At 37.4% G+C, this 120366-nt stretch overlaps 1 protein-coding gene across 18 annotated transcripts; it reads right to left on the bottom strand.

Annotated features, from left to right (window-relative positions):
- Nucleotides 1–16797: 16797 nt before the first annotated feature.
- On the bottom strand, nt 16798–110989 carry PICALM (phosphatidylinositol binding clathrin assembly protein). Of its 18 annotated transcripts, none has more exons than XM_043452319.1 (23): nt 110780–110989; nt 79985–80127; nt 76779–76854; nt 73086–73188; nt 66517–66610; nt 63341–63452; nt 62007–62113; nt 59909–59950; nt 56161–56246; nt 54271–54394; nt 53867–54003; nt 51318–51421; nt 46125–46274; nt 43232–43312; nt 40440–40547; nt 38686–38817; nt 38560–38590; nt 38281–38380; nt 35072–35095; nt 33661–33720; nt 32049–32153; nt 19539–19641; nt 16798–18294 (listed from the first exon to the last, which is right to left on the bottom strand). In XM_043452319.1, the coding sequence occupies exons 1-22, from the start codon at nt 110907–110909 to the stop codon at nt 19549–19551; spliced, it is 2142 nt and encodes a 713-aa protein (XP_043308254.1). In that variant the 5' UTR covers nt 110910–110989; the 3' UTR covers nt 16798–18294; nt 19539–19548. The 18 variants fall into 18 exon arrangements, with proteins under 18 accessions (XP_043308254.1, XP_043308255.1, XP_043308258.1 ...); XM_043452320.1 differs by having other exon boundaries at nt 38686–38802; XM_043452323.1 differs by lacking the exon at nt 19539–19641.
- Nucleotides 110990–120366: the final 9377 nt, after the last annotated feature.

Genomic DNA, 120366 nt, shown 5'->3' with positions numbered 1-120366 from the left:
GTAGATCAATCTTATAGACCTAACATCGAAGTGAAAGAAGGCAGACAGAAAAGAGCACATTCAGTATGACTTCATCTCCACAACATTCAAAAGCAGGAGAAGCATGCTAACCTTGATGACAGAAGAGGGGTCACTTTTGTGGTGAGGAATGATGATCTGCTCATTTTAATGGATGGCAGTTAACATGGATGTGTTCACTTTGCAAACATTCAGCACGAGATACTGAAGACTTGTATGCTAGACTGATATGCCGTATAATTCAAAAAGATTTAAAAAAAAAAGGTATCCCCTAAATAACCATATTCCAATCTATTTCATGAAGTGATAGGGTGAATGGCAGCAAGAGTTTCCTGACAGGAAGACAGAATACTTTGTCAGGACAATCTTTCAAAGGTCACGAGAAACAGAAATGTCCTTGAAAAAGTTAATAACAATATGGAATAAACTTGCCAATTTTCTTTTTGCGAAAGAAAGGTAAACGTTTTATAGATAAGATTTATCTTTACATTTCTCCAGGAGGAAAAAAAAAAAAAAAAAACTGACTGACTTTCCCCTGGGACAAACCAGAGCTTCCAGTAACTAACAAATATAGCCTGTGTGACTGCTCACTGGTTTCAGTAGGTCAGCAGAAACTGACATTGTTTTTCTCTCACACTTGGAAAGTTCAGACCATGAGATTATTAAAACAAGCCAGGCATAACATGGTAGGATTCCAGCATTAATTTGTTAGTTATGGCAGTTTCTCCTTCACAATGTGAATTTGAATCAGAAGAAAATATCAAATGACTAAAAGTTCTGTTTGCTGCCAAGATGTCAGAGTGGAAAAGGCATTCTTTGGAAAAAGAAAGGGAAGAACGTCCTTTTATTCTGTTAATATCATTTTTGTGTGTGTGTTTAGACTTTGCAGATAGTGATATCTCTAAAACACATCTGGATTTTCCTAACAACCCAGATTCTTAACAGCTTAGTGTGGTAGCTTTCTTCAGTTCAGTTCAGTTCAGTCGCTCAGTCGTGTTCGACTCTTTGCAACCCCATGAATCACAGCACGCCAGGCCTCCCTGTCCATCACCAACTCCCAGAGTTTACTCAAACTCATGCCCATCGAGTCGGTGATGCCATCCAGCCATCTCATCCTCTGTGGTCCCCTTCTCCTCCTGCCCCCAATCCCTCCCAGCATCAGGGTCTTTTCCAATGAGTCAACTCTTCGCATGAGGTGGCCAAAGTACTGGAGTTTCAGCTTCAGCATCAGTCCTTCCAATGAACACCCAGGACTGATCTCCTTTAGGATGGACTGATTGGATCTCCTTGCAGTCCAAGGGACTCTCAAGAGTCTTCTCCAACACCACAGTTCAAAAGCATCAATCTTTTGGCAGTCAGCTTTCTTCACAGTCCAACTCTCACATCCATACATGACCACTGGAAAAACCATAGCCTTGACCAGACGGACCTTTGTTGGCAAAGTAATGTCTCTGCTTTTTAATATGCTAGCTAGGTTGGTCATAACTTTCCTTCCAAGGTAGGTTTCTTAGATGACTACATTACAAAGCAAATCTCAATAAAGTTGTACCCCCTATGAATTCCTATCACTCTTAAATATTCAACAAGACATTTATCAAATGAGCCCTTGCATCCAGGCACTGTGTGTATAGGACATTAGTGAAAGAAAGTGAAATGTCAGTCACTCAGTCATGTCTGACTCTTTGAGACCCCATGGACTATAGCCTGCCAGGCTCCTCTGTCCTTGGAATTCTCAAGGCAAGAATACTGGAGTGGGTTGCATTCCCTTCTCCAGGGGATCTTCCCCACCCAGGGATCAAACCCGTTGTCTCCCTCATTGCAGGCTGATACTTTGCCACTGAGCCACCAAGGAAACTCCTGCATAGGACATCAGGGAAGCAAAATAAAATTGCCGCTTTCCTCAAGCTACGCATCATCCAGTAAAAGTGCCTGATGGGCAAAGGAGCCTCTCTGGCTTGATATAACCCGTTTTCACTCTTGAACTCTAACAGCAGAGAAGGAAGAAAGGAGAGTGGAAGATGGCAGAACAGGATATTGTAGGTGGTTGGGTGCTTGTGTTTAACTCAAAATATTCCATTTTTAACACCTGTAGCAGTAGATTTGGAAAATAAACAAGATGAGTTTTGGAGAATTTTTTGTAGGTCTCAGAGTAAACAAGCCTGTGAGTTTTCTATGTTGCCTTTCAAGATTGGGGAAGCAGGGACCTGGTGGTGGCAGCTTTAGCAACAGGCTGAGAAGCTACTTCTTGTGGCCCAGGAATGAGCTAAGTTTGAAGAAATTAAGAAGTTGTGAAGACAGTGAAGCATGGGGAAACACTCTGGATTCAGGCTGGCTGCCTTGAACCTTGGGTAGTCACCGTCACCTCTTTCGAGCCTGGTTTCCTCATCTGTGTTACATGGAACCTAACTCCTGTATTGCAGGATTGTTTCAAGGACTACGGAGAATGCCTGAAACGTGCACACAGTAAAAATGCAATGCATGGCAGTTGAAATGATAACTGACATTTAATAGCAGTCTCTGGGAGGAAGGCCCAAGATGCCTGCCAGTTGCAGTATACCCACTCCAAGGTGCATACAGAGTGCCTGCGTCTGATCCATCACATGCTGTAACGCACCGACGAAGCTCTGATGGCAGCTGGGCTCTGAAGGCTTGTAGCAAGGGGCTCACTCTGTCCTGAGGCTGTTACTAAACCAAATCTGGGTCTGCTCACCGGGTGCAGTAAAGCCAGTCTACTAACACTAGGCCGTGACAAAGTGAAGTACAGCATTCGTTGCCGGGACAAACAAGGAAGATGGGCAGCTAACGCGCAAGACTCAAAATCCCTGATAGCTTTCAGGAAAGGTTTTTAAAGAGAGGGTGAGGGACAGGGTTGCAGGGTTTGTGACCAGCTTGTGGACATTCTTCTGATGGGTTGGTGGGGAGGTGATTGGGAATCAACATTATCAACCTCTGGTTCCAACCTGTCTGGGTTCTACATGCTTGTGGTCAACATGCAGTTAACTTCTTCCATCTGGGAGGACTTTCAGTATCTGCAAAACAGCTCAAAGATGTGGCTCAGAATATTTTCTATAGCCCTTGAAGAGGAGCTAAAGTTCCTTGACTTTGTTTAATGCCTGAACAGTTATTATTTTGTCTTGCTTGACTGTTTCCCTTTGTTTTCTCACTTTGTTCTTTCCCTTTGCATTTTCTCACTTCCCCTATTAAATTTGCTCTTTGGGATTCTGGGAGGGCCTAGGAGGCTAGTTTTCCTACAAACAAGATGTAGGTGGAGGACATAGGAAGGGTCTGTCCTGGGAAGGCCTCATAGGATCCTGCTCAGTTACAATCTCCCCTTTCCTTTGAAACTCCTCTGTCTTGAGGGAGAACAAGTGCAGAATGAGAAAGGGAATATACAATAGTTTTGGACAGAGCGGGTAACTGGAAATTCAGCAGAGGAACTCAGTTTTAGCAGGGAACTGGTTTCAGGGTGTCTGGAGAGAGGGACTTAGAGACTCCCTGATGTGAGGGTTCCAAGAAGTCATACCCTGGATCTGCTGATCTAATCAGGCTTGTAGGGACAAATAGTACACCCAGTTCCAAAATTCTTCTGAGTACGGGGGAGGGAGGGCATTCCGCATTGTGGGTCAGTGGTAACATTTTTGTTTCTGAGTCCTAGAGTTGGATGCTGGAGCAATTCAGGGTCAGGGAGACCAGGGGATTTTTGTGGCAATAAAGGGCTGTTTGTTAAAGGCCTGCTTGATCCATGCTTGCTTTACTAGATCTCAACACAACAGCTCTCTGTATTTTTCTTGGAATAAAACTGGCTTTTGCACTAGACGCAAGGAACTGTGCCCTGGAGCAGTGGAGGCTTTCTAAACATTAGTGACTTTAACTCGATTAAGTATTTCCATTTCCTACTCCTGTGACTTTGCAAGGCTCAAGTTCCCAGAAAAGCGGCTTTTTGGACTGTGACTCTTTAGGTCAGTTATGTCTTAGTTCATTCCGTTCTTACAATCTGCATTAGGACAAAAACTTGTCAAGATACTCTTCAAAAATTCTTCTTATGGAAATGTTCTCAGATTTCCAGCCAGCAAACGAGTTTGAAAGGACTGCAGATTCAGATATCCTCAAAGATTCGTAGTAAAAGCTTTTGTCAGCATTTCCTTCCTCAAATACTGTGCTCAGCTCACTGACCTCTCGCCTTCTTGGGTTAGGGCCATATTTTTGTATAGTCTCAGCTATAAAAATATGCTAGGCCTTGCAACATTCCCTTCCTAAGAGGAATGGAAATGAACTCTGTTGGATTCCCCTCGGCATGACTAAGAGGCCAGCGAGGCATTTTTACCTTCAAGCCCTCAGATACCAAATCAGAGGGATGGCGGGCTCTGGCCTCACTTGAGCTTTGGTTTCGAGTGTGCAATTAACTTCAGATCTCTGATATTCTGTGACTGCTCCATGTCATTTTGCATGGGTCATTTTCTCCTAGCCACTTAAAAAGTGTCCTCTGCGGCTTCTGTACTATTTATGTAACAATGTCAACGTGGGCTACAGCTGGGCCTAAAATCTGGTGAGAAGGTACACATTTCAACATGCCTTGTAACACTGGCTGAGCATAAGCAGTTTGGATTTGCTTATTTTTCCTTTTATAAGCTTTTAACTCTTTTTTTTGGCACTTAACTCCTTTGAAATATTTAAATTCTAAAGCTAGAAGCTATAATTCTCTTGAAGATATCTCAGATCTCAAGTTACAACATGTGACATGGTAAGGTTTTAAAGTCATTCAAGAAATTGGCAGTTCTTTTAACAGCTAATGTGTGATAATGGCAGCTGCTGCTGGTTTTCCTTCAAATCTACTATCCCCATGCTTCTATAATAATACATTTAGCTGTTTGAGTTGAGAATATGGTCACTCCAATTAAAGTCTTGTTTGAATCACTGTCAGTGTGAACTTTTTATTACATACAGCCAAACCTAATCCTAAAACAGAGACTGAATATTCACCTCACTGAAGTCAATGTTTTCAATAGTAAAGTGTAGCCTCCATACACTAAACAAGGCTTCAAGGTATCTATTCTTATAAATTTTATAAATTTATTATTATAAACTATATAAATGTCACCAATTTTAAAAAGGGCTCAAACTACTTTAAGGCTTCCCTGGTGACTCAGTAGTAAAAAAAAATCCACTTGCCAGTGCAGGAGATGCAGGTCTGATCCCTGGGTTAGGAAGATCCCCTGGATGTCAGGAAGAGACAGGTCAGGAAGATTCCTGGCACGGCAGCCCACTCCAGTATTCTTGCTTGGAGAATCCCAAGGACAGAGGAGCCTGGCAGGCCACAGTCCATGGGGCTGCAAAGAGTCAGACATGATTGAGGCAATTGAACACACATGTACACAAATTACTTTAGAAAGTATTCTGCTTTATCTGAGGGCATCTGAAACTGCCAACCTAAGTAAACTTAGATTTGTGGGGCTTGCGGTTTTCAAAACAGTGTTGTCACCCCAAACTACAGTATTTCTGAAGCTGCCTTGGAAAACATTCAGAAAACTAAGATCATGGCATCTGGTCCCATCACTTCACAGCAAATAGATGGGGAAACAATGGAAACAGTGTCACTTTATTTTGGGAGGCTCTAAAACCACTGCAGATGGTGACTGCAGCCATGAAATTAAAAGACACTTGATTCTTGGATGGAAAGTTATGACCAACCTAGACAGCATATTAAAAATCAGAGATATTACTTTGCCATCAAAAGTCCATCTAGTCACAGCTATGGTTGTTCCAGTAGTCATGTATGTATGTGAGAGTTGAACTATGGAGAAATCTGAGTGCTGAAGAATTAATGCTCCAACTGTGGTGTTGGAGAAGACTCTTGAGAGTCCCTTGGACTGCAAGGAGATCCAACCTGTCCATCCTAAAGGAAATCAGCCCTGAATATCCATTGGAAGGACTGATGCTGAAGCTGAAACTCCAATACCTTGGCCACCTGATGTGAAGAACTGACTCCTTGGAAAGACCATGATGAAGGCAGGAGGAGAAGGGGATGACAGAGGATGAGATGGCTGGATGGCATCACCAACTCAATGGACATGAATTTGAGTAAACTCTGGGAGTTGGAGATGGACAGGGAGGCCTGGTGTGCAGCAGTCCATGGGGTTGCAAAGAGTCGGACACGACTGAGCAACTGAACTGAACTGAAGCTGCCTCAGCACCAAAGACTCCTTGCTTGAGGTCATGAGGAGTCAGGGGCTTGGGGTTCCACTCCAGAAGCAGCTCATGAGACCTCCACCAGCACTGGGCTGATATCAACTACACAAATAAAGCAGGGTGGATAGATACAAATACTGATAATTTCAAAGTTCTTTGGTAACACTAATAATAGCAAACTCTTAAATGCATTTATTAAATCCACTTTGCTTGTATTAACCTAGTTGATCCTTCACATAATCCTATGAGGAAGGATCTTTAATCATTCTCACTTTACACATAAACAAAGAGGCAGAGAGAAGTTTAGTAACTTTCCCAGATTTCCCCAGCAATCAGAGGCAGGATTTGACACAGGGATTTTGTCTCCAGAATCCAGCCTCTTAATCAGTCACAAGCTATTCTGTATCCCAGTAAGAATAGTGCTTACATACTAAACCTTTATCATGTGCCAAACTATTTTTAAATACTTCCATTTATTAATTCATTAAATACAACAGTCCTATGAGGTAGGCACCATTATACCACCTGGGGGCTCAGTGGTAAAGAATCCATCTGCCAGTGCAGGATTTGATTGGGTTCGACCCCTGGGTTGGGAAGATCCCCTGGAGGAGGGCATGGCAACCCACTCTAGTATTCTTGCCTGGGAAATCCCATGGACAGAGGAGCCTGGCTAGCTACAGTCCATAATGTCACAAGAGTCGGACGTGACTTAGGAACTAAACACCACCACCACAGATGAAGGAACTGAGGCACAGGGAGAGTATATAACTTGTCCAAAGTTGAAAAAAGTTGAAAGTGCTAGTCACTCACTCATGTCCGACTCTGTGACCCCACGGACTGTAGCCCACCAGGCTCCTCCATCGATGGAGTTCTCTACTTGTGTAAACTAGGGGTTAAACCCGCAGCGAGGCGGCAGAGTCCACAGCTACTTCTATGCTTCCCTTTCTCATCAAGCAGCCGGTGCTTCCCTCAATGATGGAGATGCTTTCAGAAGGGAAAGATGCTTTTCAAAAAAGACATTTTCTGTAAAGTACCCTCTCTATGTGCCTGTATTCCAGCTCTGCATTTGCCTTTCTTCCACGTCTGAGCACATCCCACCTCCACTCCTGACCACTCAGTTTTTCCCTTCCTCTTGCTGATTTTGCAGCTTATCTCCTTTTTTAAACCTCCTTAACTCCTACTCTAAGTAATTAATGCTATTAGCACATTCTTTTTTTTTTTTCAACTTTATTGACATATAATTGACAAGTAAAATTATATGGTAATTACAGTGTATAGTATGATGATTTGACATATTACACATTGTGAAATTATTCCTACCATAAAGTTAATTAACATATCCATCACCTCACATTCTTACCTTTTGGGAGGGGTAGGGTGAAGAACATTTAAGTTCTACTCTCTTAGTAAATTTCAATTATACAATACAGTGTCATCAACTCTAGTTACCAGGTTATTCATTAGCTCCTCAGACCTTATTCTTCTTAGAACTAAAACTTTGTACCCTTTTATTAACCTCTCCCGATTTCCTCCACCCTTCAGCCCCTACAAATCAATTTTCTACTTCTCTGTTCCTATTATTTTTTTTCCCACATATAAGGGGTAGTATACAGTAATTTTCTTTTCTTTAGCTTATTTCACTTAGCAGAATGACATAACAGTTTCATCTATGTTGTCACAAATGACAGGATTTCCTTCTTTTTAAAGACAGAATATTTTATTGTGTGCATATATTTATCACAATTCTTTCCTTGGTCAGTTCATCTGGTGACAGACACTGAGGTGGTTCCCATACCTTGGCTGTCGAGAAGAATGCTGCAGTCATCACGAGAAGTTAGCTGTGTCTTGAAGATAATGGTTCTGTCTCCTTTGGATGCACACCCAGTAGAATTGCTAGATCATATTCTATTTTCAGTCTCCTGAGGAACTTCCACACTGTTTCCCAGAGTGGCTGTGCTAGTTCACATTCCAGCCAACAGTGCACAAGGGTTTTCTTCTCTACACATTCTCACCGGTATTTGTCATCTCCTGTCTTGTTGATGATAGCCATCCTGAGGTGTGAGGTGATGTCATTGTGATTTTGAGTTTTTTCCCCCTGATGATTAGTGATGCTGAGCACATTTTCATGTACCTGTCAGCCATTTGTACTTCTTCTTTGGAAAAACAACTATTCAGGTCTTCTGCCCATTTTTAAATTTTTTTTTTTTTTGATGTTTAGTGCATGGATTCTTTATATATTTTGGATATTAACTGTTATCTAGTTTTGTATCAGGATGATGATAGCCTCTAGAAAAAAGGAGCTTGGAAGTATTTTCTCCTCTTTTATTTTTTGGAAGTTTGAGAAGTGTTGGTATTCATTCTTTAAATGTTTGGCAGAATTCACCAGTGAAGCCACCTCTTGCACGGGAATCTTAAAAGTTGAGGTGCTAAGTGTGGAATGCAAACCCTTCACTCCTCAGAGATAATTTCGGTTGTGTGGTACTGTGCTGGCCAGCGTGGAGTTTATGGCGAAATTGTGTCTCAGCCTTACCTCTCTGTTTTGATGTGGGTATTTCCTCATTTACCTGATGTGTAAAGCTGGGGCTTCTATGGTACCTCAGTGGGAAAGAATCCGCCCGCTAATGCGGGGAATGCAGGAGATGCAGGTTCGACCCCTGGGTCAGGGAGATCCCCTGAAGGCGGAAATGGTAACCCACTCTAGTCTTCTTGCCTGGAAAACTCCATGGACAGAGGAGCCTGGCGGGCTCCATGGGATCAGAGAGAGTCAGACACGACTCAGCACACAAGGGTTGCTCAGCTGTGTCTGGATTTCCTATGGGGGAACTTGCCCCGTGTGTTCACTGTGCCTGCAGGAGCGGGGTGTTCAGAAGTCTCCCGTCACCGTGGCCAACTTCTGGGACACTCTCCTCCTGCTGTCCGCGCCCTGTCTCTGGCCAGCTCATCCAGCTGTACCACACAGCACCTAAGTTTTGCTCATGCTTCAGACAATGAGGATTGTCTCCTGACTGATTTGCCATTTCCTTCTTTTGTCTGTCAATACACGACCACAGGGATCTTTTTGCCAACAAAGGGTCTTAAAGAATCCTCTGCTCAACGTTCGCAGCAGCAGCAGCCCAGCTCAGCGTGAAGTCTAAACCTCGGGGTGACCTAGAAAGCCTTGGCCCGCTGCCATCCATCTGACCTCAGCTCCCACCACGTTCCCTCTCACCCAGTCTGCTCAAGCCTTCCTGGGATTCTTCATGCTGCTCAGAGAAGCCAAGCCCCGTCCCCGCTAGGATCTTCGGTCTTTTCCTTTGCCTGTGTACGTGGAGAAGGCAGCCAGTCTCCACATCTCACCGTCTTGCTTCCTCATGTCATGTATCTTGGTTCAAAGGTCATCTCATCCAAGGTCTTCCTTGCTACCTTATAGAAAAGTATTACCATACTCTGTGCTACTTGTGGTGTTGGAAAAGACTCCTGAGAGTCCCTTGGACAGCAAGGAGATCAAACCAGTCAATCCTAATGAAAATCAACCCTGAATAATCATTGGAAGGACTGATACAAAAACTGAAGCTCCAATCCTTTGGCCACCTGATGCGAAGAGCCGACTCACTGGAAAAGACCCTGATGCTGGGAAAGATTGCGGGCAGGAGGAGAAGGGGACGACAGAGGATGAGATGGTTGGATGGCATCACCGACTCAATGGACATGAGTTTGAGCAAGTTTCAGGAGATAGTGAAGGTCGGAGGAGCCTGGCATGCTGCAGTCCATGGAGTTGCAAAGAGTTGGACACAACTTAGTGACTGAACGCCAACCATACTATGATCACATCACTCATCGCATCACCTTTTTTCCTATAGTACTCATCACGTCATAAAACTTGTCCACTGACTATTCTCCCAAGAAAATACATTCCATAAAAGCAAAACTCTTTTCTCCCCCCGCTGCAGACACACCATTTATTTGAATGACAGGTAGGAAGTGGTGGCAAGTGGGGGCTGGGCAGGTCAGCACTGCTCCCGCCACGATCCTGCTTTGATAGCCACCCAAGCTGTTGGCATCCGGGTCAGAAATCCTTTCCCTCCTCTCCCAAATTAAAGAAAGAGCATTCTTCTCCCCACGAGACCCGGGTAGACTTGTGTACTGAGCTGGGTGCCCCATCACAGCCCACAAACCCCACTTTTATAGCTTCTCACACTTCAATCTACATGCTCAAAGAAGGCACTCAAAGTGTGAAGTGCATGAACAAAGTAAATTTACTTTCATTTTAAAAGAAAACTCTTCCTTGGCCTGTATGCCCTCTGTTTATTGTCCTTGACCTCTTTTAGTTTGTAACCAAGCTTCTTGATGCCTCTACACTTTCCCCATCTCCTCCGTTCCACGTATTCTGGCTTCTGTCTCTGCCAATGCCTGGGTGTAGCTAGGGTAAGGTTTATATTCCTACCTGCTCAGTCCAGTGGTTAGGGTTGAGCTTGTTTCACCTGAGTAGACCATTCTTGACTTCTTCATCTATATCCTTGACATCTCTTCCCTGGTTACTCTCTAGTTGACCGGTTTTTCCTGGTCTCCATGAACTCTTTACGAACCTCTAATGGAAATATTCTTCAGCACTGGCCACTGACTTTGTTCTTACTTCACACAGTTGTTCCTTTGGTAATCTCGATCACTGTCATGTACTCATTTGCATAAAGTGTTTCCCACACGTTGGGTTTATTTCTTTAGACTTTCAGAAGAGGGATAACAGGGCAAAGGATACAAATACTTCCACGGCTTTCTGAAAGGGCTGCCTAATTTATAGTGCCCCTAAAAATGATCAGAGTTGCTCGTTTTCCCTCCCAGGAGTGACAGAATTTGAACAGTCAAAATAGGTTAACCATAAAGATGCAAAGGGGCAGAAAACTCAAGTTCTATGCAGTGGAAACTCCTGAGCAGAAACATCAAGAATGGAAGCGTGAGAAAGGTGGAAACTGACGCAGACTTTGAAAGCTTGGTGAGCAGTGAGCCACACACAGGCAGACTGGAGGATTCCAGCGGTTAACAAGCAGCATTGAAAGGGAGGGGCTGGAACCAAGCAGACAGATGAATCCAGCATGTACTGGGTCAGCTCCACCCATCTCTGGAAGCTACACATTGAGGAGAAAATTGTCAAGCGTGGAAACTTTATGAAACATATACACTAAGGCTTGCAATCGAGAGACTGTGCCTGAGAAGCTACTTGTTAAAGTGTAAAACTAAAAATGCCTTGTGGGCCCATCTAGTTTCCCCTAACAAAGGACAAATTTCCTGGGGGTTCCACTTACCTTCTAAATTTCTCATGAAAGTAGAACCCGTGCTGATGATCTGAAGCCTCTCTTCTCTACTGGGTGATGGGTAAGGAATCTTGTTCTCCTAAGCTCATCAGACCAGTATTCCTCCTGTCTTCAGTGGAGATGCCTTCCCTTGTCATCAGCAGTCTAACCCTCCCCTGAGGGTTGAAACCACCTCTTTTACCTTTGGTTGGCAGGCCTGGGAATTGGCAGAGCTTGGTGGTGCACACTGGCTTCTAATCTGGAACAATAACAGTAAAGGTCTGAGTCTCTTAACTGTCCACTGTCTGCTGATGCGAACCATGAGACTCAGATTGCTTTGTGTTGCAGGGACCGTCTGGGGTGGTGGGGCGGCTTCAGGGAGGAATGCAACTCATTAATCTGACCTCTTAGTCTGTGATATGGACAATTCCTATTTTTAAACTTATGTGCTACACAACAATCGAGCACTTCCCAGGTGGTGCTAGTGGTAAAGAACCCACCTGCCAATGCAGACTTAAGAGACACGGGTTCAATCCCTGGATCGGGAAGATCCCTTGGAGAAGGGAATGGCGACCCACTCCAGTATTCGTGCCTGGAGAATACCATGGACAGAGTCTGGCGGGCTAGAGTCCATGGGGTCGCAAACAGTTGGACACGAATGAAGTGACTTAGCACACACCCACAGTTGAAAGTCACCCAGCTAAAACCCCACCCCCAAATGATTTACCCAGATATATTTTCTGAAAGTCTAATTACTGGGTGGAGGGTAAGAACTCAAGCATTCTGACAACTTATCACCAATTAAGACAAAAAGGCTGTACTGGTTTATATATACTCACTTCAGCTTTAGATGAGCCATCAAAATCTACTCTTGCCCATGGTGTGACACATGGCATTCTGATCGGCAGGACGGCCTCCGCTATGAGAGCGTGCGGCACAGTGGTCACGGCAGCCCTGGAGCCAGACCCTCCAGGCCAAGCAGTGCCCTCCGTGTTAAGGATCACGCGGAGACTTACGCCCCCAGGCCTGTACACTCACTCTATAATGTAACAAAGATTGCCCCCTTCATTGACTTGATTAGATGAACAATATATACAAACGCATTCAGAACAGCCTTATAGTTGGCAAACGCTGCTGTTTTCACTTGAATTTTTGTTATTACTAAACAGTTTTCATCTGTTATTAGCATTTTATCTTTGGTGAACTGTTTATCATTTCCTTCCCTTTTTCTATCTGACTGAGCTAAGTCTCCTTACCTCCTTACATTTCTACTTTTTAACTTATTTGGAATTTATGTTTGTACTAGGTTGGAGGCAATTCTACCCTCCTTACCCAAATAGACACATACTAGTAAAAATGACTCATATACTCTTTTGAAATGCTATCACATAAACACCTTGGTTATTAGGCATATTATTTGTAAAAGAAAAACTTCTGTGTATCTCCTTTACTCTCACACAATATGACACCAGATGTTCGGGTTTTCCACACGAGTTACAAGGCATTGGCCGGGGCTCCTACGATTCTCACACTAACTACAGTTAGCACGGTCACCATGGGTTACAGGCTGAGTCCCCAAGACTGACTGCCTCTCCCTACCCTAGCTCAGGGGCCAATTAAGCCCAGGTAGTCACCTGTACTTCTGACTGATGAGCTATACAACAGGGCTTCTGTGTCCCTCTCTGTGGTCCTGACAATTAGAACGGCTCACAAAATGCAAGGAAACACTTAAATTTTACCAATTTATTATATTAAAAGGATACGATAAAGGGTACAGAAAAGATAGATGAAGACACACATAGGGTAAAGTCTTCTGGAAGAGTCCCACGTGCAGGAGCTTGTGTCTCCATGCTGTTGGGGAACACCAGCCTCCTGGCACATGATGTATGTGTTCACAACCTGGAAGCTCTGAACTCCTTCATATTGGCATTTCTATGGAAGCTTCATGACATGGACAAGATTGATCCTTCATTCAGTCTCTAGCCCCCTCCCCTTTCCTCGAGGATGAGGTTGGGGCTGAAACTTCCAAACTTCTCGTCATGGCTTGCTCTTTCTGATGACTGGCTCCATCCTGAAGCTATCTGGGAATCTAACAAGAGTTGCCCCATTAGAATAGAAGGCACTCCCATCACCCAAGAAATGCCAAGGGACTGATAAACTTTGAGTCAAGAACGAGGCCAAAGACCAACTAAAGATGCTCTTAGTGCTCTCCTACCGCTTGGGAAGTAACAGAGGTTTTAGCAGCTCTGTGCCAGGAACCAGGGACAGAGACTATATTGCTGCATGTACTGTCATTTCACATTATCTTGTCTGGCTTACTTTTAAGTCAGTATGACACTGATCTGTTACCACTTTCAGATAGGCTGTCATTCCTTGCTTTGACTTTGGAACCACAGTGCAGTAAATCCTGTCCATCATGAATCCCAAGTTCTATATATCAGTACAGCTCAAAGGACGGGCTCCCAAGAGCTGTTATGAGCACCAGTGATGCGACCATTCGTCACCCGCCTCTGGCAACCCAGCGGCTGGGCTCCTGGGGAATCTCTCACTGAGTCTTATCCCTCCTACTGTGGTGCTTCTGCCTCCCCTGGGTACTTCTAGTCTGCCATGGATGAGTAATTACATGGGAATAAAAAGCTTTTCGGCTCCTACCCTACTTCAAGACAAGACACATGTACACCCATGGCTGATTCATGTCAATGTATGGCAAAAACTACTATAATACTGTAATTAACCTCCAATTAAAATAATTTTTTTTTTAAATGATGAGAAATGCAGATTTCACTGTGTCTTTTAAGATGGCCACTAGGCTAGATGACAGTGCCAGTGCAGTGAGCATGATGCTTCCATTTAAAGTGTTCTTGAAATGTCAAGAACACCAACTGCAAGTTCTGCACATCAGTGCAGACCCCGGAGTCCACGTGTGTGAAGGAGAGAGGGGGGGCTGCTTACTTCTCTTTGGATGTTTCTTTGCCTGCACTCCAAGCCATGGCACGCTAGCCTGGTGCTTATTCACAGACAGTACGAGACAGCTGCCAAGTGCCCGTGATCAAGTCAGACAGACAGGCGCCCGACTGGAGGAGGCTTACACAGGGTGACCTTCAGCTCCCCACGTGATTCTCAGGCAGAGACTTTTATTTCAAAACCAACTTTGAAATCAGCTTTTATAGTAAAGGAAAAGTTCTTTTGAATGAGAACTTATTAGGAAGCGAAGTTTCCATAAAACATTCTCTTTGCTTTTTGCTCCTTCTAGTTGAATCCTACAACCAGCCTACCCTACTCTGCCACAAATCATCACACCTGCCCCCCAAGTAATCACAGAAAGACCTTAACTTTTGACAATGTGGGGAGTTCCATAGAGCATAAAAACTACACCTGCCTGCTACATCAGTAACAGATGGGATGTTTTCTAAGTGCTTTTAGCAAAACTAGACCAAAATACTAGCTAGAGACTTAGAAAACATCTCTGATTGGTGATGCACTGAACAGAATGCCGCTGCTTTACAAGCAAGGAATAAGCTTGAGGTTTTCTCAGCGAGACTGCATGGAAGGAACACAGCAGCCTTCCCACCCAAAGAATCTGCTCAGACTGCAGAATTCCAGGTTTAGTCAGACCCATGCAAGGTAGCAAATGCGACAGAACCAAAGACTGAAGACAGGCACAAAGGCCTCATGGAAGTTGTGAAGCCATCTTTTCTTAAGGAAAAGATGATTCACCTGGAGGACTGCGGGGGCCTCTTCAGACTGTGAGCCAGCCACTGCTACACACACAGGAGCCCCCTCCCCTGGAAAAGATTCTGGTTTCCTCCATGCAGTGCTGGAGAACAGGCATGACATCAGTCATCTGAATTCTTAAGAATTTGGAAACATGCTTATTAGTGATGGTAAGCAAGAGAAAGTGGAAAAAAAAGTGAAAGTCGCTTAGTCCTGTCTGACTCTTTGCAACCCCATGAACTATAGTCCGCCAGGCTCCTCTGTCCATGGAATTCTCCAGGCCAGAATACTGCAGTGGGTTGCCATTCCCTTCTCCAGGGGATCTTCCCAACCCAGGTCTCCCGCACTGCAGGTGGATTCTTTACCATCTAAACAATAGAAGAGCCCTGCAATTATTTTAGTCCAAGGAGAAACTTATCCCATAAAGTCCTATATTCTAGGAGTGATGTTTTGTCGGCTTGTGGAGAAGTGAACAATTCCTGCTCCAACATAATGCCTCTTTCTAAATATGGACTCTCATAGTCACTGATTAATAAAAGTATGTTTTAAGAAAATAAAATAGTCGTAACGAGATGTTAAAAGCATAAAAGTTTGAAAATGACTTGGGATGGGCTAGCTTCCCTCTGCTAACAATCTCTTCTAACTTGCTACCTAGACAGTAAGACGGTGTGGGCATATACAGGTTTATAACCTGATTCAGTTTTGTGTTTTTTTTAATGTATTCAACAGCTGATTCACCTCACTTGTTACATTCTGATTATAAAGCAAACATGGTTGTGTGGTTTGCGTTTTTTCTTGTCAATCACATCTAGACATCAGAGCAGGACGTGGGAAATGTGCTCCACCTGAGAATAAACAGCGGTCATCAGGCTAGACCACAGAAGGAAACGATTCCCTTCTCAGTTCATGCACAGACAGAACCAGGAAACAAAGGCCTGACTCTAAGGTCTGTTAGCTAATCGATCTGAACAAGACCCTCATTCCAATCTGTGAGCCGGGTAAAATGGAGATAATACCAACCCAACAAGCCCCAAAGTCTGACCCATAAGACGGAAATGTTTATGAAGCATTTCGCAAGCTTGCATATACTAGGGGTAAAAAAAAACACAGTATAAAAGGAACAAGCCATAGACCTCAACTATAACATCCACTCGAACACCAGGAGAGACAAATCAAAATCCGTCATAATGGTAAGGAAGTTAACTTACAAAAGTACATTTTCCAGTTTGTATGAAAACGGTTTAATAACAGTGAAACTTAAAAAAGTGGTAATATTCACAAAGTGTATTGGTTAAAGACTATTTTTTCCAACCACGGCAAACAGCATGCAGACATTTATCAATGAAAGCTTTTACTCCCTCTACCATGTACTCTGAATCCTACTTACTATTCACTATGAAACACGATACAGTCAGAGGTGTTTTTTGGCAGACCTATCACATGCATCAATACGTCAAATTCACAGCATTTTCTTCCTTAAACTTACCTGACTGAAGGCATCTGATTAAAATGCAAAAATGAACAATTTTAATAAATAGTTCAGCGTATCAATGTCTAGAAGGTAACAAAAGTACAAAGATAAAGCTTTTTGGAAATTAAGTTAAAACAGAAATAAATTTTACATTTTATTAAATCATCAAATATAATCACTGGGGTATACTTTTATTAGCAAAAAATAATAATATCAATGATAAAGAAAAACGGAAAAAAGAAAATGCGCCTCAGACCAGAATACCATAACAAAAGTTTTGTGGAAGCTGCATTTTATTTGAAAATCCACCCATTTTTGCTAACATACATTTTAATATTGTAAACAAAAATAGAATCTGCAGAGACAATGCAACAAGTATGCTTAAACTCATGTACAGAATTGCTTTCCTACAACAAACTGTCCTTCTTAAGGCCCCTCTCAACCCAAATGTTAAGATGTATTTACACAAAGCACCGATCAACAGTGCAGTTTAATTCTTCGTTAACTAAACTCTTGGCTAGACATTAATTTTAAAGATACTATTTCCCCTTATTTAAAAGGTACATGATCATAACATGGCATGAGCCAAATAAAAGGTTCAAGGATTTTGTTCCCTCCCCTCCCCCATAACACCTCCTTGAGTTTTACTGAAAAGAAGGAAAGTTTTGAAGTGAAAGCAATTCCTCACATTCATTTTGGAAAGGCCCTAATGTCAAATGGAAAATAATGACATGCCAAGCACAAAGCAGTAAAGTTCCTTCCCAATGCACTAATGCTGAATTTAAAATGTAGTGCTTTTCCTAGTTCAGTGAACTGTTCCCTTGCAAAATCCTAGGCACAGAATTGACTATAAGGATTAATGCATTTATAATGCTTCCCTAAATCCCATAGAGACTGAGAATTCTTAAGCGATTCAGACCTATGGACTTGCCGTAAAATATTTAGTGCTCTGTATGTCAGCTGAGAAGCATTCTGAATCAGATTCATTCTTATGGATAACAATCACACATACCGTGTACATCCATACTCATTTTCATAAGGAGGTTTGATACAATATTAATGTTACGTAAATTGATAATCATAAATAAATACAAATACTTAAGGAATGTCTACTGCAAACTGAATATATAATTTTTTTTTTAAAAAAGAAAAGTTAATTTTAGTTACTGCTTCTGTATCTGTGAGGACTGGAGAAAAGAAAGATACTGCATAATGAAGAATTATGATTTTATCCCCCCAAAAGAGTCCTGGTGCATTAGCGTAAAGGACACAGCTCTTCTCTCCAGGCAGCTTTTCCAAATACAAATTTCACACTTTCCAAATAAGGGCTTTTCTTGGTAGGTTACTGATTATGGGTATTAATAGGAGTTGAAAGAACTGAAGGGTTAGTCACCAAAAAGACAGCTCTTAGTCTGAAATCATGGCAATTCTTGGCTTTATAAACTGTATTGATACGTTCTCCTATAGACTAGTCCCAGTCTCCTCCTTCATGGGCCTTTACTGGGTTACTGTAGCATTCTAATGGAAGAAGAGAGTTTAAGAGACAGCAGTTTGGATTTTGCTGGAAGTATTTGCCGCTTGAGCACTTGTCTTTTTGGAATAATTCCATTCTCTTCCATCTAGTTACATAAACTGTATCTGGAAAAAAAACAAAAAAAAGAGTGAGAGTTAATTCACTGCATTTAAGAGATACCTTCTCATAAGTAAAAATGCTTTGGGCCTTTTACCATTCAACTTGCTTGGAAGTGTTCAGAGCATGCTTATCACAAACCCTGATTACAAAACAAAGTCAGTATTATCACCTTATCATGAGCTAGAACTCAGTATTTGAAACAAAATTACAGGGCTTTCCAAGTTTCTTTCTAACTACTAAAAACCAAGGGGTATGGAAAGAAAGAAGATGAATGAACAGTTTTTCCATGACAAGTTCAGAAAATTTCTCCATGAACACAAATATTCCACATAAAAATCTCATTTAGGCAATAAGCAAAATTTCAAATTTTACTTCTAAATATTATACCAAAATTAAAGATAATTAAGGGAACAGTATGATGTTTGCTAAAAATTTCTTTACTAATATAAATCAAAATCTGAAAGATCTACTTTCTAGTCACTCAGATTCTTCACTCATAATATCCTTTACACTGCTCATCCAAAGAAATTACTGGAACAGATATGCTAGTGAACTACTGTCAAATCAGAAGAGTACAAACTCTCAAAGATCCACAAGGTATATCTACATTGGGGGCTCCAGCATCAAGAAGAACAAATGACACAGCTTTCCAGGAAAAGAGGTGGTGTGGATTAAAAGCAGAATCTTTCTATCAAAAAGGGCATTACGTATTCACTTGCCCTTACCTTAGAAAAATAATAATAAGTTGGTTTGGGGGGGGCGGGAATATTACCATTTTAAAGTGAAAAGGCATACATAAAAAATATAACCCTTTAAAGAAATTGTTAAAAATCAATTCTTCACAATGAATCCTGGCCATTACATTAAAACTAAAGATGCTCCTTATTAAGCTTGACTCCAATGTATAAAACTGCTGTTGTTCTCTATAAATCTTTTAAGACTGAATACAAACACCCAGTTTTTAATGGGTGGTGTTTGATCTCATCCATCTGCTGTGAGCAGTGGATGCTTATATGTACACATGTGAGATGGTCCTTTGGTTTCACACCTTCTAACAACATTAAAGACATTTTCCAAAAATATTTGTCCTCATGCCCTATTTGGATCTATTATTATTCACCGCAAGAACAGAGGAGAAGGAAGAGGGGGAGCCTAGAGTCCTTTAGAAACAGAAGAGCTGTTTGTGCTTAATGTTTGGTAATTTTTAAAAATTATTTCAGTCCCCGTCTCCCCCAACAAGCAGCAATACCTAAAGTGATTTATAAGAAATCCTCCAAAGAGAGCTCTGCAAAAGGGTCCTTTCCTGAAGCTCTGTGAGGACTGTGACTGGAGGGGCTGGAGGCTGCCGACAGCTGGGGGAAAGAGACAGAGAGAGGGAAAGAAAAAAGATCTCAGAACGACAGAACATGAAGGCAGAAAATGTAATGAAAGAGGAGGTGGTTTTTGTTTGTCATCTTTAATAAATATAATGGCAGCCTTTGCAGAAAGCAGAATCATTAAAACAAAAGTTTCAGTCACATGTCAAGTTAAAGGGTATCCAATGGCATGTGCTTTTCAGAAACAAATTCTTGTTTCTGAATTCCAAAGGAATAAAGTCTTTTATCCAAAAAGGTCGAGATGAGCTGACCCATGGTTAAGACTTTTATATGTGTGAGTGGGAGTGGGGAAGAAGGGAGCCACAGCACCAATCGTGAACTGCAGAGGGAGGCTTCCGGGGTGGAGGCTGTCTGTCAAATGGTGTGCAAAATCTGACCTCCGTCCAGACCCAACACATCTAAATGCAATACTCTTTCCTTCCTCCCTCATCAGAGGTGGAAAGTCCTGTCCTTGGTGTTCACACTCTGGACAAGGAGTTGTCTCCTGCATGTTTATATGGAGAAGCTGCAGCTGATGTTTTCATACTCCAGAGGGAGACAGGAGCTCAGAGGTTATCTACCATAGCTGAACTACCCACACACTGCCCTGAATATAGGGAATACTTAAGATCCTTGATTCAGCTTCCTGTTAGAATATATTTACTTGATTCTTGGAATTTGCTCCTATTGTTTAAATATACAGTAAGGCAAATAAACTGCTGAAATCAGTAAAATATTTTTAGTATTTCCTCAAGTAAAGACAACTCCTGAAGTACCAAGATATTCCTTTTCATATCTGTATCTCTTTCACCAAGTCTACTTGAAGAGTACTTTAAACCAAATATGAAGCCATTTTTTTCTCTTTTTAGTCACTAAGTCATGTCCAACTCTTGTGAACCCATGGACTGCAGTCTGCCAGGCTCCTCTGTCAATGAGATTCTCCAGGCAAGAATATTTTGGAACAAACTTAATTTTTTTCCTCTGCCTGCATTAGACTGCAGAGGCACATAAGCACAGAAATGTTCAACTGAGCATTAAATCAAAGCTAAGTAGAAATAGTTTCAATTCCTACCTCAACATTCGAATTCATGTAAAGGATTTCAAGGCTCAAAATCTGTCTTTGCTGGCTCAAAGTGATCCCATTTCTGCCCTTCCCCCCACTTTTTTTAGCACTACAGAGCATGAATAGCCAGTGAGTTTTCAACAAATATTAATACTACACCTCAAGCATATGCAATTTGTTGTTTTGGGTGCCAAGATTAATTTACAGGTTGAGAAATCATTCTCAGTTATATTAGTTGTTGAGTCATTTTCTTAATCCAGATCTTGTTCTCAGAAATAAATGTTCAAAGACAATGAGAAGAGACAATGGAAAAGTTGATGGAATTTACACAAGCAGCTATGGACAGGAGGACAGGACAGTAGGTCTGGGTTTGGAGATTCAAGTATTATCCAGGCAGAGACAGAATAAGATGCAGCTTAACTGGAAAGACGCTTCTCCTCCACCTTCCATACCAACCAGGATGACCATTCAGAAGCAAAATGATTTTAAGTAAAGTAATCACTGAGCTGGAGGGAGTTAAAGATTAACTGGGTTTTTCTCCAAAACACGATTTCTTTTTCATTTGACATTAAAACAAAAGTCCCTGCTTACTGCAGAACGCCAACCATCCAATATCTACAGTCCCGTATGAGAGCCTCTCACTAACACATATTCTTGTACATTTTCATAAGGGCAGCAGTCTGAGAGGAAAATGCCCTCTGAAGAATATGGGAAAAAGGAACACCAGAATTCTTTTCTTTTTCATATGTGAGCACACTAGAGGCTTAATAATAATGTTGAAGACTATCAATTTTCCTTGGGGGAAAAACTGCTAGTTTCTAATACTTCTACTGTTTGTTAAATTGGCAAAATAAACACATACACAAGTCTTCAACACCTATTTAAAAAATATGTAGCTACATTAAAACATGGGAAAATAAGACTCAATAGCCCCGCAGTTAAGTTCTGTATCAGCAACACCTGTCTCAAGCAGACGGAGCCTCGGCCCAGACTGGACAGGCTGACTTACAGCGTGCCGAGGGCTGAGCCGCGCAGCAGTCTTCACCGCCTGTCCCACCCTGCCAGCACCCATGCCAAGGACACGCACACCATGCACTGCTGAGAAAGGGGCCAGTTCAGAGAGCAAGTGGGGAAACTGAAGGAAAGGAAATGCACTGCAAGAGCCCAGTCACTGCTCAAGGCAAGAGGGAAGAACAGAGTGCGCCAAAGGGCAACAGGACCCTGGTGGCTGAGAACCAGCAGGATTTAAGGAGCCTGAGAAAGTCACCCGGAACGACAAGGGTTAGCTCTCCTTTACTTATCATTCTTGAGAGTATGTTAAAGAATATGTAGGGCTGCTAAGTACTGGAGGGTAAGCAATTAAAAGAAAAATCCAATGATCTTTGTTAACTGCAAAATCACTGTGTTTTACAAGGTAGCAATAAGACAAATTGTAACTGACTACTGTGGTCATATTCTACTACAAATATGCCAACACACACACACACATCCAAACAAAAGAAAGACTTTCACTTATTTATTTCAGTAACATTCTCTATACCACAATTTCCACAGAGTTAAAAATAATTAGTACAGCCATCAGTTTGTTCAAATTAAATTACCTATCCTACAACTAAATACGTCATTTAAACGAATGGTCAGTCTCACTAGTCTAAAACAGACATACTTAAGTTTTTTCTCATTTTATACGAAAATGAAATACTGAGCAATGAAAGAAAAGCTGAATATAAATAAAAATACTGAAATGTACAGGTAATTGATGATGGCAACACTCAGTTGACACTCCTCCACCCTCTTTCTCCATCTGAATCAACCTTTATAAAAATGTTGCAATAAAGCAGATTTTTTTTTTTTCCTTTTTGGCTGTAGTGTGTGTTTAGCATAGTAAAGACAACAGTACAGAAATCGTAAGTTAACTTCAAAAAAAAGCAAATATTCCAATAAAGGAATTTTTTAAAAATAGAGTTCCATCAATGTACTAAAGACCATAAAATAAAAATGGTTATTATTCCTTCATTCTACAACATTCAACAGCAAAGAAAGAAAATTTCATGTTATAACAAGAAAATAGCATCAGTCTCAGAAAGCGAGCCTAGTGCAACTGAAAGCTTACAGGAGAATCAAGGACTGGGCATTTTAGGACAAATTTCTTCACATACATACTGGCTGTGTTTAAAATTCTTAGAGAAGGAGCAACTCTGCCACATCTTTACATTTGGATTTGAATCCAAAAGCCTGGACAGCAAATAGCAACACTGTAAAGACTGATTTTGTCTTTGCTCAAGAGGCAAAGTCAACATCTTAGGAGAAAAATGGGTGTACTTCTTTTGCCAAGGATGAGAGCACAGTTTTATGTAAAGATGGAGATGAATCTAATTCTGGCTCTTTCATAAAATGGGGTTAAGAAAGACCCAATACCCAAACTCCCTTAACGGCTGCCTTGAGGACTGAAATATACAAAAAGCACCCAGCTCGTTGAGTGGCATATATTAGTCACTCAAATATTAGTTCAACTTTCCTTATCCCCTTACAATCAAATGCTCATCTAATTTTATATAATAGGATCAGCTTGAATCTCACTGAATCTGCATTGAGTTTCTATTTTACCATCAACCAGCCACTTGTGCTTCCATATTACACTCACCTTCAGGCTCCTCAAATGTATAGAAACATTAAGAATAAGAAATATATTTTGTCTCTTGTTCAGCAATTAGCAGTGACTTACGCACAGTAAACACATTCTATAACGTGCTAAGTTAAAACTGTAAAACTTACATGTTAAAGTAATAACTAAGTAAAATTTACACATTCTATAACATGCTAAGTTAAAATGATTTTTGGTGATAAAACAAGCTCTGTATAAAAATGATCACTGAAGTGGGGTATTAGAAGAAAATATTAGAACTTCCCTATTTTTACCCTCTTAAAAGGTCTATTTCTCCATGTTTTTAATGTACATAACATTGCTGGAAGAATACAGAAATATAAATACACTGATGGTACATGCTTAAAGACTACTTTCCTGATACTGCTGTGTAATCAAAACATTTTAGAAACCTCAACCCTACTTAATATGATTTCACCAAGACATTACCTACAAAACTAAGCCACAGAAAGATATGCTGATTTTGAATGTTACTGAATCCAGATGAATAAGACATAAACATACAGTACTGCACTGCAATATTTTATACTGAAGACAATGCTATTCTCAGTTGCCTTTGAGAAGTATGGTTACAAAGAGAAGACTTCTCTATTGCATAAGGTAAAGGGCCAGTCCTGGAGGTTGAGTCAAATGCCTTTGAAAACTGTTTCCTAGGTTTATGTTCAACACAACCCCATTATGGGCTTCTGCCCATCAGTAACACCAAAAAGTAAGGCCAGCATTACTCCTGTCACGTTCAAAGCACTACTCATCTTGTTTTAGGGGCACAAAACAGTCACCTAAGAGGGTCTCTCTTTAAATGTATGTTGTTTCTAAACTCCTTACATAGGAGTAATGTTATTCCAAAAGGGCATCTGAGACATCTCCTTAGGATCATGGCAACGTAAACTGACAAAGAATTAAAGAAAACCAAACTGAAGAGAGGGAACTGGATCACAAGACTTCTTAAACTCACGGAAGGAAATATTAACTGCTAAAGCTAAAAATAAACATTTCCATATATATGAAGTGTTTCCAGGGTAAGAGAAATCTGTTTAAAGTTCAATTGGACGGATGGAAATCCTGAAAACTGGCTCAGCTTATGTGAATAAAATGTTCACGGCTCATTCATATAAGACTTTAACTTCTTATCCCTTGAAAACCAAAGAAAATGAAAAGCTTAGGTTTATGTTAACTCGTACATAAGGAGAACAACAGCAATTGTACCTAAAATGCACCATTTATTTGCTATTTATTGAAAATATGGCACTTTTCTTCAGTCAAAAAAACTTTCAAACTATGTTCCAAATATGAGCTTGAGGCTATTACCTGATTTATCTACTACATGATTTATTCTTTTACCTGATTTATCTACTACATGATTTATTCTTTTACCTGATTTATCTACTAGGCTTCAACTTAAAATATCTAAGGAGAGAGCTCCTTAGACTTGGACATTTTCACAAAAGGTTTGTTAACCCCACCAAAAAGGTGGGGGGGTGGTGGTGGTGCTTATAAATTATACTAAATTGGACAAAATAAAAATTTTAATACAAAATCAAGTTTGGTACTTTATGGTAACACTACCTCCACAAATGCTAAAATACATAAGGTAAAATCATCATTTTATAGATTAAGAAACTGAGGCTCATCAAATTTCCAAGGGCAACTTTCTCTGAAACACCTGGTTAGTGGGGAGTTGAGTTGACGAATCTGTAGAACTATCCTCCCCAAAGCTATCAATATGTTGAAGTTCTGACCCCTATGAATGTATATATGAAAGTGACCTATTTGGAAATAGGGTCTCTGCAGATGTAATCAAGTAACGATGGGGTCATCAGGGTAGGCCCTAATCCAGTGACTGATTCTTTCTAAGAGGGAAATGCCACATGAAGACAGAGACGCGCAGAGAGCGCCACGTGCAAGCGGCAGAGGATGACCTGGGCTGCCAAAAGCTGGAAAAGGCAAGGAAGGGTCCTCCTCTAGAGAATTCGGGAGAAGCATGGCCTGCTGACACCCTATTACTGGACTGTAAGCCTCCAGGGCTGCGAGAGATGAAATTCCTGCTGTTTGAAGCCATCGACTTTGCAGTTCCCTCTGTTATGGCAGCCCTAAGACACCAACAACAGACTCGAAGCAGCCCCAGTTCCCAAAGCAGTCTGACTGCTTCCTCTCTAAAATCTGCCACCTCTATTAATCTCACTCAGCTAGAATTTATGGCTATATTTAATATACAGAAAAAAGTTTAAGATTAGAAAGATTTTTTTAAAAAAGGATTTCTCTAGTCAGTCAGTCAATACACACTTGTGCCTTCTATATTCACAGTGCTATACACAGTCACGGATGTTCATCCTGAAGACTTTGTAGAACCTCAGTCACCCAAGATTTTATGAATAAATATGTTCCAGTTTTGTTGAAAACAAGAATTAGATTTCCACCTTTTAGGAAAAAAAAAAATGTCCTCAGCAAAAATCCAGCGAAAAGGCCTGGTTCTACATGTTGTCTTATTAACGATAATGGTCAGCAGATGGGACTCCTCCAATTTTTGTTTTGACTGACTCAGGTAGGCCCAGGGGACTGCAGAACATTCTCACCAATGGTACTAAATCCCAATTCCCAAAGTAAACCCCCCTTCCATGGGATCTTCTACTAAGCAAGGATGAATGACCACAGCACACTGCTGACAAGGCAAAAGGCTCTACAGAAATGCAGCTGGGCAGATCAGCTGACGGAGAGGCACTGCCAACACCCACAAGCAACACACCAAGAAAGTTAAAACAAACAAACAAACAAAAAACGTAAAGCCTAAAGGCAGAGAGAGCTATTAGTTCTCACACACAAGAAAGTCATTAAAAAGGCCATTTATTTTTTGGGTAAGACTTAAATTATTCCAATAGCTGAAGCTAACAGTACCCCCATTTAGGTTGGTAAAAAGCACTCACAACTAGCCATTGTGTCCTTTCAGACACTCAACTGATGTCATACTTTCTTAAATCTGGCAGATACAAACAAACAAAAACACAGCGGCCATTTTACATCTTATCCATATCCTCTACTAAAAAACCCTCAAAGCCTCCCAATACCAATCAGGAAAACAATAAAACTTTTAATATGCTTATTTTAAAAATTAGATCCCCAAATATAACACTCTATGGTTTCCATATTGCTTTTTGGAAAACAGATTGGTAAGGGGATCAGTATGAGATTCTCATATAAAAAAGTTGTAAGAACATAAACACAATGCCCCCCCCCCCACCAAATCTTCAACATCTCAACTGTCTGATGAACATTCATTAAGAGACTGTAACTTCACATCACAGTAACTTAAAAAAAAAAAAAAGTGAAACCAGGTTAACTGTCTTCATGCTTAGTAACATAATTGCTGCATTACTGCAATGTAGAACGAGTTATAAACTATTAACCGGCAATGTACATTTCAATTTATATACCAATATGTACCAGTGTTTATATAAAGCACAAGCAAGAGAGGGCAGTAAGAGTCCCCCTTCTCCCCAAGTTAATAAACACACTAGTAACTGGTAACAGGAAATCAAATAGCGTGAGGAAGCACGGAAGAGAAGGAAAAAAAGCATTAGCCATACGGTTCTAGTATTCTCCATGTAGTCAAACATATACAAAGATACACTCGTGTACAGCATTAAAAAAAAAGCGACATTAGTCATGAAACAGAACATCTTTAAGCTGTGTGAAAATATTTTAAAACATATAGAATTAGCACAAAATGTGAACAGAACAGAGTAAGTGTGTAGGTCTATAGGAACATTAGAGTATGGTCTATCAAATAAATTAAGGCTATACTGAAGAACAGAACAGTCTGAGCTAACAGCCATGTGGAAGGTATTACCTACTTTCTTGCTAGCGGGCACTAACATAGCACTAAGAGTTACCTAAATATAATTTACAACGCACAACACATTGTTTGGAATACTTCACTAATGGTAATATGATAAATAATGTGGGAGGGTTGAGGTACCCTCAAGAATATTAACTTGGGGAAAAAAAAAGAATATTAACTTGGTTTCATAGTAAGTAGGTAAGAGACCAGCAGCTATAAGTTACATCTTTAGTAAGTAATGGCTCCCAAAAGAAATACTTCAAGAAATAGGAAGACTTCTGACAATAGTAGAACTGGGATTTGATGAAAAGATTCTATTTTGATGGGATTTCACTTATATTTATAAACTATCATTTATTTTATACTGTATAAAGAGACATCTTTACCTCAAAGAATTTTTATTGAAACAAAGAAAGCACAGCAATGAGAGAACAACTAAAAGGTTTAAATTAAACATTAAGAAAAATTGTTTTGTTTACTGCTCCCACTGAACAGCTAAAGTTAATAAAAGAAACTAGCTTTGTTGTTGTTCAGTCACTCAGTCACGTCCAACTCTTTGAGACCCCATGGACTGCAGCACGCCAGGCTTCCCTGTCCTTCACTATCTCCTGGAGCTTGCTCAAACTCACGTCCACCGAGTCAGTGATGCCATCCAACCATCTCGTCCTCTGTCGTCCCATTTTCCTCCTGTCTTCTCTCTCTCCCAGCATCAAGGTCTTCTCCAATGAGTCAGTCCTTGACATGAGGTAGTCAAAGTATTGGAGTTTCAGCTTCAGCATCAGTCCTTCCAATGAATATTCAGGACTGATTTCCTTTAGGATAGACTGGTTGTATCTCTGTGCAGTTCAGGGGATTCTCAAGAGTCTTCTCCAACACCACAGTTCAAAAGTGTCAATTCTTCAGCGTTCAGCCTTCTTTATGGTTCAGCTCTCACATCCATAACATGACTACTGGAAAAACCATAGCTTTGACTAGATGAACCTTTGTTGGCAAAGCAATGTCTCTGCTTTTTAATATGCTGTCTAGGTTGGTCATAGCTCTTCTTCCAAGGAGCAAGCATCTTTTAATGTCATGGCTGCAGTCACCATCCACAGTGATTTTAGAGCCCAAGAAAATAAAATCTGTCACTGTTTCCATTGTCTCCCCCTCTATTTGCCCTGAAGTGATGCGCCCAGAAGAAACTAGCTAAGAATTATTGAAAACTAAAGCATGAGAAAATCTTTCCTATTCCAAAGATAAATAGTTTAATTCTTAAATGACTAAAAATATTCAATCATAAAATTAAAGGCATCTTCATTCCTCAGGTTAGTCATCTAACATTTTAGCTTACAGTCTACCAGCAAAGAAATTAAACCAATTCTGCACACTGCTTTAAATTACTACAATGGTTATAAGTAAGTAAAAAAATAACTCAATGAGAAACAGAGTAAGTGACACAATGGAAAAGCTAAGTTTTCAACCAAATTCCCTTGTTTGACAAATAATGTTCAAAACCTGTTATAAGTCAGGTACCATTTTAGGAACCATGAACATAAAAGTTACACAAGCTTACCTCTGTGAGGGTTACAGTCTAGTATAGGCAACTCTCACTAGATCAAATGGATGGAGGGAGGGATGGATGGACAAATGGACAAACGGACAGATGCTAAGTAGTGACAAGTTCTATAAAGAAAAATAATGCAGAATAGGGAAAATAACTTCAACTCTCAGGAGAACTGAAAAGGGATGAGAGATAACTTAGAATGAGTAAAGAGTAAACCCACTTTATGACAGACAAAGTTCTTCTCGAAAAGACAAAACAGCAGTAGAACACCGGATAATTGCTGAGAATTGTGAAGGCATGGAGCTGGAAGAACATGAATGTTCTGTTTATTCATTATTATTTCAAAGAGGGAAATTCTGCAAGGTAGTTTTTAAGACAAAAGAAAAGCTGCGGGTATATCTTACATGTTCAGTTATATTAGATTCATCTCCTTAGATTTTTGAGTCTGGATATAAGATGCTACAAATACTGCCTACAGAAGTTTACTCCAGTATCTACACATGGATTAAATTAGAAAGGCAAGAAAGGTTCCAATCTGGGTCAAGGATTACAGACTGCAAAAAGGGAGTGGCTAAGAAAAGCAGAGGAACGACTAGCGGGACACTGTCACAAGATATATGGAAAACAAAGACGGGAAAGGAATTAAAAGCAACATTATAAAATTTAAGATTCTGACTTTCAACTGGTTCAAAAAACTCTGTAAAGGAGAAGTCCAAAGCCTCTCTGAACCAGTTCACTGCCACCCAATCTTCTTTTCCTCGTCATCAATTTGCCTTCTTCATTTGCTTGTCTCAACCAGTAATATTTAAAATTAACTACTGACTTCAAATTTGATTTCTCAACTAGAAGTTTGTTCCCTAATGTTCTCATTTTCTTCGGGCAGAAAGTAACTAGAAAAAGGCAGTTCTATCACTATTTCATTTATATACTTGGAAATTCTTGCACTGTTTTGGTGTTTTAGTGACAGTTAACATGGATTTCAAAAGGAAACAAGATACAAAATCTGTGTTAAGAACTGATGCCAGGGGGCTAGCAATTTTTTTTTTTTTTAAGGTAGATTCTTTTTTAAACTATATTAAAAACAAACACACCAAAAACCCTCATGTAAAATGTTTCAAGGTTAAAAGTATTATCCAAAACTGTATAGGATGCTCTTGAAAACTACAGCAGTTATATCTTAAATATATAAATACAGTTTATAACCCAAGAGGAAGCCCAGAGTGGTTCACTACGGACACAGGAAGACCGTGCTACTGTAGTGGCCACAGGGGCTGAGGAGCAGCAGTAGAGAGGGAATGTGGCGCAAAGGAGCTCCGGACCAGGAAGGGGCTACGCTGCATTTCATCACTTGTTTAGTTTAGTTGAAGAACCTTTCCATATCTCAACTTTTTTTAAATAAAGAATGGTGACAGTAGGGCCATCTACCTCAAAAGAATAGTGATAGTAGGCCCATCTACCTTAAACATTATTTTGAGAATGAGGTAATGTATGTGAAAGTGTTTGCAAACTGACAGGTAGCACCCAAGCTTAATGTAACAATATATTCTGTTTCTGAGATAGGAGCTTGCAAGAGAAGACCCACGTTAGGTGCAGGGTTTAGCTATGCATCAGGGAAAATGAGGTAGTTAGTGGTTACCAATAAATTTACAGCCCCCAAATATAGTGTTTTCTTTTTCCTCTAAATAATTTAAGCTCTTTATTACTTGGTCTTGCAACAGTAAAAACCCAAGGTATTTTTAAAAATAAATTATATGTACCTGAAGTTAAAAATGTGGGGAACAAAGAAAAAACTAAAAAACAACAGGAAGACATATAAACTAAAGAAAGGATCTGCATCAAAAGTTAAGGAAATCATCAACAGCTTAATGCTATCAAAATCTATATATTTCTTTAACAGTATTCAGCCAATATTCAGAACTGCTGCTGGTAGAAGTCGGAAAAGAAAGAAAACTATAAATACCCATAATCTAGTTTATAAAAACAAACGCATAAAAAAGATAACCGCACCAATTACCTCACTGCCAACTAACTTCATTATAAATACTTAACTGTTTGAAGAGCAGGAAGAAAAGGTCACTTTAACATGGACAAATGGGAATAAGAGAGGCATCTGGGGAAATACATGAAATTCAAAGAACAAAGATTTTACCTCTCAATCAGATGTAAATTCACTATCCACTCCCAGTCACTGGCACTGCCCAAGGCATCAATTTATTAAATGAGCTCAATGCTCAAAAAGGCTGAAAAATGAAAAGGTCTCTTCTACTTCACTAGTCTATGAGATACATATAGACTAACTTAACTGGATCAATACAAACTAATTTTTGCAATGTAACACTGTATACACTACCAAGTGTAAAACTACCTGCATTCAAGTGAAAAAGGCATAACAAGTCCATCAACAAACATGCTCAGAAATGCTTTCAAATAGCATTAAACACATAAAATGACCAATCAGTCGGCACTGGAAGCCACAAAAGGAGGTGACTTTACAATCACATGTCAGTATTTCCAACTGTTAAACGGTATGAGCAGGGTCACAGAGAGGGATAAGCCAACCTGTCTCTTTACAAAGGTCTCATCCCACAGGATGTCATCAGAGGTAAACAACAGAGAAACTTCTTATCTCCTCTTAACCATGATGGGAGAAGCATTTATCAAAAAAAAAAAAAAATCCAGATTTCCCTGATGCTAACAATAGTGAGATGAAAAAGAAACAGAGTGAATATTTAGGTGAATTTTCATGAACTGAAGAAGGCCTTAGAAGCATTTGAAGAGAAAAGTCCTTCCTGTGAAGAAACTAGGTCAGCATGGCATTTCAAGCTTCTTTGCTCTTTTGCGGGAAGAGGGGTTATCTGTTTTTAAATATGATCTTTAGCAGGAGAAAGTTACCTAACGAAAAAATAGCATTCACAACTTCTGAAGACTTGCCAAGTTTCACAGACATCTCAAAAGCAACACCTTCATTGTGGCATTCAAGCCAAGGCTTGAGTTCTGAGTTCAAGGTTTCTTAAGGCCAACACAGGAGAGTGCATATCAGAATTGTTATCAGAAAGAAGGATTCTTAACTTCTGTCCGCACCAACTATAAGTTAGCAAGACTCTTCCATCTTTAGCTATTTGTAATCTACTTATCCTTTCTTTCCAAATAATCAAGATACACGAAGGAAGTATCATCCTCTATGAAGGGAAAAGAAGCTAACAACCTGTTTTTCTGAGCTGCATGAAAGGATTTTTTGGTGTTGTGTTTCTCCCACATCAAGCAGAGCACTAGTTACGTGGAGCATGTCAATTGGTACCTGTGCTCCTGATACAGGGCCAAAGGGGTTTGGTGGTCTCATGACAGGCTGGCTGTATATTAAGCTTGGCTGTGTCATTACAGGTACACTTCCCATTTGAGGAGGCTAAAAAACAGTAAACAAAAATTCTCAAGTTAAAGGATGTGGACTCACATTTTCCTTATTATAAGTAAGCAAACAAGAAGGATGATAATGATGGACAGTACTAGTACATTTGAATTAACTCAAAGGGAAAATGTCTATAAATGCAAACAAGACTGACAGCTGAAAATTTTAAGATAATTTTTTCTAATATGGAAAATCTTTCATGTGCTCATTTTTTAAAGTTTACCAAAAAACTCAACTTTTTCTATATGAATTGCAAAATTTAAACTATAATAAACAGACAAAATAATTTAGACCAAAAAAAAAAATTCCAAATTTGCCATCTTTAGACATAGGGAAACTTAAAACTATAAAATGGCTAAGACATGTCAAAGTAAATTGCCTTTGTTTATCAAATCCAGTTCTTATGCCATAATGCAAGTACCCACAAGGGAAAACAGTTGATTCTTTGAAGAAGTTTACCTTCAATAGTTCTTTCATTTTATTTTACACATTTTTAGAGAAAACAAAAAAGAGGCTTAAATTACACACACAGAGGTTAGTTCATTCTTGAATTGAAAATAAATCTCAACCAACCATCTCTTTAAAAATTACCACTCCACGATATAAAATTAACATAAGTGACAGAACAGAGTACACACAGACCATCACGTTATTTTGGTTAAAATGCAGTATTCTAAAATCTTATCTTTCTGCAAGCTCTATTTAGCTTTTTAAGATGACTCCTATTTTCAGTGATTCACTTTATGAGTTTCCTGTGTAGACACCCTTTTTAAGTAATGAGTACTGACCCAAAAGCTTTTATGAAACTTTTTCATATGCAGGGAAAGAGCTACTTTCACTGAGACGTAAATAAAGAAGTAGCAGACGTAGCCACGGCAGCAATACCAATGGATGAACACTGCCTCCCACCAGCAACAGTTTCCCAGAATGTGTAGTGGGCTGAAGCTACTACACCTTCATTTCTTATCTGAGTCTGTACATTAAGAGAGCTGGCAGAGTAGCGGCAGTTTATAATGTGGGTTGTGGGCAGCTTAAAAGTTTAAACACTGTTTCTGTCCTATACCAATCATGTCATAGGAAAATTTCTCTGGCCTTCACTAAACTAAATTTACCCCCTACACAATTCAAGAAATATCAACTCCCCACATCCACTATAGTAGTATTAAGGTTATAAGACCTCACTGGTATTAGTATAAGGTCAAATCAACAGAGACTTGGAGTTAACATTAATGTTTAAATGAGTTCACAATGAAGTATAGATGTCTAACAAAACTCATGAGAGGAAAAATAAGCCAAGTAATACAGTGAACATTAATAAATAATAATTGTTGTATAATAACTGTTCCAGAAATACTTATAAAACCTATGCTATGATGCAAGGTTCTGTGCTAGTTACTAAGGGTGTATGTGGCACTAACTCTTTTTTCAGTTAAGTTTGGAAATAAACACATGTTAAATGTAGGTCAATTAATTTTCAAAAAGCTGTGTTGGGGAAAATACTTACGATTCCATATCCTATCATGCCTGTTGGTGTAGTAGCAGGATAGGCCATTACAGGGGGGGCCTGACATGATGAGAGAAAAAACAAACAAGCAAGTGTAACTCATATATGTCAATCGAGTCCAGGTAATTAATAGCTAAAAAGAATTGCTAAGACAGCTGTGATTAAAGGTGATATTTGTGTTCGTTAATAACTGTGTCAAGCTCAATGACAAAAGGTGTCTTGAAATTAGCAGAAAAGCAGAATTATTAGAAAGAAAAAATACCATTTAAACTTAGATGCAACAGTGATCTAAGATTTCAATGTGCTTTTACAGCATTAAAAATATTCAGATTTTTAGAAATACTCAAATCCTGTAACGTAACGTCTGTCTCTCCCATAAAGATGTCTGCCCAGAAAAAGAAGCACAGTGAATGTTCCTAGGTGCTTCACTTCTGCAGCAAAGACAAAACTTAAAGATCTCAAATCAATGAACAATCTGATCTTCCAAAAGACTAGTTTCTAAGGACCTCATTCACTTCTTTCAAATAAGCCCGAAGATTTCAAACCACTACGCAGTATGACTCAAGTTTGTATGTAGAGTATACATATTAATATTCCAATTTATTCTGTAAATTATTTAAAATATCTTCTGCAAAGCACCAATTCAGAGGAGTAATACATTTTCAAGTCTGTTTACGCTTAAATGTCTAAAAGAATGATCTAGAACTAAGATGTTTAAGGTCCTTCCTCTTCCAACTTCAATTCATGCTGTGAAATATAGGACCTCAGCAAGAATCACTTTAGATCTATTTGCTGTCTTAACAACATTCCCTATGTGTTATCTTTTAATAAAAACTTAAGATGAGTACAGGTGAAAGACCAATAACACTGCTAAAACATAAAAAAATAACATTATATGGCAATTTGAACATACACATGGAGAAGTTAAATAAAGCATAACTAAAGTGAATAGTTAAAAGTTTAGTATTTGAGTGAGCATGTAGAACTTATTGGTCTCTCCCTACTTAAAACCAAGAGCTGCGAGAGAAGTAGACAAACTGCCAAGTACAGCAGAAGCCTGTAAGATTTCATGCAATTGTTATTTTCAACATTACCACAATCACCATTTCCCTTCATTCAGAAGTCATCAAGTGCATAGTGGAAGCACAGATACAAACACAGATGCCCAGCCATCTGGCAGCAAATGGCAGAATATTAAGCAAGAAAAAAAATTTATATTTCCCATGCTACCATCATCAGAATCAATTCTACAACAAATCGATGAAATCAGTAGATGCTAGGAAGAATTTTTGGCACATTGAAAATTTGAATGTGAAAACAAGTAATAGCTGGAAGGTTATGAGATTCTGCTACAGCAGTGGTTAATAGCATGCCAATTTATTGCAAAAAAGGCTAGTTTTTGGTCACTTACGTATTGTGGAAAATGCATGCCATTCTGTTTTTCCCAGGGAGAACAATTACATAATGCAATAACACTGGATTAGAACAAGTACTTACACAACATAAAATACATAGAGAGCATTTTAGTTCACATGTACATTCATTAACTACCTAGAATTCCTTGTATTTCCAGTATCTAATGGAAGAACATCTATACTAAAACACTATCAAGGTTGACAAGGGAGATTTAGTCTTTGGCATCATCACCTTACTTACGTAAAGAGTTTACTGATTACAAGTGTCATTAAAATATAAACCCTATCAGTAGTGCAAAGTTCTGTGCATACCATAAACAGGGGTGCACTGTATAATGAACACCACAGGAAAAAAGCAAGCAGTTAAGAGTTGGTAGTGTAACATCATTATATATTTTAATATCAATACATTTGTTTTAAGTTTTAAAAAGTTTAAAAACCTTGACAGTGTTTAAGGATTAATAAAAAGGTTAGAAATGTAAAGAAATGTCATAAGCAGCAGTTTATCTAAGTAGTGAATCACATCACCAGCCCTAAATGTTAGTCATTAAAAAGAACCTCTATAAAATACATACATACAAATATTTTAACAAAGTCCTCAAGAGATGATACACCTTACCATATACAACACAGCACCATAGATACGGTTTCTTATCAACCCATTCTAGATGGTTAGATGCCTGTTACATTTTAACAGTCAATCTAAGGTCAAGTGCTATTTGCAAACTTTACTATTTCATATAGATTAATACTAATTTAATACAAAATAAGAAAATAGTCATTGTATTTTCATATCAGCATTTGGATTTATATCATGGTTCATATATGATATCAATGTATGATTCACACCTAGAGGTGTGTTACAGTGGGAAAAACACTGGATTCAGAGTCAGAAGGGATGGATTTCAATTTAAATCTGCTTCTGAGCTGCTTTCCACTTGAGGGGAACAAAAATTACTTTACCCTTACAGTTGGGACAATAGTTGCTCCTAAGAGTGCACTAATTTACAGTCAGGATTGTGTGTGTGTGTGTCTGAGTGTGTAAAATGTAAACTATTTAAAATGTAAGGTTTTATTATTAGTGATGGTAGTGACCACTACCAGGAAAAAAGTTGTTGTTTAGTCGTTAAGTCATGTCGAACTCTTTAGAGCCTATCAGGTTCCTCTGTCCATGGGATTTCCCAAGCAAGAATACTAGAGTGGGTTGCCATTTCCTTCTCCAGGGGAATCTTCCAGGGATCAAACCCGTTACCTTCTGCATTGGCAGGTAGATTCTTACTGCTGAGCCATCAGGGAAGCCCAGAGAAAAAGTACTGATTTTAAAAGGTGGCTAAATTTTAATATTATTTTCCACTAATGAAGACTGAGATTAACAAAACTCTCTAGATAATGTCATGGAAAACTTTAATAGCACACTATTTTTAGCTCAGCCCTATATTTAGTTTTTACAATTAACCCAAGGAAAACAGCAGAAGAGCACAATGCTCTGGAAGAGATTTAATAACAAAAGTGGCTCTGACAAAGATGTGAGGGTCTCTAACAACAGAAAGGACACAATGTGTAGCTTGCATCATCAAAATGCTGTTTATTAGCCCAAGTTTGCAAGAAAGCATGTTTCAAAATTTTTCTCAAGAAAAAATTGGTTTTCTCTGACCCAGGAAGACATATTGGATTGGTAAAACAGTAGCTGACCAGGGACAGTGGTACAGCCACAAAACTACTCAGGGACGACCATACCTTATGGTAACTAAAACCATTAGAACTTCTTTAGTATTAGATGCTAACTCATTGGTCCTCCCTGGAGGCTCAGACAGTGAAGAATCTGCCGACAATGCAGGGTTAGAACTTTGGGTTCGAACTCTGGGTTGGGAAGATCCCTTGGAGAAGGAAATGGCAACCCTCTCTAGTATTCTTGCCTGGAGAATACCATGGATGTTAATTATCATACAATTAATTTTCATTATTCATACATTCTATATTTGCACATTTGCTGCAACATAAAATTTATTTGTAATCCCCAAATCAGTACTTGTGAAGCTTTTGAAGTCTCTCATATACATGTGCAAAGTGGTGAAAAATCTGTCACGGGATACACCTGGCTCTGACAGGCAGATAAGCAGAGGATGGGGAACTGGGGAGCAGTGCGGTACACTTGCAGCAGCTCTGCCTCGGGCCAGCTGGGCAGGTCTAGTGTCAACTCAGGTACCAGTCAGCGCGGTGGTCAACTCAACACCTCTGAATCTCCTTTTCTCTTTTGTAAAATAAAAGAATATATCATCTACTAGAATAAATTTATCTAGGATTTAAGATTATAATCTATGTGAGATGTGTGAGTGTGTATACATAAACAGCTGAAACTACACTTGCTTGGTTTTTGTTAATACTGTCGCCTCATTTTTATAGCTGATTCTCCTTATTTGCTGCACTTAAGGTTCAAAAGACCCTGATGCTGGGAAAGACTGAAGGCGGGAGAAGAAGGGGAAGACAGAGGATGAGATGGTTGGATGGTATCACCGACTCAATGGACATGAGTTTGAGTAAACTCCGGGAGTTGGTGATGGACAGGGAGGCCTGATGTACTACGGTCCGTGGGGTCACAAAGAGTCAGACATGACTGAGCGACTGAACTGAAGGTTCTTAAAGTCACCAGAACACTGAATTAGTGAACACTGAGCCAGTGTTAGGGGAAACACAAGTATGTGTGTGAAATCAGCAACTGATTCAGTGTTATTTATTTTACATAAATAACAATAGATTTGAATAGCAGTAGAGAATAATGATTAAAAGCACAGCCTCTAAAGTAACGCTGCCTGAGTTCTAAAAACCTACCCCATCTTTTTTATTTGGGCTTATTACTTAATAATCCTATGTTTCCATTTCCTCATCTGTAAAATGGGGTAATAATAGTTACTACCATGTAAGGTTAATCTGAGGATTATATAAAACAAAACCACATATTATTTGTTAGAATGATGCCTGGCACAAAATAACCCTTAAGTAAACGTTAGCTACAAAAATGTACCTGGCAAATAGTGTCAACCCAGCTTCCTTTAGAAGCTGAATAAAAGAAATAAAAATTACTTTTGTTTCTTAAATTTTGTAACCACCTTTGCACTTATGCTTTATCACGGCTTTAAACACATTTTCACAGTACATATTAACCTAAATTATTCATGTTAGTATATCATGAGATTTTCCAACTCACCATTGTTGCAGCATTCCACGCAGTTGTTGGTGCAACCTTTGGTTGCCAGTTAGATCCTCCAGTTAGCTTCTTTTCACCTGGCTGACTCCAATTTACATCACTTTAAATAAATACAAATGAGATATAAATGTCTGTAATTATGAAGTTTCTTTACTACAAATTTAGATTGAACAGAGCATTTAAGATGCAGATGACGCTTATACACATACTTTCTTGAGATAAAAGCCAAACCAACCTCTAGACGGCACATGGGGAAAAATATACAAATTTAACACTCACTTCTTAGTGGTTCCATTTCCAATGCCAAGATCTAGGACAGGAGAGAAAGAAAGCATTTAAAAACTAGACTCATTTTTATAAAACAACCTATTGTAAAGAAGATTGAAGAATTAAAAAAATACTTACTGCCCACAAGGTTGGCTAAGGATGAATCCAAGTCATCAGATACTAACTTGTTAGGTGGGAGTTTGGCAACGGGAAGACTCTGGTTCTGAGAGGCCACTGTTGGTTTGAGAAGTCCACCTAGTTCATCAAAGCCTTAAAGTTACAAACAGATGAAATAGGATTTTGTAAGGAACTTTATAGAGCTACAGCTTTCTAAAGGAGGTCTCTGTCTTTTCTCCTTGTTTGTTTAATGGAAGAATCTTCGAAGAAAATAAACGCTTTTAAGTGGAAAAAAGAGAAATCCACCATTTCAAAGTAAATCGATTGAGGAGGCTGTATGTACTTTGGCAGAGCTCATTTGTCTTATGTCATAACAAAATTATATTAAAGTTAAAGGGAATGAAGAAAGAAGCATTCAAGTAAACTACTCCTATTCCAAAACTGGGATGAGAAGGGGATGGAATTAATCCTCTCCCTTAGCTGATAAAGTCTTCTGAAGACTCAGTCGCACTTGAAGAATATAGGTAAAAAAATACATCTCTGAAAAAATGTTTCTTTTAAGAAACCATACTTTATAGACCTTTTTATACTCTTCAAAGTGAAGAATGTAAAGTATATGTAAAACAGTACATTAGAATCAAGTGAAAATGAACCACTAGCTTATCTCTTTTCTTCTGTCTAAAAACAGCCTAAATTATACCTAAGAAATAGCTAAACTACACTCTAATTGCACAGAATCATGTAGTAAACTAGGACATTGCTTAAAAATAAAACAAAATCCCTTAAGGTTCTCTCCTGAAGGGTAAAAGGTAAAACAAATCCAATCAACCAAGCCACCAACCAACTCAATAGCATAACCTAGGAATACTAGAGAATTTGAAAAAGAAAGTCACCAAAAATGGGGGCTTATAAAATATGAACTGGTTTCTATATCCTTTATCCTTCCTCCCAGTAAGACAAACTCAAGAGGAAAAAGTTAAATACATCAAAAATCATTGTAAACCTACCAGTGCACAGAAAAAAACGAATTCCTAGTCCGTACATATTCTTTATAAGCTCGCTTCTTACCTTTGTATAAATACTTATGATAACTATTAGTAACTGTATATTATGAAATTAAGAGTATCTCAATATGTTTAAATGGTTTGAATTTAATTACTACACTTACCACCCTATGATTAAGAACATAATTTAGTGTCAACTTTACAGGAATCCAATCTTTACAAACTTCGAATTAACAAGATACTAAATGGACACCTAGCTCTATAGGTCTATATAGCTGTCTTAAGACAAATGAACAAGCATACTACAAAATGATTAAAAGAAAAAAAAAGCCCCCGCACCCATAGCTCTGATATTTAATTATTCCAGCTGTTCACTACACAGACTATTTCAATACGTCAAGGTACCATAGGTAATACTTCCCTAGTTTTCAAAAAAGCCAATTTCATTTCAGTAAAACTTGTAGTGAGTAAAAGACAGAGCATTCTACACATGGTCACTAGTAATTAAGAACTCTAAGGAAAATCTCTTTTTTCTCTCTCTTAACAGCTCTGGGAGAAACAGAATCTTCCCAGATTCAAAACTGCCACTAAGAAAAGAATAAAGGCTAATAGTCGCTTGAAATTTTCTTCCAGTCATTGGGGGAGGAGGAACGACTTCTTTGGCTATCCTAATTCCATCTATTTACACATGTTAAAAGTACCATTATCTGTCCCTACATAAGACTCTAAACTAGAACCTAGGGTAAAGGTAATAAAGTAATTTTTTCTTACCCCCAGAATCTACAGTAACGTTGGTAGATTTATTTCCAAACACAGATTCAAAGTCAACATTAAGGCCAGCTGAAGGATGTGGCTGTGCAACTGGAGAAGGAGTGAACCCTAAAAGAAACCAAAATGGAAGAAGCTCAATCTTTAATAACTCTACATTTATAGATATCTAATGATGACAACAGAATGGAAAAAGCCCTAAATTCCCACAGCAAAAAACAAAGCCAACCCTTCAAGCAAAATGTTTCCTAGACTACCACATCTCTTTGTGGTGATTACATTTTCCAAAACAAAATCACCCCACTGACTAAGAAAATAAAAGAGTAAGTAAAGTTGAATTGCTAGTTTGTTTCATTACAAAATAACATTTTTGCTTATTTTTTACCTTAAATTTTTATGCTAATGATCTTTAAAAAACCAAACGCATCAAAAATTCTAGGATCTTGTATGAAACCAAAATTTAAAGGATCATCTGGGAATAAAATAAGAGTTCTGTGGTGTTTAAAAAAAAAATTTAGTATCCCAAAAAGTCTTTCTCCCTCTGCCTACTCACCTTCCATATTTCTCGCCTTCCTTCCTTCAATGGTTAATCAAAAGCTATGTGGTTTAAGTTCATTTGCGAAGTAACAGGATTCTTAAAAGTTATAACCCACTAATTCTTATGAACCCCCTGTGTTCAGATGTTTTTTGAATATTTAAAAAAAAAAAAAGACTATTTTCATCTACCTTCTAAGTTCAACTTAACTACTTCCAAAAGTGGGGCTGCCACATATGTAATCAAATATACTGATTTAACTAACTACGCTGAAACACAAGAACATAAAGGGAAAATTTATTCTCTCCGGTCAATGTTACACTGATGCTAGTGGCATTCAGCCAAGACATCAAGTTTATACTGAAACCAGGTAATGCTGAGGTACATGGAAGACTTTCAATTGTGTGAAGTTTTATTTTTGTTAAGTGAGGTTCTGAATTTCTACAGGCTAACTAGAAGAATTAAAATCATCTAGACTTATTATGGCTGTCATATGACTTGAGGAGCTGTCAATCACTGAGTATATATTCAAGTAGAGAACAGCCTAGCAAAGATCACAAAGAAGGAATTCTTTTACTTGTGGAGGAAGGCTGGAATAAATGGCTATAATAAATTCCTTCCTTGTGGAAGGAATTCTCTTCCATCTCTAAATTTTATACTCATAATGTTAAAAAGTTTTAAATGTCTGGTATTAGAAAATTAATAACTATAGTAGAGGGAAATTAAACTTTTGAACCCTAAACATAGACCCTTTCTTCCTGTCCCATCTTTCTGCTAAAGGCAATTTCAGTCTGTAAGAATCTCACATTTGAACTCTTAATGTACATGACCAGGATATAAGGAAGTATAATAATGTTATACTAAAAAGACTGATCTTAAAGAAAAAAGTAAAAATTAGGACAAGATTTGGTAAGAAGTTCAAGAAGGTCCTCAAAGTCAGAGAAACCAGAAAGGACTAATTTTTTTATTAACAGTGACTCACACAAGCTGGTATACATCAAGGATACTACTGTAAAAGTAACATTTTACATCAGAGTATGAATATTCTGTAGAGGCAAAGATTTTTAAATGTACAAGTTTAATCTTATCCCATAATCATTTAGCCCTTAAAATACTCTTAACTCAAAGACACTAACCATACAATGAGAATACAACACTATCAAAATATAATTACACATACTGATTTAACAGCTCTCTGAAGTATACAAACTGTTTAAGAAATACACCACAGGCTTGCCAGTTCTTCTCAAAGCTCCTTACAAAAGGAACAGATGCATCTACTCAAGAAAGACAAAAATCTATCATGCTTTATAATTACATCCCCGTGCTACACCATTAGTGTAAGAAGCTTACAGTGTTCTTTAAATCCTGGAAACAATATCTGAGCTATAGTATCATTAAGAAAACAAAGGGAACAATAATTTGTAACTAGGACAGTGTATCAAATTTCTATTTTCCTCTGATATCCTGTCCCCAATTCTTTCTAGAATTTTGCTGATATCAGAGATGAGCCTATCCTCCATAATAACACAAAAACAACTTCATTACTTTCTGTAAAGAGAGGAGCCATCTCCTGAGGTCCCTAGGGGCACCAATCTGTGAAACTATGATGTTACTGCCTAAAAGTATAAAAGAGTAGAAAAGATACGAAGTAATTCAGAGCTAGTACCTCAAATTTTAACAGCTTCGACTAGCAGAGGAAAAAAGTAAAAAGGAAATTCTTAATAAATTATAATAGCTGATTAGATTGTCAACCTTTAATTTTTAAAAGTGACTTAAAGCAATGTTATAAAATATCACCATTTCAAAAGAGAAGATTTAGGGATCCCCTGCAAAAGATGAACAGGCTCGCCAAGTTAAGGTTAACTTGATGAAAACTGAATTGCCTGACTCTTTCACTTCACAAAACCCAGTGAAAAGTCTGTCACTGGCCACTTTACATATTAACACTTTTTAATACTGCACTGTACGAACAACCTCAAGAGGAAAATAATAAGCTGACTGAAAGGTACAAAATGAACAAGTGTTAGGGACAGAAAGGCATTCCAAACACCTCTGAGAAAAATTGGCTGGGTTGTTAATAGATTTTGGTGGTAGTTCAGTAATAAATAGGCCTCATACTTTTTTGAGAAAATAACTCTACTATTCATTAAACCATGTTTTTTTTCTGTAACTTACCAACTCATTTTAAGGAAAGCAACAAAACAAAATCCCTCTTGCATAAACAAACTAATAAATTTTAGAGATTATTGTTACCTACCTCCAAATAAACCAGCTACAGTAGAAGGCTCATGGCACATAAGGGTAGTATTACGATAAGCTTGAGTGCCACAAAAAGTATCTGACAAGGCATATAAGGGAGGAAAAGAAAGGACAGGAAAAAGAGAGAAAAGTGAGAAAGTGAGGAGGGACAGCTAAGAGTGGAATGGAGTAATTAAAAGCAAAAACAGGAACAAACAAAAACAAAAGAGAAAACAGAGGAGTCCAAGCCCTTGGTGTTCTTTAATTTACAACTTACTTTAAAAAAAAGCACTTAAGGCTCCATTATGAATACTATATTTAAAACATATATATAAATAATATTCACAACAAATTTTAAAAAATAACCAACACTGCATATCTTTAGATGAAAAAACATGAACCAGCTGGCTTGTTAGCCAATAGTAACAAGTCGTCTAATGTCTTCTGCAGATGAGGAAGGAGGCCTCAACAAAGTCACAAACACGGCATGGCGGGGACCATGACCCACTCACCTGACTTACACAACCCAGTATCCTTAGGGCTTTAATGAGGGCAAGCTACAAACTACACTGAGAACCATATCAAATCGAGGTCCCCTCTGAAAGATCTGGAAGGTATCTACGTATCTAACTATCTGATTTTCCCTGGTCATGCTTAACTCTGCAGAGCAGGAGTTGGCAAACTACAGCCTGTGGCCTATTTTTATATGGCATGAGAGCTAAAAATGGTTTTTACATGTTGAAAGGGTTTAAAAAAAGAAAAGAAAAGATGATGACTCAGAGATTTTATGCAACATATAAAAGCCTACAGTACTTATTACCTGGCTCTTTACACTAGGTTTCCTGATCACTATTCTAGAGCAGCACGATCCGACAGAGCTTTCTAGTAACAGAACTGCTTTCTAAACCCGCACAACATGCAGGGATGTGCGTGAGGTGTGTTATGGCAGCCGCCGCGCCACTGAAGAGTGGGACTGGGGACAGTACAAGTGAGGAAGAAAAATTTTAATTGTATTTAACATTTAATTTTAATAAACCAAGCTTTAAAGGATGACCTGTGGCTAGTGGCTAACTAGACGATGCAGCCCAAGGAATGACACACCTTGGGTGGTCCTTTCATGCTCTTACTACTGAGTAAGAAACTACTGGAATTTTTATTACACAACTGTACTTCTTACAACTGGCACTGAAAGACTTACTAAAAGGCCTCTTCTACGAAGGCATCAACAAACTATAGCTGCTTGTCTCTGTAAATAAAGTTTTGTTGGAACATAGCCAAGCTCATGTGTTTGTGTCTTGTCTATGACTGTTTTCACACTATGTCAAGGTTCAGTAGCTGTGAAAAAGACTGTGTGGTTCACAAGCCAAAAATATTTACAATCTAACAACCTTTTAAGAGACAGTTTGCTGACCCCTACTCTAGATTAATGCTTAATTGGTTGATATCAGTGGTTTTTAATTTCTCCTTCTGCACTCACTTTCATTAAAAAAAAAAAAAGTAACAGTAAGTTTTAGAAAGAAAGAGTATTTAACAATATTCTGTAACAATACAAAGATAAAGTATTTAACAGTAAGTTAAGTCCCCTGTGTCTTCAGGGGACACAGATGTGACATCTTGAAGCCCATGCACTGCTCTGACTTAAAAAATGGAAATATATAGCCCAAATCAAAGTCATATCTCCTTCATATTCTCAAACTAAGGGATCAAACTTAAAAAGATAGTCATATTTACTAAATACATACCATGCATATTCAGTAAATATGAAGAAAAGATACAACCTGTAAAAGACTAACAGAACCACTCCAAAGATAACTCTTGTTACCCCTTATTACCAAGCAAAAAGGTACACCATCTGACATATTTCTAAGAGTAACAAAATGTATAATTTAGTTTCAGTTGCTTTTAATCTAATTTTTAAATGTATTATAATATAATAAAGGAATTACATCCACCAAATAGTACACTTTAGAACTATTAGACTAATTATATAATTAGAGCACCTGCCTTGAAACTTTCTCAAATCTCCAACTACTGCTTTCAAGTCACATTCCCTTCTTTTCTCTCAGATATAGCTAACACAATATTCAGAATGTGGCCTCATGCTCTATCTAGGGTACATAGATGAGTTTACGCATGCTGCTTCAATCAAAGATTTAAATTTGTGTCACCTTATGCTGTATCTGTGAATTGAATAAAAGCACTTTCATTGTCTTTTAAGGGGATTTAGCATCATTTTAGCAGGATTCAAAAACATTTATTTCAGTTTAGTATATATTTAAAAACTTACTCTTCCTGGTATAACTTTGGTATGAAATTTTGCTTTTTTTTTTATAGATTTTATATCACAGTTAAAGCTATTCAGTCAAGTTGCTTTTCATTTCCTATTCTTCATTTACCTCCAGGCTAACAATAAAGTGAGACCCTTAAGATTAGACAGAGGGTATGTATAGGTTTTAGACAATATAAAATTATTCTACCATTATTTGAAATTAAAAAGGGGAAAAAAGATTAAGAAAGCTACTAAGGGTGATAACCACTCTCTCTCTCAAACAGAAAGGGAAAAATATAAGCACATATAAACATGTAAGTAAGTTCAAGAGATGTCACTCTTCAACCAACTCTAATAACCAAGTCTCTGAACTAATAAACAGGATGTAGCATGTGATGCTACAATATGACAGAGAACAAAACAAAATTCCATTTCAAAGGAAATTTTATTCCCTAAAAACTTGCATCAAATAAAATCAGGGATACTAGTGTTAAAAAAACCTCACTACACTATTGCGTTTATTTTAAAGTTTGTTATTAAAATCCAAAGTAATTATTGCAGTGCTTTAAAAATAATGGATACGTTAAAAAATACTTAGGCAGTATAAACATTAATTGGAAAGAAAGGTTAAATGGTACTTTACCAACAAACATTTCATGAGTAGGTGTCCTAGTAGTAAAAGTGGATACATCTGAAGAAATAGGAAGGTGAACATCACCACTACTTTTTGTGAGGAAAGGATTTAAGCTTGGAATGGCATCATCAACAGCATCTACAGTAGCAGAGAAAGGATCTGTGCAGTCCAAGTGCATTACAGCAAAATGAAGAAAGGAAGTAAATTAATTAGTATTGTAATTAGTCAAAAGAGGCAAAGTGAAAAGTAGTAGCTATTATCATTATTAATCCAAATGCAAATGATCAAATCTAATCACCAAGATGGAAGAAATGCATTTAACATATTTCAAAATGAACCCTCAGAAAAAAATACTTTTGTGTCCATAACAACAGCAGCATGCTAAGGATGGATCTGCTCTACAACATCAGAAAGACAACAGTCGGGTAATTTAAAAAGAGAATAACAACAAAATGTTTCTATAAATGAGCCATCTAACCTGAACAGTGTTCCCCACCCAAGATGGGAGTGTATTGGCTCTGGTGGCACAGCGATGCATACTGAAATGACTGATATAAATGACTGATATGAGTGTGGAATAAGTAGAACTTCAAAAAGCCAAAAGGGATTAGGAGTTTCTAACATGTTCATATAACTCTTGTACAGGTTCAGATGTAGGAAACAAAATAATAAAGATGAAGCAAATGTCTAATGATGGAAAAAGAAATTTTGGAAAAATTAAGAACAGAGACAAAAGACTGGCCATGTTGTAGACTGGGATTAGCTTTGAAGGCCTGGCTGTTAAGTTTTAAAGCCTAAATGATTTGGCAGGAATAAAAAAATGTACTGTTCCCTACTAGAATGTATCAAATACATACTATCATCAAGTCCTACAATTGAAGTTATTTTAGAACCACATATTTACTGTATCTATTCCTCATTCAAGGTAACCAACATTGTAATGACTGAAAGCCATTTATCATTCCTTAAGTATGGGGAGAAGCAAAAAAATAAAGAGCAGCAAAAATAAACTGTCATAATTTTATCTAGCACAACTAAAAATGAAAGGTACTCCTGTACTCCAACCAGTAGCCTATTTTTGTGTATTCTAGTTTGTGGTCCTAACTTAAGAATACAGTATTCAGCACTATTAATCTACTCTAAGACTGTAAGACAGAACAATAAGGAGGCAATGGCCAAAGGAACAGCTTCTGTATTACAAGACAGGCACACTTTATCCTTAAAGTCAATAAACTGAAAGCTAGTGTTCTGCAAATCCTGCAACTGTAACTTCAAAAAGAAAAATATCAAAATAAAATTGAGGTCACTGTATGAAGTCTTACAAACATACCAAAACTCACTGATATACTATTCTAACTCAAATGATTATAAAATATCTTTCCCATCCCTCCAACTCCTCAATAAATGGAAAAATGGGGGGAAAGAATCAGAAAAAATAATCCAGAAACCAAAAGTAGAAAAGAGTCAGAAGTAAGATGCACTTTTTGTACTAAAATACAAATGCAATGATGACCACTCTAACTCCTTCTTGTATAAGAAAGGAGCTGCATTAAGTTTAGAGTTGATCAGTTCGGTTGAAAGTATTACTACTACTCTGAAATATCTGATAGTGGCATGGAGTTTTTAAAGTACATCGTACTTTGTTGGACAAGTAAGTAACACAAAACCTCTCTCTAGTTGTCCATGCAGAAGCAGCCATGAGAGAAGTCATTCAAAATGAGTATACAGATTTTTACAACAGATTCGTTAGGTTTTTGAGAAAAGACATGTTCGGAAAAAGTTACTAGTTAACTGCTACTCTGTTGACTGATACTTTTTACCTAAGCACTTAATATCAATAATTTCCTATTATATGAAACATCCTAAAGAAGAGTATGCAGAAAAATGGTAAGTGCATCTGTATATTTAGATCAACCAGACAATAAGAAAAACCAGCTTTTAATCTACCTTGACAAAACACTTCTACTATGGTATAGTATATGAACTATATATACTATATAGTATATCATTTAGATTTAATTATACCATAAAAATTAATTCAAATTCATTAAAGATAAAAAAAATAGTAATAATGTTCCAGCTATTCCAACTTCATCAGCCTGGCAACTCTAAAATTCTGTATATTTTTATTAATACTTTTTCCTATAATTTTTATCATTATTCACTTGAAAGTTTAGTTTTATGTAGAAAAATAATCCAAAAAGTTAAAATAAAGATGAAAATAGCACCAGTCATTTTTTTAGTGTTGAGATAAATATCTGCTATCTACCTTTGAACACAGAAAATTGAGTGTTCTCATAATGTGTTTTTAATGAGTGTTTTCATGTGTGTTTTATGCCAGCTGAGAAAGAAACGAATTAAACTTAAGAATGGGTCATTCTTTTTTGCCTGAAATAAATTTTGAAATCTTGCTTAAAATATACAACAGTGTAATTAATAAGCTGAAAATAATGTGTATCTCTAGATTTGCTGTAACTCAAAGTTTTTAAGGTGGTAAAAACTGAAATCTCAGCTATTAGTATTCAATAGCGATTCCGTGTTTCGACTCCAGACCATTTCTTGAAAAATCAAAGGCTCATTAATAATGCAATGAAAGAAACAAGCCGGCTTGTGTTCTCTTCAATGTTCATTTTTAGGTACAATCTTACTTACATACCTCTCATATAAACAGGCAAATCTTACTTCCTCTTAACTCTGTGTATCACTAACCTAGCTGTGATTGGAAATACACATTTCTGTGTTGCTTATGATAAGAACTAAATTAAATACCAAATCTGTTGCTGACATTCATTTTCAGCAAATGAGAGCAACAAAAGCATTAAATAACATTTTAGAATTATCAAAAAAATCGAATCTTTGTTTTGTCACATGCAATAAAAGCATGATACAAAATGCTACATATTTCAAATGTTCAGGTAAATGGTTAACTTCAAAAAGTACCTTCTGGAATTTACTGTTATGATCAAAGCTTTATATAAAAGACATTATTTATCTTAGTAACTTTAATTTTAAAAATAAAGGAAAATATCTTAATCTTAATGTCATGGATATGAACACCACAATGATTAAGTATAAAGAGTTCTTAGCTTAAAATACTCTTCAGCTATCTCTTTATGCATAAGTCAAAACCTCGAAGTTATTACCAACTCAGAAGCCAAATACAAGACAAAGTTTTATTTTTCTTAAATTGAGGGGCTTACAGTAAGATCACCATGCTTTCCTCATATATAACTGTGAGCTTTTGGAAAAACAGTAGTCAACTGCTACTGCCTCTGCTCCCAACTATACCTTATACCTGATAATACTTCTTTTAAAACAATTCTTACAGTGCCACATTTAGATAGCAAGCCTAATGTTAAAATACGGGGGAAATTTTGACAAAAACAGTACATAAACCTAAATAACCTAAAATAGAAAAATAAAACAATTAAATGTACTTCAACATTCTATCACAAACTGCTATTGGATAATTCTTCTAACAGCCTATAAAACAATTTTTACATACTGATACTTAAAATTATTCTCTCACAGTAATAGGCTATCTGCTTTCATATGTGAGCTCAATGATTCCAAACAGAAACTTTGATTTGTCATTGCTACAACTGTATCCAGATAAAGCTATCACCCAATTCAGTTTCACTAAAATGTTATATTAGTTCTCACTAAGTCTTCTGTAAAATTTTTCATCTCTCCAATAACCCAACTTTTCAGCCTTAATTTTAGAAAAACTATAGCTTGTTTTTAAAGGTAAGCAAACTAAAACTGCTTGAATGGTCATGTTAATCCTATTAATAACATTTTTCTAAAGCAATTCACAATAAGCAGGAAATAAGCATGTAAATTTTGCCAGATTAAAAATCCTAAAATTCTAATTATCATTAGGCTATTAAGAAATCCCTTTCTCTTAACCCTAATATGAGGTCTACAGATCATTTAAATAATTCTAAAAAATTCACTGACTTTGAACTAGCTTACTACTTTTAGAAATTACTCCCAGACCTTAAGATTTAGCTCAGTTAGTTTTTAAAATAAAGTGATAACTCACAAAATTAAGTCTAAAAACCTAGCATTTTAGGGTTTTACTATTCCTTTTCCCTGTTCTGTCTTGAACCAGAAATAATCTGCCCCTTAAAAAGGAAAATGTCTACTGACTCAACAAACATTTACAAAGTACCTGCTATATACCAAGAAATGTCCGAGACATCGGGGATAATCACTCAACAAAATATCTTAGAGCTCCTCCCTTTACACAGTTTACGTTCCATTATATATAACTGAGTCTTAAGAAATAACTATAAAAAAATCCAAAAAAGTTATTAACTCAAATTATTAAAGAAAAAAAGTCTAATATATCATAAAACCCCATTAGAACAATGAATCCCTGCTCTGAGAGGTAAGCCACTCAAGTTAGATTTTACATGTAAGCCAGCACAAAGTTTAAGGTAGCTTACCATTCTACCGTTTTCTAGACAATGTCCTTTCTCAGAATATCTTCCTCTGTCATAAAATTTTTTGAGTGTTTGTAAATAATATTTACATAAATACAAACAGAAGTACCAAAACCAAACATAGGAAATGATTTGAAAAACATACTAAATGTCTAACTTAAAAACTGACATGGCTCACTCTTCAAAGATGCTGGGTCATGAACATTAATGTGTTCACCTTAAGGTTGAAGAACTACTCAAGGGCAGCAAACTTTCCTGTTGGTACTAAGGGAAAATTCCTTGAATACCAAAATCTGAATTAAATGAACATTTTAAATATAAGTAGCAGAAGTTTGTCATGACATTCCTCCACAGAAGATAGTGCACTGCCTGATAATACTACCTGAATTTAACTGGAACTTCATTAGATGAGTTTTCCCCTCTGCAAGTCAATTTTTTTTCTATACCAAAAGTAAAATACCCATTACATATTTCTGGGTAACAAAACAGAAATTCAACGTTGAAATAATTATTTCACACTTAAACATATTTGGTCCTTCTTCATCTGCATTAAATCTCATTTCATAATTTAACTGAACATATATTCTAAAGTTGTATTTATTAATAAATGAAAATGTCTTCAAGGGGCAAAATAACTTCACTGTCATATTAATATTTTTCAAGTTCTCATGGGTCAAGTGAAAGCAAGTAAATCCCACCACATGGGGAAGGGAGACACCTATACAGCATACAAAGTAGGTTCATTAATCCTTACCTCCCCACGTACTTGCTACCTGAGAAGGAGCTGACATTGGAAGTACAGACGGGTGAAAGCTTGGCTGCTGCAAATCAAGCAGATCGTTTGGTAGCTTTGATGTGCTAGAAAGATATTTTGAAAATATGATTTATTTATTAGACTTTGTCGCATTAGTCAGTCCTCTCACCCATTTCAGTAAATAAAAACATTTTTTAAAGTGAGAAAAAAGCCCCAATAATATAAATCTCAAAAGGAAGAAGTTTCAGCAAGATAAGAGTTGCACGTCCCTCATATAACAGCGTATTTCAAAGGAGACCTGGAAAATGATTCAAGTACCCTATCTTAAGTTTAGAGAAGATTCAAGTAATAATAGCCATTTTAGAAAGAATCAAGGTCTTGCCCAGGAAAAAACTAGTCTCTTTATTGAAAAGAACCTAGAACCTAAACAACATAATTCTAAATTATGAAATACATGACAATTAATTTTTCTAAAGAAATGTGTTTTTTAATATTTAAAAGACTCCAATTACATTTTCAGTACCAAAACTCCCACAAAATACCTATTAACCTTACCTCTATTGCTTCAAATATCAAGCATATCAGTAATACAGAGAAAAAATTATACATGCATATATGATATAAATAACAGAGCCACCCCATTACACAATACAACTTACATATATCTTACCATGAGACTTTTACATGATTAAGAAACAACTCAAATAAGATTCCAGTTTCAAAGAATTGAGGCATTATTTGTACCTCAGCATAGTTTATTTTTAACTTACACTTATTCAAAAATAAAAAGTTTTGAAGATGTATCTTTTAGATACAAAACATAGTGTTATAAGTAGATAAAAATACAAATGTATTTAGTGCTTTGGGGAAAAATACAGACTATGCAGTAAGTGTTACATAACAGGCTGTAAGATTTGTCCTTAATTATTATTAAAAAAAGGTGAAAATGTTGAATGTATTAAGTGAAATAAAAATATTAGATCTTTATCAAATGATTTGTTTTATCCTCAAATATTTAACATTCTTTTCCTTTTATCCACATCCTCCTACCCTGCTTAGACAGTCTTCTTTTTAAGATCCCTAAGATAAAAACTTAACACTTAATGGGTTTGATGTAATTGAAGATTAAGGAGAGTATTACACAAAAATCAAAACAAACAAAAAGACAAAACTGAAAGAAAGAAAAACACGTAACTAAATACAACATCTACTAAGACTTTTGGGAGCAGGCAGCAGTTGAGTTAGTGAAAGTTACGATTAACTGTAACAGGAATAGGTAAATGGAAGGGAAGACCATTTAAGGATAAGCTAATAAACAGCAACAACAAAATTAAAGAAAAACAAGCAAGCATCTCTCTCCATGTGGCATTTACCATGCACTAAGCACCGCATCCACGGTATTAAACCAGTCAAGCCTAACTAAAGAAAACCAACCCTTAATATTCACTGAAAGGACTGATGCTGAAACTCCCAATACTTTGTCCACCTGAGGTGAAGAGCCCAATCAATGGAAAAGACCCTGATGTTGGGAAAAGACTGAGGGCAGGAAGAGAAGAGGACAACAGAGGATATGATGGTTGGGTGACATCACTGACTCAATGGACATGAGTCTGAACAAATTCCAGGTGACAGCAAAGGACAGGGAAGCCTGGTATACTGTAGTTCATGTGGTTGCAAAGAGTCGGACACGACTTAGCAAATGAACAACAAGCACCAAGCTAAACTCTATATTAGTGATCCTACGACCCTGACAGATATGAAAATTCTTGATTCTTACCCTACAGCTACTGAACCAGAAACTCTAGAGGTGGGGCTCAGAAATCTGTGATTCTGATGTTAGCTAAGACTGAGAACCATAATCTGCACATTCTCTTGTCTGGAAACTGAGATTTAAAAAAAAAAGAGAGAGAGATAAGAAATAAACCAGGATTCTTATACTCTAAATCACTTTAAGGTAAAACACAGGAGGGATTTTTAAAAAGTCAGTTATTCTAAATTGCCTGGAAATATAATATTTCTATTGTTAAGTAGCTTAAACTAGGCAACAGGATTACTGAAGTTGGGTTGGTAGGGTTCAATACCACAGAAATCTGGCAACTAACTCTTACTGTGTTTCAAGTTACCTATGGGACTAGAAATGAAAAACTTTAAATATCTAATGAAAGAATATTCTGAAATTACACATCATACATACATATCCAAGAGTTATACACAAGGTCTTGAACTATTAGAAACTTCCCAAATGTGTATAACCAATAGTTGCTTAATTTTTATTTTTTTACAAGGAAACATTTGCCCAGAAAAAAACCACCACCCTCTAACTGGTATAAATTTATCATTTAGCCATCTTCCATTTTTTAAATATTCAATAAAAACTCTTATCACTTTGTATTTAGATATTATTCACTACCACCGTTTACTACTACCTTCTTTGTGTGAATTCATGATTATGAAAATCTGGTATCAAATTAAACCTGAAAAGCTCTGCCCAATTGATATAAATCTTTAAACCTAGACATTCAAAGGTAAGCACTAACCACTGCACCTACCTGTTAGAAGAACTAGGGGTAGAAAATATGTCAATGGCTGGTGCAGTCATGACACTCCCTGCTGAGGTGGACACAGGAGAGGCTGCAGTTGTTAAAGAGGTATGAGGCTTCTTTGCAAGTTCTTTTAGACGCTGCTCCTGTTGAGAAAGGGCACGACCATAAGGAGTCTAGAAACCAGAATGATCTGTAAAGCCTTTGAAAGAAAGTGTTTTCTAATTTTGTTTTGATAGCAGAAAGCTGTATCGTCAATCATTCAATGTCAGGATGAAAAATTAAGACTACTAAATTTCATCTCGTTTGTACAAATATTTATTAAATACTGTTAGTCTGTATGGAAGTCCCAATTACTTTATGAGCACCTATACTTGCTTTTCCAAATAATTTAAGACAATGCATACACCTACCTTTAAAGCTTTTAAACGAGCCTGTTCTTCCTCTAATGCTGCCTGCTTTTCCCTTTCATCCACTTTGGTAAGAGACAGGCCAGTGCTTGCCAGGGAAGAGACTGCGTTGGAAAGTGTTGTTGCCCTAGGATAATCAGGCAAAAGTAATTCAGTTTTTGGCCAAAGATTTCACATTACATCCTGGTTACAAAATGATCTAGCGGGCTAGCCATGGATAGATACTATAATTATGAACTAAACCTATGGAGTCAACATCAGTACTTCAGAAGAAATATTCTACCCACTCATCTGTTAACATCAGAGGACTGTTAAAAAATTAGCTGATTTACACATACATTCATTATTAATATTTTTAACTAAAAAAAAATTTTAAATTAAATGTTAGACTTTGGAAAGGATTTGGAAAGGATTCACAATAAAGGTGAAGGACACTGCCTCTTCCAAGCCCAAGGGAGGGTTCCAATGCAACTGGAAAAGAGTTCACACACTTCAGGGAAAACCCTGACGGGTAAAACATACTGAATTTCTCATTAAGAAGTGACCTTCTTCTGCTAATTTACAACCTGGATTTTGGCAGTACTACTACAGGACACGAAAATACAAGAACCAGCAATAAATAATGCATATGTAGATCTGCTTCCCTGATAACACCCCTTAAAGATGTCATTCCCAGAGGACCCACAGGTTCTCCCAAAAGAAGACTAATGCCATCCCAGTCACCAATCCTTTCTACCCCAGGCACCTCCTTTCTATCTGCTACCCTTTCACCAAGCTAGAATTTCCTTTTCAAACATACTATATTTGCACATGCATATGTAATTCTTCATTCCTCACTGGTGGATTCACAGCAAGCCATCGCCTTTCCTTTATATCAAAAACTTACCCAGATCATAAACCCCAACATTTAATTTCCAAATGTTAATTCTAGGCAAAATAAACATGCATGGTAAAGAATTCTAACCTGAAACTACTCCTCAGTGACTGCTACTGATTTTCCTTTTATCACACACCAAACACCATTAATTTCTACTCTAAGTAAACAAGTAGAAAAACTAAGTTTTATATAAAAATCAATTTTATAAATGACCAATATAAAGATAAAACTCTGAAGACAAAGGAAGAGTAATACTGTTCTAAAGAAATTTAAAATATTAGAGATTAAAAAAGCATATAAGGTTAATCGGTATACCTGAAGCTTCTTGGCTAAGTTTTTCATTATTTTCTCAAATAACTGGGCCTTATATTTCTAAAAATCTATCAGAAAATCACATCAAAAAGAAGGAAAGTTCTAATCATAAATTATACAAAAAGTTTTCTTCTACTAACCAACACAATAACAACATTACAAGGTCAATAAGAGATGATCTATATTATTGTCGATTTGCTAGATTCATTGGTCTTAGTCTTGGAAATCAGCTAAAAGTCTATCAGAAAGATGAAAATATGTCACCAATCACCACCAAGAACTGGCATTAGAGAAAGATGATGAAATCTTATGTTGAACATCCTAGTTCTGAGTCCCTGAATTACTACTACATACTTCACAGGGCTATTTGTGAGGGTGAATCAAATTTGTAAAAAGGGAGTCTTAGAATATACCATATGAACTCATGCATTTTAAGAGAAATACTAACATTATGAACACCATTCTAAACCACACAGTTACTATCATCATCTTAACAGATGCTGACATTTACTGAAAATTACAAAAACTTACATGTATTAATCTTTAAGGGCAACTCTCTGAGGTTGATACTATTATTAAACTTGACTTATAAATGGTGAAATCAAGAAAAAGAGAAATTAAATAACTTGCAACTTCAGCTAGACTCATCTACTACTTTCTCAGAAACATCACCACCTCTCTTTGTCCCACAAAGAATAACGTACCTGCTTGCAGCTGTAGAATCTTTGATTTTCTTTCCTTCCAAGGAAGCTAAATGTTGTTCCAAAGCATCAAGAAGACTACTGGGGGCCTAAAATTGTACAAATATTAAGACTTTCATGATAATCACACCATTACTCAAAATAAATCAAGAATCATCTAATACAAGAAAGAAAAATAAATAGGTATATTCCCCATGAATGAATTAACAGTGGCATTTAACTATCTAAGAATGACACTATTATTTTTATTACATAAGCATCTGGTAAGACTATTAACAAACAATCAAAGGTATAAAAAGTAAGACTATGTGAACACAAAATATTAAGAGGATCCTGCAATTTTTAAATATTTAACTTATTTAAATTTTAAATAAAAACAATCCTAAAAGCTAGATATATTGCTGAGTGAGCTCCTGGTACGGAATAAATACTGAGTAACTGAAAGCGTCCAAACACTGTTTTGAATAGTTACTGACAAATGAAACTGAAAATTAACATCAAGGAAACAAAAAATCATAATGAGATACAACTTCTTACTCACTAGATGGTTACACAGACTAGCAACATCAAATGTTGAAGATACAGAGCAATATAACTGTCATACAATGCTGGTGGGAATATGTCCACCTTGAAAAAAGATATAATTTTTTTTTAAAAGAAAGCTAAATATATACCTACCTTAATTACCCAATTTCATTTCTAACTGTTTATTTAAGAGAAAGATAAGCATATCTCCACAAGAAAAAACTTGTAAGCAGCTTTATTTGGTGGTTTAGTAGTTAAGTCATGTCTGACTTTTGCGACCCCATGGACTATAGCCTGCCGGGCTCCTCTGTCCATGAGATTTCCCAGGCAAGAATACTGGAGTGGGTTGCCATTTTCCTTCCCAGGGGATCTTCCCAACCCAGGAAACAAACCCAAGTCTCTTGAATCTCCTGCACTGCAAGTGGATTCTTTACTGCTGAGACACCAGGGAAGCCCCAGCTTTATTTACAACAGTTAAAAAATTGTGAATAATCCAAAAATTTCCAAATTTTCCAATTTAGAAAAGAGACAAAACTGTGGTAAGTTCACATGATGGAATACTATTCAGCAATTAAAAAGAATTAATTAATGGTATATCTAACATATAGACAGCTCTCAAAACATTATGATAAGCAAAAGAAGCCAGGCATGAAAATAGTCACATGATTCCATTTATATTAAATTCAAAAACTGATAAAAATTACTCTATTAGAATTCAAAATAGTGATTTGTGTGGAGTGGACTAGGGGTGACTGGAGGGGGACAGAGGCTGATGGAAACGATTTACATCTTAAATGGTGTATTGATTATACGAGTGCTTACAGTTATCAATCCTCATTCAAACAGGTATTTACCTCAATTTTTTTTTAAAGACTAGCTTGAAACCCTCAGTCTATGTGTCAAATTTCAACTGAATATGAACAGTTAATTACTTATTTTCAAAAGGAAATCTTTTCAGTGAGCTGAAAAGGAACTGTTCACTACTTTTAAGTGAAGCAAATACATCAGTGGCATTCACTTACACCAAATATTCTTTTGGATTTATATATAGTTTCTGAATTACAGGTATCCAAAAGCAGTTGGAAGAGACAGAACTAGCTAATTTCTCTATTAACTACGACCTGAACAACTTCCTTCATCCAGTATTTTCTTTCTCTGTATCAAGACCTTAGCAAAGACAGACATGGTAGAAAACATGGACTTCTATGTTGATCTGAGGACAGATCTGCAATCCCTCAACCCCAGCAAATCAGCAGGCCTACTACTGTCTGAGCTACGTCAGAGATGATGAGGAGAGCGTTACTAACAGTGATTAACATTTTAAAAGCTCCTGTAACACACTGGGCACTGTGCGAGCTACCCTGTATGCCATCACTGAATCCATGAGAAAGACACGACTGCCATATCCATTTTACAAGGACACAACCTGAGACACGGAAAATGAACTTGCCCCAGATCACGTATCTGATACACAGCAGGAGCCAGCGTGTGAGGTACGTCCCATCTCAAAGCCTAGATACTAACTACTATGCTGCAGAATCTTAAATTAAAGCTGAGGTCATTTAAACCAAGTATTTTTTTCTGAAACATTTAAGTTGTGCTTACAAATACTTAAAATACCTAGGTATGATAATTAATAACTATTTCTTAAATCCCTTTTAAATATATCTATTTTTTCAAAGTCAAATCCAGATTACAAAAAGTGAAGGAAATGTGATGCTTCACATCCTAAAAAGAACAACTTACAACAAACATAAAAGGAGTAAATAATCCATTTCCACTTTTTAAAAATTTCCACTCGTGTATATCTACCATCTTTCCTAAAGTACAATCCCGTGAATATTAAAGTACAGGCACATAATGACAGTATGGCCTGAGGCTGATCTTTTTACTTTTAAATTTATTTATTTTAAACTTTTTATTTATATTGGCATATAGCCCATGAACAATGTTGTGACAGTTTCAGGTGGATGGCAGAGGGACTCAGCCATATTATATGTATGTATCCATCCTCCCCCAAACTCCCCTCCCATCTGAAACTGTCAAATCAGTTTCTACTGTTCAAACAATGACTCTTACCACACTTCAGTTCAGTTCAGTTGCTCAGTCGTGTCTGACTCTTCGCGACCCCATGAATTGCAGCACGCCAGGCCTCCCTGTCCATCACCAACTCCTGGAGCTTACTCAAACTCATCTTACCACACTTAAGTCTATAGCAATAACGTGCTCAATCTTAATGAGGTCAATTATTTCATGTGGGCATATACAAAAGTTTTTATTTGCATATAATTCATAACTAGATCTAGTGTATATCCTTAGCCTGGAGATCAAAGAGATGAACCAGAACGAGTGAGTACAGAGAAAAACAGGAAGAACCATTAACAAGCAAAGTATTTAAAAGAATCCCAGAATGACTGAAAATAAGGTAAAAGAGAACAACTAGTGAGGAGAGAGCTGACACATAAGAATAGTTTATGCCAGGTCCTTTCATTCTTAATACTCAGTAAACAAACACCAGAAAAGGCCAGAAAAACTGCAGTTCTAAAGTTTCCTTCCTAAAATTTTTTTAAGATGATGATAATAAAAAATAATATTATAATAGCTAACACTGAATGCTTAATGCTCTAAATGTTTTTTAGGTATTAACTCTTAATCCTCCCAACTGAGATGGGTATTGTAATACCTACATTTTAGAAATAATGAAACTGAAGCACAGAGAGTAACTTCCCCAGATCACAGCGTCAGCTGGTGGCACAGCCAGGACTCAAGAGCAATGTTTTGAGGTTTATACTTATTTAATGTATCTACCTGAGTCAAAGAGCCAAAGTGGAAGGTTTAAAACAGGAAAAACAAATCCTGTGTAAGATAATTCTCTACCAATATTATAGTGAAGATCTTGTTTTTAAAACACCATTCTCTAAGTTCAGTTCTTTCTTTTTGCGGGGGGTGGGGGGGTTGTGGGGTGGTAATGATAATGATGAGAAACAGAGACTGAAAGGGAAAAAACTAAAAGAACAGCAGAGCACTCGCTGGCTCTACCAAGAAGAAATGAGTAGATTTTTATACGGTTATAATGTTGGAACAATCATCAGCAATATATCAGAACATTAAAAATCAAGAAAAACTACACTGATCTTGACAGCAAGAGCTGCATATTATTCATCTTTGTACCCTTCAGACCTAGTAGAACACAGCAGACAATACTTACAATTACAACAATACTTACCTGTGAAAGATCTGGTATATCACCTCTGTCAATTCCAACTTGCTGTAAGAGAAGCAGCATCGTATTTAATAGATAAAATTATAATAAGGGGTTTTATAAGTAAAATTTAGAAAATAACATTTATGACTAGTACTATGAGCAATATTTTAGGAAGAGTTCTTTAAAATTAGAAGAATATTTAATCTCCGCAGATATCATTCAATACTTCCAAAGACTTAGATATTATCTGATGGCTCTAAAAGTTCTAACAGGAGGGGAAGGAGAGTTGGAAATTCAACCAAGCTACTAAGTTACCATCTCTACATCTTCGAAACACCTAAAGAAGTTACCTTGTCACAATCTGAAAAATCTATCACTTCTATGACAAAAACACTACACCAAGAATTAGAAAGGCTGACCATGAACAAGTCTGTTGGAGCATAAGAAGTTAAGGAACAAACCTAACAACAATGACTCACTCTTTCACCATAAAGTACACTTTCCCTGGCAGTCACCATAGATTTCAAACCTACGTTCACTCAAGCAGGCCAGGTTTTATACAAATACCAAGTGATATTTAACCAGGATATAACTGTCCCCACAAAGCAATCCCAACACACTTTCACGATGCTCAGGTACTAGGCAATTTCTAGCAAAGAAGATAAAAACCATTCTTATTTACTTCAACACCCTAATTTAAAAATTCTTTTCCCTCCTGTGACATTATTATTCATACTATATGACTATTTCCTTTTCTAATCATTCTCCCTTCCTTTTCTCAACCTTTTAAGGGCCAGTTCCAGAATGGTATCAGTAGAAAATTTGATAAAATAATTCATACCAAGATCTTCAAAGCTAATCACTGAATGATATATTTGTCAGCTTCAAACACATTTGAATAGGTTACTTGAGTCTTCACTTCAAAAACTAGGTCTCATAATGAAATTGCGAGCCCAGAGACCACTTGATCAAAGAATATTCTTGAGGTAGGGGAGTATTCCTATGGAGTGGATGGTCCATTCCATCACAGGGTGAGACCAGCAGATCTGGAGGTGAGTAAGGGCTTAAAACTTAAGTCAGTAGATACAACTTATCAAATGCAAAGAACAAAAGAAGCCAAAGGGAAAGGTCAACAAACTAAATGTATTTAAAGAATTTACTAGAATCATCATAAATACTACTTCTGGTTTTAGCATGTGACTGACCCTAAAGAAATGGGAAAAAAAACTGATTTCTCCTTGAGAGATACTTTAAATCCAAATAAATGCCAGTACACTTCATAAAATAGTTTAACACCACAAAGCTATTTTCTTCAAAGGTCTCATCATCTTTTTGTATCTTTCTCCACCTACTACAGAATAAAACATCACTACGGTAACAGCGGCAGAATCACCAACTTGCTAGCTTCAGATGAACTACTTGGATATTACTGATCAATAATATATAATATATTCATCTTTTAGAATTACCCTAACAAGACACCTCTGGTAATAATAGGTAGAAGGAAGAGAAAGGGAAAACAAAAACTCTTTAAGTGCTGCCTTTGTGGAAGCAAGATAATGTCTATAAGCATTACCACAACTACCTTCTGTGACTCCCTCAGAAACTCATTTTTCAAAAAGATTTACAAAATTAATTATCTTATAACCTACATTCATAGCTTTCATAAACAATGACAAACAATAAACACATTAAGTTCATTTCTGAAGGGAAGAAAACATTCTGAACCACATGGCTCTGGTTGCAAGCCTTACTGAAGGAAGGTGATCTGCACTAACATAGAGTATTCTTTACCATATTTAGTAGAATAAGTCTACAATATACAGCCAATTCCAAACATAAAAATCACCACCATATACCTGATTTTATAGAGAAAGAATTTAAAAATTAGATTACTTTTTAGTATTCAATACTAGATTAAGTACACAGGATAATATTCAATGTTATATCATATTCATACTACAGCACAGAATGCAATATAGTATAGTGTTATAACTGAATAGATACCTTACTATATTTAAGACACTTCTTTCATTGGGTAAAGACTGATTTCTTTGAAATGTACACTTAACGACAAAGAAACCAAATTAAGAGATATAGTCATTTAAACACCGTTTACCTCTGCAACTTTGAGAAACTCTGAGATTCTAGTCATCCTAGTCAGGAACTTCTTATAGATGTCAAGACCTTCTTTGCACTGGTTCTTTTTCATATCAAAATATTTTTCTGCCAAAAACAGATATAAACATACTTTTATTCACATCAAAATATAATACTAAAAAGAGAAAAAGATTTAAAACAGCCCGAGTTACACTGATGTCTCAGAAAACACATTCACCCTACAGAAAAAAGTGTTAAATTAGCTTAGGTATTCAAAGCAAGTTAAAATAGAGATGCTGCTATATTAAAAATGAATAAATTATGATTTTACTCCTATTACCAGTAATTCCTACAGTATTTCTTCTGTAACAATTCCCTAAGTATAATTTGCATGTTAATATAGATCACATTTGACTCCATTTAAAACAGTGCTAAATGTCTATTTCCAAATATTCTAAGTAATGTTAAGAAAGATGGCAACTTTTCTAAGTCCAGATGTCACTTGGAAAACTAATTTAACTTACATAAATAGCAGTAAAGAGCTTAATTTATACCAGTCACAAGGTGTGAGACTATACTTTCCAAAACTTTGTAAAAAAAAACTTTCCATTTTTCACTTGTGGAAAAAAAAAAAAATCCAGTTTCCCTATCTCTGTGGATTAAACCATCCCTAAATGAGTTTGTATTACCCCTGCCTATGAAAATCAAATTTAAAAAATTACTGAAAAGGGAGAACAAATATATTGGAGTAAACACATCTGACATCTTGACACTTGATACTTTGACACTCTTTGTAGACTATTACTTTTCTACTCCATTCAAACTCCACTGAAAAAAATTAGCATCTCTAGGCAAAACTAACTGAATACCACATATACCTAATACACAACAAAGCACCACACACTCCTAAAATGCCTCAAATGTAAAACACATCCTTTAAAAAAGTATTTAATTATTTTAAAATAATTATCAATCTAAAAATCAAGTTTAGAAAAAGTATCAATTTTACAATTAAAAGTTCATTTTGGAATAAACTGTGAGGAAATTATTTTCCTGAGACACAAAATTTCAACTTAATTTTTAAGAAATTTTTCAATTTCTAAAAATAAAACTGATAGAAAAAATAGATATATTTAAAAAGTGCAGAGTTCATCTGGCTGAACATTCTAATTGTATAATTATTTAATCACTTAGCATGTGTAGTCAGGTATAAAATTCTTTTCTCCAAATTGTTCAATGAATAACTGTATCTCAATGAATTTTAAGGCAGCTTTAAGTAATAACTAAGACAATATTATTGATCAATGATACAAGATAAGAAATAAAATGTTATTAAACAATAGAAATATTTACCCAACAGGTTAATAATTCCTTCATTGTATGCTGCAAACAGTCTAATGGCATCTTTGAACAGGAGCATGAAGGCAGCATTTATTACCCCATTTGTAAGTTCGTTGCTATTAACCTGGGGGGAAAAAAAAAAAGATTAGCTAACGTTCTGTTCTAAAATGACAATGACTTCCTTCAAAGTAAGATACAATGAATTCAAACACTTAGGTGTAGGACAGAAAAAGACATTTATCTCTAGTAATCAGTCACAGCCATACAGTGCAAAAATATTGATTGAAGAGTCCAGATTTATTTAAAAGCCACAAACACAAACCCGACAACACTGAATTTAGTTCAGAAATAAGTCAGTGAAAACAAAAGTACTTTGAAATTCTTAGGCTACATCTCAAAAGTATTTTAAGTTCCTTTCAACATTAATTACTTCCAATTACAAAATAAAGCCCCTTTCTAAGTAAAGTTCATTTGCAGTCATGAAGAATTTATTGAATGTTTCTAAATAAAAAAATATTTATTAAATGGCTACTATAATAACCAAAGAACTGAGTTAAGCTAGGTAGAAAATATTTTTTTAAAAAAGAAATAATTTTCCCAATATTACAAACAAATTCACCTTCAAAATGGGTATAATATTTCTACCTTATATAGTTACAGGAAAATTAACTGACATACTGGTGTAAAGAGTCTCCTGTAGTATTTTACACATAAATGATCAATATTTATTTTTTCTTAAACTTCTTATTTTGTATTGGGGTATAGTTGATTAACAATGTTGTGCTTGTTTCATGTGAAAAGAGAAGGGACTCACCCATATATAAACATGTATCCAATGATCAATATTATTATTATTAGTGACTCGTTTTAATAAAAAAAAAAAAAAAAGCAATTGTCTACCAAGATATATGAGAAATTACCTTTAGCTTTATCTCAAGAAAATAACAAAAGGATAAAACAAGTTAATCTTATGTTCCTTTTTAGAGAACCGTGGTGGTGGTGGTTCAGTTGCTAAGTTGTGTTAGACTCTTATGACCCCACCGACTCTAGCCTGCCAGGCTCCTCAGTCCATAGGATTTCCCAGGCAAGAATACTAGACTGGGTTGCCATCTAGATATCTAAGTACATGATAATTACTTACGTGTTTAGGTACACGTAAGTACGTGTTAGGTACAGAAAAATATAAGCTGAATGGTAAGCAACAATTTGGTAAATATTTTCAGAATATCTGACAAGATCGATCTGCATTATAGAAAGAATTCTATAAGACAACTCACAAAATAAAAAATACATATAGGTAATAATGTGAAAAGAAGTTCAACTTCACTGATACGCAAATTAAAAGAACCAATTGAATTACTGAACTATCCTCTCTTGAGTACCAGACTAGTAGGTATCAAAATAGTCAAAACCAAGGTATTATTCTACACCAATAAGAACGAAGAAAAACAGGTGCCTATTGACTAGTGACTGGCTCAACCCTTTTGGAATATAATTTGGCAATATTTATTAAAAACTTAAATGTTTATGACCTTTGACCATCTAATTCTTTGTCTAGGGCATTAATTCTATAAAATAGGCCTATAAATGTATAGATATACCATTATCTAACACACACATGGAGTATCTAGTATTCCTCCCTTCTGTTTTTTTTGTCCCCATTTATTTTCTGAATTAAAAAACCAAATGCCCTCAACATTTATCAACAAGTAAAGTGTTAGTTGCTCAGTCGTGTCTGACTCTTTGCAACCCCATGGACTGTAGCCCACCACACTCCTCTGTCCATGGGATTTTCCAGGCAAGAATACTGGAGTGGATTGCCATTTCCTTCTCCAGTGGATTTTCCCAGTCCAGGGATTGAAGCCAGGTCTCCTGCATTGCAGGCAGGTTCTTTACTGTCTGAGCCATCTGGGAAGCAATAAATTATTACATACAACAAAGTATAAGAGACACTGAAAAGAACATGCAACTTTATCAAGATGCCCACAATAAATTAAGTGGAAAAGAAATTCATGGTTGGACATTTTCTCTATAAAAATCAAAATAAAGTTCAGCAGTTACACTAATCCCCTGTCTTCTAGACTAGGAGCCAGCAAACTAGGGGTGTGACTCAGTATTTCAAACTGTGCAGGCCATATGATCTGTCACAACTACTTGGCCCCATTATTACACCAAAAAAGCAGCCACAGACTACATGTAACCAATGAGCCTGTTCTAAAAACACTATTGTGGACATTGAAATACAAATTTCATATACTTAAAAAATTCTTTTATTACTAGCAACCATTCAAAAATGTAAAAATATTCCCTTTTATTATTTGCAACCATTTAAAAATGGTTGAGCTTGAGTACCTGTTCTAGTCTATAAAGTACTTACGGGATGCATTTACTCAATGTTTATTGAACACTATCTATGTGCCACACAGTACTGACAACAGGGACACAGCAGGGAAAAGCAGAGCTAGCTGGTCCCTGGCCTCCAGAAGTTAAAGGTTACCAAGTAACAGCACAGCAACAAAGGAAAATCAATTTCAGCATTAAACTGTCACAGTTTCAATCACTAACTTACACTTACAAGGTCTAAAATAAAATATCTTAAGCTAGATGCACCAAAAAAGACGACTTGAAAATGCTAACACCCAACATACTATAAACAAGTAACAAAGCTGGAAACTCGGTTCAAGTAGCAGTCATTAAAACAAAAATCCCAGGGAACACAGAGTCCTTGGGCAATAGCTATACAACACACTGTTACAAGTATATTTGAACTTCCCTTTATTTCTTAATAACTGTCATGCTTTGAGTTCTGCAAAGCAGACAAAAAGTGAAATCTTAAAACAGCTAGTCATAAGGAAAATATTTGTACATTTTTAACATCTAAAAACCATTATCAAAAAAAGCAGATTTTCACATCAATCTCGTCACCTCTCCATCACTTTCTTCAGCTTTTATACCCTATGATATAGTGGGGATCATGGAAGCACCACCAAAGAAATCAGAGTAAATCTTAAGCAATTATTAAAATAGAAAGTAATCTGATTTGGGACCACATTTATAGAAAATCCTTAGCCAAATAGGATAATAGTGTGAAAAAATTAGTCTATGACAACTTGAGATAAAAAAATCTAATTAAAATAATGCAATTTTTAAAATATCAAATTACAAAAGCATTTATGTAATCAACTTACATTAAAATCAAGAAGGGCATCCATTTGATTCTGAATAATTGGTACAGTTTTTAGGAGTTTTTCTGTGTTCATGGTTCTCATAACTCCATCAGCCCTGTTTAAAGAAAAAAACAATTGAGTCTGTTATTAAATCTATGTTTCAAACTCCCATCTGGTTCTTTATTTAAACAGAGGACAAGTTGTTACAAAACATCACATGTTTTTATGTCATTATTGAACCTGAAACCTCAAGGAGAAATCGTATAGAAAAACAAAAACAGGAAATACCATATGTCCAATATCAAGGTGCTCATTTCAAACTAAAAAGATGTAAAACATGAGCATAAAAATAAAAGCTTACAATATATAACCAGGTTTATACTATACTTTTCACATGAGAAAATCATCTGACGCTCACACTGCTCATGCGTCTAAAGGGCATTTCCCTCAAATTACTAAACAGGGCACAGTGGAGTCTGAAGTCTGGGTGAGTACCACTTTATTTAAAGTAGCTTATTTGTGATGCAAATCAAAATTATTTTAGGGATTCCTTGGTGGTCCAATAGCTAAGAATCCTCCTTGTAATGCAGGGAACACTGACTGGTTCCCTGGTCTGGAAGATCCCACATGCCGCTGGGCACTAAGCCCCTCTGCCAAAACTGCTGAGCCTGGACTCTGGAGCCTGCAGGCTGCAGCTACTGAGCCCACGTGCAACAACTACTAAAGCCTCGGGCCCTGGAGCCAGGGCTCCTCACAGGAGAGGTCACCGCAACGAGAAGCCTGTGCCCCACAAGAGCAGCCTCTGCTTCCACAGCTAGAGAAACCTGGGCACAGCAACAAAGGCCCAGCACAGCCATAAATAAATAAAACATGAATTATATACTCAAATACATACAATTAAAAAATATTATTTTTTTACAATATAAAGGACAGTTTTACCAAGTCATTCTAATCGGGACATTAAAATAAGTGATACTTAAGAGAAACGGTTTTTAATAAAATATTCTGTTAAATATTTCCAAAAAGATTTCTTTATGTATTTCTTTAGATACTTCTAAAGAAAGATAAATACCAGCAGTACCAAATAAATTAGAATTTTACAAAACTGACACCAAAAACACTAGATAAGAGGTAACAGAGTTAACACACACAACTAACACCAATATGTTTATTATAGACCAAGCCTCTGTATTAAGGGCTTGGTGTATGTATGTTTTTCAAGTTCTCAGAAAAATCCTGCAGGTGGTCTTGTCCCATTTTATAGACAATGAAATTTCAGGTTCATTGAGGTTATGAGAGTATCTAAGGTCAGAAAGCGAATTGATTTTAGGGTCAGTGTGTAAACCCAAGTGTATAAGACACTAAAGCAGAGCTTTTCATAAACTTCTGGTAGAGGAACAAGGCCCTTTCAAAAACATGTATAGATGTTCCCTAACTTACAAATGATCCATACTTAGAAATAGCTGTTCTACCCTAAGCTATCCCTTAAAACACAACTCCAGATACCAGAAAAACCATTAAGCTATGAAAAGCAAAAACAGTGCTTTGCAGGACAAGAGTTTAAAGAACAAACACTGGCCTGCCTTATGTAGGCAGCTTAATCAGTTTTAGTCCAATAACCCTCCCAAATAAGATGTGTTAACTCACACATACCCATATCCTCCCTGACTGGTACCAGTTTCAGGAGTTCGGGATGAGGACATCACCCCCTCTTTGCAGCCCTTTCTTTATCCCCACACACATCACACTCCTGTTTCATCAGTCACTGTTGGTCCCTTTAGTTCTCCCTCCCTCTCCCTTGCCAAGTAATTTTTTTACTTTCTGGTCACTTCCCCTGTATCACAAAAGTCTTCAACAATGGTTCAGTTTTTCTCAGTTAATTTCAACATCTTACATGCAGAATCAATCCAACATCTTGATCTCAAAGACCCTTAACCACATCCCCTATTCTCACAGTCATATCCTAACCTTACCACCTGCCAAGAAACCACATTATCCCTAGCCCCCACTACCACTCCCTCACCCTCAATGTAAGAAAAAGCCAAGATTCAGACATCTCATCCTGACAGTAACCTTTTAACTTTCTAGCTACCTTGGTCAAGTGTCCCACGACAAAAACTATTTGACTTCATCATAAACTTCAATGTATTAACCCTACCACTACCCACATTGATCCCTTCTAGTTTTTCCTTCTTTCATCTAGCTCATAATTCCAAAGATAAGTATTATAATCATGCCCTTGCAAATACCCTTAACTCTCTTGCACCTCTCATTCCCTTGCAGTCACCTGGCAAATTTACAATTTTGATTCATTATTCAACTCACTCCAGTGTAAACTCCACTTTTACCTTTATGTTGCCTCTCCAGTGAATACCAGTCCAACATTACTTGACTAGACTTCTCAGCAGCATTCAAACTTTTTCCTTCTTCTTGTAATTCTCTACTCTCTCAGCATCCCGGATAGCCATCACTCCTTGTTTTCTTCCTACCGCACCATTACTTTTTCAGTCTCTTTCCTCATCTCCTCACCCTCTACTCATTCTCTAAAATAAATGCTGAGTATCTCAAAATGTTTCTGGGCCCTCCCCTCTCATTCTACACTTATTCCCCAGGATACTGTCATTCCCCTGGCAGAAATCACCAAACTGCCCCTTATACACCCAGACCAGAACTCTCAAAGGTCCTAGTTAGTACTGTCAAACTGCCTAGTTGATATCTTAACTTATAAAAAATAACAGACATCTAAAAACTAGTATTTCCAAAATTAAATTCTTAATTTTTAACCACCACCCTATGTTGCTTCCAAAAACCTTCCCAGTAAAAGGTGCCATCTCCCCAAAGGTTTGGGCCAAAAACAATGGGAACATTTTTTATTCTTCTCTCTCTCACTAGCCTCCACATCATTTCTTCCCAGAGAACTGTAAACTTCTCAATTAAGAAAAATCTGAACAGTTATCACATGCTTACGTCAGCAACTGACTTCGGAAAAACTCAGTTCACAAACCCAAATGCCTTAAATATGATTCAAACCAAATGCATGACAATTCATACTCCATGCAGAACCCAAGTATTTATTATTACTTCTATAATTAAGTGTAATTAAATTCAGATACTTGCTTCCCAAATATAAGAGCAATGAATTAAAGGCTGATCATCCATACTCTTACTCACAGACAATACCTGGATTATTCTTTCTTTTGCTAGTTACATAACAATGTCTTACCACTTCAAATTGTACCAATTTAGAATTCAGGGTAATTCTACATGGCAAGTTAACACTATCAAAAAAATGGAATGCTAAACAAAAAGAAAATGAAGCGACCAATGTTTAACACAACCAACTAAAAAAGATGTATCAACAGGCAATTTATTGGATCCATTTTTCATGGAACCATTTAATCTACTGTTTAGAAACTCATCTAATCATCTTTTCAAAAACTATTAAGCATCTACTATGTTTAGACACCATGGAAAGTCCTGAAAATAAGAATCTGAGTCTATACTGTCTTCATGGATAAGACAATGTCATTAAAAATCTAACAGGAAAAAAGGCTTCCTCAAAAAAATGTTTGAGTGAATTCTTGAAGAATGACTAAGAATTTGCCAGAATAACAAAAAAGGAGCTAGATAAATAAGTGTACTTAAGTGAAAAGTCATTTAACCAAGTGCGTGCATGCTAAGTCGCTTCAGGAGTATCCCTCTCTGTGTGACCCTATGGGTTATGGCACACCGGGCTCCTCTGTTCACGGGGTACACCAGTCAAGAATACTGGGGTGGGCTGCCGTGTCCTTCTCCAGGGGGTGTTCCTGAGCCAGGGATTGAAGCCACATCTCTTATGTCCCTTGCATTGGCAGGTGGGTTCTTTATCACTAGCACCACTTGGGAAACCCATTTAACCATACAGGGTAATGATTCATTTTGATTTTTGAATATTCCATATTTCTATTAAAAAATTATAGTTAATCTCCATCTCACTTTTTAAATATCAAGATATATTCTAAACGAACCTAAGATTTAAATAAAAATACTGAATTCATAAAAATATCCATGAAAACATAGTTAATTGATCACTTTGAGGTAGAAAACCCCACTCCAAGTTTGCTTAAAAGATAGTAGCCATAAAAATAAAGATAACAATTTTTATCACATAGTTTTAAGTTTTAATAAATGCTAAAAAACGGGGGGGGCAGTATTTATAACCTGTGACAATTTATTTTCCCAATAAATCCAAAAGCTTGTTAGTCTGCCATGTGCTAATAAGCATTATATACAATTAATCACTTAATTCTCACAAAAATCCTAATAGATAAATGCTATTAACATCACCATTCTACAGGTGAAAAGATATTTACAGAACTTCGCAGTGGTGCAGGGGACACGGGTTCAATCCCTGATCTGAGAAGATCCCACATGCTACGGAGCAATGAAGCCCGGGTACCACAACTACCAAGCCTGCGTGCTACAGCTAATGCAGCCCACGCACCCCGGGCCCAAGAGCCACAGCCCCTGAGGACACGTGCTGCAACCACTGAAGCCCGCACACCCAGAGCTTGTGCTCCGCAAGAGACGCCACTGCAATGAGAAGCCGCACTGCAACAAAGAGCAGCCCCACTCACCGCAAGCAGAGAATGCTATGCACAGCAACGAAGACCCAGTGCAACCAAAAATAAAAACAAATTTTATAAAAATTCACAGACGAAATAACTTGAAGCTTAAGTCAACGCTCTCCAGCTGTGCCACACCACACTACTATGGTACAAATGGGCCGTACGTGTGCCAACACGTTAACCCCAAACCATTCAGCCTCACGGAGTCCTTTCCATGTAACACACTGTCCTGTAAAACCAGCATCAGTTTGTGCAGCACGATGTGCAAAAAGTGAGCCAATTGATGGATATGTAACAAAAGATATTTTTTCTTAGGAAACAGGCACTGAAATGTTGAGAGTTATAAACTGTAAAAAGGCATGCATGATGTATATATAATCCACTCTCAAATGGATCAAACAAAAAAGTAAACACACACACACAAAGATAATTAAATGTTAAAAACTGATCAATCTGAGTGAAGTGTGTAGGAGTTATCTGTATTGTTTCTGCAGCATTTCAGGAAGTGGATTATTTCAAAATAAAATTACTTTTTAAAAGTTAGCAAGCTGGCTGAAGTATCTTACTAAAATCCCTCATCTAATTGGAGTGAAGCTAGAAATCAAACCTAAATTTATCTGACTAAACTGCCAGTGAGTTTTTAAGACAAGAAATTTTAAAAGTCCAACAGAGAAATGGGCAAAGGATCCTGAAAAGCAATTAACAAAGCAAGAGTGGTATTTTTACAAAGAGAGAATGAGGCTCAATATCACATTTAAAAGTTAGTCAATCAACTAACATAAAGTAAATACCTAATGAGATACATTTTCATGATGATGGAAGAATACATTGAAAGAGATATTTATAATTGTACTTAATAATTTGGTAACAGTTTTATACAGGGCAATTTGGTGTTTTCTATTTAAATGGTACATGTATATATATATCGTTTGACTTGTCCATTCTAAGAATTTATTCTACAGGGAATTTCACTTACAACCGCAACCACAGGGACCTCCACAGTGATTCAGTGGTTAAGACTCCGTGCTTCAACTGTAGGGTGCACGGGTTCAGCCCCTGGTTAGGGAACTAAGATCCCACATGCCAAGTAGTGTGATCAAAAATAAATTAAAAAAAAAGAATGCAAGCATATGTAAAAGAACAGTCAATGCATTTCTTTTATAAGATTTAAAAAAAGGAAATAAAGGTACATCTACAACACAATTCTAAAGCCATTCAAAAGAACAAGCTGGATCTATGTGCACAGATACTGAGACTATCTAAAATACCTATTAGGGGAGGGAAGCAGTCTTCAAATAGTGTGATCCAAATATGGGATTTACTATGTGTCTTCATACACCTATTTTTATTTCTATTTTCACACAGAAAACAGATTAGATATATCAAAATATTAACAGTTTAAGTCAGAATTCTATGTTGCCAGAATTTAAAAAAAATAGTTTTTTATTACTTTTATAAACCTAAAAACATTCAGAACAGACGAATCCATAGAGATATAAAGTAGACTTGTGACTGCCAGGGTCCAGAGGAAAAGGAAATACATGTTTTGGAATTAGACAGCAGTGATGCTGCACAACTTTGTAAATATACTAAAAACCACTTATTGTATACTTTAAAAGGGTGAATTTTATGTTGTGTAAATTGTCTCAATAAAGCTGTTGGAAAATTTAGTAAGAACTTCAAAAATCCTAGTGCAAAAGTATCTGATATACTTCTTAAAAAAAAACATGAAGTTCATCTTTTAAGACTGGCTTGAAATTCTGTAATTCATAATCAATAATGCCTATTGTTGTTGTTCAGTCGCTCAGCTGTGTCTGACTCTTTGCGACCCCATGGACTGTGGCACACCAGGCTTCCCTGTCCTTCACCATCTCCTGGAACTTGCTCAAATAATGCCTGCAGTTAACATTTTAAAATATTCAAATCCATTAGATGTTAAAAAAAAAAACCCAAAAAGAATGAAAGAAAGAAAGCTTAACTCACCCTCGTTTCACTTTTGTGAAATCAAATGCAACTTGTCTGTACGAAACTGCTTTTTCATTTAGATACCTACTATACCTCCTAATAAATGTAGACATGTCATATCCTGTAAGAAAAGAAACATAAAAGGATTTCATAAAATATTAAAAAAAAACCCAATTAGCTTAGAAAACCAACTCATATATCCAATGACCACAATGTCTTGATATTCCACCTTCCTTTTAGTGATATGAATTAAGTGACAGTAACATCTATAATACTTTACATTTTTAAAGTTAGGTATGTCATATGTGGCTCAGAAAAATCTTCCACCTTAGAATTTCACTAAAATAATAATTCTGCTTTATTCTGACAAACATTCCTTTTATTTATCGGGAATTGAAAAACTTGTTTTCTTATACTACTTCATAATCCCATAACTCAAATTTAATATCCTGCAGAACCAAAATCCCACTCCTCAAAATCATTAATCGATTTAATATTTTTCATACTTTTCCATCTTTAGTTGCATATGATTTAGAACAACTTATGGGTGCCAATCTTGTAAGTAGCAGAGAAAATTACTACACTGTACAATGAAATAAGTGGCAATATGCAAATTTAAGGCCTAACAAAAAATAATTCTGTGACAGCTTTCAATGAAACTTTCTAAGTGAATAGCTAAATCATTCTAAGATTTTGCTTCAACACAATCATGAGATTTGAAGACTTCAGCAACATAAAATCTAATCAATATTATTAAAAACAATCTTGTGTTTTAGCTATTGCCTGGCTCAAGGAAGTCTACAAATTTTTGCTCTTTCTCTTGTGGCTCAGTTCGTAAAGAACCTGCCTGCAATGCCAGAGACCTGGGTTCGATCCCTGGGTTGGGAAGATCCCCTGGAGAAGGGAAAGGCTACTCACTCCAGTATTCTGGCCTGGAGAATCCCATGGACTGTATAGTTCACGGGATCGCAAAGAGTCGGACACGACTGAGCAACTTTCACTGTAAAAGCAGATCCATCCTACTTTAGTTCATCTTCACCTAACAAATTTAATTTTAGTTGATGGTCTCTGCTACTTTAAAAAGATATAACACCAAAACAAGCGCACACACACACACAAAGTACAGTGACAGGATTTAACATAATCACTAATTCATTTATTCAGCAAATATTTCTTAGTAGCTACTAACTTGCTACTGGAGAAAAATTAGTGAACAGAAAGAAATCACTCCCCTCAGATATTCTCATATTGTATAAGGTGTTATATACTAACATTTTTCAGCTCTTTAGTTAATACTGTTCCCTCTAACAGTCTATTAGATCCTCACTACGGGGAGAAACATCTGCATCCTTCAAGGCTCGGTCTCTAAAACCTTCCCTGAACCCTCTGTATACCTATATTATTCTTACTTCAAGTACAGCTATTAGATGTACACAGTTATCTCATTCACTGTAAGTTTAATTATAACATATACAACCAGTATATACAGTATATATAGCCAGTATATACTGAATAAAATATACCAGACTCCACCCAACAAAATACATCAGCAATCAAAATTACAAAAAGATCACTGAATTATAACTTTTATCATTTCAGTCTAAACTTTATAGTATCTTTGAATACAAGCTTTAAATAAAAGACCTAAATACTGTACTTTACATAAAAGGAATGAAAGCCTTAAAACCTTGTCACTAGAAGTGCTTCATTTCCATCTCAAGAAAGTAGAAAATCAGTAGTTAATGAGACACAAAAAACCCACTTGGAACATATGCATATATTCTGCTCTAGAGTAGTGGTTTGCATATTGTTTTCCAGACTCTTACAGTTCAAATGAACTAAATAAGGTGGAAAGCAGAAGTAAGAAGATGAGACAGTTTTATGCATGTTCCAGAAAACAGAACAGCTCCAGTATCATCTGCTATATATACAGATAGCGTCTACTGATTTTACTTGAAAAAGGGATTCCATGGCTTCATTTTTTTCCCCGTAACTGTTAAAGGCATGGTATCGCTCATTAAAGTAAAATCAACCTTGTAACAGCTGGTTCTATGTACAGATTATTGATCTTCCAGAATCTCTGAAAGATTGTGTATTCAATTCTAATTAGTACTTTCTATTACCAAAAGTTATCTATTTAACAGTTCATAAACACATACACAGCTACTCACTAAATTTTACTGCTTTTCATCTCCACAGAAGCCACAATTCAGGCCCTCATTAACTCTCTACTAGATGATCAAAACAATGACCAGAGTAGTCTCAAGGTCCTCAAGATGTTACTCACTCAAATACAACAGGCTAGAGTGATTTTTTAAATAAGACACATTCCCTCTCTCCTCCTCCCTCAACTCAAAAAACTTGGATGGTTTCTCACTGCATTATGAAATCCCAACTGTATCAAAATCCTTTGTGCATGATTTTGGCCCCAAACAGCTTCCCAAGGGTTATCCGCCATTACATATTCTCCAACACCTCATCTTACATTCCACTCATATTCATTTGCCCTATAAACAAACACCCATGCTCTTTATCATCCACATACATCTGTGTAACTTTGCTTAAGTCAACTCATGTCCTCATCCAGCTTTCAAAGCACAGCACAAATCTTACCTTTTCTAAAGATATTTCCCAGCTGAAACTTACTATTGAGTACTCCGTTAGTACGGTCTTAGTATGTCCTTTATGAGGCTCTTCCTAGAGTTATTCTATAATGCTAACAGTCTAGCTCTGGCTAAGTGTAACAGATCCCGTTAAGACAGTATGTACAGGGAGGGCTATAGTACTAGATTACAGCAATTTCAAGTTACTGAATTAAAGTAAAATAAATAAAATACCTGGTAAGTATTAATAAGTAATTCATCTGAAAAACATATTATACTTACCTTTGCTACTAAAATGTATGATATTCTCAACATTTCTTAGAATAAAGTATAAAATAATAACAAAAACAACAATGAAAGCAGGTATGTAAGAGTTACATTCTACATTTACAGATATGTAAAGTTACATTCTAACTTCACATTTTTAAAGTTAGATATGTCATATGTGGCTTAGAAAAATTTTCCCCTTAGATTTTCACTAAAATAATAATCCTGTTTTATTCTACCAACATTCCTTTTATTTACTGGGAATTGAAAAACTTCTTTTCTTATACTACTTGATAACCCCAAACTCAAATTTAACATCCTGTGGAACCAAAATGCCACTCCTCAAATCATTAATCAATTTAATATTTTTCATATTTATCAGTCTTTAGTTGTATATGATTTAGAACAACTATAACAATGTAAGTAGTATTTCCTATGTGCCAGGCATCATTCTAGGCACTTTACATGTATAACTAGGTTGCACCTCATGATAATCCTACAAGTGGGTCCTATCATTACTCCTGATTTTAAAGATGCAGAGAGGTAAAGTAATTTGCTCAAGTTTATGCAGTTGGTGTTAGAGACTGGATTCTAATCCAGGCAGTCCACTTCCAGAACCCATGCTCTTAAACTACCACTTTATACTGCTTCTCAAAGAGCTCTGGGTGGCAAGAAGTGAAGTCAATCTTCATATGAAAAGATAGTTTTTTTCTTCTCTATAGCCTTCACTAAAACATGAGGCTCCCCCATAGCATATGTTCTAAAGAACAGAGTTCAACTCTGCAGTAATCCTCAAACGGGGTCACTCTTGATTTTTCTGTAATGAATAAGGCGTCTTTACCTTGCAATCCACTTTTATCCAAAAAATTGCTTAAGTTAAACAACGTGTTTCTTGAAGCCAAATACTGAATGAAACGCTGGGGGGAGAAAAAGACAACAAATAATTATGTCAAATAGTACTGCCATCTAAGAAACTTTGAGAATTAGGGGGGAAAGTGGTGGTTAACACATTAAAAAGTTTCAATTTATCATCTTCAGTCCTCCTAAAAACATAAAACATATTTTTCACTAGCATGCAGGAATTTATTAAAGTCTAATGCCCACAGCTATGGTATTAAAGTTAAAAGGAAACAGGCACTTTTAACTAGAAGTGCTTTACTAAAGCATATTATGGTTACAGCTAATCATACTCAGATGGTGCCTTTATTTTAAAACAGGTATCTAGTGATCCAAATTTTTATTATTTTTTTAAAAAACAGAACATTAGTAATCATATTGGAGTATAACAGAACAGATATCCTCTTATCCACAGTCCAGATTAAAGATCATCACTTTAGATTCCCTTACAGAATCAAATTACATACTACTAAAGACACACGCCTTGAATACCATTCCCTTCTCTTCCTCCCTCTGCAGAGGCAATCACTTTTCTGAAGTAGGTTTTTTATCATTCCCATGAATGTTTTTTAAAATTTTACTACATATATAAGGATCTAAAAACAGTACATAATTTTGTCTTCTATTTTAAATTTACAGAAATTCTATACTGTACTTTTTCTTTTCCAATGTGTTTTTTAATAAGTTCTTCCCAAGAATTATCCATTTAATATATGTACATCTAGTTCACTCATTTTCAACAATGTTTGAGTATTTCAACAAACTATTACATCCATTATATATCCGTTTCTACATGGATATTTAAGTTCTTTCCAATTTTACTATTATTAACGATGTCTCACTGACGTCTTTGTGTCTCCACCTGCAGGCATGCAAGGGTTTCTCATGATATATACTTAGAGTTGAGCTGTTAGCTCAGCATGGGTATAAAAATTCATCATCTCAAAATACTGTCAAACCCCTCTCCAAAATGCTTACCACAGAACACTACCTTAATTTCCTTTTACACACAACCTCTAAAACAGCTAAAGAAACTCTTTTCAATTTTTTAGGACAAATTTTAAAAGGATTACTTTTGTAAATGTATGCAGAGGACTACTATCAATTTTATGTACATGATCACTTCTCTGACTCAATAGTGTTCATCAGAGATCACCACAAACTAACAAACCACGATTCTGAAAAAAAATTTGTAAATCAAAGACTCCTGTTTCATCATTTATCCTAAAACAACTTGTTTCAAAATGCATTAGAATGTCCTAAGACAAAAAAAAATCCTAAGGCAAAATAACGCTCTATGATTTTCATAAGTCTAGATGATTCCCTCTTGCGAGGGGCTGTGCTGTGCACTTTTCAGATGTTCGGCACGCCAGCAGCCTCTGCCTACTGCATGCAGTAGCATCCCCTCCAGCTATGCCAATGTCCTTGAGGGTGAAAGTCACTCACCTGCCTTGCCCTACTTCAGAACAACTGTTCCAGAGAATCTCCATTACCACAGCATAGGGAAACTCTATGCATACTCTGAGACCAGTAATGCCTGCCAATGCAGAAACTTCAGGCTTGTACAAACTAGCACACAAAAAAGAGCGGGGCGCCAAATTTCTATCGGCTGCTGAAGGGAAACAGTTCATCTGAAAACCACTACTGAAATGCTACTTTTCTCTTCCTGTCAGTCAGTTGTAAGGAATGACAGTCAACTTTCTATTTCTTTGCCTTTTAAAAAGGTTTTGCTTCTGGTATTATCACCGTTGGGGCCTCCCAGGTGGCTCAGCGATAAAGAACCCGCCTGCCAATGCAGGAGACCCAGGAGGTGCGGGTTTCATCCCTGGGTCAGAAAGATCTTTGCAGCAGGAAATGGCAACCTACTCCAGGTCTTTCCTGGAAAATTCCATGGACAGAGGAGACTGGCAAGGCTACAAGTCCATGGGGTCACAAAGTTGCACACGACTGAGCACTGGGCAAATTATTACCTTATTCACCTCTGAAAGTCACCACTGAATGTCTGCCTCTTTAACTGGCATTGCAGTTGATTATATTTGTGGCTTTTTCTCCCTAAAGAATAAACTACATAGTTTATTCTTTAAGGCAAAAAATACATACAAGCCTGAAATTCTTCTGAATAGATGATCATGATCTTAGGTAAATACATTCCTAATAAAAGTAGAAACTATTATTCTAGTTAAGATGAAAATGTTTTAGGTTACACTGAAGCTGGTATATCCAAATTTTTCTACTGACTCTGTATACTGCTAAAAATGAATTAGAAAGCAACTGAGTAACATGTCCTAAAAATGGGTTACATGTGTTACCTAAGTAATCATACTTCAGGTAGCACTCCTGAAAATAATTTTTAAAACTTAAAAACTACAAATATAATAAAAAAAAGTCCCTCCTCATCTCAATGGGAACTATCTCCTAGCAATCAGTGGTCTGCGTTTTTCTAAGGCACATACCAAGGTCCTAGATTCATCTAATTCCATTCAAACTTTCTTTAAACACAGTTTAAATTTTCCTTTTGACACAATTTTACAAATAAGCATGCTAGGCTGAGAAAATCAAGAACTCAAAAATTAGCTATTGGGCTATCATGGAAAACAAGATGATTCTCTCCAGACATTAAATTGCAAAGGTTTATGCATCTTATTCGTTACCCCTTTTGGGTAACAAAGACCTTAGACACAACTCTGCTGAAGAAGGTATTCCTCAATCAGTCCCTCTCAGCAAAATGCCATCTTAGTCCTTAATATCACAGCCTTGAACTAGGCAAAGGGCTTCTACAGACAACTATATGAGATCAGAGAGAAATCTGACTGGGCTGTAATGAAAAACCAAATGAATAAAGACAAACATATAACCTATACACAGAGGCCTGCAAAAACCAGAGCTGCTTATGGAACCCATCTCCAAGAATTAATCTCTGCTTCTCGATCCCATTACTGTAAATCCCCTATGCTCTGACCCACTTTCTGCTTTCTGACTTATAAGGCAGGGAAAAAAGTGTAGGGTCTACAATTCTATTTCTGCATAAGCACCTTGCCCTTTTGACCTATATCATTCAGTTGCTATAGGCATTTCTGAGGTGTCAGTGGGAGAAGCAACCTGAACCAGTCAACACCCCCAGGACACTTGTTAACCAAAAATCCTGCTTACCTCATTTCCATACACCATCAAATGATGAGTTGTAATGAGAGATTTGAAGACCACCACCCAACTACTGTTAGTAGTTCTTTCAAATAAACTGTCTGCTAACTGCGGGATGTTCACATTCATCTCATTTGTGCACTGAATTAAGTCTGCAATAAAAAAAAAAAAAAGATTAATTTACTCTGCTTTATTTTTAATGCTAGGTCTGCATACTAACAGAGTAAAGATTTAACAAGAGTGGAACAAAAATGGATAGTTTGGAAAAGTCGTAAAAATCCTCTCAATAGAACAACTGAGACAGAACTTCTATCTGAGAAGTAAACAAGGCATTGATTCAGTTCAGTTTAGTCGCTCAGTCTGACTCTGCGACCCCATGAACTGCAACACACCAGGCCTCCCTTTATATCACCAACTCCCAGAATCCACCCAAAGCCATGTCCATCGAGTCAGTGATGCCATCCAACCATCTCATCCTGTCATCCCCTTCTCCTCCTGCCCTCAATCTTTCCCAGCATCAGGGTCTTTTCCAATAAGTCAGCTCTTTGCATCAGGTTGCCAAAGTATTGGAGTTTCAGCTTCAAAACCAGTCCTTCCAATAAACACCCAGGACTGATCTCCTTTATCACATAATTAATAATATCAGAAAGTAAATCAAACTTCCTTCACCTTGAAGTACATTTTATTTATCTCAAAAGGAACTGCTTCAGGCCCTTGAGTAACTTTCAGTTCTCTTACTTTTCATAAAACTTTAGAATTACAGTACTAATAATATTCATCCCTATACTTTAAAAATTCATACATACAGAAACAGACAGAAGCTGAAGGTCAAACACGTTTATTACACCTTTACTAAAATCCTCCCTAGAATGCTGCGCTTGTACTAATAGAGCAGATTTGTGGTGTGTGAGTGGACAGGATTCTGAGTCTGTTTATTCAAAACAATTCTCATTCTTTTCTCCCTTCACTTCTGAGTTAGCTCAGTTTTCACTTGATAGCAACTAGCTAACATTGACAGACAAAACTGAAAATGGGCTGAAAGTTTCTCAGTGCAATAAATTTCCAAAGAACTGATCCAGGAACTCTACTCAATTATTACTCTGAAAACAGGTAAAACAATGTAAGTTCTAACTTCATATTTTAAAATATAAATAACTGGAAAGCATTACCATAAAATAGTCTAATCTACAATTGTTGTAGCACCAAAACTGAAAGAAAAAGTTAATATACCTCTCAGAATTTCACCTCATATCTGCTGCACAGATATTATTTGCAAATTCAATGAAGAAAATACAAACTATGATCCAATTTAGACATGTAATGAAGATCAAGAAACGAGTTGTTTTAAAAGTATGCATAAAACAAAATGCATAACAACTACCTCAGTTATAAGTACCATTAAGGGGGAAAATATGAGTTATTTGTGACTCATTTAAAGTTTGTCCACTTTTCACCTTTAGTACCTAATGATTAAATATGAACATGAACTCAAGTGATCTAACTTGACTGTGACTGCTAAAAAGAAACAATGCAACTATGACCATTTATCTGCTTATAATCTTTCAAAAATGTTTGTTCTAATAGGGCCAATTTCTGTACAAAGTAACATTTGATAAGCAAATGCATTTTAGATAAGCAGTTACCCTGGCCAACAATGCCTGAACAACAAAGCACAAAACAGTCAAAGAGCATGTCCATGGAACACAGTCTTTCACAATTGAGACTACTTGCAACAAAAATTGAATAGTTCATTCAACTTGGTTTGTAGGGCTCAGCTTCTGATATTTTACTTCTGCTATTTTAAACTTTATCTCTGCCTTCTTGAATAGTACTTTATACCTGCCCTAAGGCACTGAATATATTGTACTTGCCTTATTCCAAAGATAAACTTTGTCTCTCTCAAAATATAATTTACTGGGAGCAAGGCCTAACTGAGTTCTGCTCATTTTGAATCCTTTAAAACGTCAAGCACAGTGATCAAGTTTTGATTTTAATTATATGAAGTTATATTCCTAGCTTCCTGTTTTCCCATGGATTTATTCTTATGTATCCTGTATTTTTCTTTATCCTTCCAGAAATTATCTTTGTAAGTTATTCATTTCTTTAACAGTTATTTCTCACAATGACATCAATAATCATTTTACTCCTCTTTCCAAAACTGAACCTGTCACAAAATTTTTTGTCACAATACTTGCCCAAGGGCACTTCTACATGTCTGTATGTGTTCGCACACCCACATGTGTTTGTGAACACTCCCTAGAGCCCATAAAGAACCAAGTCCCTTAAACTTGTAGATATTCCACCTTCTCCACCCCACCATCACTGACAGAGCAGGAATGAAGATCCTATGTTTCCCTAATTAGAAGTCAACCAGTCTTGGGAGTATTTAGAAGTTGGGGGGAGGGATTATCACACTCTCTGAAGGGCTTTACTGGCATATGACGACAAAGATGAGGGAGGGAGACTGTCATGCAATGCACAACTGACACTCCACAATTAAAAGATGCCCCGCCCTGCTCAGTGGTAAAGAATCCACCTGCAGGAGACACAGGTTCAACCCCAATCCAGGAAAACTCCCACACGTCACAGGGCAACACGGCTGTCTGCACCACACCTACTGGGCCTGTGCTCTAGAGCCCAGAGCCGCAACCACCGAGGCCCGCGCGCCTAGAGCCCACGCTCCACAGCAAGAGAAGCCACCGCAGTGAGAAGCTCATGCACCTCAACCAGAGAGCAGCCCCCACGTCAACAAAGACTGAGCACTGCCAAAAATAAACAAACATTAAAAAAAAAAAGTTGCTCCACCCAAAACCGTCCCCACTAAGAAAATGCTGGACTAACTGGTCTCTTCACTTCTAATGAGATCTCATTTGGGGTCTCACCCACCCAACATGCCCAAATAAAAACTGGCCATGACACTGACTAACCTCAATGATCTCCCAACTGCACACAGGATTGGCATACATTTCATCTTTGTCAACATCCTCCTTGTTGAACCTTAACTTCCAAGACGGGCTTCCCTGGTGGCTCAGATGGTAAAGAATCCGCCTGCAATGTAGGTGACCTGGGTTTAATCCTTGGGTCCTGCAGATCCCCTGGAGAAGGGAACGGCTACCCACTCCAGTATTCCTACCTGGAGAATCCAATGGACAGAGGAGTCTGGAGGGCTACAGTCCTTGGGGTCACAAAGAGTCGGACACGACTGACCGACTCTCTCTCTCTCTCACACACACACACACACACACGGACACGACCGACCGACTCTCTCTCTCACACACACACACACACGGACACGACTGACCGACACACACACACACGCACGGACACGACTGACCGACTCTCTCTCTCTCTCTCTCTCTCACACACACACACACACACACACACACACACACACACACACTGCTGCTTCATACCCAAATCCTTCCACTCTTGCTCATTCCTCAAAATGAATGATGTATTTTCCTTTATGAAATACTCCTCTCCACAGACTAAGGTACCTACCACACCAACACTAAAGCTGGTACACAATTCTACACTTGTCTAGAATCAGAGATTTTAAAAGGAATCTGCAAATACTTTTGTTGGTAATTTTCCATACTCTTAATCAGGGAGGTAAGTAAACCACTGGATTAGTCAGAGACAGCCTGATGCTAATGAAGCCAAAAGTGTAGATTTCCGTTTCAATGAGCATGTTACACATTAGATTACGTATATTCTATCTATGGTATATTCCCTTTGTGATCAGCTCTCCTCCTCACTTTACTTCAGTTACACTAATGTCTCCTTTGCAATGCCTCCCACGAGCCAAGCACTCTTAACCTCAGGTGTTCAGTATTTTGTTCCTTCTGCCTAGAATACTCTTTTCCCAGATATCCACCCTTCTCTTACTCCCTGAGTTTATTCCTATAGACCTTTGCTCAAATGTCACCTATCATATGAACATCTCTAAATATTTATAAAAAGTAACAAACCCTTAAGGTAAATCCCCTACCTCCAAACCCTCACTATACCCTCTTATTCTGTTTAATTTCTCTCCAAAGCACTTATCATCTAATTCATTTTAACCTGTTTAATGTCTTTCTCTCCCAGTTAAAGTATAAATTCCATGTGGGGAGGGCTCTATTATGTTCTCTGCTGGATTTCCTAAGAATAGTGCAATGCATACAACGGTCACTCACACTTTTTGAATAAATAACATTTATTTCAGTATGCACTTGAGCAGCCCTAACATGACCATTCAAAATGTATTTTTTACACAAATTACACCAACAATCTACAAGTCTTTGCACAACCTGCATTTCCCAAAAGGTTAAAAACAGACCTGAGCCCATCACATGCAAAAATTCTCAACTTCAAGTTAAAGGGGATCCAACAAATAATGGTTTATTGTAATGTTATGAAAACTATATTTCATGGTATTTAGAAATGACCACATTAAAATGAAAGGAAAACTCCAGAAACTAAAATGTAACACTTCATATTTAACAGGAAAAATAGGATAAGAGTTCATGCATAAATTCAGAGTAGACCAAATACAAAAAAACCAAAGATATACAAACATTTCTGGGAGAAAATATAACTGCACAGTTACACAAACTCTGCATAACACACTTGCCTGTAGTACTTTAACTCAACCAGTCATTTTCTCCAGGGGTAATTTTTCCTCTGAACAATGTTTCTACTATAGTAGTAACTTGAAAATGCTTCTAAGCTTGAGCCCCAACAACTCAGGAAGGAAAATATTTTCCACACCTCTAATCAACCAAAAGCCAATTGTTTCAAACAAACATCAACATATCATGGCAACCTCGACAGCTACTGCTTTTCTCATTCTCAATTCAGATTTCATTTCTTAAAAAGCACAAACTTGAAAGTAAACTTCCTTTACCATCAAAAGGCTTCCAAAGTAGAAACTCATCTTATATTTTCATTTAGCTGTTTACCTTGAGAATATAAAAACTGTAAAACCTTATTTAATATTACATTAGTAACAAATCCTAAACGCTACACTCAAAAAAAATAACTATATGGCATATAGGCTCTCTGCTTTAAGTACAGGTGAGAATTCATGAGGGTTTCTAGGATTTAAGGGCAGAGGAAAACAGGCCTACTATGGAAATGAAGAGCATTCTTCCACACAGAGACAGCAGAAGGAACCAATCTAAACTTAAAACAAAATGCTCACTTTTATTATTTAATATGCCTCTTCAACAAACAAGGTCTGGGGTAGATAAAATAAATGTTTACTGCATTAACACAGGTAAGGTACTGACCCAAAGTTAAGGTCACAGGAGCTCACTACTAAATACCAGACTTAGTAACAGAATTAAATTTTTTGTAAAAGATAAGGATGCTTGGAAACATACACAAAGCAAATACCCAACTAGCCAATTTAATCCAAGTTCTAAATTTCTAGCTAACTTTAATAAGAAAAGCAGTAAAATGAAAAAAAATATATATTTTTGTATTCATCAGGAAATGTTCAGTGAAGTACAAAAATTAAGAAATAGCCAGTTACCAGATAGCCACAGACCTGTATTGACTTGTCGAAGGGTAGATTTCCACAAGTCAGGCAACCCAGTCAGTGGCATACACCATTAGCAGAATGTAAAAGCCTCAAGTTCTCATCTAAACAGGCACCCACTAGGTTATATCAAAACTACACTGATACCCAAAGTAGATTTTCTAATACAAGAGCTTGCATAAAGCTAGTCTTTACAAAAAAAAAAGCACAATGCATCACAATCATTTAGCCACACATTACTGTCTCTTTCAAAAGGGTCATTTCGAAAGATACTCCTTTTGCAACTGCCTTCAGAAATTATTTTAGTTAACATAAGACTGTTCTCTTCAATCATCTAGAAAACTGGAGACACACTCAATTTGGAAGGCAAATTAAGTGGTTCATCAAATGCTGCTTCGCTGATCAGATCTTCGAAACTCTTCCTGGGTAGGAGTACAAATAAAAACAAATATTCACCAAGAAACAGCAACAAGAGGATAAAGAAAAGCTTCTGAACTTTTGCTATAAAGTATTAGCACAATTTTTTTCACTTAGGAAAAGTTTGAAAAGTATTTAGAAAACATGCAAGTTGAAATCAGACCTCAACCAAAAGATGTCTAGGAAACAGAATGAACCATCTTACATCTTACATCATTCAATTTTTTGTGTAAAGGGTCACAAAATATGGTCCAAATTAAGATGTAGCTGTTACAATTTTCTTTAAAGTTTGTGGGATCCTCTGTGAGAAATGTGTTAGACTTTCACATAATTTCCATTAGAATTAACTCAAAAATACAACCTTTACAGACTGATTTATATGTTAAGAAACAAATCTAATCAACATTTTAACTGGATTTAAAATTAAAACTAGGGAAAGACTCACATAGAATATTCAGTATGAGTAATAAGGATTGAGTTAACTTGAAAGAGGAGAGAAAGAAGCATTCAAAGCACTAAAAAGAAACGACAATGATATCCAAAAGGTTTTGATAAGAGCACTATGAAGCTAAGGTACCTAAGTCACAATGTGAGCGGACACGTTCAATAACGGAGGAATAGCTCATTAAACAGCAGCAGTCTGGTAGTGAAGTACGATGAGGCCGACAAATACACAGAAAAGAAAAAAAGCTGAGTGGGGAAAATGCTCCCAGTATATTTTTATTATACCAAAACTGCGTTAAAGAATAACGCAGAGTAACATTAAGAGCTCAGATATACTATATATTCTAATGTATAGCATATTTGCCCGAATATGGGGTGTGGCAGAAAGAATTGAACACTTTCAAAATTACTCAGCAACTAAGTTACACATAGAACAGCTAGTTAAAACCAGTATGTAAAGGAACTATATCACTATTATTTCCGTAATTTCACAAATTTCAGTTAGGACCTCCAAGTCACACAGCAAACATGTACTATAACTAATTTCAGACCGTTTAGAGCATACCATGATCACTGGAAGAAAAGAGAGCATTGCTCTGTTCCTTTATTTCCTCGCGGACGAGGAAGAGGTGGTAGAAGCACGAGAGCTGCGAGTGTGACAGCTGGAATCTGGTAGCCACTGTCGCAGAGGGCGACCAGCACTTTTGACTGTAAGTTCAGTCTTACACCATTGTGTAAGACTCCAGAACCAACAAAGAAAGTAAGGCAAACTTCCATCTTACTAAAAAAAAAAGTTACAGCTGCAGGGAAAAATCAACCTGTTGGCACAACTAGGTATGCTATTTCTGTCACTGTGTTTTCTGCAAAAATGAATGGATTAAGGATTCACACTGGTGAAAACTAGGATTCACACTGGTGAATAAAGATAACTTGATAGCTTGATAATTATATATCAGTACATCACCGACTCAACGGACATGAGTTTGGGTAACCTCCCGGAGTTGGTGATGGACAGGGAGGCCTGGCGTGCTGTGGTTCATGGGGTCGCAAAGAGTCGGACACGACTGAGTGACTGAACAGAACTGACAGTTATATTAAGAGCATGATGGTATAGTTATATTTAATCTGGTTATTGACTAGTAAGTTCTTCTTTCAACTGTGTTTTTTTAAATCACACAAGAGGTTTTGCACCCCTTAAAAACTAGTCAACAGAAAAGCTGCTATAAATCCTCACAGATTCTCGCATCACCTAGCTCTCAATTTTAAACAAGGTTTTTGAAGAAGATATATTAACCTGAAAACACCTTCAAGAGTGCTAATTTCAGGTGCTTATGGAGACCACCAAAAGAAATCAACTTTTTTAGAAAGAGGAATAAAAAACGTTAACAAGATTTAGGAAGTGTTGAGCGTCTTCAGAACACTTAAAAATAGAAAGGATTGGTCTCCTGTATATCTGTAGCAAAGGAAAGAAGTAGAACAAAGGTATATCTAAGAGAAGAAAGAATTTAAATTGCAGATGGAGCTAGGTAAACAAAGCCAACCCTAAGGTACTCTACATTAATATTTTGCTGAAATTTATCTCTTGTATCACAGATTACACAAGCCAAGTTTGCTGAACTGTCCGTAAAATTTAAAATAAATTGTTTTCGTTAATGGAATCATCAAGCAGTCGCCTTAAAATTTTAATCACACACAAAGCCTCTTCTTCAAATCAGCTTAAACTACTCTCTTAAAATTATCTATTATTATTTATGCATTTGTCTCTTTATGACAATCAATTTGTCATAAATACATAAAAATCTCACAATAAGAACAGAAGTTCAACTCATGAAAGCATTATATGGAAAAATAGTGTCTTGGAACACTCTCAGAATTCAATGCCACTACCTTCTTTTTCAAATGAAATAGTCCTTTCACCCCTATGAAAATGTTTCAGCCTACTATGTAAGCAGTTGTAACATGAAAGTCTGAAAACCACGGTGTTGTGGTGCACTCTGCATTCCTACCAGTAGATGGCGGGCTGTACAGAGAAACAATAGGACTCTGGAAGAACAGACACTTGGGGCTTTCCAGGTGGCACGATGGTCAATAATCCACCTGCCAACGCAGGAGATGCAAGAGATGTGGGTTTGATCCCTGGGTTGGGAAAATCCACTGAAGGAGGCAACCCACTCCAGTATCCTTGTCTGGAAAATCCCATGGACAAAGGAGCCTGGTGGGCTACAATCTACGGACGGACTGGGTCGCAAAGAGCTGAACACTATAGTGGGTGAGAGAGCGCACACACACAAAGAACAGTCATGGGTCCAAGCTTAGCTATAAACAAACGCCTTAATTTTTAGATTGTTTAGGATTTCAGGCGGTTTCCGAACCTAGATAACTTTAGTCCTAACCCAGATTCCAAATAAGATCTCAGAGGTGAGGAGAATCGCATTTTGGTAAGCACTATCTCAGAGGTACTATTACAATGTCTAATTTTCCAGACAATGTAAGATAACAGTAAGAAGTCACTTAATAGAATAAAAACACATCACTTAAGAATAAAAAATTTTATTTAAATTGAAAAGGAAAACAAAACAAAAGCATTACAGTGTTCCAACATAAAAAAAAAATCACATGTCCATGGCATAAGCACAAGCTGTCCTCCTTCCCTTCTTTGAAGATCTGAAGTTTCAGAATTACAATCCCACCTATAGAAAAGAAAACAATGTTATTAAGTATGTACCAAGCAATTTAAGAGTAAATGCCAAAATTACAAACTCGTTTTTTACTACATTCTAAGAACTTGATAACAGTTCATCAATTCAGTTAAGGAGACATACCACGACTCTCAAAAACAATCAAACACTGGATCAGAAACACACAAAACCTGATTTCCTAAGCAAAATAAAAGGTCAGCTAACAACATATTACAAGTTCTGTACTTACCTCTACCAATGCTGTAAATCAGAACAGTCCAGGGCTGCAGAAAATATGGAAAGAATTCTTTCATTCCACCAAGACCAGGTAAAAGGAATCAAAGCTTAAAAGACACTGTGAATGCACATTACAGTTCACTAAAGGAGAAAAAAAAATTACGTAGAGAAGTTCAAAGAACTGGGACTAAGTCTGGAGAAAAGTATGTTATTAGTAGGGGGTGAGCAAGTGTCCTCATTTTCCTGGAACAGTCTTGGTTTACACCTGTTGTCCCAGTGTTCCATTCAGACAGCATATACTTTCACTCTCAACAGTGCCCCAGTTTGGAATATAAATTATATGTCACCCTAGTTATAAGTGACCTAATAAAAGTCCACATGCAGCTAAGGAATTAACACACTACCATCATCTACTCCCAGTGTATTTGCATTTTTCTTTCTTTGAGGGCTAAATTCTGATTCTTCCCTAGCCTTCCTACACAAACATGCTTCCACTCTATTTTGTCCTCTCATCCCCAACAAAAACCTCTATGTAAATGATTCTCAGATTTCTTCTCTGGGAAACTGTAAAATACTAGCAATTTTCACCTCTATGTCCAAAAATATTTTATGCTTAAAAAACAGAAACATAATCTCAACTGTTACAAGACTGTCCCACCATTTTTAAGTGATCAAGATTCATTCTTAGATTTGTTAAAATAAATTCAGGAATCTTTTTTTGCTTTTATTAGTCACATGTGTGGCATGCTATTGTGTACATGTGTTGATATGATAGGATAAATATTTGTAGATTTATATTATTTGTAGATTTATATTATTTACATATATATTTATTCAATTTATATTTATATTGAAACAAAAGTCCATTTCTCCACTCTAAGATCCAGAGAGGAGAGATGAAGAGGCAAAAAGTCCTCCCCACAGCTAGATTAAAGTTACTCAGTAACAGCCAAGCCCACGTCTAGAAAGCAGGAATCCAAAAGAATTTTAATGGCGTCTCTTAAGAATTTAAATCTGTCTAGACAGAGAGAATAATAAATTGTAGTTAGCCTCTGTGCCAGAGTCTACCTCATCCAGAAAATACAAGTTTCATTTCTCCAATGCAATTAGAACAACAGAATCTTTATATTTCATCTTCCCACAACTTTGCAAACCTCAGTGTGAACAGAAATTCCATTTCTTCTATAACACTCATTGCATGGGGTCACAAAGAGTTGGACACGGCTGGGCAACTGAACAGCAACACCACTCATTGCATCACACACCAAATATTTAAGAAATACACAATAGTGGACAAAGTTTCTGCCACTATATACTAGTGAGAGAAACAACCAATAAACGAACAAATGCATGTTAAATGGTGAAAAGTGTGAAGGATTTCTTAGCCCTTAAAAAGAATCCGACAAGTGTTGGGAGGAGGCTGTTATTTATACATGATAATCAGGAGCCTTGGATAAAGACTACTGAAAATTACAGTAACAATGAGAGTGTGTCACCAGTGGCTTGGAAGCCTGTGAACTGACTGCCGTGATCGCTTACCATCACCCACATAACACAGGAGTACGGAGGCATTCCATCACCTGTCTGCTTCACCCTTGCCAAACCTAAGTCATGAACAGCAACCTTGTTGGTCCTGCAAAAGCCTCTAGCATTACCCAGACAGTTCAGTAAGAGACAGTGGGAGTCACATTTATTCACACACTTCACAATTAAAGCAGAGCAGTATGTCCCCCTTCAGTGAGGCAAAGCAGCACCAGTCATCTACCACAGTTCATGAAGCAGGCACTCTTCTTAGAGTAAAAGCCATTTCTGAAAAATCTTTTTTCCAACTGATATAAACAGTAGTGACAGATACAACCCAAAATAGTAACCACCAAATAACAGCCCATCTACATGCCTTTAAATTTTGAAATAGTGCTCCTTAAGTGAAAAATGTGAGCAAATAATACATTATTAATACATCACTCTAAACTAAGGCCAAAGTATTTTTCCTAGTGATTACTAGGAGCATTTCAGCCAAAAGATCTCCATTCTCATACATTTCATAACCATACAGCTGTTTTTATAAAATTCACTATAAACCCATGTTTGCCCATTTCTCAGCATTAAAAAAAAGAATCTGAAAAGTTCATGATAAATGACTTTCGTACAAAGCATAATATATTCTGAGATTAAAATCTACTTTATAAAACTGCTAAAATTGAAGATATTATTTTTTCAACTTAAAAATCCCATGTAAACTACACTTCAGTAATATTAAAGAATAAAAAAACCCACCAGTTTAAATCTAAAAGTTTGGTGAAAGTCCAAACTTTGACCATCAAAATATGTTTGTTGATCTGAAAACATTTTTTCAGAACTATGCAGGAGAACAGGGAAGTTCCAAAATAAAGTTATCTGAATCACTCTATGTTTAAAAGTCATTAACCTAAGTTTATTAAAGCAAAATTCAGCATTTTGAAGATTAGTTCTTCTATTAAAAATTAACATAATCATAACTTATTCTGCACATTCAACAGTTAATCATGGACTTGTTTCCCCTAAATATAAACTTTAAGTATTTCTCAATATAAGACATTTTGATAAACTGACCTCTACTACTACAGAATTTGGAAACAATGAATTTAACACAACATATATTGTACATAGCAATTACAGTGGGTTTTTATTTAGTTCTGCTTTTATGTACCAACTTCAGTAACACTAATAATAAAAGAGTAAGAATAAAAAACAGTTTGCTCTTTCATGCAAGTATCTATATTTAGGTACAGAGAATATCACAAATAGTTTTCAATACTCACATTCTGTCTCTGAATGGATATCTGAGGAGTTCCTCAAATTTGCAAGAATGTATCTTTCACTTGATTTGTTAAGATAATATAAATCCTAAAACGGTCCAGACAAGTAGCAGGAAAATTTAACCACCTTTCTCCCTTCATTTTACAATACCAACCTTACACCAATTTCTCTTTTGCTATAGTGACAAGGGCTCCCCAAATAGCCTTCTACCCAACTAAAATGCTACTATTTTGAAGACTACTACTTTTAGAGCAAAATCCTTGCCTAAGTTTGACAAATACTAGAGAACATTAGCTTTCTCTTTCACTGATATACTGGCTACCTTCCAGAAGGCTTGATTGGCAGGTGGGGAGAAGGGGTGTATGTTTTTAGTTCTTTCGATTCCTTTGAAGTTCGCTTCTCCCTATTAAGAGTTCTTCTCTGACACACACTTATTTGACAGTCTGTCCTGAGATAGCCTATCCTATTTGTTTCCACTCTGCTTTGAACAGTAACGATGAGGATGCTATCCCACCAATCACTAAGACTCTGCTCCAGGCTGTCCCTCCAACACCTCCCAGCTTGGTCAAATGCGTCTCCATGTGCTAGGGTTGTACTGCAACAGGGCGACGTGACGGCAGAGTAACTAGAGGGTCTAGAGCCAAATTTTACATTCACTATTCTACACCTTTATAACTTCAAGGCATGTTAGTTACTCACTCAGTTTCAAGTTCTCTATTTTAAAAATAGGGATAGCAGTCATTAATTTTCACAAGAATATACTGTAAGACAACATATTCAGAGTACTTTAAAGCACCATGAAATATTAGGTATCACTTACTTTATTTAGTATATTTTATTAGTCAATTTCCCCTCATTTTTAATAGACTACTCCTCCATCACCTTCCCAATATAGTACTATGAAACCACCTCAAACACAAAAGATGTCTTACAAAACCTTCAGAAAATTTATAAAGCCCAACCTCTCCCCACTGAGAAATGTTAACCAGATACTTGCAATCAATCTTAAGAGTGGCAAAATCTTTATACTTGGGGATTTCTTCATATTGGGTTTGCCAAGAAGTTCTTTCACATTCTTAGTCTTTTAATTCTGTATTACTGGTGCCTTTGACAAGGCAAAGAGCTTCCCCTGGTGGCTCAGACAGTAAAGAATCTGCCTGCAATGCAGGAGACCTCGGTTCAATCCCCGGGTCTGGAAGATTCCCAGGAGAAAGGAATGGCTACCCACTCCAGTATTCTTGCCTGGAGAATTCCATGGACAGAGGAGTCTGGTAGGCTGCAATCCATGGGGTGGCAAAGATTTCAACACGACCGAACAACTAACACTTTGACAAGGCAAGGGATGCTGTTATCTCCGTTGAAAAGATTTAAATACTTGCTTACCTTAAGTTAACACAAACCAGTAGCTGATTATTTAAAACAGTAATCTTTCCACTAGAGGATGGATGAAGACACATACATATTTTCTCTGAATTCTTTCCGTTCATTCCACGTGGTTCAAGTCTTGTCATCATCTACTCTAATTATTCTAAAATTCACACATTTCCCTTTAGCCCTCACAAACCTAATTTCTAGTACAGACAGTAACCACTTCTTATCTGCTATGTATATTCTGCACATTGGCATCCTCATTTTCATTCTGACTGCAATAAACAAGTTGACAGGATATACCGAAGGAATCATAATATTCAACCCAAGTTCACAAGGAACAGGTTTCAAGATTTTTAGTATTCCCTTCTCAAAATGCCTTAAATACTACAAGCCTTAATTTACAAGCAAGGTTAAAAAGCCAAGAAGGTTTCGGCCCCAGAGATATAATTATTACTAATTCTAAGTAATAGGAAAGGAGGTAAACTATGTTTATAAAGGGCCTCAAAAGCTACAACACCTTCTTGGTTGGTCACTGGCTAAGTGAGGAAAACCTAACTGATGAGGAAAATAAAAGAAAAAGCATTTTTAGGTTAAGTCTATAAGCCCAACGATAAGAAGCAAGCTTAAGCTTCTCTTAAAAACGTTTCCACCTCCTGAGAGGAAGAAGTGGTTTTCTTTCTGCAATCAGTCAAGGAGTGTCTCAAGCCTCCTGAGCTGCTTTATAAATACCCTTCTAACTTAGCTGCCAGTTGCAACTCTATAATTAATTTCTTTTTCTATAACTAACTTTTAAGTCGGTACTTATCCTTCTTGTTCACTGCCACTCAGCTATGTTTATGCAGTGTTTCTGGGACGTGCTACTGAAGTCACATGAAAATAATGCCTTTGTCCACTCTAGGTCACCAATTCAAAACAACCTTTTGCAAGAATATGAAAAACAAAAATAAAGGAGGGTTTATCCCATACCAAGTCTAAAATCTCATACTGAACTAACACCTAACACTAATTCCAAACCTGCTAACTAATATACAACTATATAGTTCTGTGAAGAAAAGTTATAAAAGTTAATGTTGAGAAAAGAAAAATAAAAAGGGAAATACTGCCTGCTAAACCTTAACCTTCTCAGTGATTACTAAAGAGCTGGTTTTACTTCTAAAAACAAATGTACAAATGGGAATAAGGATAATGTGATTGTAACTCCCAGATCTGAAAACAGAAGACAATGTTTTTCATGTAAAGAACAAGCCAGATCTTCAAAAGATCAAATGCAGCTATCCTGTAACCCTCTTGGATATTCAGTTCTTAGAAACAAATTCATGTAGAGCAATCCATTCAATTTTGTATTTATCTTCACAGTGGCCTTATAAACCAAAACTAGATCAACTTCTCAATATCTCACCCAAAGCTAGGAACTACAATTAGTGAGATATTTTGTTTTCTACTCTCTTGATAAAAATGGTACACACTTCCAAAATCTTGCCCCTCCCTTTTCAAAATTGCTATCTGAAGATAGGCAAACTGCACTTAAAAGGTACAATAAATACCGTTGTTGTTGTTCAGTCACCCAATCGTGTCCAACTCTTTGCGACCCCATGGACTGCAGCACAATAAATATTACAAGTTTCCTAATATAATTTAGATTGTATACAACTAAGGATTATTCTAAACAATACCAATAAGTTGCTTAAAGTCACAAAAGGTGAAAATATTGCCAAAAATAAAGATAGCTCATGCTGTATCTGAAAAGTTAGCTCAAGACTAACTATACATACACGTACCTGCAAATAAAAGCAAACTTTGGGGGGTTTTTTTTGGCTGATCCCTGACCAGGGATTGAACCTGGGTCCTCAGCAATTAGAGTGCAGAGTCCTAACCTCAGAGTCAGGAAACTCCCTGATCTTCTCTTAGTGGTGGTCCCAAGTACACAAATGGTTGCAGACCAAAAAAGAGTAAGCAGCTACACTCACAAAAATGGATGCAGTGTTGGCCATGCCATCCACAATATATATTCACAGTATACATATACTTCAAGAAACAGTCTCTCCATCAAACAAAGAATCTTTGAAACAAAAATAATGCTTAGATTTCTGTAGTTCTATGAAATCAAAATGAGGGCTAAAAATAAGGTTTAAGGCATTAATTCACAAATTCATCACTTAAATAATTTTAAATTACTGTGCAAACGAACACATGGTGATAGATTAGTGATGCATCATTATGTATCTCCCATTATACCCAACAGCCAACAAAAGCAAGATAAATAGCCAGTGTAGACCATTTGGTCTATGTTAAGGGACCACACCATTACCCCTTTTCAGGTATCAAGTACATAATCCTAGCATGAACACTATGAACTTATCAAGTGAACCAACTCACTAAAGACCAAGATCATATCTGAATATTTGCAATTAAGATGAATTCTGTCCAAGAACTTCACATTTAAAGAATAAAACAAAACAACTGCTGACTAGATAGAGTTCATTCACCAGCCCAGCATAGTTGAGTTCATTATCTTCATCAAAGATTTATTAAAGATTTACTAAGCTATTATCATAGACCAGGCATTATATTCTGGGTATTGGGGATACCAAGATGAATAAAGCAAGAATCCCCGTTTTCAGAAGAAATAAACAGGCACAAGATGCTATCAAAATTTAAAATAAAAAGAAGACGAAAACCAGAAAAAAGAAAAATGCCTCTGCAGATGGACAGAAGAGCAATTTGATTACAATTGCTACTTGCACCCAAAGGGAACAAACAAGAAAGGATGAAACATCTTGTGGTCAACCTGACTGAAAATTCAGAAAAGCAGGCATTTGAAACACGGGTGGGAAGGCTTATAGGAAGTCTTTTATTATCAAGTATTTTAACATTTTACATAATTCACATATTTTTAATAAAAGAAAATTCACATTTTTCTTGGCCATTTTCTCCTAAAACAAAGTCACAGAAAACAAAGCCCCCACTCCCAATGACAGTAAAATACGCCAGTTAAAATTGCTTTTCAAATAAAGATAATATGTATCAGTAGGTGAGATACTGTAAAGGAGAATGAAGCAAAACTCATAGAGAAACTTCTTAGTTTCCAAAGCACCAAGCCAAGAACAAAAAAGCTAAAGGGGTCCAAATACAGCATCACAGAGGAGCAGAGCAGGGAGGTAATTTGGAAAACAAGTAATTTAATGAGAAACGGATCTTTCTAAGGTCATATGGTCTGGGGCCAGCACACCACATTCCGGTTCAGGGCTTATTCCTTGTAAAAGTATAAGAAGTTGCTGTTTCCAAATATAATCTTACATATTTACAGAAATTATATTTCTCAAGGAAAGGCTTTCTCCTAACTATTCCCCATTCCCTAAAAGCTCTCTGTGAGCTCTGGGGAATCTCGATTCCTCAGATTGCCTCACTTCCACCCAAGGTTCTTCACTGCCATTTAAGTGTTAATTTTGTTCTCTATTTCGTTCTATCACAGTTATGTTTCTCATTATATATCTGTACAATAAAGCTAATAAGACTACCTACTCAACGGCTTTTTTTTTTAAGTCAACTGAGTTAATGCACGTCAACTGCTTAAGAAGGGATTCTTTAAATCTGAGCTACTATTTCCATCATGCAGGCTATATCCTAAAAAATAAATGATCTGATCAGATTTTGTGTAATAATGAAGACTGAAAAGGTTCCTTAAGCGTCAATAAAATATCTTCAGATCAAAATTAGGAATGTATTACTAGTGTTTAGAAGATTTCCTCATTAATTCATTCCTGAGCAATCTATAGACTCAGAATCCTCCAATCCGCCACTATGATACCCTTTTTAATAATCAAATTAACATGAAATGCTAAAGGCAGTAAAATGTTATTCTCAGCTTATAGATCAGCAAAACTTGCCTTCCCTATTTTAACACTGGCAGCAGAAAATATAGTACAGCTTTGAAAATCAGCTTTAACTGGGGTCCAACTTTACCTACAGTAGCCAAAAGCTACCAGGAAATGAGCTATATCTAAAGTTCACAGGATTAAATCCATATTCCCTCCACAATCTCATACCAGACAGTTATTCCAGCTATATTTCCCCTCAGGCCTAACCTGTCCTTCCTCTGGTCTCAAAGCACCCCATTTACCATCTACAGTTAAGGTCGATTCCTTTGTTTACCATCTAGATTCCTTTGTTTCCCAAACACAGTGCCAGCTCTGCGACCTACAAATGTTTGCTCACGCTCTTTCCTCCCCCTGAAATGCCCACCCCTCCTAATTACCACTTAAGGTCCATTTCTCCTCCTCTACACTACACGGACTTCCCTGGTGGCTCAGATGGTAAAGCGTCTGCCTGCAGTGCAGGACACCTGAGTTTGATCCCTGGTTTGGGAAGATCCCCTGGAGAAGGAAATGGCAGCCCACTCCAGTATTCTTGCCTGGAAAATCCCATGGTCAGAGGAGCTTGATAGGTTATAGTCCATGGGGTGGCAAAGAGTTGGACACAACTAAGCGACTTCATTTTCACTTTCTCCTCCTTTATCAAAAGCAGTTATCTCTCTCCCCTCTATTTTCAATGACATCCATTCTGCACTTATCTTACACTGTTGCCCGGTAATATAACTATCTGTATATGTCATCTTCCTTAGTAGACTGAGGACATGATCAACAATTTCACTTTTAGATTTCTCAACAATCTCAACACAGTAGCTTGTTTATACTAGTAGACAACATGTAATTGCTAATGAGTATATTAATTTCCATTAGACTAATAAAGTCTTGTTCGGTAGAAATTGAGCTTTAAAAACCTAAAGAAACTAATAATTAATGTATCCTATGTAACAAATTGCTATCAACTGTTAAATCACATAAATCAAACATGCCCCCAAGAATCTTAGCAAACTTTTCCTATTTACACTGACTGTCATCAGATGATAAGATAGTTTGTGTTTAAGTTCATTCATTAAGTTGAAACAAAAAAAATCTCTACCTGCAGACAAGCCCACAAAAGTCATGCAGTCAGTATACCTGATTCTATTCATTCAGTGACCCAAACAACAACATATAACAACATTCAGTACTTCTGCAGTTCTATAACACAGGCATCGAAAACTAGGAGAGCAGCTAACAGGAGGAAAGGGATTCTAAAATGAAGATCTGGGCAGAAGAGACTAGAGTTTATTAAGGTAACTCCAGTCCCTGCAAGACACTTAAGGGCTCTCTCTCTAACCTCATCACCCCCCATTCTCATTAACAGTTTACATTCCACCATGTGGCACTCACTACTTACAGTTTCCCCAAACACACCAAAATGCTCTTTCTTGCCTTTGTGTCACTGCACGTGCTAATCTATTTAGAAGGAATTTCTCCGTCCATCTGGCAAATCTCTGTTCATCCTTAAAATTCCTGTTATCTCCTCTATGAAGCTGTCTGTCACTAACTCCTTCAAAATTAATTACTCCACCCCATATTCTGATAATTTATGTAAATAATATTACTCATTTATCTCAATTCATTACAGTTATTTGTTTACAAATTTTCACCATTAGCTCTCATGTTCCTTTTAGGGTAATGACCAAGTGTCATTCATTTTTCCAATATTTCCTAGACTTCAATCACTTTTCCTTAGCACTCCACCTAATCCTTCTTTCTAACCAGGGTTTTTGCTGGCACTGTGCAACTCAACAGAACTCAATCTCAGAACTTTCACCCCATAGTCTTGCTCACAGAACAAGCAAAAGATCTTATATAGTTTCCGAGATAATTTTACTAAAATAATATGAAATTAAAAAAAAAATTTGCTCTTAATTTTCCATTTGAGATCTTCTCCAAGAAATATAACGTCAAACAAAATGCTCAGTTCTTGAGTGTGTGGGTACACAAATGAATTAAGATTTATCTACATTACACTTTCCAAAAAATTAATTTGGATTTCAAGAAGTCAATCAAGGTCAACATCCAGTTCATTCATTATATAGCCTATTAAAGTCATTTATTTCATTTTTAACTATCTTCCTCTGCACTTTACATGTTCTGCCAATGTCTTATAACAAAACACACAAGCAGGCAGCAAGTAAGGCATTTATAGCATTCTGCTGTCAAGTGAACCACTGCAGATAACACAAAGTCTAAAGTCAAAGACTGCCAGGAGTACACTTACAACAATCATACATTAGCAAATAAAATTCATAATAGGGAAAAAAAAGCCTAAGAAACATTTGAAGTCAAATATACCAATATTAAGTAGGTCCTGGAATAAATAACACTTTAAGTGTGTCAAACTACCCTAATTTTATATAATCTAACTCCGGAAGTCTACTTCTTAACTTCCATAATTCCTCATGTTTTCAAACCATAAAGAATAAAAAGTAACCTCACTATGGAAACAGGAAAAGGTTAAAGAAACAACTACTACTCATAGTGAAGACATTACCCCTACAGCAACCTTTCCCTTCCTTCATGGAAAAAACCTAAAACATTATTTGGTAACATATTGGCAACCCCTCAAGAAAATTTTATCCCTCATTCATTCTTTAAGCATCTTTTCATTACAAACTTTCTATATGTTCTATTTAGCACAGTAAAGAAGACATGCAACCATAAACATTTATAATTGCAGAAGCTATAGAGAGTTACATCACATGAAAAGTGTCATTATGGGGAAGTGTAAGATACTATGGAATCATACACACCATTCTGTGTAGACAAAAATAACTGCTTATTGATCCTTGTGCAACTATGTGTTATCTCTTCACACATTTAAACTACCCTGAGAACGTTAAAAAAAAAAGTTTGCTGGATTAGATTAAGTGGTCTACCCAATTAAAAATGTTTGATTTGAATTGTCCACAGTCAATGAATTATACCAGTACTGGAGAATGCCATTAAGGACAATTTTTTCTCCCTCATTAGTCTCTACTTCTATGTCACACAGAGGAAGCAGAGCTGTACCCCATGTCAACCTCAAACGAATGGGAAAAACTCAAATATCCTCCATTTTTCTATCACCTTGCCTCCACACACCATATACAAAAATTAACTCAACACTGATCAAACCTAAAAGAGCTAAAAAACATAAAACTCTCAGGAGTAGTTAAGGCCTAAATCTGCATACCTTGGGACTAGCCAATGGTTTCTTAAGATAAAATAGCAAAAGCACAAATAACAGAAAATACAGAAAAACTGAACTTCAAAATTAAAAAGGTCTGCACATCATATATAAAAATATTATGAATCACTATGCTGCATACCTGAAACTAATAAAATATTGTAAATCAACTATACTTCAATTTTTAAAAGGCCAGGGTGTAGAAGGGTTACTATCAAAAAAGTAGAAAGGTAAAATGCAGGATGGGAAAAAATAGTCATATAAGTCACATAAGGACCTACTATCCAGAATACCAAAGAACTCTTCTAGGCTTCCAAATAAATATAGAGTCAAATATCAAATGGGCAAAAGATCTGAACAGACATATTTTCAAAAATATACAAATGGACAATAAGCTCAACATCATTAAAGAAATGTTTAACATCACTAGTCATTGGGAAAATGTCAAGCAAAATCATTACCAGCTTTCCTGATAGCTCAGTTGGTAAAGAATCCACCTGCAATGCAGGAGACCCCGGTTCGATTCCTGGGTCAGGAAGATTCGCTGCAGAAGGGCTAGCCTACCCACTCCGGTACTCTCGGGCTTCCCTGATGGCTCAGCTGGTAAAGAATCTGCCTCCAATGCAGGAGACCTGGGTTCAATCCCTGGGTTGGGACAATCCCCTGGAGAAGGGAAAGGCTACCCACTCCAGTATTCTGGCCTGGAGAATTCCAAGGACTGTATAGCCCATGGGGTCACAAAGAGTCAGATATGACTGAGCAACTTTCATTTCACTTCAAGCAAAATCATTATACACACACACACACGTGTATATATTTAACTAGGATGATTGCAGTGAAAAAAATTTAATAAAATTTTAAATACCCTGAAAATAATAAGTGTTAGAAAGTATATGGAGAAACTGAAACCTTTATACATTGCTGTTGGGAATATAAAATGGTAGAGCTGCTGTGGAAAACAACCTGGTAAACCCTCAAAAAGTTAAACATTTAACTACCAGAAATTCCTCTCTTTGGTACATACCCAAGAGAACTGAAAACACATGTTAACACAAACATTTTTATGCAGATGTTCATAGCAATACTATTCTTGGTGGATTTAAAGGGGTAAACAACCCAAATGTCCATCAATGGACGAAAGAATAAAATGTGGTCTATCCATAAAGGGAATATTATTAGGGGTTATAGAAAGAACAAAGTATTGTTACATGCTACAATATCCACAAACCTGGAAAGTTTTTTGCTAAGTGAAAGAAACCAGACATGAAAGGCCAAGAATTGTATGATTCTCTTTATATGAAATGTCCAGATTAGGAAAATCCATAGATAGAAAGTAGATTACTGGTTGCCAGTGAAAGAGGGTGGCGAGATTGGGGAGTGACTGCGAACAGATAGCTATTTTCTTTTTGGGGTGGTAGAAAATGTTCTGGAATTAGATAGTAGTAAAGGTCATACACAACATTGTCAATATATCTGACGTTATGTGAACTACATCTCAATTTAAAAATTGTATACAAGAGACTTCCCTGGCAGTCTAGTGGTTAAGACTCCCAACTTCCACTGCAGGGGGAGCAGGTTCAACCCCTGGTTGGAAAACTAAAATACATGCCGCAAGGTGCAGCACCCCCAAAAAATTTTGCATAAAAAAATCACTTTGCCTCACAATCCCCCTTTTCACAATAGCTCTGTATTAGTTAAATGACAAAATTTCAAAAGTGTTCAATACCATGCATGAAATCAAATTTCTGTAAACAATTGTTTCAAATGCAACAAAAAGGTCTGCAAACCCTTTCCAGTGTGAATATCACTACAATTACTTTTGGTATATACATGAACTAAAGTAAGATTTTTACATACAAGATGTATTTAAAGTGTTATTTCTGTAGTTCTGAAGCTTCCACAAGATAACGAACTCCATTATCAGCACATAAAAATCTTAATACACACGCACCATGATGCTTTTTCTTAGAGCCTATAAATCACATGAGGAGACCTATAAAGACCTATAATTACCAGAAAAACGTACTGGGTAGGCTGAACTTGCTGGCTGAACCAATATATTAAAATGGGGCTTCCCTGGTGGCTCAGTGGTAAAGAATCCTCCTGCCAATGCAGGAAATTCAGGTTCAATCCCTGGGTTGGGAAGATGCTTTGGAGAAGGGAATGGCAGCCCACTCTAGTATTCTTGCCTGGAAAATCCCATGGACAGAGGAGCCTGGCAGGCTACAGTCCATGTGGTTACGAGAGTTGGACAGCACTGAGTGACTAAACAACCACCATACGTTAAAATACAGCAACTAAGTAGACCCTATGAAGTCATTTATAAAGTACACCTGCTCCCGTTCAGTGAGGATAAAAGTTTGGAAAGCATGTCTAAGTTTCTTCAACCACTACTTGGAAAAAATTTCCCTTGAGTAAATCAGGGCCCCTAGCAAGCTTTCAAGTACCAAGTTTATGACTATAAATACCAGCACCATTTCAGAAATCACTCCTGGAATTCCAAGCATTCAGAGAAGACTTTCAGTAATTCGTACCAGCTCCTGGAATCAACTGATGGATGACCTAGCGGTCTTACTATCGCAGCCATCACTATCACCACTCCAACCTTTGCTCTTCTCCTAAAGCCTCATTCTAAAACAGTCATCTCTTTTGCATTCTGACATTATCTACTAAGTGTGTACTTCAACCTTTCTTATATGTAAAGTGAAGTTGCTATACAGTTACATACGGGGAACAGCTTCCACATAGATCACAATGTGATCAGCACCTCCTGGAGCTGTACAAGGAAGCAACTCTGATACATTTCAAATGTAACTCTGGTCTCCTGCTTAATTCTTAAAATTAATTTCTTCTTTTAAGACTACATCCTCAAAATCATGCATTTTAAAATAGTTTTCAAACTGAGTAGCTGTAACCATGAAATTTTTTTCTTTGCTATACCACCACTTTGGGAAAATCTCAAAATACTGAAACAAAACTAAACCTCAATTCCTCATGGATCCCATGAAATACAGCAATTTGTTTATGTTTTTTAATCAATGCTACTGAACGACTTTATATATAATTTTGTAACCAAGTGATTATCATTCATTGGAACTAAGATAATGCCCATAAAAACATTACTAAAATATCTACTGGAATAGACCTCGATGCTATGTCCATAAGTTGTTCATTCAATAGCCTGAGCTGTGACAGGAGATTACGTGCAATCATTCAGCATTTAATGGGTACCCAAAGCACCACTGATTAGGTAGTGTGAGAAGAGATATACAAGTACAAAACAGAACAAAACAACAGTACAAAAAAGAACAGTTTCTATTCACAATTAAAACATGCATGAACCCAAAATATACAGAGAATCAAACCAAATCATAACCAGGGGGTGTTGTTCAGTAGTGTCCTTATGAAAGAGGTGATTTTAAACGTGACCTTTAACAAAAGCAAGTTAGTTTAAAGAAGGTTAAAGAGGAAGGATGGATCTGTTTTGACACAGAGGGCAAAGATATTCTGTGTCCAAGGAATGGTATCTGCAAAGGACCGCTAACAGTTTGGGAGTCAAGAACTTACTTTGGCACAACTGGTACCTAACCTGTTTAGCTGAAAAAGACACAGCTTAGCTATATTTAGAACAAAATACAACAAAACCAAAAAGTGAGGAAAAAGGATTGAGAGTGTCAACTAAGGACGGACTTTATCAAGGCCTTTTAGGAAAAATTACATTATTACTGTTAGAAACTCTCTTTGCCCCAGTGCAGTCTCCTTTGCAAGTCACACACCACATTCTTTCCACTCTACTCAACAGTATGACATAATCAAAGGATTATGTCACATCTCTTGCTCAGTCTTACAATGACTGGGTCACTGTTACCCATCAAATCAAATGCAAAATTACTCTGAGAATGGCAAGGACCATTTAAATCTAGTTTCTCAGTTTCTTTTCCTCCCATCTTAACAGACACTCTTCCTTCAAGTTGCATTCTTTTCTTCAGTCTCAGAACATTTACAATCTTAAAAATTAAGGAATCCAAAGAGCTTTTATGTGGTTTTTCTGATATTTACTGTGAGGGTTAGAAATTAAAACTGAGAAATGTTTAAAGATTAATTCATTTTAAAATAGTAAAACTCATCATGTTAACATTCTTCATAAAAAATAACTATTTTCCAAAACCGAAATTTAGAACAGTGGCACTGTTTCATATTTTTTCCAAAACTCTTTACTATCTGGCTTAATAAAAAACAGATGTATTCTTCCATCTGCTACTACATTCAACTTGTTGCAACATCACACAGCCTCTGGAAAACTCCACTGTACAATAGTGGAAGAATGAAAATGGGAAAGCTAAACAATGTTTCAGCATATGAATACAGTTTTGACCTCACAAATATGCTGAAAAGGTCTTGGGGACTCCCAGGAGGCAGAGGACCACATTTCAAAAAACACTGCAAGGGACTTCCCTGGCAGTCCAGTGGTTAAGACTCTGTGATTCCACATTAGGGGACGTGGGTTTGATCCCTGGTTGGGAAACTAAGATCCCACATGCGTGGCCAGGAAAAAGAGAAACACTGCCTTGAGTAAATAAATATGGCTTATTCATTTCCTGGAATAGAAAAGCATTACATAAAAAGTCACACTAAGGTGAAACCCAGACCTGATGCCAGACTACCCGGGTTCAAATCCCAGTTCTTTTCTTGGTTATGCAAACTTGGGCAAATTACTAAACTCAATGTCTTAGTTCCCTCTTCAGCAAAATGGTAATAATAAAAATCTCTCTCACGAAGTTGTTGAAAGGAATAAACAAGTTAATAAATACAAAGTGTTCAGTAATGTGAGTGCCCAGCACAAAGTAAGCACAAATAAACACTTGTTAAATAGACATAAACACAATCCAGGCCTAAGCACAGAGCACATGCCTCGCTATGAGTACTGCTACTACATTCTAATGTAACCTGAAACATCCTTGGTATTCTTACAGTCCGGCAAACTACAATTCTGAACCTAATTTTTCCACACAAAGGTTTAGGTTCATCAAAATACCCTTTTCAAGGAATATCATTAGTAAATTCTAACTGCCCACAAACAATCCTCCTTGAAAAGAACTATATATACAATGAATATACAAAATTCTAAAAGGTCAAATCCAAAACTTCAATTCTCTAGAGAAATATATAAAGCCATTTAACAGGGAACATACTGAGACAGAACACAAAGTAACGGAAATGCCACTTCAGCCACCAAAAGAACAGGAAGAGCAAATAAAGTAAGCCTTTACTTTGAAAATCTAACCCTACTTCTCCTTGGTAGGGCTGTAACCTCTGGCCAAGAAGTCTTTAAGTTTATTTTTCTTACTTCTTTGATTTTAAGGGAGAAATCATGGAACTAGGCACTTTTGAAACTGGAAAAAAAAAAAACAGAACAAAAGAGATTTCCATGTATTACAACAGTGAACTTTCATATTAAGTATTCTAAATGATAATCACAGTCAAAATAAACTATTTTATTTAAATGAAAGCAATTCTATTTCAAATAAATTATATTAAACAATTAATGTATTTTTAAAACATCTAGGGAATTCTCTGGCTATCCAATGGTTAGGACTCCACACTTCCACTGTAGCAAGTACAGGTTCAGTACCTGGTTGAGAAACTAAGATCTCACAAGCCTTCAGCACAGCCAAAAAACTAAAGGATTAAGTAGAAGAGCTTTAAAAAGCTAAAAAAGTAAAACATCTAATTAAATACAAATACTCTACAAATCAAAGGAGAGAAAATCAAATGAATCAAAATTAATTCTAAGACATCTTAGAAATTATTCAGATATACAAAACATACAAACATAAAAAGCACTGGTACATGAATAAAAAATAGATGACTAAAATCTAAATATTATTTCTTAAAATAACAAGTCCAGTGATGCCTAATTATTTTACAAAGATATTTTATAATTAATTTGCTAATTGCAAATAAGGCAGGTACTGAAATGGCTAGAGGTTAGATCTTTTTCTAGGTTTCTCTTTTAAAATACATACTATCCAGAAATATAACTAAATATATCAAGGAGGAAAAAACATATCTGTAGAGTTCTACTGTACACCTCCTGGATTTGACAGGAGTAGTCAAATCTTACTATTATCACTTTGATGACTCAATCATCATTTTTTGTATTTCAGAACTATTAGAGGAGTAAGGGACAGAATAAGTCAAATAATGAAAATGAAAATATAAACCATAATTCTTATGGGAATTCTTATGGGAAAGAACAGTAAGCCCAAACAGAACTACAAAGTAACTGTCCATTTGGACAGCCTCAGCTACCTTAGTTCTAAACAAGAGCCATCAAGGGCAGATCTTCCACTTACTACCTTCTTCACACGCACTTTCTTGCAGATCAGATCCCAGTTACCAGACATCTTCTTGATAATACAAAAACTAAGTACCCACTGTATATCATTAAGACATTAAAAATCAATAATTCGCTATAAAAGATCATTATTTCAGCTGCATGTCAATATTTTATATGTATTTTTCAATGTTAAAAAAAACCACTAACCCAAATACAAATTACATCTTCTATAACTTTGAAGCTTTCACAAATTCTTACTTTAAAAACATGCACAAATTTCACAATTAAAATTAGGCTGAGTCTAAATCCAGTACACAACCCACAAATACCCACAATGTATCTACCTTATAGATATGCTCAAAATGAATACTTAATAAGAACGTGATTTTGATTTTGTTGTGCAGAATGTAAGGCAGATGGTGGCTAGGATGAAATGCCTCTTGAAATTAACCGGGAAAAACATGGATATAAAAGTGAAGACATTAGATCTGTTAACATAGTATTTCATTTAAGTGAAACATGTCATAACATAAATGCCCAAGGAAAGAAAACTAGTATAGAAAAAAGAAAAATGTCCTTGTCAAAAGCAGAGTGAAGGCTGTGAAATCGGATAAGAATGTTTTTAAGAAATTATAAAACTGTTCTGTGTACTTCAATCATCAATGTTTTCAGCATTCTACATCCATCTCTTTAAATGGAGTTAGAGACAACCTTCTATGCATATGACTTGCCTATCCCATAGCTATGAGAGAGGATTAAATTAGATGATAAGTGCCTGGCAAACAGAAGTCCTTCAGGTACAAGGGCTGCTATTCTCCCACCTTGACTGTGGACATTAGAGGCCTGGAATTAAATGCAAATCATGTTTATTTTTAAAAATGTGTTTCAGAGGTTTGACAACTCTTTTCCCACTGCGGACACTAGTTAACATTATTATCAATTGACCCATATAAGCAAAGCAAAAGCTCTTTCTTAAATATATATACAAAGCAGTATGAATTAAGCCATAATTCATGGATTACAATAATCATTTCCTAATATGGACAGACCTTGGCAAGGTGCACAGAAACCACCTCCACACTCTAAAGGCTTGGAGCAAAAAAAACAAGTCCTAAGCATATTTTTATTAACTACTAACATTTAAAAAATGAAACTATTTTCATTAGGCTCAACTAATTAGGCAACAGTTTCTCAGGATATTAAAAGGTTTAACAACAAAACTAAACCTTCACTAGAAAAATTACTAAAAGAGGAAAAATCATATCTGCATTAAAGCCCTAAAAGTCCATGGTGTCATATGGCTGAGTCACTTTGCTGTTCACCTGAAACTACCATAATTTTTAATTATGTATGTTAATCAGCTATACTCCAATACAAAATAAAAAGTTCAAAGTTTGGCCGGGGGGGGGGGCGGGCGGCCATGATGTCAAAAGCCTTTTGGATTTTCTCAAAGTATGTTAAAGTGTGTAAGGCAAGAGAAAAGCCACTCATTGGTCAGACTTTAGTTAAGTGTATTTTATTAATGGAACTGGTTATATAGGTGTTTTAAACAATATAGGGAAGACAGTATTAGTGTATTTTTAAAACTTCACTTGATAGAAATTAGTGGCACCTTATCTACACAGATTTAAAAGAAAAAAAATCAAACATTACCAGCAATATTCAAGTTCTAAAGAAGTAGGAATATATAAACACAGCAGTGGTAGAGAGAAAGAACTACAAACGTGAGATTACCCATACCAAACGTAATCCCAGTTCGATTCTGCAGTAGCTTCCATTATAAGAGAAAAGGCTAACATTTAACATTCATAAAACCACAAGCAAGTCTCACTCTCCTAAATTTACCTAGCCTATTTTCTGACCTTTTCCACAATGTGTTAGAGCTGCAACATTTGAAATAAGACAAAAATCTTTAAAAGAACTTTTAAAAGCGGTATCTATTCTTGTTATAATTTATCATTTTGAAATGAGAGAAGAGGGTAACAGTTCACAAAGTCACAAGTAGTTTCTTCAACACGGAAAACAAGCAACAGAAATCAACCTCACTAAAGAACTGTTAGGCAACCATAGATTGAATAGAGAAATCCAAGTAGTTATTCGAAGAGAAGTAAACAGTAAAAATGTCTATTCCAAATATCAGATAATCAAAAAAGCACTTAGGCTTCATAATGCATTTTAAAGAATTTTCCGTTTATAAAAGTGTCACCATTCAAACACATTCTGAATTCCTTAAAACAGTCAAGGATTGATGGTTTAACAAGCAACCTGCAAGAACCGCACATCAGAAAGAACCACCGAGCAGTAATAATGTTTTTTTAAACTTTTCCTCAAGGAAGGAACAAGTCACAATGAATAATGGGTCTGTCTGTAGCAATAACTTGTTCTAACAGTACTTCACGAGCAAAGCGTCTTGAAAGAATTCACATTTTGTGCATTTTTTTTTTTATTATAAAAGCGCAAACCTTGGGGCCAAAGTCCAAGCGAGAAATCAAAACAGGACTCCCGTCAGTGAATTCTCTTTCAGGACATGCTCATTCTTGCTTCAAACAGTCTAACTTCCATGAAGGAGAAAAGTCAGTCAGGCTTCTGTGTCCAATAGCCATTAAAAAAAAAAAAAAAGGAACTTATTTCTTAACTATGCCTTTCCCCCCATGTTTCCCTTAAAGTTTCAGGTCAAAGCTCCACTGTGTCAAAGATTGAGTAATCCACTGATCTTTGTACCTTGAGGTAAAGGAGTGGAATAAAAAAGGATATTAACAGGTGGCTTCCAGGTTTGGAAAAAGTTGGGAGGAGCTATCTGGAGTAACTGTATATGTCAGTGAATGGTGTAATGTTATGCCGTGTAAGAAAAGCTAATCTCCCAAAAAATAACCAGCATAAAATAAAACGGAGTCCAAACTCAAGCATCACCAAACACCTTTTCACCAGTTTTTTAAAAGATATATGTTATTTGTGGGTTTGATTACTAATTCACTTTGAATTCCAACAGTCTACCCTTCACTAAAGCTTCTAAACTGAAACCGCCAGGTTTAATAGCTCTACTAGAACTGACACCAAAAGCAGCAAACATTTTCCCGTATCCCCATCAGACAAAAAAAAAAAAAAAAAAACAAAACAAAAACGGGGGGGGGGTGCGCCTGACATTCACAACTTATTCCAGTCCGAAGCAAGAAAACACAGTGACTAAATTCCACCAGGGGTGATTAAAAATCCCGAATTTCCCATAAAGCTGTCCCCACACCAAGGGAAGCCCTTTACTTTCACGATCCTAAGAAAAATAGTCCAGGGGAAGGGCGGGGGCGGGGGGGGGGGGTAGTCGGGGACTGAGTTATAATATTTACGAAGAGACGAAGGGAACTTAAGTGAAGCTACGGAGGCGAAGAAAGGTAACCCGAGAAAGGGAGGAAAGGTGGATGAGAAAGCGGGGGACAGGGAAGGGACGGGAGAGGCTGGAGGAGCAGAGAGTAGGGACTGTCCCTTCGGGGGGAGGCAGCCCTCCGGGGCTGCAGAGAAACGGGGGGGATCCGGGCGCTCACGGAAACCCCGAGGCGGCTGCTGCGGGAAACAATGGGGCGCTGAGGCCGGGAGCCGGCGGCGGGGAGACGCCAGGGAGCGGGCGGCTGGGTGCGGAGAGAGGACAGAGGACAGAGGGCTGCGCCAGGACCGGAGGCGGCCGGGCGGCGAGGGGCGAGGTGGGGGGCGGCCGGCCGGCTGCGGCGGGGCCCCCGGGGACGCGGGAGGCGACGGGCTCGTCAGGGACGCTCCAGACCGGGAACGGAAACCGCGAGGGCAGGTGTGATGGAGGCAAGAGACAGAGAACACGGCTGCGGGGGGGAAGCCAGGACCCGCCGGGCCCCGAGGAGACCACAGCTGAGGGAAGAGGCAGCGTGAGACGCGCGGGGGCCGCCACTCACAGTCCAGGTGCTTCTTCTTGGGCCCCATGATCTCGTGGGTCGTGGCCTTGCATACTGTCTTGGACACGGCGGACCCGGTGACACTGTGCTGGGCGGCGGTGATCCGGTCCGTCAGGCTCTGGCCCGACATCTCTGCGGCTCCTCCGCCAGCCCTCCCGCTCGGCAACAGGCGGGGAACTGGGACCCCCAAGCGCCGGAGGGCCCCCCGCCGCCCCCCGCCCCCGCCGCACCCCCTTAACCCCGCACCAGCCCCCCTCCTCCTCCGCCTGCCGGCCCGGGGCGGGGCTCAGGGCCGCGCGCCGCCACCCGGACCGGAAAGAGCCGGCTCCGGTCCGCCGCGGGGTCAGGCACGGCGTCGGCTACTCCGCCGGCCCCCGCCTCAGTTTCAGCCCAGCCCTCCCCTGGTCAGCTGGAGCCCGGCAGGGTGAGAGGCACAGGCGGCTGCAGGAAAATGGCGGCGCCAGGCTCCTCCTCGGAGCTTTCCGGGCTGCCCCGGGTCACGTGACGCGGGTGCCGCCCCTCCTCCTCCTCCTCCTCCGCCTCGTTCTCCTCCTCCTCCCGCCCCCTTTCTCCCTTCTCCGTCCTCTTCTGCACCCGCCCTCCCTCGCTCGGCGAGGGCAGAGCGGGGCGGCGCCCGCGCGTTACGTGGTGGAACCCGCCCGGCGGGCGCAACAGGAGGCCCGCCCGCGGGAGATGGGGGGAGGGGGGAGTGCGCGGCCCGCCGCGTCACGTGATGCTCCCTGCCAACAGGTCGCCCGAGGCCGGGCTCGCGGGGGGTCATAGAGAGGGGGCGGGGTCACAGAGAGGGGCGGGCTCACGGAGAGGGGGCGGGCTCACGGAGAGGGGGCGGGGCGTGCGGCTGCGCCCCTCGCCCGCCTCTGGGGTGTCCCAGCGTTTGGTCGGAAGCGACGGTGTGACAAAGAGGAGGTGCGGCCGCTTCCTCATCCCCTCTCTGAGGTGTCGGAGCTCCCGGGGCTTTTTTTCGTTATAGAATCAAGAACGGGATGTTCAGTGATGCCCCCCGCCGCCCCTCCTAAGCCATCCTCCTGGCTTTAAGGGCGAGGCTTCCGTCGACTCATTCTCAGGCCTCTCCTTCCAGTGGGTATTGAAGCTCTCCCTGCTTCCTGACCCAGGAGGGTTGGGGTTTGTTTGTTTGTTTTCTTTCCCCCACCCTTTTTCTTGAGAAGCTTGGAAATACCACCTGTTTTTGTTTATCGCTTCTCTGAAAAGGCGACGCGTTGATGCCAGTCTATATTTGAATACTAATGGACCAGGGTTCTCTTGGGGCGTCAAATACGACAGGAAACACATAGCTTCACTGGAATTTCAAAAGGGAAGTAGTAGGATGATGTCACCAGAGATTAGCTTGACCCTACAAGGGCTGACTGCTGTGGTGATTAAAGGTCCAGACCATAGAAGGAAGTGAGAGGGTGGTAAATGGAGACGTCCCATTCAGAGAACCCAGACATCACCACCTGGCATCTACCCCTGGTTTAGTCTTTGTTCTCTTTGGCCTCTTTTCTCTTGCATAAACCAGATTTTCAGGGAAAGAAGACACTGAAACCGTCCTGTGGGCATTTAGAAGAGTTATTATATCCTGTGAATGTTAACATGAGATCCAGATCTCTTAACAAAGTCTTAAAATGTTATTAGGGCCCCAATTGCAACACTAAGGATTAATTTTTAAACCTCTATGAATGTTAATTTACCATGGTAGTCCTATGTAGTCTTGCTAGTTTCATATGAAATGCTAACATACTCAAAGTCTGTGTACACCATCTGCCAACCAAGTCCGAAATACTGTGCTTCAGTCTGGTGACTCTCAAAAGATGCAAAGCTAGTAGACAGTTAATATTTTGTGTGTCATCATGAATTTTGTGGTCTCTTCTCATTCCCTTTCCCCTCTTTTTTTTTTTTTTTCCATGATGGCTGGTGAAATTCTGCAGTACTATGCTTTTGCCAAGAACATAAAGTGCTTAAACCAGCAGGCTTCATCTTTGTCAAGCCAGACCAAATTTCTCGAAACTGTAATGACTTCCTTCAGTGCATCTGCAATCCGCCTATGGTTTGATGCCCAGTCTGCTGCCCTGTGTCCACTGGGCCGTGGAGTTACCCAATTTTCAAGACATCCTTGCTATTCTTCTCTGGGTTCTACTTAATAAGTTACTGGGTGGCCTCTGTGCTGGTACACCCACGGTGAGGTCAACAGGAGCTAAATCAGTAGATAAATATTTCATCTTTAGGGAAAATCTAAAAGTTATTCCTAAACACACAGAAGGCGACATGTATGTTTTGCATGCTATGAATAACATTCTAGCAAGGTATTTCACTGTTACTTCTACCAAAGAGATTCTTACAAAGCACCTTTATTCAAATAACTGTGGACATGTTCACTTTACTAATAAACTAGCTTCTATTAGAAATATCACCATACTCTTTTTCAAGGATATATTTTAGAAGTATCCAAATATGTAAATAATTAGTGATCATTGGAGAGATGTATAATTGTGGAGTAAACTATATGAAGCAATGTAGATGGTGGAGAAGTGCTCTAAGAATAGGAATTATTGACCTACTCTTTCTTATATGCTTTTCTGTATGTTCCACTTTCCTTGGTCTAGTCAAGAAATAGCTCTCCCTGAAGTTCCACGGATGCCTCAAACCCACTGTGGCCAGAACTGAACTTCTCTTGCCCTTGCCCATTTTACAGCCTGAATCCATAGTGATCTCCTGTATTCCTTGTTTCTGTTAATGGCCTCACCACCTGCCCTGAAGTCCAAGCCAGAAAACTGTGATTCCTTCTCAGCTCTCTTCTCTCTTTTTTCTCATCTAGCCTGTTCTACTTCCATTCCCTCTAACTCATCTTCTGTCTCCTACACCACTTCTATTGCCTTAGTTCCAGCCTGTGATCTCTTTCCCATGTAGACTGTTCTAGTTGATTTCTCTCTCTCATACCTCAACTCTCCAGTCCAGATCATTCTGAACCTAAAATCTGATTGTCTTTTCTTTGCATGAAAACCCTTCTGTAAAATCCTTGTCGCTACTCTAGAGGATAAAATTCAGGGCTCTCAGCCTGGCATACAGGCCCTTCATGATCAGTAAAGAAAGTGAAGTCACTCAGTCATGTCCGACTCTTTGTGACTCTGTGGACTGTAGCCCACCAGGCTCCTCCGTCCATGGGATTCTCCAGGCAAGAATACTGGAGTGGGTTGCCAGTTCCTTCTCCAGGGGATCTTCCCAACCTAGGGATCAAACCCAAGCCTCCCACATTGTGGGCAGACACTTTAACCTATGAGCCACCAGGGAAGCCCCTCATGATCAGTAGCCCCTACCTAACTCTGCTGCTCATTGAGCCTCATGTCTTCCCAGGCCTCCACATGCACTCCAGCCAGTATCACACTACTTGGTCATACTTGGATATGCCAGGCAGTCAGAAGTTTCCTTTTGTTGCTCGTGTAGTATTCTGTACATCCTTCTGCTATCGAATTATTTTAACTTTTATTGCCCGAGCCACTGAGCACTGATTGTACTAGCAGGGGCTGCTGGCAGAGATAGCTTCTTTATAGCAATGTGGCTGATGCATAATAGGTTTGTTTTTAGTTTGTTTAAGTCACTCAGTCATGTATGACTCCTTTTGCAATGCCATGGACTGTAGCTCTGCTGGCTCCTCTGTCCACGGGATTTTCTAGACAAGAATACTGGAGGTGATTGCCATTTCCTCCTCCAGGGGATCTTCCTGACCCAGGGGAATTGAACCCACATCTCTTGTGTCTCCTGCATTGGCAGCCCAATTCTTCACCACTGAGCCAACTGGGAAGCCCGACACGTAATAGATATAGTCAAATGCTGGTTGAATGAATGAATGAAATCATTCTGAAGTCGCCCATTGGGAAACACCACTCCAAACCTCTCATTTAATAAAATCTGCCCATTTTTTCACACTTAGAGCATAATTGTCAGGTTATGGACAATAATTATGTATTATGGGCTGCAGGTAAAATATAGTTACGTCCATCCTGTCATTATCCATATGGAACATTGTTCATATTTCAGTACTGTATTAATTCATTGACTCTTGCAAAAAATATGTATTGAACAGCTGCTGTGTGTAAGACACTGTTGTGGGTGCTGTACACGGTTCTAACAGTGAACCTGTCAATTCTTTGGGAACTAATAACTCTCAACTTTGATCATCAACTTGAAAGTTTAAGTGCTTTCATTACAAGTGAACAGAACCAAAAACAGTAGAAAGGAAGAATTTGAATAGAACATATTTCCTAAGGTTCCCTAAATTATAAAGTATATTGTAGAGAGGTATGAGGGACAGAGGAGGGAGCAACAGTTTTTTTAATGCTTTTTGTGTGCTAGGAACACTACATGAATTTTTTCATTTAACTCTCGTTACTATAACTCTGGGTTTCCCTGGTGACTCACTGGGAAAGAATCTGCCTGCCAATTCAGGAGACTCAAGTTCAATCCCTGGTCCAGGAAGATCCCCAAAGGAAGGAAATGGCTCCCCACTCCACTATTCTTGCCTGGAAAACCCAATGGACAGAGGAGCCTGGCAGGCCACCCAGTCCATGGGGTCGCAAAGAGTTGGACACAACTGAGCAAATCAACAACAACAACAACAACTATAACTCTAAAAAGTTTTGTGCCACTTAATACAAGGAGAGAAAAAGTCTTAGAGTTTAAATGTTTATGCAACTTTACTCTATTGCTTAAAAAGAGTCTTAGAAGTCTCAGAATTGCACAAATACTCAAGTGGTAGAAGCAAGATTTAAAAACTCATTGTCTTATATACACATTACTATGTATAAAATAGATTCCTAAAAAAGAAAAAAAATAGATTCCTAATGAAAGCCTAATGTATAGCACAGGGAATTCTGCTCAGTGCTCTGTGATGGCCTAAATGGGAAGGAAATCTAAAAAAGATTGGACATGTGTATTCGTATAGCTGATTCACTTTGCTGTGTAGTAGAAACTCACACAACATTGTAAAGCAGCTATATTCCAACAACAACAAAAAAAACCTCATTGTCTTTCTGTTACTTTATCTAGATCCTTTCACCAAGACAGAAGTTACTACCATATAGATTAAGTTCATTCAACAAATACTTGCTGGCCTACTCTGTGCTAGGCATTGCTAGATGCTAAGATATAATAATGTGCGAGGCAAACGTGGTCTCTGTTCTCAGGATTCTTACACTATTTTAGATAACAACAGAGGAGAAAAATAAGTGGGGAGAAGAAAATACACTGTACCTAAAGAATCTTTATGAGGTCTGTAACTTTGAAAGTAAGAAAGTGAAGGAGAAAAAGAATATGGAAGAGAGAATTAACCAGAATTTTTACCCTTTATTATTTCAGTTAAGCCCATGCACAAATCCAAAGAATATACCAGTTCTTTGTTCCCACTCTTCTTAGACATTAAGGGTAAACTAAATTATAATCTTTTGACATTCTGTTAGCTAAACTGACAGGAACACCTTGGCAACCTCTTCACCCCTCACCTTTTTATGTTTATGCTTCCTAATGCTGCTGAATCAGTTAAAGATTATAATCTTATATAACCTTGCACAAAAGTAAGGACGTTTCTTTGAATGTGGCTGAGTTCTCTGGTAGAACCTCCAAGCAAGGACTTCACTTCACTTCCTTATTCAGGCTCTCAGCCGACATCCTTGTGATAATAATAGTTACATGCTACTGCGTTGATTCCTTAGCCTGTGCTAAGCACATTACATTTATTTTCTCAGTGAAACCCTGAAACAATCTCATGACCGAAAGTAGCAGAGACACCTTGGAATTCCCCAGAGTCTGTTTCCTTTTCTCCTGAGCACACGTACTATGATTCCCAGCCTCCTTTGTACTTAGTTGGAGTCATGTGACTGACCTGATACACGATGGAGTGTGGACAGAAACAATGAAAGCCATTTATGGTTCGGCCCACAAAACCTCCAAAACTTCCTGCAAGTGCATCATATTCTCTTTATTTACCTACCAGCGGAATGAAGATTTCAAAGAATCTAGAGGAAGTCAAAATGGAAAAATAGAAGCCTAGGGCCCCGAGTTAATCTTTGGAGGAATCCTGCCCCAGAGAACTGCATGAGCAGGAACACCTGTGTTGTATTTTACTTGCTTTATTAAATCAAGCCTCTAAAATTTTGATGCTGTGTTTTATAGTAGTCCCTTAGATAGCAAGGAGATCAAACCAGTCAGTCTCAAGGGAGATCATCCCTGAATATTCACTGGAAGGACTGATGCTGAAGCTGAAGCTCCAGTGTTCTGGTCATCTGATGCGGACAGATGACTCATTGGAAAAGCCCCTGATGCTGGGAAAGATTCAGGGCAGAAGGAGAAAGGGCATCAGAGGATGAGATGGTTGAATGGCATCACTGATGCAGTCAACATGAACTTGGGCAAAATCTGGGAGAGGTGAGGGACAGGGAAACCTGGCGTGCTGCAGTTCATGGGGTTGCAAAGAGTCGGACACAATTGGGCAACTAAACAACAACAAAATTATGGTAGTAATTAACTACCCTACCAAATACTCTTCTTTTCTCTCCATTTTACAGATAAAGAAATTGAGGCTTAGGAAAAGTTAAGCACCCTTGTGGTTCAGCTGGTGAAGAATCCACCTGCAGTGTGGGAGACCTGGGTTCAATCCCTGGATTGGGAAGATCCCCTGGAGAAGAGAAAGACTCCCCACTCCAATATTCTGGACTGGAGAATTCCATGGACTGTATAGTCCAAAAGTTGGCAAAGAGTTGGACACAACTGAGCAACTTTCACTTTCTCACTTTTATTAGGTGGGAGAGCAAGGGTTAAATATCAGGTCTGTCTTACTTTAGAGCCTGGCATCTCACTGCTTGAGCTTCTCATGATAGTATTTTATGTGCTTCTAAAGTTTTTATTGAAATTTTAGTACACACTGCTTCACATAGCATGCAGAAAAGACAGTAATAAGGGTGACCACCAGGGTTCCTCCATATATCTGAGTCTTTTACTATATCTTTAACTCACCCCTACCACATTCTCCTTTCTTCCAGGTATGTTAATTCTGTGATCTCAATATGAATTACAGTGTATTGGGGCCTTTTATATGTCTTCAAAATACATGTGGACTAGCTATTAAATATAATCATTCTGTTAAAAGGGAGGACTAACCAAACCTTTATCCTGAATCATCATCAAAAACTAATCATGAAGCAGAATAAAAATAGGATACTTGAGCTGTTTAGGTACCTGGGATCCATTCTTCTCTGTAATCTAAAGAGGCTGAATAAAGTAAAATTGTATTAGAGCATGCAACACTGAACTAAAAGATCAACGTTTCAATGTTAATGATAAAATTAGGATATTAAATTTTGACCAGTATCAATAAAATTAAGGAGATTTATTCATTCATTTGAGGCAATGGTAGAAATATCAGATTTGGAGTCAGACACACTTAAGTTCAAAACTTGGGCAAGTTATTCAGTTTCCTCATATATAAAACAGGAATCATAGCAGATAGCTTACAGATTTCAGGATTAAAATAATGTACACTTGTAGCCTTTTTTAGATTCCACATATAAGCGATATCATATTTGTCTGTGTCTGACTGACTTCACTCAGTATGACAATCTCTCGGTCCATCCATGTGGCACTAAATAGCATTATTTCATCCTTTTTATGGTGGAGTGATATTCCACTGCATGTAAGTACAAATGAACTTATCTACGAAACAGAAATAGAGTTACACATGTAGAAAATAAATTTGTGGTTACCAGTGGGTAAGGGATAGGGAGGGATGAATTGGAAGATTGGGATTGACATGTACACACTTCTATGTAAAAAACATAACTAATAAGGACATACTGTGTAGCACAGGGAACTCTACTCAATACTGTGTAATAGCCAAACAGAAAAAGAATCTTTATAGAGTGGATATATGTGTATGTATAACAGATGCACTTTGCTATACACCTGAAACTAACACAACATTGTAAATAAACTATACACCAATAAAGATTTTAAAAAATAAATGAAATAATGTACATAAGAAACTCATACAATGCTTGACACACAATTGTCACTCAGAGAATAAACTCATTCAATAAACATTTACTCAGAATTTACTATGGGCAAAGCCCTCTACTAGAGTCTCAGGATACAGACATAGATTAGGCAAAATGTTAATGTAATGTACAACTGACCCTTGAACAACATGGATTTCAACTTCACAAGGCCACTTATACCTAGATTTTTTTCGATAACTACACCTACAGTGCTATACGATCTTTGGTGGGTTGAATCGACAGTGCAGAGGTTTGACTGTAAAGTTATACTTGGATTTTCAGCTTGGCAGTGGGGTGGCAGGCAGAGGGTAACTCTTGCCTTCTTCAAGGGTCAACTAACTGTATTAAGTAGTATGATAGAAGTATGCCAACAGTACTGTAAAAACAAAGAAAGATGACACCTAGTTCTTCCTGGTGGGATCAATAAAGGTTTATCAGAGGCAGTGACACGTAAAAAGAGTCTTGAAGGTGATTAGAAATTGTGAGGGAATAAAGGAAATGTTATTCCAGGCAGAGGAAAACCACAAATGCAAAAGAAGGGGCCATTTGGGGATTACAAATTGTTATATACGGCCTAAACATTAAATGTATGTGAGGTTTTTATTTATTCATTCAATCAACAAGTAGTTACTGAGCACATATATATGCTGAATAGTGTTCTAGGCCCTGAAAACACATCAGTGAACAAGTGGAAAAGTGTTCTTTCTGCCTTCTTGACTGTGTGTGTATTCAAGTGGGACATATAACAAACAAATGAATATGAGACAGATACAGGGAGAGAAGAATGCTATGAGGAAAAATTAAGCAAGATAAATGAATCAAGAAGGACGGGGGAAGAGGAGCTTAAGCTGGATGACAAGGGGAAGTCTTTCTAAGATGGTGACACGTGACTTGAGTGAACTGTGGGATCAGCACTGCAAATATTGGGCAGAACACTTTGTGTGCAGGGAGCAGTGACGACAATGGCGCTCAGACAGGAACCAGATTAACTTGTTTGTGGAACAGGAAGGCCCGTGTGGCCCCCGAGGGAAGAGTGAAGAAGAGAAAAAAGATTTAGGAAATGATCTCAGAGATATGACTAGACTATGAAGGGCTTCCTAAGGTATGTTGAGGAGTCTAGGTAACATCTGGAGGTAGCTATCCCATGACAGTAGACAACCCTAGATCCTTGGAACAACCTGATAACTGCATGAAGTTGGCTGTTTCCAACCAAGACAACTGAACAAGACCCCATTGGTCACCATATTATTCTTTGTGCATGTATCCCCTTGGCTTTGAATGTTTATACTGTCAGCTATTTTCTCCCCCAACGTCTAGATTAAGGTCCAATTAATGGACATCTGTGGCCTTGGCTCCTGGTATTCCTAAGACTTCCATTCCTGGTAAGGTTATATACTGGTAAGGTTGAATAAACCCTACGCATATTAAAAGAAAAAAGAAACTTGATTATGTAAGGAAGATCCAAATAAATCTTCCTTCCTTATGTAAGGAAGCCAAATAGATTGGCTTCCCAGGTGGCGTTAGTGG

This window comes from Cervus canadensis, chromosome 29, assembly GCF_019320065.1.
Source record: "Cervus canadensis isolate Bull #8, Minnesota chromosome 29, ASM1932006v1, whole genome shotgun sequence".
Classification (NCBI taxonomy): Eukaryota; Metazoa; Chordata; class Mammalia; order Artiodactyla; family Cervidae; genus Cervus; species Cervus canadensis.
Note: the sequence above shows the minus strand (reverse complement) of the source record. Positions and strands in the feature narration are given on the sequence as shown.

Coding starts and splice junctions, on each gene's coding strand:
- PICALM (XM_043452319.1), bottom strand. CDS start 110,909: ATGTCGGGCCAGAGCCTGACGGACCGGATCACCGCCGCCCAGCACAGT. Junction 63,453..66,516: donor ATGCCCTTCTTGATTTTAAT/GTAAGTTGATTA, acceptor TTTTCCCCCCAG/GTTAATAGCAACGAACTTAC. Junction 38,818..40,439: donor CGTTACTGTAGATTCTGGGG/GTAAGAAAAAAT, acceptor TGTAACTTTAAG/GCTTTGATGAACTAGGTGGA.